General features: G+C 40.2%; 5 protein-coding genes across 8 annotated transcripts; 2 read left to right on the top strand and 3 right to left on the bottom strand.

Annotated features, from left to right (window-relative positions):
• Nucleotides 1–28,769: 28,769 nt before the first annotated feature.
• On the top strand, nt 28,770–57,155 carry KLF3 (KLF transcription factor 3). Of its 2 annotated transcripts, XM_080343814.1 has the most exons (8): nt 28,770–28,948; nt 32,992–33,030; nt 35,751–35,825; nt 39,491–39,587; nt 46,435–46,930; nt 47,313–47,463; nt 51,927–52,087; nt 53,230–57,155. In XM_080343814.1, the coding sequence occupies exons 4-8, from the start codon at nt 39,531–39,533 to the stop codon at nt 53,409–53,411; spliced, it is 1,047 nt and encodes a 348-aa protein (XP_080199940.1). In that variant the 5' UTR covers nt 28,770–28,948; nt 32,992–33,030; nt 35,751–35,825; nt 39,491–39,530; the 3' UTR covers nt 53,412–57,155. The 2 variants fall into 2 exon arrangements, with proteins under 2 accessions (XP_080199940.1, XP_080199939.1); XM_080343813.1 differs by lacking the exon at nt 35,751–35,825.
• A 3,758-nt stretch (nt 57,156–60,913) lies between these two features.
• On the bottom strand, nt 60,914–63,717 carry LOC308040271 (toll-like receptor 1; the record flags this gene model as incomplete). The annotated part of the gene is made up of 1 exon (XM_080344183.1): nt 60,914–63,717. The coding sequence occupies one exon, from the start codon at nt 63,715–63,717 to the stop codon at nt 61,261–61,263; it is 2,457 nt and encodes an 818-aa protein (XP_080200309.1). The 3' UTR covers nt 60,914–61,260.
• An 8,932-nt stretch (nt 63,718–72,649) lies between these two features.
• LOC308039970 (toll-like receptor 1) lies at nt 72,650–74,841 on the bottom strand (the record flags this gene model as incomplete). Its single annotated transcript, XM_080343753.1, has 1 exon — nt 72,650–74,841. The coding sequence occupies exon 1, from the start codon at nt 74,597–74,599 to the stop codon at nt 72,650–72,652; it is 1,950 nt and encodes a 649-aa protein (XP_080199879.1). The 5' UTR covers nt 74,600–74,841.
• Nucleotides 74,842–82,485: 7,644 nt separating this feature from the next.
• FAM114A1 (family with sequence similarity 114 member A1) lies at nt 82,486–112,761 on the top strand (the record flags this gene model as incomplete). Of its 3 annotated transcripts, none has more annotated exons than XM_080343603.1 (13): nt 82,486–82,827; nt 84,165–84,252; nt 93,826–93,939; nt 94,093–94,199; nt 95,873–96,007; nt 97,798–97,950; nt 100,232–100,355; nt 104,464–104,549; nt 105,559–105,726; nt 106,860–106,999; nt 108,285–108,357; nt 111,043–111,096; nt 112,660–112,761. In XM_080343603.1, 13 exons carry the CDS (start codon nt 82,486–82,488, stop codon nt 112,759–112,761), a joined length of 1,686 nt encoding a protein of 561 aa, XP_080199729.1. The 3 variants fall into 3 exon arrangements, with proteins under 3 accessions (XP_080199729.1, XP_080199731.1, XP_080199730.1); XM_080343605.1 differs by having other exon boundaries at nt 82,486–82,831; nt 84,172–84,252; nt 104,467–104,549; XM_080343604.1 differs by having other exon boundaries at nt 82,486–82,831; nt 84,172–84,252.
• Nucleotides 112,762–114,653: 1,892 nt separating this feature from the next.
• Nucleotides 114,654–143,954, bottom strand: TMEM156 (transmembrane protein 156; the record flags this gene model as incomplete). Its single annotated transcript, XM_080343862.1, has 7 exons — nt 114,654–114,862; nt 125,875–125,979; nt 131,244–131,345; nt 134,410–134,517; nt 137,630–137,878; nt 139,312–139,593; nt 143,855–143,954. 7 exons carry the CDS (start codon nt 143,952–143,954, stop codon nt 114,654–114,656), a joined length of 1,155 nt encoding a protein of 384 aa, XP_080199988.1.
• Nucleotides 143,955–144,179: the final 225 nt, after the last annotated feature.

The following is a 144,179-nucleotide window of genomic DNA, read 5'->3' as shown; positions in this document are numbered from 1 at the left end:
TTGAATTTATTTGAAATTTTCCCATTCAAAAATCCAGTTGTTTTCTACTTTGTGAAGAACATTTTGCACCTGATGGAGCAACATTTTCCAAAGAGAAATTTGCATTTCAAAACTTTATATCAGTTCAGCTATTCTTTCAAGAGGAGGAATATGGGCTTTCTTCACTAATACAACTTCATTTTTCCTGAGCCAGGTTTTGCCTTTTCTTGCAATAAACCAGTGAATTCTTCATGTTTGTTACACATTCCTCTAGTGTTTTATAAGAAGACATCTAAAAGTTTTACTGCTCTGTTTCTTTCCGGACCACCCCAACAAACAACTTCTGCTTTATTTTTAGAATTAGCCTTTCTTGCTGGCTTTTATTTTCCCGTGCAGCCCTAACATGAGTTACTGTAATTCAAATTTAACTATTAGTTTGATGCACCGTACACCTGATCCTATGGCACAAATATTACCTACCTATTTCTCTCCTTGTCCAGGTACTTCATGTCCTTCATCACTTAGGCTATTTGAGTACCACAGTTATTGACAAACAGAAAGAACATAAATAATACCATTTTCTCACTTCAAAATGTCAAAGAGAAGTAATAAGATTAGCTTCCCAGAGATCCTGGCAATCAGTCTTCACCATATCAAAAAGCTGTGACGCTGCATTATGTTCTTGAGTGTAAGGGTATAGCACATATGGAAAGTTACAGTCAAGAAAAGAGGTTTGTACTTCTGGTGGTATAATGCCACTAAAGGTCATGTTAGAAGAACTGAAGGACTCTGTATGACAGAGTTATAAAGAACCCTGAGGTTTCAAACCGACGGCAGTGAAGAATGAGCCGGCTCTGGGCTGCCTCACAGTCAGTGTGTGAGGCAGCTGCTGCTCCACAGTTGGTCAGGAAAAGGTTAAGATTTTCTGGAAGTGGCGTCTCCACAGATGGCAAATTCCTCTTTCTGTTCAAATGAGACTGTTCAAAAACAAAGCAACCTCTTTCCCAGAGAAAGAAAACTAATTTTCCACGAATTCAACCCTTCCTTCTTCCACCATTTCCTCAGCTGCTGGTTCACTGCCAGCTCACTGCATCCTCAGCACTCAGCTCCCTCTGGTTCTCAGAAAAGATCATATGTGCTGCTTGCTGTTGTTTCCTGGCCCCAGTTACTTCGCTCTTGCCATGGACATTATATCTCCCTTTCCCCTGCTCTCATTCCTGGTTTTCCCTCTTGACTTTTTTTCCCATCCCCAATTTGCCCTATCATGAGCTGTTCAAGCAAAAGACGCTGCCTCTCCCTGTAAAACCTGACTCATTCACACCTCTGAACTTACAAAGTTAATTGCCTCGGGAGTTTTTTATCTTGACAGCATCAAGCTAAGCCCATTTTCCTGATGATTCAGTTTCAGATCCATGTATTACCAGCTGCTTTTTCAGATCTTCTCATGTTTTTCTGTGATAATCTTCATTTGCTTCAATGGGATCTTCTCTAAGCGTCTTTAATCTCAACAGATTTCAGGAACTGCAGTTGATAGTTTTTTTTTCTTCTCTCAGCCTTCCTCCGAGGTTTCTCTTATGCTGCTCTCACTACTTACATTTTTTCTTATCACCTCTGAAAAATTAACTGTACATCACCATTAGTAGGAATTCAACCATCAGAGTTAAATGTCTTAAGTAACCTCTGTATGGTTTTCTGAATACCTGAACACCCATTCATGAGAATGCAGATGTACAAATTTGCCATTTCTGTCCACTTTAATCTTTCTCAATAGTAGGCATATTTCTTTATCAGGTATTGTAATGCTGTTCATGCTGTCTGGCTTTGTGGTATCAAAATAGTCAATAACTTGTCCATCACTTCCAGTCAAAACTTCATACTTTCACACAGGCATGGTGGGTTTTTTTGTTGGTTTTGTTTGTTTGTTTGTTTTAATATTCTAATGATTTATCTATAAATACGCCTAATAATATAGGGTTTATTAGGTGAAGAAACCATCAAGAAAACAAACTTTTGCTTATCATAACAATGTGGAGTAACACATTCATATGTGAAGGCCAAATTTTCTAGGAATTTCCATACAATTTCTGAATTTGAGACTTTTCTGTAGGTCTTGGCTGCATGTGCATGCAGATGGATGTTTAGCTCATGTCTGCATACACAAATCAGATGGCAAAACTGGAGCTGCATGCTGGCATGGTAAGAAGGAACTGCTTGTGGCATGGTTAGCTATAGTTTTTTCTTTTTCAAGCAATACAACCTCATATAACTGCTTTGTTTTTAACACATACAAAAAGAGCAGCAGAGCTGAGGAAGAAAATACCTGGCCTCTGAACAGCCAAGCTATTTGTGCAGCTGGATCCCTTCAGGTCCTGCAAAGGAGACATAGCAGAGAGCCACCTACGCAGCCTTTCCACCCACCTCATTTCAGTGCTGTGCTAACCCATTGGATACGCTACTTTCAAGCATTTATTCTGCCTGCAATTCCCATGCACAACACTCACAGGGCTCCTTTTCTAGTCTCCCTCACTCTCTCTCCAGCTTAGCATAGCCAAATAACAGGGTCAGGGCAACTATACTGTATGAACTATGCACTGGGTATGCACAGAAATGCTTATTATTTGTTTTACCTCTACATTGTACTTGTTCAGCTGATGAGTAACTTGGGGGTGGACACTTAGAGAGGCAATGTGTGCTTCAGAGGTCGATTGAACAGGAGGACCTCTCCAAAAGAGTTGTGTTTCCAGTACTGGGGGCCAGACCCAGCTTTGGTTTCAGAACACCTGAGGCACTTGGAACAGAAAGCCTCACTTCTGCGAGAAGATCCTGCACAAAACACATCCTGGAAAAGATAAATACTTTCCACAGAAAAATTGTGAAATCCTTCCGTGATGAAATATTATCACATATTTTTCTAAGTACATGGTACATTAAAGTTATTACTTCATCGTCTTTTCCTACTGCCTCTCTACACTTTTAACTCTGCTTTCACTCCCCTCCTAGTTCAAACACTCTGTAATCAGCACCTCTCCCAAAATCAGCCATCTCTGCCAGTGCCTGACCACCCAAATTGCCCTGTGTACCGTGCCTTAGCTGCCTGATTCACTGATGACACTGCCGATTACTCCCGATGGGAGAGGGTTTCATGGGCAAAAGGAACAGAAAGTGATCTCTCATTTTGCTCATCATAATTCCAACGTGTAAACAGGATCCCCTATCATTTTGCTCGCACCTGTTTTCATTATAGTAGCCGTGAATTTTCACACAGCTTTTGAGTAAGCTGTGCTGGCTGGCTAAATTATTTCCTTATAAATACTACCTAGACCTGTTGATACACAGAGTTTCCCAACTCGATCAAGGGTGAAACCTAGCATGCTCTGTCTCAGCTGAGGAGCAACCTGTTTCCCTGTCGCTCAAATGAAGTCAAGAAAGGCAGTTTTTACATCAGGAAATCCTTACAAAATATGCCTCTAGTAATTCCAAGGAGTTTTCTTGGCTGTTGAATTGAACTATGCTATGACAAACTCGCAATTTTAAACAAAATGCAGCCTCATAATTCTCACATTTTTGTAGAAAAATTACAAATGTGAACAATGTGGCAAAATTCCAGGTAGCTTTCTGGAAATGAGAAAGGTTAATTAATCCTCAGTGTAGTGTCAGCCTTGAAAAAAATAAAAATGTTTAAAGAGTTCCAGTGTTTAAGTTTCAGCAGAGGCTGCTACGCATACAGCAAGGCTACAATGTTCTTCACCAGCGCCTGGTGCTCCCCAGAGATTTTTCTATGTCAGTCCCAAAATTTAGGATTTGAATTTCACTCCCATCATGGGGCTTAGGGTGAACGACTGAGCCAAGTTCACCAGGATGTCAGGGCATCCTTCTAGCTTCAGCTCCTAATTTCTCCCCTCCTTTCTATCTCTGCAGCAGCTGATCTCTTTTCACTTCTGAGATCGCTCCTACCAGACCCACACCAGAGACAGCCCGTGACCCCCAACCTGGCATTTCTTCCCACTGCAGACCCAGGGCTGTGCTCCATGGTAAGAATTTGCCTGTTTAAATGTTGTGTCCAAAGAGACCTGTGACATGAAAAAGGCCTACTCACTCTTCTGCCATGGTTTCCCTTTCTAGGCACTATATTTTCCCTAAAGTTTGATTTGTTCCTTTATAGAAGAAGTAATGGAGCATTTTGCACCTTATTATAATTAGATAAACATTTAGTGAGAGATCATCATTTTAAGGAGACCCCCATATTCTGATTCTGATCCTACATAAATCAGAGGAGCTTTTTCCACATGGCTTTGGTGGGAATCAAATCTGACCCAAAACCACTTGAAAGATGCATCCAGGCAAGTCTGAATTTACTGCTGGCTGTTTGGGAGTGTGACATACGAAAAATCAGACCTGCTGCTCCGGTACTGAGGAGCTCAGCACCAAGGATGTGATTCAGAGACTCGTGCAGTGAGTGTGACAAGCAGGACGACTCACAGAACAAGGCGGCACACCCAGTATCAATGTTTAAAGAGCTGAAACCTGATCTGATACCTTTGCAAAAGGACAGAGAGGTAAAGGACTATTAATGTGTATTAGGAAAGGGATGTAAATTCAAGCTGTGAAACAGTCCTTACAGAATAAAACTGTGAGATAGGCCACAGCCAAAACTGTAGATCTGAGTTTCCTGTTTTCCTGCTGTGGGAAACTAAAACCTCAGATACAAGTGCATATAAATCCAGGATTACAACTTTGGACCTGGATCTAATCTTTCTATTCCTTGTAGGTTTTTCAAAACAATGTTCAGATTTGATTTCACATAAACTCAGACTCGAAATCTCGATTCAGTCTCGACTCCTCTGAAAATGAGTTATCTAATTTATGTCATTCAAATCCAAATCAGTCCAAATTCCTGGGAAGCTCAACCTCAACTAAGCTGATTCTGAAGTTCTACAGTGAAGTTCAGATTGAGATGCTTAAAAAGTCTAGAGAAATCGGGATACCTAGAGTAAGAGGAAAACACGGGAATGGAAATCAGAAACAAAATAGTGAGAGGACCAGCTGACTTCCAAGAAAGGAAAGAAACACTGAGAAAGGAGAAAGGAGGAGACACTGTTGCATAGCTCTGTTCACATTACTGTCATGTAGGACATAAGAGGCCAGTTCTGGTGTGGAAGCCATGGAGATATGTCAGCATGCATTGTGCCTATTTCAATAAATTTTGCTTTTTAGGTAGACTTGTTGGAATGGGAACACTCCCATCCTAACCAGTGATGTAGCTCTGGGACTGGAACTGACTTGTACTTCTCTTGGAAGTGATGGCACCTGACAGCTTCCACCTGTGAGCAGGTACCTAGTATTTTAGAGACATGACGCGCTGACATGATGGTGTGGACATGACCTGAGTCTGGGGTAATAGGCCCAAGTAGAAGTAACTTAAATCAGTACCAGTGGCATCTCTTCAGCTGTTAAAGACCCTCATATCAAAACCAAACTGTTGGTTTAAATGTGGCTCTTTTTCTAAACAGGAGTGGTAAAATTCTTAGTCCAGCCCTGAGAAGGTCATTTTCACACATGGAGCCACATGTGAAATATTAGCTTTTCAGCTTTTATATTCTTGATAAAGAAGGAAACCACAAATCCTTGTTTGCTCTGTACTACAAAAAGACAGAAGGAAAAAAGTGACCACTTGCTGTGCAAGCACAGCCGGAGATTAAAGTAAAACCTGGTAAGGAATAAACATGAAACAACCTCACTGCATTCTTAGTGAGACCAAAGGTATAAACCTCCTCACACTTGATCAGCAAGATCCAAAAGGGCTGTTGAACTCACCAGAAACTGCTCTGTGTGACTGCTTTCTCCCTCCTTGCCCATGTACTTACCACCAAAAGCAACTCCCCTAGGTGCCCCACAGAAATGTAAAGGTCATTATTCAAACAAGAGAGGTACACTGAACAACACATGCAAAAAGCAAAGGCAGTGACATTGCAGAAATTCTGCAAAATAATTGTGCCCAACATTATTTTGTATTTTTGTTCTTTTCCATTATCCTCATTTTTATTTACCTGCTTAATACATGCATGTGTGAAAACTGCACATGCAGCCACAGGTGCGGTTGTTGCTGTACTGGTTTGCAGGCGGCTCTGTGCAAAGCTTCAATACACATATGAGCCAAGGACAGATTCCAGTGAGACCCACACAGAGCAGCGATGGTTGTGCTGCAGAAACGCCCATGGGTAAGAGCAGAGCCATGCGAGGCAAGGGAGCTCGGGCCATGTTTCCAGGGATGCCTGATGGGTAACAAGGCTGGAAATTGCAGGTTGGGTCTGAAATTTAGCTGAGATTTGTAAGGGGCTGTAGTGAACAGAAAACTGGACTGAACAAGGAGTCTCACAAAAGAGAGGAAACCCTAGCAGTGTTTAAAAACTTCATGAAAAGGAGAATAAACCAGGAGAAGTAGATGCAGAAGCAACTGAGATCAAAGGTGGACTTTTTTTTAGGTGGGAGAGACTAAAATTTGCTTGTATTATGGGGCAAAAAATGGCAGAGCAAAAAGAAATGAAAGCAGAAAGCAGGAGAGTAAGGATGTGAGGGTCCAGCCTTAGATCAGCCTCCAGCAGGGGTATATTCCTCATCTCACAGCACGCACCTGTTACCAGCCATAGGGTGCCTGTAGCTCATACAGCACAACAATATTCCCTCGATAGCAATTTGACTGCTCGCCTGATCACAGTCCCCATTAACCACACTGGGATGTGCTTTCAGGACCTTTTGGCCAGCCAGATCTACCTACATAACACAGCTGCAGTGGGCCAAGGAGCTGCAATGACAGACCTTAGTCAGGTTCTTGCACCTGTGACTATGGACAGATAGACTTTGCACATGACAGCAGGCCCAGCCTGTGCTCAAAATACACCAAATTTGCTGAAACACTTTTTTGTCCAAAATTGATGGCACATGCCATGAAACAAAATCTGGTCTTGAGGGCATTATGCTGGCACCTACAAAGCATTTTTTCTTCCATGCCCCAGACAAGGCGATTTGTGGATCCATGCATGACTGCTCAGATAGCGAACTGCACAACAACTTGACATTACCCATGCAGCAAATGCTGGGAAGTATCTTCTGAGTTAAAACATTAACCAAATTCTTTACCAGCTTGGAAGAAGTTAAGGTGAAGCTTTATTTATTATTTTTTATTACTATGTTAAATGTACTCTGTGCTCACTTGGGTATACAAGAGTTTGAGGATGTTGAGCATCCCAGAGCACTGGGGCACAAGTCCAAGGATAGACTTTTCTTAGGAAATCATTTCAGGTTACCTTTAAAATCATAGGGCAAATGGCAACAATAAAACAGGTAATAAATTACTATCACAACCAGAGCCCCATATCTACTTGTAGGCAAACATCCGAACAAGACCAAACTACTGGCAGTGCAATAAAACACAAAGGGTGTGGAGTTTGTGTAACATGAAGACATAATTTCTGTTTCATGAATCTGCTTATAGAAAGAGGAATACATTTCTGGGAAGTAAGCAAGTTTATTTAAACAAAAAATAAACTTCAAAGAAAATCATAAAAAAGGGGAGGGTACACGCAGAGATGACTTTGTTTTGAACTCTGTACAATTGCTCAATAAAAATGTCTGCTAGTCAAATTTCATTTTTGGTTTAAACATTACAGTTTCTTTTGCAACTGTTGGCAAAATGCTTTCCTTATCCTGGAGGCACTTCTGCCGTTACTCTCCTCCTTAGGCTTTGACCTTGAGGCTCCACAGGGACACCAGAATTCATCCCCACAGATCTGCTTCCAGGATGGGGGTTCCTTATAGCTTATCAGAGGGTGTGATATTTTTCAGATAGGGACACCAAAGCCTTTCTGCAAAAATAGTACAGTTTAGCTTGAAGTTGGAGAAACTGGATGCGTTACTACTGTCTGAAAAAAAAAACAAAACACAGTCTTCATTTTTTCTTGTCAAATTTCATGATAAATCTCAACTATAAGGAACCTACTTCCGATTTTTAACTCAAAACTGCACATCTTTGAAGCAGCAGGGGTTAGCTGGCAAGTCAGCCCCTGCTTTTCTCTGCCTCTAATCCCAGTTCCTCTTTTAAAAGACTCTTCATGATCGTCTGCAGCATCGTGTACCAGATACTCATCAACCAAAGAAGGAGATTCAAAGGTGAAAAATGCAGTTTCTATTTCCTCGGATGTTGTCTTTGAGGAGAAGGTAAAATTTTCTGGAAGTAGATATGCTTTAGCAATACATACTCACATGTCCTATTTTAAACCGACAGGATTTCACGTTTTATCAAATGATGTAGCCGTATTTTACCCACAGTTTCCTTATTCTCCTGTGAGCTGACCCAGCTGACATTTACGGTTTTAACTGTCAGCGTGCTACATGTGACATATCTCAGTTCACATATGCACTCTGTACACAGCAGCAAGGATTGCCAGAAGAAAAAAACAATTTTTAAGATTTAAATTTCCCATGGCTTTTAGTGGACCTAGCTCCCCTTGGGGACCTACCTCCTTTCTCTGCCTTTGAAATTCCAAACCAATATTAATATTTAACAGCTTTTATAGCAAACGTTATACCAGGCTTTTAATGTTCCTTAAACAGATTAATAAATCTTCTAATACCCAAGAGAGACAAGTGGTATTTGCATACAACAGATCCCAAAGACCCCAAGAAGATAAAAATAAGACCCCGTGTCCGCTGGAGCCAGAGGAAAAACATGGGCTGACACCAGGGGTGTCAGGATCGCGGTTTGGCCGGCCGCTGCGCTCAGGGTTGGAGAAACAAGAAAGTTCCCTATTTACCCACAGGCCTGTCCTTCCCTTGAGAACATCAAACTCACTTGGAGCATGAAATACTATGGCATTGTTTTGATCTGGTTAATCTACCTGTTTATAAAGCTTTTTAGCATGCTTTTCAAACAGTCTTAGCAATAGAATGACTTGCCACCTTTTATTTTTTAAGAGGTATGACTGGTCAGATTCCTAGGAATAACTACGAAAGCCAGAGGGCATGTGGTAGTTAAAGATCCTCTACACTTAAAACCAACTACTTCTATAAAACATTGCTTCAAGCAGAGAAAATGTGGCAGATTAAGCACGGCTGGACAACAGTTACATTTTCCTCAAAGTAGGAAAAACAATGTTGTAGCTCCCAAAGGCCTCATCTCTGTAGGCTTGAAATAGCGGAAAAGAAAGAAAAAAATGTAAGCACTGTTTTCCATTTCTCAAGAACTGCTAGTAATAAAAAGACAATGGATAAGCCCTTCTTGTACTATATACAATATTTTCGCGTCTTCATTGGTGTTATGTATACCAAGTTCACATGCACATGAATACGCGGAGATGTCAAGAAAAAGAATGTCATTAATGCAACCACAGAGTAGAGAAATCAAACATTTCAAAGGGAGCAAAATGCAGTCTTAAAATAAAATGCTCTCCCTGAACTTTACCCTCCTGCATTTATTCTAAGATACAGGATTTGTTATAGAAATGAACAGGAGAAATATTGGTGATTCCAAAAACATACAACATAAACACACTTTTTTGTACAACTCAGCATAACATCCTCTATCAAACGTAATGTTTGGCCTTTCCAGATCTAAAGCCTGGAGAACTTTTGCTCAGCTCATTTTCTGCAACCTTGTCATACTCCAATTGCAAAGATCTAAGATCTTATTGCTCAGTTATGCTTGCACAAAAAATGTCTGGTTTTATCTGGGGAAAAGTTGTTTAGTGCATTTGGAATGAAAAATGCAGTAAATGCATTCTCCTTGCTGCAATGAGACAAACTATGAAATCCAATTAGATTGGGTAAAACTGTGCACAGTTAGGACAAGGATTTAGGCATCTCAACTAAAGATCTCCCTTTAGTACTCACTGTTATTACTAATATCTTAAAAAACCCACCCACACAGGAATGGTCTCATAAATTAGGCAACACACGCTGAGTATATCCAGTTTTTGTTTGTTTCATGTGAAATAAAAATCATAATAATTAATTAAATCTCTGCATTGATATTGAATGCTGACATTTCATTAAATGCTTTACAAATTCACCATTGAACAAAGTGTTACTGTAAGTTAAAATTAAATGAAATGTAACACTAATTCCTGCATCGAGGGATTAGAAACAAGAATTTCTGCAGTGTGGTAGGGGTTAGCAACTGGAAACACAGAAGAGAAGACTGAGGATATCAGGATCACAGGATGCCCATTAGACCCAAATGTAATCACTAATTAAGTAACATGGTCCTGTGATATTTCAGACAAAATGTTTCCATTAGAAATGGAATAATATTCATGAAAATGTGCAAAGCACTGCTGCACCTTCATCTGAAATATTTTGTATACAATTCTAATCACCCATTATTCAGGAGGGATGAATTTGGGATGCAAAGACAGTGCAGATGATTGACATGAGCCAAAGAACAGATAGGCTACCATACATAGGAATACAATTGCCTCATTTATTTAACCTAGATGACACTTGATGGAAATTGGAATTATGAAATTTTCACCATAATTTAGGTTTTTAATCAGCAAAGAAATAGGATTCTGAAACAGAAAATAGGAAAAGTGGAAATAGAAACCTAACTGGTTTTACAGAGAAACTCTATTAACTTGTGAAAGGGCTTGTATGACACAATTGCCTGCAACAGGTGAGACACAGACTCAATGATCCAAAATGTCCTTCTGAATTGTATCATCCTACACGATCAGTTTTAATCCTATAGGGATGGTACACCCCATAGGATTTCTGGGGTTCAGCCACCTATAGAAGACCAAGCATCACTGGTATTTCAAGGACTGAAACAGATGGTAAGAAGTACCACCTCAAAATCACTTCTTAATTTAAATCAAGAGCTCTCAAGCAATGCCTACTCCTCTTTACTTTTTTCCTGAAAACACCCTGGGTTGCTACAGCTACGGATGTGCGGCCAGTGGTGGTCACTGCCGAAAGCACCTTCAAGTTCACAGGTCACCTAAGCCCATGCTGTGGGGGGTCTCACCCTCCTTCCTGCCCATGCCTCTCTACCAAGCACTGCCGGGTGACACAGCCTGCTGCAAACGGCCACACATCAAGCACGAGCACCCACAGAGCTGGAAACCCAGCACGAAACCCACAGTCAACCGAGAGGACAGCATGGGGGACTGGCAGCATTCAAGCAGCCAGGATTTGGAAATTTTGGCTCTCAGCAAGAAGGCAGTTTGTTAACATGAACTGTGGATCCTAGAGCTTTCCAAACCCAGCTCTTGACTTCAGACTGTTGTCATCAAAGGCCGCCTTTCCTGATGGAGGAGGTGGTCCCACCCAGGGGCTGCTTTTGGGTCCATCTGCAACTTTATGACCACACACGATCTGGAAAGCCATGGCTACTGTGTACTGAAAAGAAGCCTTGCCCTCCTACAGCCATTGCCTGCAATCTCATTAAGCCTTGCTTTGCTTTGCTGACACCAACGCTGCCAAAGAGATCAGCTGGTAAATGACACCGTATGAGTACACGTGTGTGGCATTTTGCCTCCTGCAGGTGAGATCACTTCTGAGCATCGACTCTCTCCTGGTCCACTTGGACAGATGGCCTAAAACTATCTCCCTCTCTTCAGCTTCCCAATGATATACGGTGTGCTTGCCACTGGGCTATTGCACTGGCCTTGCTCCATAGTGATGATAATATCTATAATTATTATTTTTGTTGACTTGTATCTTCTCTTCCCTAGCCAGCCGCCTGAGTTGTTGAAATACTTGGTGAGTCTGTGCCCCTGTTCCATTCCTGAAGCTCCAAGTAGCCCTGTAGCCCATTCATCTTAAGTTACAGCAACGCCCTGCTCTGATGGAAGATTTTACCTAATTAATTTCTAATTTGAGTTAGAATGCTACTTTTCCATGCATTCTCTTGTGAAACACTCATCTCTCTTGTTCACACAAATCTTTTCATTTCCGAAATTACAGATGTGAAATGCAAATTCTGTCTCGTTGCACAGTGTATAAACAACCTTAAACGTAGCATCCAGCATGGGGTTCACTTCACCTTAGCCATCTGAAAGTCAGCCTCACTCAGTCATCTAGATTCCCTCTATAATGACTGGAAAGCACAAATTTCTTTTGGAAAGAAAACTTCTCTCATGCTGACACATGAGAATATCTTACAGTCTGGAGAGCTCTCCACCAAATGCAGAGCCTGTCTAGGACACCTAGTACTCAGAAATCTAAAGGTAGATGAGACTGATGATTGATGTTTTATGTCATGACAGTATTTTGTAAACAGAAACCTTAAAAGTTAAGTAAAACTTTCTAGCCAATTTCAGAGAAGGTAAATAGAAGCACATAGAGAATATATGAACTGTCAAAAGATGGCCTGGCAATAACTGTCAAAGTCACAGGAGGAACACAGGGCATCCTCAGTCACAGTCTTGGGCTAAGACCATTAAACCATGCCTCTTTCAACAAACATCTTTCTACTTGTTGCCAGAAAACATCTCCATAGAAGTTTTACATGGATTATTAATTGCTTGTAGTGCCTTGACTTTGAATAGCAATAAAAAGTGGTCACACACAAAGGACTCTCTGGAACTGGGTGGTCGGTTCATGTCCCCTAACCCCTTCAAGCTGTCTTAAAGAAAGGAGCCAAGTGTACCATCCAGAGCTGTTCCAAGGGATCCTTCACTGCTCTGGATTCAGTAAAATTCCAGTGGAGGCATAGTTGTACCAGAAAAGGGGTTTTTTCCCAGCAAAGAAGGGATATGAGAAAAAGCAGTCTTTACCTCTGATCATAACTGTGGAAGGCTTGCCAGCTCCAAATGTATTTTCTAGTGAAAAGCAGATCTCCAGCCTTCACAGGTAGTATAACATCTCCCATCCATAAAAGTCAGACCAATGAAACTTTAAGAACATACGTTATCCAAGACACTATAAAAAATACATCTGTGCTTGTATCTCTATTTATATATGTACATATGCATATGTGGGTGTACCCAGGAGTGCTTGCATGTGCACGCATACAATTTTATAATTTTTAGGAACTAATTCTTGATATTTAAATATTTGGTGTTACCAACAAGGTATACAGCTCACTAGAAATTTGCATGCACCTACAGGGGAACCCTAGAGGGATTTTTTTCACTTTATGAAGTCCGATCCAGCCATTAGGACACTGAAGAGACCCACAAGACCGGGAAGAAATGTATGGCTATAAAGCTAGGGTGAATAATTAGTGGTGCAATGTAGTTGTAAAATCCCTGGGCACACACTGGCTGGGTCCATTGAGCTGCTGAACTCCCCGGTGGCCGGGGGGCGCATGCCACGGAGCAGCTCGGCTGTGGCTGTGGCGTACAAGAGCCTGCTTGGGAGTCCTGAACTCTTACTGCCAGCTTGTCAGAAACAGTCATAAGACAAAGAGAAGGATTTGCTCTTTTTCGAACAGTTCAGTAACTAAGAGCAGAAAATAGCGGGTTTGTTTGTGGTAAAGGTAGCAGTATATCCTGCTCTCACTTCACTACTGTGCAGAAAATGTAAGAATGCAAAGCACTGGCATTTTAATTTCAGGTTGTAAATGCTATATACTGCTCTTCATGCCCCTTGCTTCATGCAGAGGAAAAGCTGCATCATGCCAGAAAGGAGCTCTTTTCAATAAGCAGAAACAAAACTGAGGAAACTGGAAATCTACATTATTTACTGCATCTAAACCTCTTTCTTATGGTAAACAACAGCCCCGGCCAGCAAGCCGCAAACCAAAAGACACCTTAATGGTCCAGGAAGTTCAGAGATCTTTGAGTTAAATATTGAGCAATGCAGGTGCAGGCTGCAGATGGGAGGTTTGGGTGTGAAAGCATGCCAAGTGCATAACAAAACTCGATTGAAGGAAGCCAATTTTAAGATCTCCGTCTGAATTCGTTGCACATAGATGGCAGGAATTCCACAGATACTCTGCCTGAGAAACAAGAGTTTTCAAGGTTCCTCAGTGTGCGAACCACTGGCATAAAAAGGGACCTGCTTTAATTTGTTTTGCTTTCTCCCAAGTACAATTACCACTAGGCACACCCAAGTATATCTTCTGTTAAATATGCAGGGGAAAATAACTTCTTGGTGCAGCTCAGTTGAAGTTAGCAGGGAATTTAGCCTCTATTCACTGAATCAATGTTTTTTTCAAGATTTGTGCCTAATTATTTGAGAATTAAGAACTGAAGATTTTGCTAAAAGAAAGGAAGCAGACCATCTGTATTTGAATTATTTCAATCTTTTTCCACTCGTATTTTGTGCACTTTCTGCTCCCCTATGCACTGGAATACGCAAACCATTTTTAAGATTGAAAGAAATCCTGTTTTGGTGTGTTCTATCTATATAGAAACAGAAATTGACAGAAACTCAAGCAATAAATGAAGTTATAAATAAATAAATAATGTTTGGAGGGGGGTATATGGAAAGAAATCAGCTCAGCATTAAAAGTCCAGGTGCTGATGGGCAGGCAGACTTTACCATGCTTTCAGATCTTGAATTCTCCCAATTTCTGCCAAACAATCCAACTAACAGTTTACCATTTAGGGAAGGATGATGTCACAAAGAAAATACAAAGCTGATGTAGCATCTTCTTAAAGTAAATGATCCCTGCTTGGCTACAGAGCAATGTCTAGGCAATGCCTATCGCAAGTAGTAAAACAGTCGCAACCACCCAAGAGAAATCCACCTCACATAATGCATGCCACTGAAGGCTCAATAGCCTTATGGTGAACCTGCTTGCTGAAGACTTTCCTTGAATGGGATCCTTAAAGAAATTAAGAAAATCTGGGTATTTTTTTTTTATTCTTCGTTAGGCTCCCCAGCTGCATGATGTATCCTTGTTTAACATGAATTTTAAAGTGAGAAATCTACAACACCAGCTTGCCTCACTAATGCCTGGCTACATAATAAGCATAGAATCATAGAATGGTTTGGTTTGGAAGGGACCTGTCATGGGCAGGGACACCTTCCACCAGACCAGGTTGCTCAGAGCCCTGTCCAGCTTGGCCTTGAACACTTCCAGGGATGGGACATCCACAGCTTCTCTGGGCAGCCTGTTCCAGTGCCTCACCGCCCTCACGGTGAAGAATTTATTCCTTATATCTAATCCAAATCTACCCTCTTTCAGTTTAAAGCCATTTTTCCTTGTCTTGTCACTGCCCTTGTAAAAAGTCCCTCTCCAGCTTTCTTGTAGGTCCTCTTTAGGTACTGGAAGGGTGCTATGAGGTTTCCCCAGAACTTTCTCTTCTCCAGGCTGAACAACCTCAACCTGTCTTCACAGGAGAGGTGTTCCAGCCTTCTGATCATCTTCATAACCCTCCTCTGGACTCACTCCAACAGGCTGACGTTCTTCTTATGTTGGAGGGCCCAGAGCTGGACACAGCACTCCAGGTAGGATCTCATGAGAACAGAGGGGGAGAATCACCTCCCTTGACTTCATAATAATGACTTTTTTGGTTCCTTAAGATGTTCTCTCTTAGCTTTGTTGAGATGTTTACTAATGTAAACCAGAAGCAAATATCCAGTTCTTACCCTATCATACTATTACATCTATAAACTAAAGGTGATGACAATGCAGGTGACCCTGCTGCACATAAAGCTTGGTGAAAGGGCAATATTCTGCAGCCCTACCAAAGCAGTCCCTTCCATTTCCTTGGAACTATTGACAGGAATATGGGAATTTCAGATCTGGAGCATTGTCCGTACGGTTCTTCTAATATAGAAAGCCCTGTGCATATGCTAACTACTCTCTTACTGTTGATACATACCTAAAAGATGCATATTCTTCATGTCTTACATTTTTTTGCTTATGTCCCAATTCTACCTAACCTTTACAGCAAGCATTTTAAATTTACACATTACCAGTTATTACATCAGAAGTATTTGCAGCATGTTAGGTTAGGCAGAGGCCTTTGCAGGATCTGGAATACTTATTAATTCACAAAGACTGAAATTCTCCCTTCTTGAACATGCCTTTGAAATTACTCCTAAACATTTACTCCAACTAAAGGATGTAAATGGGATTTATGCGGGAAGCTGGCTGTTGCTGGCTGTTTACACATGGCTGAATTTTGTCCAGTGGGTGTGTATGTTGATTTTCCACTCTAGAATTTCTGATCCTCCCAATTCTTCATTACTACCTGCCAAAAGTACTGTTGTTAGTTTTGGGTTTTCTGTACATCTGAAGTCAGACTTATAACCTTTGTGGTCAAAATATTCCACATTTGATCCTTTTTCCATCCACCTTTTACTCTCTTCCACACCCCTGATCATAACTGCTTAAATTTTTTTAAATGGGTCAGTGGCCTTTTTATTAAATACTCATGTAACTAAAAGCCAGTTTGTTAACAGAATAAGTCTTGGTTTCTGGCACACTGTGGAAAAAGCGTGTCACTGAGGACTTCTAAGTCGATGGTGCCTGTGTAAGGAGCTCTAACTTTCTCAAGTGCTTATTTCTGAGAACTTCCAGCCCCACAGGACTGATGTTTATCTTTGAAACAATTTTCTTTGGGAAGATTTGAGAGTTTAAAGACTACAGACTTAGTGGCAAATTTTGCAGGAAGTACATAGCCCTTTTTGAGATAAATGTTCATTTGCATTTTTAATTATATAATTATTTTCTCCAAAGCAATAAAATTCAATTGCTTTCAAATATGTTATTTACCTGTCATAAATTTAAAATAAGATTTTCTTAAAGCTTCAGTTTTAAGTTTAAGCATCTTTTCTATTTTCTTTTTACATCTTAAAAAACTTGCACATTTTATTATCATCTCTGAAACTCAGTAAGTAAAACCTCTGATTTGAGACTTCCATATTCTGAATTTATACTTTTACCTGCCATAAGCACACTCCAAAAAGAGACATAACTTTGTGCCAGATTATAATCCTACAATTATATCACATTTCCTTTTCAAAAGTCAAGCATTCAAACATGGTAGACTTTTTTAAAATGTTGTAAATTATATTAGAAGTGAGACCCATTAGGGTTATTCAAGAAAAATACATATTTTCTGTACAAAACTGGAGGCTCTACAAGCCCAGAACTCCACATTTCCAAGTACTCATGGAACACATGGCGGAGCAGTAGCAGTTTGTCCAAGCCTTTTCTTAGAAGTATGCACAAATTATTGTCCTCTCCTGATACTCTCTGCAAAGGCCTCATGAAAAGGTGAGATGGCAACAGGCACAATGGGAACAGGCCAAAGGAAGGGTTTGGATACTGTATGTCCCAAAGAGATAACAGAGCAGACTGGATGCCTGCAGAAAGAAATATAGCACAAGTGCCCCTTGCAAGTCTGTTCACAGAATAAGCATGAAGAAATGTGAATGGACATCTTTTTGTGCTCAAGAATGAATACTGAGCATTTACAAGTATTTTAAATCAAGCTTCAGAATTGCTACAGCAGATTTTTATGATGGTGTCTCTACATAACTGTTCGCCAAAGGTGGAATTTCTCCACGGACATGAACCTGCTTTGGCTAAGTCTCACCAGAAGATTTTGCTGAGGGAGTTCTTTGGAGAGATGATTACCGTATAAGTAGCTTTGCTGTTCATAAGGGATTCAAAGGAGCTTGAAAAGAGCATGCCTTCAGCGTAGACAGAGGAGAATAAACTTGACCGAAAAGCCGTCTTCACGTTCTCCTAATACTGGCCTTCTCAGTCCCATGTAATTCAGACATCCCAGACAGACTCTTCAGCTGGTACATGAGCAGCAGTGCTCTCCCAGCACCAATACACTTTGAAGTGCAGCCATTATTAATGTCCCCATGGCTCTTCCCACTCCCACCCCTAGCAAAACCCTCTTACCAAGTGTCTGAAAGCATCTTTGGAAAGCAGCCATGCGGCTGTCATCTCCTGTTCCTGTTCCAGCTCAACTGTCTCCTCTTTGAAGACCTCTGTCTCTCTTCTGTCTCTCTTGCATACTGTGGAAGGAGACAATAGGGATAAGCATCCCATCTATAGATTTATAGTTAATAGTATATAGTTTATATAGATCCAGCAACTCCCATTTTGCTGCCTGTGTGACCCAGGAGAGGTAAGATCTCATTTCTGGACAGTTTTCAGTAACTTTTTCCTGTTTTGGGAACTGTTTTATTTCTGTTGAAATGTTACTATAGATACTGGAATTCAGCCTTGCAGAGTTACATAACGAACCTCAGCAGAGGCGAGGACAAGGCCGCCAGGAGGGACATAACATCCTCCGGTGCAAACACTATGCAGAAGAGAGCATTTGGTGACAGAGCGCTGGGAGGGGCAGGTGCTCTTCACACCTCTCTCCAGGTCTGGGAGGCTCTGTGCCTGCCCTCAGACCCACCAGGGACAGAACACGGCCAAAGCGTCTGGGAACAATTGGGTGAGACTAGTCATAGGACAGTCATTAACAATACTGAAAGGGTAACAGCAGATTTTGTTCAGACGTCAAGAGATGGCAACACATGCAAGTAGACATTCCACAGCTTGGAAACAGGAATGGAGCTACATTGCATGTGTCTGGACTGCTCAGAACAAGGATGTGCACCAAAACCAACACACCTTGGAAGAAGCCACCTGCAGCGAAGAGTGCTGGTGTGACTGTGCCCACCAGCAAACCAGCCCAAAAAGTAGAGCTACTTAGTTGTTGGTCAGTGCTGTCCCTGTGCCCCAGGCCTGCAGTGTGGCTGGCTGAGCACAGTTCAAGTCACCAGCTTGCTCAGAGCAAACTCGGAGCAAAGTTACCTAACCACGGTGGTATGCTCACAGCCTCAGGCATTTTTCTATTACTCATAAATATTACTTTATCATATGGCAGAGAAAAAGAAGTTTCTAAATGAACTTGTAAACACTTAAAGGATTTGGCTTTTTCACCAACAAGTTCATGTTCACTTTGGAAATTAGAAAAAGTCCACTATCCTCAAAGCCTGTGAATTCTCTACTGCTCCACCAAATACAATTGAATTCCAAGGGGACACCTGCATGTAAGAAGGAGCAGCATGGTTCACTGGTTTCCCAGTGTTCCCCTGTTTCCCAGTGTTTTCAAGAAAGCCAGATTCAACTCTTGACCCCTTAAAACATCTAAGTCTAAGTCCATATTTCCAAACAGAGACAGGCATTTGAACATCTAACAGTAAATCTACTGATTCAGACACTGTAACTTTCAGCCTCCCTTGTTAATCGTACCTCCCTTTTCCATGGGAAATGGTGACCATGCTTCCTTGTTTCACAAAAGTGCAGCAAAGAGAAATTCTCTTAGCAAGCACCTGATGCTTATCATCAAAGTTTGTGGAAAAAAAAGACAGCTGAAATGGAGATTCCCAGCATCACAGGCATATACAATGCCCAAGTGATTTTTATTTAAACTAGTCTCAGTTCTAATCTTGCTTTTCTTGACAACTACTACAAATGCTCTGTTTACAACGAGTACAGATGCTGCTGCTGCTTCTTCAGTGAAACAAGGAGCTAAACAAGACAGAGACATTGGGCACGGTTGTTTAGGACCAGAAGTGAATAAGAATTAATGATCATCGTACAGTAATATAGGTAGGCAGATTTTGTGCACAGAAACCCTGTTTCACCTTGCCTGGTTTTTTGCATGTACCTGCCAGCCCAGTTTTATATCTCACAGCTCTTCAATTTTACTGATACTGGAGCTTTTAACCCATGTGCAGTTTTTAATTAAACAAAGACCACGTAGATATTCTTCAATGATTCAAACATTCACAAGCCACATGTGCAGTGGCTGTCCTGTACTTGAAAGAGTCTCTGACACCATTCTGAGTAAATATACGGTTAGTCCACTTAAGTTAAGAGTTTTCCCAAATCATATAAAACAGGTCAGACATGGGTCCATTGCATTTGCACATTTAAAAGACTGAGTTTATGTATCTATAAAGAGGATATTAAATGGTGTAGCACTGAGAAGGCAAGTAGGTGGTCATGACTCCAGTGTTTTGCATAGATAGAAAAAAATAAATAAATGAAAAGAATTTTTTAAATCCCAGTTTGCCTTGAGAAATGCCAACAGGGAATAATTTCTAGGATGTACTAACTTCTCCACTATTTGACAATCTATCTGATTCCTTCAAAAGTGTCTCAAGATGCACATGGAAAAGCTAAGGACTTAAAAAGGACCCTGTCATTTTTGAAAATATAATACTAACATGAAGTGTTGTAGATTAAGGAACAGAAATGATGAGTCTTCTCTTAAAGTTTAGACTGGGAAATGTTTTTCTGGTGCTAGTTTTATCTGATTCATGAAAAATTACAAAGGTATTTGGCAAAACACACTGTACAAATGCTTCTCCGATTGTATTGAAAAAACTGTGAGCACAACTGGAAGACTTGCATATATTGTGAAATAGTTTCTTTGCTTTCACATCATTTTAATGTCACTCAATATTTCTTAATGAAATCCTGAACAATAAACTGAGTTGTAGGCAAGATACCTATGTAGTGCCCCCCATACCTTTGGATATTCTATATGCCACATCTCCTTTTACCTCAGTACCTTTTCTTTTACAGTCCCATAGACTCTGCTTTAATTCTAATTGCTACCAGAGTATTTCAAAGAAATTCAAGCCACTTTAAGCAATCAGGTTTCTGTGGTTCTTTGCTCAGAAATGCCACTGTGACCTTACCATTTGCTGAATCTGTAAATAAGTAATTATTTGGCTTACTTATTAAGGTAACACACCCTAGCTAGGATGAAAAACCAGACCTACAAGATAATCCTCATCTCAAGTTTCTGCTGGCTGTACTGTCTCAAAGTATTTGCTCATATTCTCCTAGTCAAATTTCACCTATGTTTCATACTGTAGTTGGAAGTGTGAGGCAGGGGTGGCCAAACTCATCTATCAGTTGGTTTCCCTCATTAATTTATGAGCTTAGAGTTTTGTTCTGCAGACAAAAAGATATATTTTCCTTACTACAGAAACTGTATTGGTAAGTATGTAATTAAAATTTCCTGTCAAATCACTTTTCATTAAAATAGGTGGATCAATAATGGTATTACTAGGCATCTGTGTAGAAGGCAAAGAACTGCATTTCATATAAGGGCACTATATTTCACACTATAACTGATATCACCACGAACTATTTGTTTATACACTAGAACTCTAAATAACATCACTTTACAAAAGTAATTTGGAAGTATCATGAAAACAGCAGCTATGTTAAAAAAATTAGACATGTTGATATAAGAAAAAAAAATTTTTAAGGATGTGCAACTGTATTTTCCCAAACTTTTTTTTTTGTTTGCTTTTAATACTTAGAATATGCAGTAAAGGAAAAAAATAATAAAAATTGATGATATTGCTGGTAAAAAGCAGCACTTGTTTTCTGTTTTTAACCAACACATACAATACTTTCTAGAGTATATTGTACTACATACAAGTATGGAAGATGGTAGCCACTGGCTATTCCTTTACTTTGTTGTTAATTACTGCATTATGGTAATTTTAACTTGCAATTTGTTTTCATTCATGTTTTCTATTTAACAAGTACAAAATTGTATAGGTAGCAACTGCCATGAACAGCGTGATTTTAAAGCACCTAATGATCCTTATCTTCCCCTAAAAGTGGCACTTAACACAGAACCACAGAATCACAGCATGGGTCAGGCTGGAAGGGACCTCAGGAGGTCACTCAGTCCAATTACCTGTTCAGAGTAGGTTCAGCTCTGAATTCAGAATGGATTTCTCCAGGCTGTGTCCAGTCAGATCCTGAAAACCTTTTGAAAAGATGCAGGAGCCTCTCTCAGCCTGTTCCGAAACTTCACAGCAAAAGACTGCTTTTTCTTGTTTTGGCTGGAACCCCCCACATTCCCTTGTTTTTATGACCGCTGTCTCCTCAGCTTCAGCTTCATCTTCTCCGTAACCTCCCCCTAGGTGCTGGGGGGCGGCTGTCAGGTCCCATTGAAGCCATTCCCTCTCTAGGCTATTGCAGCCCTAACTGAATTTTTTAATATATATACTGATATTTTTAATACACTGATACATATTTTTAATATACAAAAGAAAACGAGCTAAAGATGGCAGCTAGTCCAAACTGCTCAGATTCTGCAAAGTGTTTTCAAATAGCAAGGGAAGGAACTGGTATCATGTCAACTTCAGTACATGTATTGAGAGACAGGAATTACATTCTGTGCTTTGTCTGATAAGAAATTTCAGGACCTCACAAATCACTGAAGAAATGTGCTAACTTTTCAGAAAGTATTTAATGAGATTACAGTAAAAAAGATACATTTTTCAGTCCTACATTAACTTTTCAAATTCTTATACTATATATTTTTCATGCAATACCAGCTTTGCATGGAGAAAAAATTCCAATATTTAAATGCTTTTGGGGGATGTTTTTTAATATTGAGCATTATGAGTCATTTGTGACTGTGGAAATTCCAGCAAGTCAATGGAGTTATGTCAGACTCGAACTGGACTCTCTAATTTCTGACAACACATCCTAAACTACACAAGCAAACCAGTTCCCCAAATGTGAAAGGAGGAAAAAAAGGCAAAAATGGGTCTTAGCATTTTCATATTATAAACCACTTTTCAATCACCCAAATTAGACCCAAAATGTTCCTACATTTTCTAGCAGGACATCTAAAAACCTGTGATCTCTGGACTGGATATATGAAACTTCCAAAGGTCTATCTGTGTCCTACTTAAGCTATGGAAAGCTGAAGCCATACATACTAAAACATGAGAAACTGGGGAAAGAAATGCTTTGATTAAACTGAACAAAACAAAACAAAACAATCTTAAAATTTATCTGTTTCGCTATCAGTCAAGCAAATACATGATAACTGGAGGTACAGCAACCTTAACTATAGGTTGCTATAGTTAAGACAGCCTTAACTACCTCCTGGAATATGCAAGGGCTATTTTTCTCCTAGGAGGAATCTGACATTGCTCCCAATTGAGTTGCCTGATTGAGCAAAGTAAAAGTGACTTTTACATTATATGGTCCCTCAAAAGACATAAATAGATGTATCTAAAATACTTTTTGCACAGCAAAGTCAACTTTCATCTGTTAACAACTCAACTTTCTGTCTAACTGGAGCATTATAAGATTTTTGAGAATAACAAAGAGCAGAATTACTTCTCTGGACTTTCCCTTGATTCAAGACTGTCGCAGCATATTTTGGAAAGCAGAGCAAATTTTTATACAGTGAAAGTCAGCTACTTAAGCAGACTGGCTTACATTTTCTATCCAGTGAACTGAGCTGAACAGTGTAACTCATCTCTTATGCACGTTCTCCATTGCTTTCCGTTGGGACAGAAACTAAAAGGAAGAGAACTTTTATAACCAAATCACCGACTGCACATATTTTTAATATGTGCAAATCACATAATCTTTCTGTTTTCTGTTCTACACTCTGAAGAGAAATTCCAGCCCCAGTACTAAGGAAAATGTCATTAGAGTAAGAAAGCTCAAGAACAGTAGTAAGACACAGAACATCGACACAGATGGCAAGACTGTATTCTCAATTACATCAACATCTATACCTCCTCTGAGTTCACGTCAGCCTAAATTTGATGAGAATTTGGTCTACAGACCAAACAATCTTTACACATACATATCTGCTATTATTTCCAAAATTGCTGCTATTCTTTCTGCTATGGAAACCTCATCCTGGACATCACTACTTAATACAATAACCTTTATACATTTCAAATAATGAAATGCCTTCAGTAGCAGTTACACCTGCAACAAAAACATGCTTGTTCTCAAAAATATTACCACGTAACAAGAAATTCAACACACACTCCCCTAGTCCCCAAATACTGTCTCTGTAATTCTGATTGCTGACGTGAACTTGAAGGCTGACCCTTGGAGGGCTGTTTTTTCATTAAAAGCAGTCATGTGCAACTTGGTGGTTTTAACTAGACAGAGCGGCCATCCATCCTTCCCTTGTGTGAGGTGGTGAACACAAAAGAGCCCTGTGTTGTGGTGTTTGAAATTTGTTTCTGCACAAAATGAGAATTCATTTCAGGGGTGAGGAACTATGGCAATTGTCTTGGTCCTTCAGGCCACAGGCAGGGGCAGGAGGGGAGGAGGAACCCAGGCCAGGTCATGCGGCAGAACTTGTCATCCAGCTTGTGGGCAGGAGGAGGGAGGCAGGGAGGGGTTCACACGTTCGCCTCTGCCCGAGGCACCATGCACCTCAACGCCAGCTCTGCCCAAGCTCCTCCAGTAGTTTCCTCTTGTCTGCACCTGTGCAACAGAGCCAGGGAGCCTGGCTGCTGGCCACCACCTTGCCCTTCCTCCAGACAAACAATAAGGTCCCAATTAAGCAAACACGCGGGTTGACTCAGGGGTTGCTCACGTGCCGACAGGCTGCAAGATGAGGGCCCACCGTTTCAATCTGGGAAGTTTCAACGCAATACAAGCACATCTTATGTCATGCTGTGAGGTTTTTAACATCTGCAAAAGCCTTTCCTGGGGACCAGCAAGTTGACACTACCCACACAGCTCCCAGAACGGCACAGGAATTATCTGCCAAAAGACGGGGCTGAGTCACAGCATTCAGAGGAGGGTACATCTACCCTACAGTCACAACCAATGTGACTACAATATGGTGCAAACACAGCCAGGCAAGCTTTAAATTAGCTAACTGGGGCACCGCTAGTAGTCTAGCCATTGAGTTCAGGCCAGTCTAACCACTCAGGTATTTACCCAGCTTTTTGGGCATGTCTTCCAGCAAACTCTGAGTTCCACACTGCCACAGCTAGATTGCTACCAGCTCCCCAGTTGACTAGTTTAGAACCAGCTCAGGTATGTCTGTGACTGCAGCGTACACATACCTAGGCTTCTAAATAATTTAAACTATTTAAAATCCTACTGTCTCAACTTCCACACGTCTAAAAACAACACCAGCTTGTATCATCACTGTACTTCTGAGATAAAACATTTGGGGTGCAATACTATTTTAAATTCAGTTTTAAGCGTGAAATGTATGGCTCTTTCAATATATGAACTGTGTTTAACAAAAAATAATGACTATTGCTGGCTAGGTAATGACCTCTCATTCATTCCAGAAGCAGTTCAGTGAGTACCAGATGCATGAGGTGACTTATCTGACCTGAAACTCCACAGAACACAGTAAGTTTATACACAGATATCCAAATCCCTCAGACACATCTAGGCCTTACTCTGTATCTGTGGTCTAAGGGTAAAGTCCACCAATTTCAGTGGACACTTTCCCTGCATAAATACCACTCACTGACTATACAGTACATTTTGTAACATAGAACAACTTGGAAGAAATGCCAGCTTAACACTTGCATTGCTTGGGACCAGCACACCACTCCAACTTCACTCCATAACCCGAAGTTGAATTAAGTACTGAACAAGTACACAAAATCCTTAACTACTTCTTTTATTTTTAACTCATTTTTGAGAAGCAGAACATGGCTTTTACCTTTAAAAGCCATAAATTTGTGTAAAATTTAAGTCACATTCATCACAGTGGTAATTTAGCTGATTGTAGCAAGGGTTCGTTTCACCTTTAACAGCCATCTGAATATATTATACCTTTTAATTTACATTTTAATACCAATTTGTTTACGTCAAAGATTCATATGTTCCCCTCTACCCACTCTATGTACCATCTCCAGTCTGCTTATACCAGAAATCTGTAAGTGCCAACAGCCTCCCTGAGCACAGATCCTCAAGGACCCACCATGTCAAGTGCTCCATCTCATGGCGCAGGCTCATGCCATGTGCTACAAACCGAAGGACATCCAAGCAATATTCTTTATTCTTTCAATACCAAGGACTTGCATACCACTGCTCTTCCGTCTTGTTTTGAGAGAAAAGTCATTCAGCACGTCAGCATTTGAAACACTGCGGGGATGATGGGCAAAGCAGGGATGAAGGAGGTGTTGTGCTGGAAGATGTTAAGGGCTGCCATCGGCCAGTCCTTTGATCTAGAAACACTTCCAGACCTGGTTAAGACTGCTGGGTCTGCTAACCAGATGGCAAGGACTCTCTACGTTCCCAGCTTCTCTCTTCTGGTTTTTCAATTGCCATTAAAATCAATGAGATTCTGCTTCCTTCAGAAGTTGAACATCCCTTCAAATTTTTCAATTGTTGAAGTATGAAAACCAAACACAGGAATGCAATGAAATGCTGACAGGTGTATAATCTTGCTTGGCACCGCAAAAGCATCATTCACAATCCTCCCTCTCCTCTCATTTGCCAATATAAATCCAAAGTGACTTCAGAAGAAGATGGTAAAATTACACCAGATTAAAACAGGTTCATCTGAGGCCAGAACTAGATAATAGTTAGCAGGAAAACCTGGTGACTTTACCAGAGGCAGCATGCTAGCTGCTACTAAATATTTTGGCATTTCTCATGATTTGACATCAAAACAGCTCTGCCTCTGACCTAAGTGTTCTAGTTAGCTGTGTAACCTCTGCTAGTTCCCAGAATAAAAGAACGCAAAATTGGGACATAACTACTTTATCTTGAGCATGTTCGTACAAGAAAACTACAGCAGCTCCTTTTCACAGCCCCAATGAAATGTTTAGTGTCCGTGTATACGTTCTAACACAGCAATTATGTTTATTTTATAGGCTTATAATAAAAAAAATGACACTTTATGAGCTACATTATAGTATCATAGAATATCAGGTTGGAAGGGACCTCAAGGATCATCGGGAACAACCTTTATTGGCAAAAGCGCAGTCTAGACAAGATGGCCCAGCACCCTGTCCAGCTGTAGTATTTCAACAATACCTTGTTATGACATGATACAGTGTAATTACCTAGCAGGAGATACTACAATTTATTGTTATGTCATTGACTCATACCCTTCAGGGCTTCAGATTGGTGTCTTAGTTTGCTTTTTAAAGCCATGAAGACTAGCAAGCTAAGTCAAGGGATGCATTAAAACACCCTAGAAATAAAGACATAGACCTGCACACAGAAGTGTGTTTGAAAACACTCCCCCAGTCCTTTCTTCTCTGTTTTGCTTTTACAGCATTATTGCCTGGGTTAATAATAATAAAAGAGAACAGAAATAACAATCCAGATGTGTTGCATTAGGGTCCTATTCAGGCATTCAAATAGATCAGTCACAGAGTGATCATAGAGAGCTGGAGACGCTCAGCACCTACCACTGACTTGACCCACGAGACCAAGCATGGAATCAGAGTCCCACCAGATGAGCTCTCCATCCACAAGAAGCATCACTGGCTTTTCATCCATCCACACAACTTGCGGTGCAGGGCAGGGCCTTGCCAAGCACAGCATTTGCCTCTTGCTTGGCATAATATTTAGGTACCATAGATCAGTCAGGAGAGGACATTATTTTTTCGGCACACTGTAAGAACTGTAAGTATAATACAGTGAATGAGTGGTGGCACATCTCCCTAACCAATGGAGTTGAGACAGTAGGCCAGGATTATTTTTTTTTTAAAAGCACTCCTCTGAGTTAAGTCCCTCGGTCTGTCCCTGGGTATGGAGATAAGCAGCTCCCGTTTCCCAGGCAGCATGTGCAGTGCAACCGGCTGAAAACCCTGTCTCAAGCAGCAAGCGCAGCCTGGAGACAAACTCAGCCCCCCGCCACCTCGCCGTGCCCCGCTGCCCCGCAGCCTCGGGAGAGCCGGGAGCCGCACGGCGCCGCGGGGCCGGCCCGGCCCGGGCCGCCTCAGCCCAGCCACGGCGTAGGCAGGGCTGCTTCCCCGCTCCTGCCCCTCCAGCGGCGAGCGGAGCCCGGACAGCGGGAGGACTGGAGGAGACGCACCTGCCCGGGCCGGTGCCAGCCGCAGGGCTGGGCAGGCAGGGGCGGTGCGGGGGGGGCCGGGCTGCCCCGGGGCCACCGCCTCCGCCGAGGGGAGTGCGAGCAGAGGGGAGCTGACAGCGGCTCTCCCCGTCTGTCGCTTTCTCTCTCGCACGGAGCCTCTCCCCGGAGGGAGCGCACCCGGCACGACGGGCTGATCGCAGCCGTAAAACCCACCCCGGCATGGGCCCCAGGCAGCCGGCAGTCCCGGCGGCCGGGGCGGGCGAGCCGCCAAGCCGAGGCGGAGGCGGGCCAATACCTCTGCCCCAGCCCGCCGCGCTCCGGCCACCGGCCCGCATCGCGGCCAGCCCTGCCTCGCCCGCCGCAGCCCGGCCTCGCCACCTCCCCAGCGCGGCGCGACGGGGCGCGGCACGGGCAGCCCCGCGGCGGCAGGGCCGGGAGAACCGCCGCCCGGCTCCGCGCCGCCCCGCTCCCTTTCCCAGCCCCCGCCGGCGAAGCCAGCTCGGTGGCAGCGCCCTAGAGCGAGCACCTCCCTTCCTTCCCCCCGGGCACTGGGTGTTGCTGTTGTTTTGCTGCCGCCGCCGCAGGTCGGCTGGGGTGGGCGCGGAGGGAGGGAGGGGAAGGGGTGCGCTGCGGCACGGGGTGCCAGGCGCACGCCTCTGCCTGACACACGGGCGGGGAGGAGGAGCTGGACGGGCAGGTTTGTCCGCGGGGCGGTGGCAGCCCCGCTCCCCTCCCCTCCTCGGGCTGCTGGGGATAATTAGTGTCTGTGCGAGTCTGTCTGCCCCCGGGAGGCAGGGCGGGCGGCGCGGAGTCAGTGCGTGCCCGCCTGTTTGTGCGCGGTGACTCGCCCCGGCCTCTCGGCGGAGCCTCCACCCCGCGGGCGGGGAACCGCCCGGCCGCGCTCCCCGCCGTGACCCTCCCACCGCCACTCACCCCGCCGGCCCGGGGAGCCTGGCAGGGCGAGCGGCGCCGGCGTCATGTGACAGCGCGGCCCGGTGCCAGGAGCCTGGGGGGAAGGCGAGCGGGCGGAGGGCGGGAGGCAGGGCGGCGGGCGGGCAGCTCCTCCTCGCACACACACCCGGAGCCACCGCGAAGGCGCCTCAGCCGCGGGGACGCGGGACACGCCGGCTTCGCGCCTCGGTGCCGCCGGAGCGCCCCCCAGCCCCCGCCACCTAGCGCGACCCCGGCACTGCGGGAGCCGACGGAAGCCCCGGCGCTCTCCGCATCGCCAGCCGAGCGTAAGTGTAAGGGCGGGGGGGGCGGGACGGGCTGGGCCGGCTGCGGGATGGAGGTGCCGGACGAGGAAAGTTTCCAGGCGCTGCGAGCGGCGCGGAGCGCGGGGCGGCAGGGGCTGGGAAGCCGCCAGCAACCCGGGGATCGGGAGCCGCGGCGGGACGGGGTCTCCATCGGGCAGCAGCTGCGGGCAGGGGGAAGCAGGACTCGGGGCACGCGGGGGCTCACAGCAGGGCTCTGTCCGCGGCGCCTGGGAAACTTCCTGCGTGGCCGCCGGCGCGGGGAGGTGGCGGGAGCAGGGGAAGCTGCCGCTGTCCGCGGCGCCCGCCCGGGCGGGCAGCGCACCTGTGTGGCCGGCGGCGCCGCTCGGGGCCGGGGCAGCCTCTCTGGCGGCGCCCTCCCCCGCCGGCGGCGCTCCCTGGCGGGGGGGCCTGGGGCCTCCCCCCCGGCTGCCTCTGGCGGGAGGGCCTGCGGGCCGTCCGCCCCCCAGGGCCGCCCTCCCGCCGAGCGGGGCCGCGGCCCCCAGCCTTCCGCCGGGCTGTGACGAGCTCGGCCTCGGTTACAGCCCGCGGTGTCATCGGAGACCGCGCGGGATATCGCGCCGGACCAAAGAGAGGTGAACAGGATCGCGAGTTCCCCCGGTTCTGAGGGCGGTGGGGAGATGCGGGGCAGACACTGGCGGAGCCCCGGCAGTAGCGCCACGCTGATCGGCAGCGCCGCGTCCCCAGCTCAACTCACGGTGAAGTCGCGGCCGAGACCGGCTCTCAAAAATGAACCCTCGTATTGTCAGATAACCTTTACGCATGATGTAGGCAAAGTTAAAACACATAGTGCCTAGGACAGCACCGCAGCAAGTCTGGAGTTAGAAATAACGACTGTAATTAGCTTCCCTTTTCTGGATACCTTTTATTTTAAAGCCGAAATGGGAATAGGAATTATTTGCTTTGGACCTTTGTCAGGTGAGTGCCTGGCACAGCTAGGGGAACCCTGGAAAAGGAGGGTTCAGAAACAGAAGCCCACACTGGGAGCTCACAGCACCTAACCGGAGGTTTATGATAATGACATATTTCAGAGTAGCTCAAATGTTACAGGAAAAAAATACATTAAAGGGGTTTTTTTGTGTGTACTCCCATGGTGACTCAAATACCGTACCTGCACTGTCTGCTGTGTTTTATTTGCTTCCTCGCCTTTGAAAATTCAGGAAGTGTCACTATTTGTGGAGCTGAACTCTGAAGGTTTTATTATTGGGAAAAGCTGAATTTGAGTGGCTGATAGGAGAGCTCTGAAGACTTGACTTTATTTAAACTAACAGCCATAAATATTTATTACCTGTATTGAAAACAAAGGATTACACAGCTGCTCACTAGTGACTTTTCTATAGAGCACTTTTTAAGATGCACTGGCTTGATAATCACATGAGGAGCTGCTTCCTTGTGTGAGAGGAATTACATCTGGATTTGATAATCCTGCCTGACCCAGGAGAGATTTATTTCAAACTAACTTTCCTCTTGTTTTTGAAGAATATTTTGTCTAATACCAACATGCAAAAACCTGAAGCTGACTTGAGTGGCCTTTCTTACAGGCAAATACTTCTTTTTTTTCCCCTGCACACCCTGTTACAGACCAGAAGAGAGACTGGCGATAAGGGCAGGGAGGGGGGAAAAAAGTGCTAAATGGTCTCTCCATTCCTTGAGAAACCAAGCAAAATTTCCTCTAAGAAGCAGAGCTGCGAGGGAGCCCTTAGGTACTGTGAGGATTTGACCTGAACAACACCTGTTTAGACAGAAGTCTCCAGATAAATAATGATGTAAATTTGAGTGAGATTAGTCGAAGGCTCAGAGCTAATAGAGATGGGAGTTATACAACCACCAAATTACTTATATTTCCAGATATTCAGTATGAAGAAAATGAGGAACTATTGGCATAAAACCCACACCCACACATTGCTGTGCAGATGCTGTACTAGCTGGTTGTCACCTCATGTGCCTTGTTAAACTCCAGCCATGAAACCCCACAGCAATTATCAGTGCTACCGTGGTACTCATCCACATAATTTGCTGCAACACGTTCTCACATCGAATAATACTAGATGTCCCACCCGTGATATATAAATAACCGAAGCAAAGTACGCAAGATAAGAACCACGTCTTTGAAGGAAAATGAATGTTGAAGTTATTTTAGTGCATGGCATCTAGACAAAATGTGCCTCTCTTCTGCCTCACATTGTCAGCTTATTTCATTTATTCAGCTGTATATTTGGGTGCCTCAAAAATAAAAGTAGTATATCCAGGGGAAATTGGGTCCTGAGATGAAGTCTGAGTGCATATGGAACAGGGATGTAGAAGGTCAAGTGTGTGGTGGCTTAGAAAAACATTCTTGGGTGCACTGGGTGCTGTTGGTCCTCAGCTGTTGAGCAGTACTGAACACTGTCCAGGAGGCATCCCTGACTTCACAAACCGCTCCCACAGTGCCCTGACCCCCTGGCTCTGTCCATGAAGAAGAAGGTACTCGCTGTCAGGCTAGGCGCTGCCTGTTTGATGGCACGAAGCTGTAGCTCTATTTAGCTACCGGCATTCTGTAAATACAGTAATAAACCAACTGGTCCTAGGGAAGGATTCAGCTAATCGTCATGACCCGTGGTGTCTAAAAATCTTGTTCCCTATGTTAAGGGAGCCTGTTTGTAAATAGGGCAGGTCCCCTGCATAAGGACAGTGTTTTTATTCACACCCAATGAACAAACACCTCCACCCACTGTTGTTGTTTTAAAAGACTCCAGCTGCTCATGAATATAGGGTCAGGGAGGGCCGCCTAAATGTTTCTCTGTGCTTTCTCCCCAGCACAGCCAGCAGAGCTGTTTCCTGTTCTTTGTTTCAAGGCTGGGGTTTGCGTCACACATTCCAAGTGGCATATGTGGTGCTCTTTCCTGTTTCAGGCTGTTTTCTGGCAGATCGGTAGCCTTGTCCAGGCCCCTTGTCACTGCCCCTCAACTCCCAATCCCCACCCAATGAGTTATCATGTCTCTACACACTCACGATTGCTTAAGATGCCTGCGTTATGTCATCATGAGGTTTCCAAGTTAAGCTTTAACGCACACCCTCGACTCCAATATAGTTATGGGGGTGAACTGGAGAGCTTCGTTCCCTTCGCTGAAAACTTGTATTGGAGTCTGCAGAAAGTTGTGAGCCAGTTTTCTGCTCTCGCTCATCAGCCGATCTGGAATAGCTCCATTAAAGTCACAGAGTTACACTGGTGTGAAGTGTGTAAGCAAGAAGAGAATCCACATGTGTAGGCTCATACTTGTGGGAGGGTTTTGGCCTCTGCCCTTACCCAACCTGAAAGGCCCACCATAAGTGCTTTGTATATCCAGATCTCAAAAGGAATAGATCTTTACTCCTTGTACAAACTAGAAGGTTCACTGTCTCCCAGATGTAATACAGAGAATGAGGCATTGCTGGCTAACCTTTCTGTGAAGTAAATAGATATGACTGTCCCACATTTTGTATTTTTGAAGGCATAAAAAGAACATTTTTTTACTGCTGATTGTATACTTGTCCCCCCACCCTGTTGCAGGCAGACACAGAGAAGCATCATGAGGAAATTCAGAAAGAGAACATAAATCTTTCTGTTGCTTTGGATCTGACAGGAGAAGAGCTAAAGGACCCAAGGCAAAGCTCATTGAAATAAAGAGACTTGCATTAACTTCAGTGGGCATTGAATCAGGCCCTGGATGAAAATGCAAGATGAAGTGTTTATTCTTCTCTATCACTTATGGGCCAGAATATGCATCGTTTCTGTACACACAGAAGTACTTTCCCCCTTTCATTTTACCCCTTTTTTATTTCACTCATTTTTTAGGTAATATTTTAGTTCCTGCTCTTGCACTTCTGGATGCTCAAAGTTAGCTGTTTGTGATCATTGCAAGTGTCTTTTATGAAGTACCTGAAATACATGCTTAAACTTCCTCTTTCAAAGCTTAATGGTATGTGAAAAATATTTGTTACTCAATTATGTGCACATCCTTATGTCAACTTGTGTTTTGTCTGTTCAGAAATCCAGATAAGAAGAAGTATTTGGCCACACAGTTTTGGTAAGTTGTTTATTGATTAATTTGTTACTCTCAGTTGTTTTTACTTAGTTGTTTTTCAGTTAATTTTAGAATACCATGGATTAGTTTATCCATTAGAACCCGATTCAATATTTTAATTCTGGTGCTGTTAATTTGCACAGGATTTCAGACATATTTTTTAATCTTTTTTTTTTTTTTTTTCCCATGGCAGAGGAAAAGTGCTGCATATAACTGCATTTAATGTTGGAAAATGGTGTATAATAAATGCAGTAAATTTTGTGGTTCACACCTTTTTGTAGCCAGAAGTTCTAAAGAATCAAGGACTGAGATTAAAATTATAATAGTTTTGTAAACCAACTTTTAAATATTAATTCACACCGCTAACAGGAGGTCTTTTAGAGTTCTTTTATGCTGTCAGCATTGAAGCTTTGTGTTTTCATTCTGAGGCTGGTTGCTTCCAATCCAGAATATGAAGTTTGGCAGAGCTGGTTTTAGGAGAGATTTAACCCTTCCCTGTTAAGCATCCACTTGATGCTGACGCTTCCTTTGAGGGTTTTGTAACCAGAGTTGATATCTCCCATGGGAAGGAAGTGTAAATGTAGATCAGCCAAATGGAGAGATAAAGCTCTTAACAGGTTTTTAATAGTAAACTAAGTCAGGATGGAAAAAAGAAAACCACGCATGGTCTGCGTGTCATGCAGTCAGTGTGTGTTACCAACAAACTAACTTGATCCATGAAGGCATGACAGACTTTCCACTGCTAAGGAGTCTGAGCTACTGTGATCACTGTCTCATCAGTACCCACTACATTGTCCAGCTCTTCTCCCTGTTGTTTTTGGGTTTTGTGGTTTTTTGCCTTTTTTTCTCGCTTCTGTAGGTACATAGAAGTTCATTGACATTTGCCCTGTATTTAAATCCTCATTCAAATGAATAATTTAGGCTATTATTCATAAATGTACACTTCTTTCCTTTAGGATTAGATTTTTTTTTTCTTCTTCCCCATACTATCAAAAATGTGCAATCTCTGTTTCATATGTTACATGAAACAGCAGAACCCTTTATTTAAGAGAACAGTATTTTCTGTCCTTCTTCCCTCATAATAAAAATATAGGATTTCTATTTCTCCTTTCAAATTTTCTTAAAAATTAACCTCCTAAGAAAAACACAACAAAAAAACGAAGTTCAGTTTGGAAGGGAAGATTATCATACCATTCCATATACTTCACTTGTTTTCAAAAGTCTGATCTTTTATCCTTACTAGACTGTTTCTCCTTCTAAGAAGTAGCTTGAGACAGGAAACCAGACAGCAGCCTGCACTGATAAGGGAGAATATTGTCTAATGGAGGTGCCTCAAGAGCTTTTCTTTCTTCCTCCCTTAGGTTCAGTGAATGTAGAACTGAAGGTTGAACAGGGTTTACGTGGGCTCCGTTTTTCCTTGGTAAAGGAGATGTTTTTTTAATGAGTACTGCAATAACTTTTTTTGCCCACATTTTTTTGCATACAAGAAAGCCATTTCCAGGCATGCGGCTTCAAAGAGCCTGCAACAGTATTATCGTAAATTTAATGGAAATACTGATTGGTGTGCTACACAGCTGATAAATGATTACGTCAGAGCAGTTCTAGGTCAAACAGAGTGACATTGGTAAAGTTAGGATGCACAAGTTGTGCAAAAAAACCTGGGTTTTTCAGCCTGCTTGCAGTTCTGAAAGGAGGAAGGTAAAAGATTTGCAAGTGAATAAAAGGCAAAAATAGTTTAAAATACTAAATAACAGAATCCTGAAGAAATATTCTTTTTTTCATGCCTATCAAGTAAAACTTGAAGCAGAAAATTTTTTTGCCCAGGTACCATTTCTTTTTGCATGATATCCTCGCTTTTTCAGCCGTTATTACCATTTCTCAGTGCAAATCCATTGAATAAACAGACACAGAAGGCTGCCAATCAGTGGAACATCTTGCTGTAGTAGTTCTTCGTGATTCCCCCCTGCTCTGTTTTTCACTGGCCGGCTGCTCTGGTCCCTTCCCCCAGCACAGTGTCTGGGCTGCTGCTCCTTCCCCTGCTCCTGCTGGCTCTGACCCAGTCTCACTGCTGGGCTGGAGTTTCTTTGCCTGCTGCTATTTTGGGGCCCAGTGCAGTGAAGCGTTTGCTGACTTCCCATTAAAGTTAATAGACATTTAGAAACTCTCTTCTTTTTTTGCTGACTCAGGTCTCGATGAGCAACTGGTGTAGTTAAGTGCAGATGCATCTTGTTACTAGCCCTGGAAAACAGCTTTTGGTACTTTTTTCCAGGGAATTCTGCTCTCAGAAACTGAGTTTTCTTTGTCAGACTCTTTCAAGAAGACTTTTCACCCAGGTGCAGATAACCTCCCCACCTTTTGGATTTCATCAGTAGAGAGTCCTTCGATATTATCACTTCTCCTTAGTATCAGGGGAAGCTTGACTGGAGGCTCACAGAAGTAAGAGTTTTAGAGCAAGTGCCCAAGTCCCAAAGGGCTTGGAGTGAAGAGCTTTGGCCACATGGCTGATGTTGGCTCCTGGATGATACCAACAGTGCTGCAAGAGCTGCAGTGTCTTTGCAGAGAGTGCTCGTGCAGTGCTCATACATTATTCTGTAATTACACCAACAATAACAGTCATACGTTGAAGCTTCTAGACAAAGCCTCGCTGTACCACAGGGCAGCATTTCTTGCTTCCCCCAGGCACAAAGACTGGGAAAGCAAACTCTGTGCATGCTTTCATGCAGGGTGAAGAGAGACAGAATTGATGCTCACCACCCCCATGTCCACACCAAGAGGCAGGTCACTGACTGCTCTTCCAGGTATTTAATGGGAGCAAAGGCTCCACGTTAGAGGGAGGCTTTGTAGCTGTTGGATGTGCACAGTCACAACTGGCCCTGCACCCCAGCCTTTCCTACCAAGTCTGTGGAGTTGGTGGCCTTTGAAGGTGGGTGCACAGAGCTGCTGGGAGTAGCTGCAATGCGGTTGCTCTTCTCCAGCTGCTCTGCAGTGCAGATGTGTAGCCTGGGTGCATTCCTTAACCGCTTTGCTTGTTTCATCCAGGATAAATAATCTGTACAAGCCCTTATTGTCAGAATACATGTTAAGTACGTTAGGCTTTCATTTACTCTTAATTATGTCTCTGAAACAGTAAGCCATACCTGTCAGGAAGTTAATATCAAGAAGTCTTCAATCCTGACAAGGCGATGAGCGCTACTGATGATGAACTTCCTTCTGGAAGGGATACCTCACTGCATATTGGATCATAAGGGCAGAGTTTGTGCTTTTTCTGGCTTGCTGTCTTCATTGGACTTGAGATAGGAAAATACTGAGGGACTTTGCCTGGACTTTACCTTGCACCTGTCCTTATTTGCATACAAATACCAATTGCTTCATTTGTCTTTCTGAAGTACAGGGTGTGAGCAAAATCTTATCAAAAGCCATGTCCTGTTTGGACAAGTTGGACTGACTTGGCAGAGATCCACAGGGTGGAGTGGATGGGAGGAGGCAAGAAAGTAAAACTGGGTGGCTTGTTAGCAGAAAAAGAGAGGGAGGGAAAAAAAAAAGAGAGAGGGTGGAATGTTTGCCTACTGGATTGTAGTTAATTATTTAGTTTCAGATTACATGCATTCTAAAGTCTTTCAACTCACATGAAAAAAAAACCTTTAATGCAAAATAGTTTATCTAGTAATGTGAAAGACAAAGGCCCTTTTTTAATATGCTTGATATGAATATTTTATCTCCTCACTGTTTTTTCCAGGGTACCTCAGGAATAAGAGACAGTATTTTGATTTTCCAGAAATCAGTTGTATTTACTAAACAATTTGTGGGCTTTCAGATGAGTACATTATGAAATCTGTGTATAAAGTAGAACCCAACTGTTTTTTCATTCCTCTGTAATAGAAACAGATAAGACTGTTTACCTTCCCTATCACCCCCTTCTCAAATGTTTAGGAGAGAGAGATTGGGGGTTTTTGAGTTAGTAGGCATGATTTTACAAACAGATTAGGAAAAACTACTGACTTTTTAGTAGAAGTAGCATGCTTTATTTGTTGAACTGTACATGCATGTATTTGCTTGTGAATGTGGTGCAAGCAATCAATTTGGAGCATTGTTTTTAAATACAAAAATAGTTGTTTTGTGAGTTTATTTGCAGCCTCAGGAAAGTCTCCTACTGAGCTAAATTTTTATACCAGACCCAAAGCTGATTATATTGACTCTCTAGCAACTCTGTTAGTTTCCACCAAATAAGTATTTGACCCTCTGATCTGGACTGACAGGACCAAGAGTTATATATTAATACTTGAAAAATGGTTTTCATTCGTTATCAAACGAAGGAACCTACCACTTAAGACTAACATGATGAAGAAGAGCTCAATTTCTCTGCTATGATGCAGCAATAAAAGTAATGTTTGCCTCTGCTGTTCTTAGATGACTGCACCTGAGAAAGATTGAGAGTTACTTTTCATTTTTATTCAGCGCTGGATACAAATTAACAAGAAACACTCAAATGTGTAGCATGACGTGAAATGTGTATTAGATGTCTTTGACACACTTTCTTGTAGTAAAAAGTGAAAAGGAGTCTTAAACCAAAGTAACTCTTAAACCAAAGAAAATCCAATTTTAAAGCAATAAAAATGACAAAAAGAATAACCTGGGAGCATGACTGCTTACTTAGGACAAACCTCTCTTCTCCTCTCTCTTCTCTGCTCTCTCCTTTCTCCTCTCTCTTTCTTCACTGGAGTGCAAATTGATGTGTCACTTTATCTATGCACTTACAAACTAAAATTGAAAGTTTCTGGAAGCCTAAAAGAAATTATTTCCAACTTCTTATATGTGAGGTCTGAGAGGCTGCATTTTACTGTAAACATTTTTTATGTCTAAAAGCATAAGTTTTTTTTCTTTTTTCACAATGCATGGATATGTGTAGGAACATGTGTGAGATGCATAGATACATATATATACATCTATATATGTATATATTTTAATGCACAGATATGTAGATATATTTCTCAGAAGACAGTCTTCTGAAACATTCGTTTTAGCTATGTGAAATGTTAAAAACCTGCAAAAGAGAAACATTCAAAGAAAAATAGTATAATTAAAACCTTCTCACAAACATACTTAAAGTATTTACAAAATTATCCCAACTTTTAGGAAATAGTATGATCTTACACAAGGGCTTCTAAAATAAAGCTACATGTCAAGTTTAAACTGGAAATTACATTGAGCTGCTCTGTTTCATTTTTTTTTGCGATTTGGTTTTGCCAGGCCTTTGACTTTTGTAAGAAGAATTGTGAAGATACTTCACCTCTCATACTTGTTTACATATCATTATTCAAAATGTACACTGTTGTAATGTATTTCCATAAATCTTTATAATATACTTGAATAATTAATGATAGACTAGTAACAAATCACACTACCTGTTTCTAGAAGCTCTTAACAAGTTTTTATCTGTAAACACGCGCGATGGTTCATTAGTGTTCATTAGTGTATGCTTATTAGAATTGTTTTTCTTTGAGCAGGTATGTCTTAAAGTTTTCATTTAAATTTCTGGGAGAACGTTCTGGCCACAACTACAAATCTGTTGTTGAGCCTTTGCCCTACTTCCACAGGGTGCAGTTGCTGGGCCACGTTTCTGGCTGGATTCGTTTATTTCCAGTGCCATCTACTGGCCAAAACTGCATTTATGTAATTTTTTTGTCCTCACATCTCTATAGGAGGTCATACCACTGCCAGGCAGGGCTGTGAACCGTACAGTGTATGGTCAGAACGTGCTCTTTAGATAAGCTAGGACTGGACAAATGAGGTTGAACTCTCTGTAGAGTAAAACAACTGAATCTATATGGCACACAGCCAGATTTTTGAAGTGTTTTTCTTTTGCACAGTTAAAACAAATTGTTGTTGAATTGTCAGTAAATCTATTAACTCAGGGAAGTAACTGAGGTATTTTTTATGTCGAGACATGGCAACATGTTGAACATACCTCTCCAAAGTAGTCTTGGATTTTAGTCTTTCTTTTGCATTGATTTAAGTGTCACTATACTTGAAAGTTTCTACTTTTCTATCAGGACTCCTAGAAAAGAGATGACCTCCCCAGAATCAGTTCACTTGTATAATATAAATAAGATTATTCTGGAGTAAAATGCCGATGAGAAATGCCGAGTCTAAAGGGTGATGTGTTTACGCACTGACAGCTAATGGAAGTGACAATTCTGTGATCGTGGTATCCTGACATGCACAATAAATATTCAAATTAACTTTCATTAAAGTGAGCAAATATCCCTTTGTTTCACTAGCAATTGGGAAATAATAAACTTACAATAACTGAAATATTTAAACAAAGCCCAGTCAAATGTTTAAGAAGCTGTGCTAGAAATGGATAAATATTCACAATAATCTGATGAAATAGCATGTCCTCTACAATTCAGAAAGTTGATAGGGGATTCCTGCAGCTTTCTCACACTGTGTCTTTCCCCTGCAGGCCAGGACAACTGAGGCATCAGAACAGGTGAATAAAGAAGATGCTAATGTTTGATCCAGTCCCTATCAAGCAAGAAGTCATGGAGCCTGTTTCAGTGGTAAGACTTTTAAAATATATTAGCCTTAGTGATGACCCTGTAGTTTTTTTACCTTTAAATTCCACCTTTAAATTGGACTAGCTTAAGAAAGGCTGTGAAGCTATATTTTCCTCTTAGAGCAATCAAATTCACATTCTAGGAAAACCCTTTCTGTAGTTTATTAATTTATTGCCTCTAATGACCTGCCCCATTACCTCTGCGGGTGCTCCCACCCCCAGAGCAGAGAGGACATCCAAGTACTCCTCAGACACTGCACTGCAAATACGATCTCTGCAGCCCACACTCCTGATGGAGTTGAGTTGAAATTAAGTTGCCAGACGTCACAGTGAAGTGGCAGGAGCCTGTGGTTGGGATGTTACACCTTTGAGCTAATTGAATAGCTTCTCACTGTCCCCATTTCTCTTCTCTCTTGGTTTTGGCAACACGTGCGCGGTGTTAACTTGATGCTCTGAGCAGCAGAAAATTAATCCCAACAAAAAAAGCAGTGGCTTTTTGCTGGGCAAGCTATGCACATTATCTTACTGTGTGAACAGATGAGAGCCAGGGCAGTGAAGGAGAAATAGGGGAGAAAAGGGGAAAGGGAGCTTTTTCTTTTCAATTTGGTAAATTTTCTGTCACCTTGGTGTACAGGGTCATCTCAGAGAAGAGTCTGATAAGCCAAAGCAGGAGGAGCATGTAGCTGGAAGGGGGCCAATGGGAATTGTGATGGTGTAGGCTGCCAGGGTAATATGGCCTTAGGAAGCAGTTTCACATATACTTCACTTGTTCAGCTGCAGCCTGCTGAAGAAAGAGAAGGTTCAGGCTTTTCTCTGTCCTTTCCAGTGCTGTGTCTTCTTTGTATGACATGAAGCAGTTGTGTGGCCACAGAATGATTGGGATCCTTTGGATCAGCTCATTGAACAGTCAGAATTGCTAACCCACAAAAAATACCCTTATTTTTTAGTTGGGTCAGGAAGCTGATATGACTCATTCTGTGCAGCTGTTCAGTGCAAGAGCAAGGGAAGGGGTGAGGACAAGGGAGTGGGACCTCCCCTTTCAGCAGTAGCCTGCAATAAAATCACATTAAGCGTAACATGAAACCACACCCCCAGAAAGGCTGATCAATTAAAATGGTGAAGTCAGTGTGCATAAATTAGAGTGCATTAAACTCATGCTCTGAATGGCATCTTTCAGTGAAAAGTGTGCTTCCTGTTTTATTTAAAATTAGGATAATTGTCATAATGTAAATGCATCTGTAAGCAGTCTGATTTCTTCAGTGCTATTAAGAGTTTTTGAGAGTTCATATGCATTTTAAAGCTACAGTTTGAGTTTCATTGGGTTTATTTACTTGAAAGCAATGGTGGAAGAATGACTGGTCTATCACTGAGAGTGTAAGTATGAAAAATTCCAATATTGAGGTTAAGAAAGAACCTTAGTATTGGCCAGTCTCTGTCACTTCAATGACAATTACTGCATAACCTTATTAGTGGTTATCAGCTACACTTATCTAAAGATATCTAATGGTGTCCATCAAAGGTGGAAAATGGGTCACCTTTACGATAGAAGCGTCTTTACACAAAAACCAGAAAATCACTACAGAAGCACTGTGAGCTCTTTTTGTACACATCTACCTTCACCTCCCAAAGAAGGTTCTGCAGCAGCTGGGAATTATGCACATGAGATGCAGATCCACCCCAGAGAGCTGTGTGCTCTGCAAAAACTGCAATGGGGAGAACAAGGGGGCATTTCTAAGCCAAGTGCTTTTCCAGACTGTAGTTCCAAGTGTTGTTTGTTCTACACCACATGCTCCTTGCAGAGATGTGGAACCATCCATGCATTGGATCTGTGGAGTCATCTTGGATGTTCTATACCTCATTGTCATCACTCTGACCACGTGCTAGAGACTATTCAGAGCATTTCACCAAATCTGTATGCTTTCCTTTTCTTTATTGCATAATGAAAAAAAAAGGCAGGAAAAGAAAAGCAGAAAGTCCAGAGAAAACAACATTTTTGGAGTGAGGTTCACCTCATGGAGATTGCTCTGGTTGGGCTGAGGACATATCTCCCCTCATGGAGATTGCTTGCGCTGAGGAGCGTGTGTGTTTCTGATTCTGTTCACACACAGGCTGTGTAGCCCCAAGCCCTCGAGGTCCTGACTTCTCCAGCACCTCTTAGTCTTGGGTCTTCCTTGGAGCCACCTCAGCTCCCCGGCAGAAACTGCCCTGGAGACACCTCTGAAAGGAGGAATCATGGTATGGAGAGAACATACGAAAGGAGGGCAGGCACTGAGTGTGTTGGTTTTCTTGACCTTCTGAGAAGACGTAAGGAAAGACAACCTGTTAGTGTGATGTTCTGGAGGTGCTGAGCGTAGCATTCAGTTCACCATGGGCTCACATAACTCAGGATTCGTAAATCAGTATTTATTTGTATTGTATCTGCCATTTCGACAGTATCATTAGAGGCCAAACTAAATGGATCCCCTTAGGAATTTTTCGTTATTTTACCCGAACATACACTGTTTGTAGATACAAAGTCTATGTTTAAAAAATTCCATTAGCTGGAGTGGGAGAAGGAAACAAATTATGGTTTTGACACTACTGTATTTCAGGGTGTGTGGCTGAAGGGATTAACTATACTTCTCAGATGACTGAAGCTCGCACCCACAGGATTTCATCACTGTACCAACAGCTCATGCTATTTATTGAATTAAATTATTGAACACATTTTGTGATACCTCTTAATGAACTAGTGACAAAGTGTATCTGAGTCCTACCTAAATATTTGCTGTGAGAACTTTTTAACCATTTGGACAAATACCAGTTACCCTTTAGTGAAATAAGTTGCCTTTTTATGTGTTATCATCGTTCTTTGAATTTAAACAAACAGTTTTTCTCCGTCCTTCCTTCAGTCCCAAAACTCCTTGCTTCACCTGTTTTTAAAGATAGCTATGTGCTACATGAGGGGTTGAGGTCATAGGTGGTGTACTAGAATACAGATTTCACGTGGTGAGAATCACGTATTAGCTACTGTTCGGATTAAATGCTGTTCGTCCTCGTACATGATACTGATTTGACAAATAGTCTAAGTAGGTAAGTGGGTTCTTCACCTTTTTCTGTTTTTCCAAGAGGCTGGCTACATTTTTAGGTTAAATTCACAGGGTCATATAGTTTATAAAAGACTTGGTGAATTGCTTTGAAATCTGTTCACCTGGACAACAAAGAAGGTGCTTTGCTGTGACAGTGTAACAGAATTTACCAAATTGTATCAGATTAGTGCTTAATAATGTTTTCTTGTGGAAGCAGCAGTCTTGATGAGTGGTGGTGATGGGTGTGCTTGTGACATATTTGGCCAGTCTTTATTCTTGGTAGATTGTCAAGAGGAAAAGCTTGGTGATTCTTTCTCCTTTTGGATTTATTGATTTAATTGTGTGAGCCACATGGATATGACTCAAAAATATTAGAAGTTCCTTTGATTTATTTTCCAGTTTCTTTGTAGCTTCAGTGCTCTGGGTTTTATTATGGACAAACAGCAAGGAAAGTTAAATTAATTGCTTTGTAAGGCCCAAAGAGGGAAAATGATATAAAACACAAAAAATGGCTAGATGGAGACTGCAAAGGAAAATATGTTGAAATACAATCCTGTGTCTTTATAGTGATCTACTGTAGTGGCATAATATTCTGCACAGGGATGTTTAGGAAAGCAGAATTTATAGGAAGCTGGGAGTTCGTTGGGTTTTTTTTTAATGCGAGTCAGACCAAACTCCCACATACAGGGTTAATTCCCACAGTAGAAATCCAAAGAAGATATATCAACTTAAATATTTTCAACAAACATAATTTTCCATTGTTCCATCAGAATACTTCCCATAAGTTCTAGAACAGGTGAGAAAAGGTTGCTCTTGCAAGGCTATGAAGGATTGTCTTGATTCCTGCAGTTGGTGACACTGGGACAACCAAAGGGGTAGTTGGGCTTTTTTGTTGTTTGCTATTGTTGCTGTTCCCTGTTTACAGAGCAAGACTGTGCAGTCTTCCATACCCTCCCATCCCGCATCCCCCAAGGGGTCCCGTCTGCTTCCCTGGCAAGGGAAGGGAAAGGGACTTTCCACATTTGAAAGTAGTGGTTCATGTCAACCTAGTGGCCATTGCTGTGTCCCAGGGAGCTAGAAACTGAAACTCTGCTTTGCCAAAAAGCAAGCTTAACTTCAGAACCAGGAGATGGATCTAAGTGTGAGTTGCTTCAGACAAACAGGGTTTGAACCACACTTCATCGGCAGTGAAACAAAACAGTTTTCCACCAAATAGTGTCCGATTGACAGCAGGTACTCTCATTTTCATTGTTGTAGCATCCTTTCTCAACTTTTTCACCCTTTTTGTTCCCAGCATAGATAATTTGTCACACCACATTTTTCTGTCACAACTTTATCTGCAGTTCAAATAGAAGCACAGGAATTAAAATCACAGAAGGAAGAAAAGTTTGGAAAAATTATTGAGCTTCCCAAAACTGCCAGAAAAAATAGATGACATTAAATTTGTGCCAGCTTAATTACAACAACGAAAACCTATGCAAAATAATGCAAGATATATGGGTTAAAATACCAAGTCCCCAAAATAATCACTTCTTAAAAATGTCGTTGTTTTTTTCCTAATTCTTGGGAAGTATTTCTTGCTTGTCTAAATGTATTTCACTTAATGTTCCTAGCTTACAGTTCTCTGCACAACATCTTAATCGTTTGGTATTTTTGAAACACACACACCTAGTGTTACGTGAAGAGTTGAAAGAGGATAACTCTTTATGTAGAAAGGTTACAGCCTGGAGATGCTTCGTTCTTAATAGACTCATTGATTGAAAGCATTCCATAAGATTCAAATTGCATTGACTTTTTCCTTTCTGGTATTCTTGCAACAGAAGAAATGTTGGTAGGTGTGACCTTGCGATCGTCCCTGGTGAACCCACAGCGCTGTCAATGTGCCAGTGCTGAGTGGGGGAACATTTACAGTTGGTCAAAGCTGAGTAAACTTGGTACTGTCAACCAGTAACAGCAATTTTAACAGAAGTACTTAATACCTCTTGTGTGTTTAGGTTTTGAATTTTTGCCTGTGCCTATAACTTAATCAGATTTAGTAGATATTAAGCACTGTTAAATATTAAACTCTATCAATATTAATGAGTTAGAATGCTAAGAATTTCATGGCTTGTTTCACCAGTGGTGGCAAATCTATACAATTTGTTTTAGCCAATACTGCTTGCAATAGTGGCATTTTAATAGAATTCTGAGAAATCAATTAGCATCAAAGATGAATGTTGTCATAGATGGAATTTGTAAGAATAGTGATAAAGAGAATAAAGTTTCAGAGGTTTTAATGTAATAGTTACTGTTTGAAGATTAATCACCATCGTGCATGCTGCTTTATTCAAGTATTTTATGGAACAGATGACTCAGCTTTGTTGTTTTATCACAGTGCTGTGAATGTAGCAGGAAAATTCAGTATTTTCTAAACTCACTGTTTCAGACGGTAACTGAAAAGAAGAAAAATACATTTGTGTCATTTTGCGAAAATATTTTTAGTTAACATTGACATTTACAGTCAAGTTACTGCCCCTCACAGGAAAGACAGAGGTAAGAAAGCCAGTAAGATGTATTGCTAGAAGCTTTCATCCCAGGGAAAAAAAAAAATAATTGAAATCTCATGGAAGTGATTGTATAAAAATACAGTAGCTTTATACTTCTGATCTGTTGCACTTTCTACCATTTTGAACATTTTTTCAATCCCACTCCTCAAAGTCTTTTTGGTGCCGAAGAATTCAGCAGTTTTTGAATATTAGGGTGAAACTGCTTAGCCCGTACATGAAGCTTTACTTACCTAGAATCCAAGGACAGCATTTTATTTCAAAAACTTTACAACATCTAAGGGCTAAAAAACAATGTGGATTACATTTTATATAGCTATCTGCTATGTTAGAACATCACATCGCTTTCAAATTCTAAGTTATCCGTTGGTAAACAACCTCAGTTATCAACACTTTTTAAATGCAAAGTTGATCTGGATAGTTGTTTAATAACACTATACTCTGTAATGAGTGTTAATATTTGGTTTACAGAAAGTTTTTCCACTAAAATGTGAGATTGTCACACAGGTCAAGATCAGCTTTGGGGTTTATATGATCTTGTAATGAGAACTGTTGGCTACCACTACCAGGAATATTCTTCCAAGACAGAAAATGTTTATCCTTGTACTAGTTTACCAAAATCAGAGTGACTAGTTAGCTGCTTTATTTCTGAAAAAAAAAAAAAAAATAGGTTTAGGACTTACCTTTTGCACTCTTGAGTTTCTCACCCATTGCTTATGTAGTTCAGCTGTGCATTTTTCATTGCTTGTATGGTTCAGATGCATAATTTCTTGCTTTAGTGATGATTGTTTTCCAGTTACTTAATCAGTTGATTTGGACCCATTACTTGTACTTCTAAGAACAGTTTACTCCACTCTTGCTTGAATTCATGTTTCTCAGTATATAGTGATGTGGTGGGCATAGCACCATGTATCTCCCAGGTCAATTAAGTAATGTGCAGCTTAGTATATGAAAAGCAGTTTCTAAAGGAGAAAAAGAGTTGAATAAGCCTTGAGGATTTGTTTTCATCATCTGTTTTACATTGCTTCTGAAACAGTTAGGGAATCAGTACTTGAATAACTTCCTTTGTGTGAAATATTAGACTTTATTTAATTAACTTTTGTTTAGAAGTATATTAAAGTGCTTTCTTGAAACTTTTTCATTTTGCATCAGTTATATTAGCTGCCTTTCTTTTTCAACAGTAATTGTGTGTGTATTGATGTATTATTTGATTTTCTTTATTTTTTTCCACTCCTGACAGTCATACCCGTCCCATTACATGGACCAAATGAAAACAAACAAATACAGCGTCATTTATTCTACACCAAGTATGTTGCACAATAAATTCTACTCAAACCCCGAAGGACTATCAAATGGAATCCAGATGGAGCCAGTAGACCTTACGGTGAACAAACGGAGCTCACCACCTTCAACTGGAAGTTCTCCTTCCCCCCTAAAATTTCAGACTGTGCACAGGAGAACTTCACCTGGATTGACTCTGTCCTCACCCAGCTCACCTCTCAGTAAGTTCACACCGTCACCCCCAGGAGTGCAGCCGCTCTCCATGCCAATAACCATCCCACCCGTCATGGCTGCTGCTCTTTCACGCCACGGACTGAGAAGCCCTGGAATACTCCCAGTCATACAGCCTGTTGTGGTCCAGCCCGTTCCGTTCATGTATGCCCCCCATCTCCAGCAGCCCATCATGGTGTCCACAGTTCTTGCAGATGAGATGGAAACTCCCAGTAGCATGCCAGGTTGGTGTTGTGAGTTTCTTTTTCATGCCACCTCATCCTGGGAACAAAACTGTATATCCAAGCACCTTTTTGTTTGTTTTTAGCACTTTAGGAAATGGAACATAATTCCTGTTCTTCTAAAATATGCAGGCATAGAATTTACTGTGTAAATATTTGTAAAAATATGGTGGACTGATGAAAATGATTGAAACTGGTTTGAATCATATTTTATCAGGAGATAGACTAGAACTGGAAGACTTTGTATTTTAGTGTAAATTGTTGCACTAAATATAGAGCTGGGTATTTTCTATTGTTTTCACTGTGGATTTTTACATATACTTTTTATTTCTGTAACTCGCCATATTTTTAATGTATTGCCTTCCCTCCTACCCTCCCCATCCAGTGCCTGTCATTGAGTCTTATGAGAAGCCTGCACTGAAGAAAACAATCAAAGTAGAGCCAGGAAGTGAACCATCGAAGACTGACTTCTATCCTGAACAAATGTCACCGCCAATGATGACCTCATTGTCTCCCCAGCAAGTCATGTTGCAAGAGTAAGTAGCTAACAGTAGTCCCAAGATCAGCAGAAGAATGAAACACAGTTCATTGCAGCAGTTACCAATTTTGAGGGGCAGGAGGGAGTGTTGCAGTGCTGTAGAACGTGGTAAAATACAGAAAAACATCATTTTCCCCCCACTGTCGCTGTGGAATGTGATTTCAACTTTTTTGTCCCTCTTTATCAGCACAGGAGTTGTACATATTTGTACATCGCAACCACATAGATCTGCCATTTGTATAATGCATTTCTAAAGTAGTGCTACCCTAGTCCTACAATTTACTGAAAGTAAAGTTGGTGATACCAGTTTATGTAAAACCAGCAACAGACTGGAAAGATACTGTAAAGACATTTCATACTGATCTCTATATTTATGTTACCTAAAATGTCTTTCTTTAATAAGATTCTTGTGACTTTCTTCTCTTGGAGGACCTCTTTGTCTTTTAAAAAATTGTGGCTACTTGGTGGAAAGAACCCCCTCATGCCTACAAGTTCTGTATATATCTGGTGAAATCCATGTTTACCTGAGGCCATTGTTCCGTGGGTGGCTTTTTGGCAGCTCGAGTAGTTCCTGAAGCTCACTCTCCTCCCAGCCATTTGTTTCCACTCCAGTCTGAACTCATTGTGCTGGTACAACTGTTACTGGGGCCGCTGCGTGAACTGGATCACAGATCTAGTTTGGTTTAAAACAGTCTTGTTTGCAGAAAGCAGAGCAAGGGCTAGAAAGAAGTCAGGCAGAAACTTTTAAATTGGAAATATTAGAAATTTCTCAGGAAGTATCCCTTAGATTTCCCATTTTCCAAGGGAAGATTCTGTCAGCTTGCCAAAATCATGGAATGGCCCAGAGCTCGGCTCATCCTTCAGCAGGCAGTGCTCTGGGCAGGCACGCAGGCTGCTGGCATGGCTCTGCCAGGAGCTGAAACTGAGTTTAACTGAGCTGAACTCACAGAATATGACCTCCAGATCCATTTCAGCCCTTTCTTCCTGCTCACCATCGCTCTCAGGCTGGTTGTACAAGACCTCACCTCCTCGAGTGGGGAAGAGGCTCCAAGCCAGACTCCCAACAGCAGCCTGTGGAGCACAGGGTGATTCAGAAAGCACGGGCCGGGCACTCTTGTGCCATTCCCCCAGAAGGCAGCCGCTGCCTCCTGCCCACGACCCTGTCCCACTCAGAAGGCGCTAGGGCTGCCGGCATTCTGCACAACCTCCTTCTGGGCACCCCTGCCCCTTCTCAAATCTCTGACCAGCTCAGATGTGGCTTCTAGACTGCAGGCTCCTTGCAGTTAACTAGCTAGATTTTGTAATCTCTGTGCTGTTTATTTAAAAAGAACCTTATATGCTTTATTGTAATAAAGATACAGTAAAATAGTAAACATCCACGTTTACTAGGTGCTTACTTATCTTCCATAATGGACCTGCCACACAAGGGAGTCAGGTCTGGATGTACTTGGAATTAAGTCCTGCTAGGTCAGGATTATCAAATGGCTTGGTTTACTTTTGTTCTTTGTTAGGCCTCTTCAACAAGGGCAAACCAGTAAGTGCTGTTCCTGCCTAATACCACACCCTTCCTCCAGGGCTGAGACTTCTGCAGACTTGTCACCTGCATTAGTGATTTGCATTAGTTATCTCCCAATGAGTCCAGTTTCCACAGGAAACGCATCCGCTGAGCAAAGGATATAAAATTTGGTATAACGTATAGGTAGCGTTGTTACAAAAAAGGTTCGAATAGTCCATGTTTCCAAAGCATCTCTTCCACTTGCTCATGCAGAGCATGATGGTTACGGAGACCCTATTCTCACATTGTAATGGCTTAAATGGCTTCCTAGCTGTCCTGTAGAGCTGCAGGTCTTGCTCGTTCCTAAAGCCAGCCCTTTCAAATTCACATTCTGCTGTATGCACAGCAAGAAGTGTGTAAAAGGTAGTTTTAAAAAAATACATGGACAAATCACAGAAGTTAAAGATGGGAGACCTAAACCTTTATAAAATTTCCTGTCGTCTCACAGCTTCATCAGCCTCTCTCTGCATTATGAGCTATAGTTACGCAATGATTTTTTAATAATTTTTCATAGATTCCAACTGCCTAAAGTGCACTATTCAGACACAGAAGCTACATTAAAGGGCCATAGGAGTTGGACTCAATGATCCTTGTGAGTCCCTTCCAACTCAGGACATTCTATGATTCTGTGAAAACTTCAGTCTTACTTTTAAGTGACTGATTTTGCTTTAGTGTTAGCTTTTGGCATACACGTTTTATATATAATGTTAGTGGCATTTTTGTAGGAATTGCTGGACTGTCTAGTATGTCTGATAATTGATGCAGGTATGCAGTTATTTCTGAAGTCAAACTTGAGGCGATGGTCTCTGACCAAATATAAGGAGCCTCGTTAACATTGAATTTTCTTGTGAGTGTGTTCAAGTCTAACTTATGCTATCAACATAGTGTGCGCTGTTGGTAAAGAAGGAGAAAAAGCTGTTGAAATTGTAACATGATTTTTGGAAAATACTCTTATCTATTGAAGAATGACTCTTAAATGGTTAGACTTATATTAACTTGTATCTGGTTGTGTAAGAGGGAATGAAAGATTTAGGGCTGTGCTTTCGTTATTGGCACTTACTTAATATTTACCTCTGATTTTTGACACCGCCTTAACCATTTTCTAAAACTGCCACACCCTGTCTGATTATTGATAACATTCTGTAGTCTTGCCTGCCTTCTTTCGTCTAAAGGGAAAAGGAGGCAGAGACAAATTCTCAGTGCTGTTTTCACACACTCTAAGATTGAAAACCATTGCAAACAGTGTACAGCCAGTATCCTTTTTCTCCCTTTTTCCAGATGACACCATGTCCAGGACTGGCCCCCACACATAGGGATTTAACCAGGTTTTCTTGCTGCCCTAAGCCAGAGCTGGTCCAAAAAGACCAGTGTTCCACAGCTTCAAAACTGAGCATTGCTTTAGAGAAGCATTTCTTTGGAAGCTAAAAGCCTGCCTCATTTAAGAGTATGTACATCTGTGTCTAACATCACCATCTGGGGTTTCCTGCCATTGCAATATTTTTAGCTAGATTTAATGTGTACTTGAAGAGTACATCACTCAACAATCACAGAAACGCCCGAGAGAGAATTTGGCTCCCAATGTCAAGCTTGTAACTAATAAAGGAATTAATAATAGAATTAAACTTTTTCCCACATCAGTAATTCCCGTCCTGCTGCTGTGGAGAGTAAGAGAAAATCTTTTTTTCTTGTTAAACCATGGACAAGATTTTCTGTCTTTGGCACATGCCCTTTATTTTGCTGAGGAAGTAGGTATTTGGTGTTTCTGAAAATCAGACGCTGAAAGAACTTGGTTTAAGTAACTAATATAACCTAGTGTTACAAAATGTTATTCGATTGGAAACGTGAAATACAGTAACTGAGAAAAGATGGGAGTTCTAGAAAGCTGATTTCTGTCACATGAAGGAGCTGGTTTTGCAAGAAGGAATGCTAATTACTGCACATTATATTCTAACTTTCAGTAAAAATCTAAAAAATCTGTTAAAAGCACGGATACTGATTTGCTAATGGGTTGAAAAACGCAACTTTATGAGGTTGCCACTTAATTTTTGATGAACATACCTATTTCTTTATCTGACATTGACATGGAAGAAGGAATCAAGGTTGTCCTCAGTACTGAGTAGGGGTGTTGTTCAAACCTGAATATCCAGTCAATGACACCTTTTAAGATGCTCAATGTGTTTCCACACATATCAATGTTTACGGGTTTGTTTGTTACAGGAGTCCATATGTAGATAGTATATGTCTTACCTGCACTGTACCTGTGGGCTTCAAAAGCAAAAAATGATGTTTATGAAGGTGGAGGGACAACTTCAGACATCCTGTGGGTGTGCCACGCAGGCTGGGCGCTGCTTTTAGGAACTGACGTCAGCGGTATAGGGAGGCCGCACCCTCCTGCCAGCACCAAACAGGAAACTCTTAATTACTCTCTAAAGGAGTGGCTGGAACAATAAAGATTGAGTTCTGCTTCGAAACCCTAAAGATACAATTTCTGTAATAATATGGAATAGCTGTTTCCAATTACAAGCGAATTAGTTGCGTTTGAAGGAAGAAGAAAAATGGTGAACAATTACAAGAAATTTTCACTATGAACTCAGAGTTTGAGAAATATAGATTTGACTGAAAAACAGGAATTTGAAGGAGGTTTTTCCTTTGTAAGTTTAAAAAAAAGCTAGGGACTAGTAAAAATGGCTACATCATGCCACAAAGTGAGTCAACATTTAAAAATATTACTGCTAGAATACATGAAATCTGCTAACCCCTCTTGAATTTTTCGACATGCATGTAATGTTGTTCTTTCTGCCAAGAGACAGAGTGGTAGTGAATAAAGGGCTCTGTCATGAATCATATTAGCTGAGGTTTGCTGTGCTAGATGTTTTTCGTTTTTAACATTCAGTTTGACTTTGCAGGAATCACCCTTCAGTTATAGTTCAGCCAGGAAAGAGACCTTTACCTGTGGAATCTCCGGACACACAAAGAAAACGCAGAATACATCGATGTGATTATGAAGGCTGCAACAAAGTCTACACTAAAAGCTCCCATCTGAAAGCTCACAGGAGAACCCACACAGGTTTGAGCATTGCTGTGCTTTTCTTTCATCAAGTCTATGGTAAAATACTAGACTAAGCTTTTAGTTTGTGCTAATGGCCGTGTGACCACAGGTGTAAATAACAAAACGACAGAAGTTAGATCTGGCATTGTTCTGAATGTGATTACAGGCTGAGCAAAAGAGAGGATGTAGCAGGAAAAATGCTCAACAAGACACTCTAAGCCAAAGCAGGATCATGGCGTGTGCTGCTGTGCTTTACATTCACTGGCTCTTTGCTCATTTTCTGTCCAGTTGCTTGCAGATTACTCATTCCACACACCCTGTAAACGCCAAATCAGTTCAAATTGCACTACCTCATCTCTTACATCACTGTTAAATTTGACTGAGACTTCCATGGGAGTAGCCCATTTGCAGAAGTCCAGACTGTGTGCCAAATACAAGCACATCTGCTTCAGGTGTACGTGCTCTCCACTGTTCCGATGGTGCTCTTTTCTGAGTGTTCCAATAAACATATCCCCATCTCCGTTCACCACAGAAATGTTCATCTTGGCATGCTAAATGAATATATGTACATCCAAGGTTTTTGTAAATAGATATGGGACACTTTTAGGTAAAATGGAGCCCAGTTCATGGCTGTGTTACATCAAGCCAGCCCTTTACCTGTTGGGCAGCACAGTGGTGTTAAGGAGGATCACATATTAGAAAGTAATGATTGAGCGAGATTTCAAGTTGAGCTTTTTGTGGCAGTGGTGCAGATTATTTATGCTACACCAATTTAAAGAGGTCACAAGATTCCTGCCTGCTGTGCTGAATGGTAGCACCAGGCCTTTCCTTCAACTAATCTAGAATATGAGGTTTTGGTTTTGAAAATATTTAAACAATTGTGTAAACCTTCACACTTTGGGACTTGATGAGAAAAAACAAGTGCTAATATGGCAGAGGGAGGAACAGAGAGACAAAAAAAATAAGTGGTGGCAGGAAACAATTTTTTTATCTATTAACTTTGACTACACAGAGAACTCTGCAGCCCAGTGCTGTTTGGAGGCTTTTTGAATAAGCATTAAGTACTTGCTGAAATTTGACAAGGCAAGAAGATAAATCTGTCAAATATTTAACTGATGTGTCTGTGTCTTAAATCCACGCTTCTGTGTTTCTTTTTCCAGGTGAAAAACCATACAAATGCACTTGGGAGGGATGCACATGGAAGTTTGCGCGTTCTGATGAACTAACGCGGCATTTCCGCAAGCACACGGGAATCAAACCTTTTCAGTGCCCAGACTGTGACCGTAGCTTTTCACGTTCGGACCATCTTGCTCTTCACAGAAAACGCCACATGCTAGTCTGAATGTCTTCTGTCCCTGACTCCTGTCACACTTTTTTTTACACATGCATTTTAATTTGGATTCAGCTGGTCTGAATCTCTGAGTTTATACCATTAAAAGCTTATGTATGGTCAGTAACAGATGTTATCTAACCCTTCTATATCCTTGCCACGGGTCAGACCTAAAGAATGTGAACACTTTTTTTTTTCCTAGGGATGCTAAGCAAACCCTTTCTGCAGACAGTATGTTTAATGTATTCCATTGTGAATAATGGAATTTGTAAACTAACAGCTTTTGTTGGTTTCTACATATAATCAACCCAGCATATACTGATAAAGTAGTAAATGTTATTGAATATCCAAAAATGTTAGTCCTTGCCAGAGACTTTTATTTATGTGCCCTGTTAAGGATACACTCTCTTTTTATACTCAACAATGCAATGAATGGACTCTCTCAACCGTGTTGATTTCTGCAAGATGGTTAATATGACAGTTTTAGAAAGACACTTGATTTAGAAATCCCTTCTGCCCAAACAGTGAATAACACTGTAGAAATAAATCTAAGCAATATAATTACTTCACAGAAAGATTGAGTCAGAGTATCATTTACTCCAATCAAGAAGAAAAATTGTCAGGAATTGATCCATACATAATATTGTGCATCTAAACCAATGTCATCTGTCCTCTGTATTATAGTGTAGTATACATCCTTGGTTTTATTGCATAATGTCCTGGTGGATTTGTTCCATGAAGCCCTTGTGTGACACTGTATGTCTGGTTTCTGTGCAAGCGTATGAATGGAGCACACACTGTACTCTCCTGTGACATGGCATTGAATGATATCCATAGAAACCTACCACACCTCATTTCAGGAATACAGATTATCCCTCTACACTCAGTTCCTTACATTGCTTCTAAGTAATTTTTTCTCTTTGCTGTACCTCAAAGAATAGCAATCGTTACGTCAAAAATGCTCTGAACTGTATTGTTATGAGTGCCACTTTAATACACTACAGTATTTAAAATTATTAATCCACAATATTTTTATGAGAAGATAGCATCAGATATGAAGCACTTCTGATGACAAATTGAGTCATGCATCTGTTTTGGATAAAAACGTATACTACATCATCCATTTGATAATTCTGATTTGTGACTCCGGTGGTCTCTCAACAGTAGGTAGCTAAAGCTTTCCTGTGGATGTGCCTATTGCATTAAAAGGTCACATCAGCAAGTCTTCACTGCTCTGTCAGTTAGCAAACAGCTTGATAGATAAACTGAATTCAAACCACCTGCAGTCAACCCTAGGGATGCTCTTGTTTCTTGAAGCCTGAGAGGTTTCTTTCTTTATTAGCTGGCAGACTATGTGGTACTGCAAGGAAACGGGATGTAATTCTCCAGGCTTTCACGCACTACTGCATTTTTCTTCTTTCCCCTCCGTAAGGCAAACACCATTCCCTGCAAGTTAAACATACCGAAGTCCGATTTTCATTTCTCTTGGAAAAACCCACTGGAAAAGGGAGAGGTGAGGGAAGGAGGAGTTTCATTAAATTCTCCGTGAGGAGGCAGGTGGAGTGTCTGTCCACAGGTGGGTATATTGGAGCTCATGGAGCAGGTGGGCTGTGCCGCTAACTCCTGTGGAGTCCCACAGCAAACTGAAATAATGCTGCAGGTGCAACGGCTTGAGTGCAAAGAGCCTTCCCTTGGTGAGAGGAGTTTACCAGCTGCCGTGCTGACGTCCATGTACCTGTACAATTAGAGGACCTGTACTTAACTGGAAAAAGATGATCCTACAGTGATTGCTGTGAAATAGCATTGTCCCAGTTGTTTAACAAACGTTACGTGTGGGAATATGGAACAGGCAATTCTATTTGAGGAATAGAGCCCTGAACGTGTGCTCTACAAACAGGAGAATGGGGATTTACAAAGCAGGGCTGAGAACGTTGCTGCAAAGCTTTTGTGAGGAAGGTCCATGTGCTCTGTTACAGTCCCATACATCTCACCACTTTGCTAGGACCGAGGGACATTGTGCCAGATGTGTCCCCTGAAAAACCTGGGACATGAATTGGGCTTTTTTTGGTGGGCTGGGTTGGTGCTAATGTTGAAAAACTTGCAGGGAAGAGTATGATAATCATGAGCAGCTGTTCTAGAATGAGGATTTTCATTGGATGTTCTTACTGTCCATGGTAGCTGAACTGGCCTCCTTCATAAAGATCTAGGTTCTAATGGCAGTTCCAGAAATGCAGACACATCCCTGAGGCTGCGCGGAGCCCCTGTCGCACCAGTCACAACTCTACAGACATGGAGTATCCTGGGATGAAAACAATTCTCCATTATATTCCATAGAAAAAAGCAGATGAGATCCTATAAAAATAAGCAGCTTAATGGCAACTGGTCCCATTTTTATCTTAACAAATGCAAATGCATAAAATCTGGGATGTTTAAGGAACATTTCTTTCCATTGTTCTATTTCTCTTCTAAGGCTTTCACAATATGTTTGATATCTTAAGTTGTTAGAGGGGAGGGAGGTGGTTTGTTTTAAAATTATGAACATAAAATCAAGTACCCTACAAGCAAAACTTCATATTAACTAAGAGTTACTTTGGAGAATTTAATCTAGGCTATTTGCCATGTTCATTCATTAGCCTATGTACCTTGTCCTTGAAAATATTTCTGGTAATGCTGGGGAGAAATACGGTAGAGATTCAATAGAACTTTAAAATATGTTTATCTGTGTGCCTTGTGATTTAGGACAACAGAAATTTAAATATTTGAGATTATTTCATGTAAATGCCTCACAGGATTTTTCATGTGTGTCTGTGGTGTCTTTTTGTGCGATGTCAAAAAAGTCACAAACGTGCTTTCAGCTGAAAATGTGCATTTACAGCTCAGCTGACTCATTGATTCATTTTAGCAAAATTGTATTTGAGTGGTATCTCATAATTTTTAAATATACACAACTAAATACTTTTTAAAACCAGTCCATCCATCTTTGCCCTCAAGAGAAGCCAGTTTAGGTATACATACAGAAAACCCTAATCCTACTGGATGTGTGTAAAGCTCACCCTTTTCCTTAGCAGTATTGCACTGTGCAGTGTGTTACAGGTAATACTGTTTTACTAAAATGTGCCTGTTTAAGCCATTTGACTATAATAAATTACTACTTTCTAGGACAATTGCAAAAAGCTAAGCAGGTATTACTGTGTGGTTTTATTTAAATATACATGTCATTCTGCAGTCGTATTTCCAATGCCACATCTTGCCCAAAAACGCTGTTGTCTCTGTCAAGGTTAGCAGCATGTAGATGAATACAAATCCTTTCTATAAAAAATTATGAAGCATTTTACGTATCTTAAAAGGGCTACACCATTTTTCATTGTATTTTACAGATGTTAGCACTTTTTAAAATTGTATTTTAAATATTAGAGTGTCAAAGTATCTTTCTGCTTAGCATCTCTTACCTGCAAATATAGCAGGGATGTTATCTTTAATACTTGTATAAACTATGCAGAAATTTTTTAATAAAATGTAATATATTTTATAAGCTAATAAGACTGAATGGGTAATTAAAGGTTTCTAGCATGCATTACTATAACTTGCAAACATGGAGACATTTTGGTAATCTTTTCTTACTGAGGATGTGAACGTTTAATGTACTTTCACTGTTTCTACTTTGGTAGTCCAATGGGAATTCAGTAATGACATTTTGTCATGTCCAACTGTGAACACAGATTTGTACTGTACAGTTCTCATACTATATTTAGTATACAAGGCCTATGTATTATACTTGTTAATAAAACCCTCAGACAATTGTTTGTGGTCACGTCATCGTACGTTGTACGACAACGAGCAATGGCAGAAGCAGAGAGGCTGGGGGGTGCCCAGGGATCCCGGCTGGCTCTGGCTGTGCCCAGCACTGCACTTGGTGGCGAACCCGCAACAATAGTTTGCTCACTTCTAATTAAGGCATTCTAATTAGTCTGGAGGGTCTGGAGAACCAATCGTGAGTTTCCACTTACTGTCACTTCAGCCTTTCCCCAGCTGGGTGCCAGGCAGAGCGTGCAGACACCGACTGCCAGCACATCCATGGGCACACCCGCAGGCTTTGCTGAGAGACAATGATGTGCAGAGCTGGCGAAGGATATTTTTTTACTTCTGCACACATTTTCAGATGCCTAAAATGGTAAGCCCAGCTGAATTCACTATGCGTCTCTCAACACTTTCCATTCCTGCTGAGCTAATCACATCGGAATGTTGGTCCATTGCTGCTTGGGACCCAACAGATCAGCCTGGTGAGCACCTCCACAATGCCATGGTGATGTACGGAAGGGAAAGCAGGTATAACTTAAAGAGGCATAAAAAGAAAACCCCACAAACAGAATGTGAGAAAATGACCAGCTTGTATTTCTTGCCTTCCCACTTGAAGGATTGCTCATTGTAAAGCACAAGTCTGCGCTCACATCGCACTGTTGATCTATAGGTTCATTTGCCAGTGAACTAGTCAGTGTCTGCACTGCACAGCCAGCTCAGCAGGAGGGACTGATGGCACTGGGGACAGAGTCGCAGCCACTGGTTCAGTGCCGGAGCTGCCGTGAGGATGAGGCTCCTCCTGCCCTGTCTGCTCACACACACACTTGCTGGGCACCCGTGATGCTCTGTTCCAGTTGTCCGAAGAGGCAAAAATGCGTTGTATGTGTCATAGCATAAGCTATCATTTCCAGGAAATAGTAATAATTTAGCGGGCCACTGGGTGTCACCCTTAGGCTGAAAAAAAAGGCAAAATTTTAACTTGGAAATTGTGATTTAAGAATTTTTTTTTTCTCTTGCAGTTAAGAAATGAAGCTGTTCCCTCTGTCTTACCCTCTGTCACTGAGGGAAATCCTGTCATGTACAGAAATCTGTGCCAGAATTCAAAACTTATCTTTGTGTCTTTGCTGCAATTTTTAGCCATAAAACCACTTCAAACATATCCTCAATGTTGCTTTCATGTGTGCTTCCAGGCCTGTGAGCACAGTGAGCAGCACCTGACATCAGTTTTATAAATATGGACTTATGACAATATTTCAGGAGTTAATCTAGATATCCATGTCCTGAAAGTCTTGCAAACTTCTTCCCAAGAAGCAACTCTATGAACACATTTTTTTTTTAAATCTTCAGCAGCGTATTGCCGCCTAAAAAACAGTGAAGACAAGCATTTGCTACATTGCGGCAAACCCAGACGTAATCAACACTTTATGTAACCCTGAAGAGAAACAGAGTTTCAGGGAAGAAGAAAATGGAAGTTCCAACCAAGAAGCGATAGAAAAAGAGAATCTGCAAAGGAACTCAGAAATATATTTTAAGCAGCTGTAGTGTCCAGTATGTAAATAACTGAAGTACTTGGCATGTGCATGAAAGATTTGTGAGCTACAAAGGACAAAGTGTAAAGGAGTGTACAGGGTTAATATCCTAGAACAATATACGTGGCAAGCTTGAGAAACTATTCCTTTCACACATATCTACAACTTAGGTTTCAAAACAGTCTTACAGATGAGAGACTGTTCCACAGCCCAGACCCTGTGCGTTATTTAGGACATAAAACCCAGTTTGCTGATGCATTATATTCACAGAGACCAGAAAGCTTTACTTGAGAAATTTTACTTCCTCTTTTCTTGTCTAGTAAACAGGACAGAACATCTGCCCATTAAAACATTGCCATGAAGTGTGAATGCTCATCATGTCCTTTCACTGTAACGCTTGAGAGGAACAATGTCTTTCAGGAAGGAGGGGCACAGGTTTTCTGGTAGCATCCTCTGCTGTAGAGCACAGAGGTAAAGGCAGCAAAACTCCTTGATGTGCACTGGCCTCTGGGACTGAACAGTTCCTTAAGTACCTGAGAGCTGTATAGCGCACAAACCTTAAATTATAGACAGATGTAACTCTGGCTGTAGCTGAAATTAAGAAGCCACTAAAGTTTAGCCAGGTGGCTGCCTAAGAGCAGAGAGCAATGCTACGGAGGAAGCAAAGAACTTGCACGCAGAGGGTTGCTGTATGGTTGGAAAAAAAACCTGTTAAGAAGGAAAGGTCCCAGCTCCAGTGGTGCATTCAGGCTGTAGCCCCAGGTTTAACATCACAGTATCTGTGGGAAGCGCCTCGCAGCCTGCAGTGGATGGCCGGATGGCACACGAGGTTTGAGATGTGCTTTCGGCAGTGCCCTGCTGTGCCCAGTGCCTCTGGCCACCATGCCGGGTTGCCATGAAGCATGAGTGACTCTGGGTAGGGTGAAGGCTCCTTGACGTGGAACTCCTGCAGAGCAGGAGCTGCTCTGTGTGTTTGGACGTCTCCCCCCATAGTCAGTAACCTGCTTTTAAGCACAACATATCCACCAGCTCCCACTGAAGTACTGAGGGCTCAGCAGCCTTTGTAAGGTACACAAAGAAAGCTTGGTTCTGGCTTTGGGAAGGGGGACATCTCAGTTATGTGTTATCATAGAATTCAGTAGCCAACTTCCCAATACCTGAAATTAAGACTGAATGGAGATTTTCAGCCCTCCTTTCCAAAGCTCTACATTGAGAGCCAGGCACGTAGCATCCTACTGCAAAACCTAGTTAATGTGAGATCCCAGGTGGATTCACAGTGGTGTCTCAGCACCTCTGGACACCAGGAAGCTCTCCCATAGCTTACCGTCCACAGCTTCATCTGCTGCTACCACACACATCTGGCAGCTGCTCCGTCAGCCACCTCCTTAGGTGTCAAGCATCGCATCTTCTTACTGGCTCACTCACCTCGTGTGCTGCTCATGGTGCTAGCCAGAGGGCTTTGCATTTCCATTAAGCTGTAAGTATAATTATACAGCTCCTCATCACCAGTGAAATGACACCAGAAAATTTAGTTACAGATTAAAAAATGAGAGGTTTATTAGATTGTCAAATTAAATCCAAGCACAGCAAATGATTAGATGTCTCCTACCAACAAATGCCATTAGTTTAATCAGTTTCATTTTAGCAGAGGAGTAATTTCCATTGGGAAATTACTCCTTTTTCACCTGCATGATGACCCTCAGCACCTGCTGATTAAAAGGGCAAGGTAACAGAGTTCAGTGAAAGTCTGGAGATAAAAAGTGATTCACCTCCAAACATCGAGCTTCTCTGTTTTACAAAACAGGGAAAACAAGCTTGCCATGATCATAGCAGAAAGCAGTAATACTATAATTCTATAGAAGTTTCATAAGTTCAGATATTAACTATTATTTTGAAGTAAAGGAACAGCAAATTCTATGCAATCATGACGTGGTAGGTAAATCTAGGCAAGTGGGCATGTTCAGTACAGCAAAGGAAGAAGAATATTAACCGGGGTTTAATGGCTCCAACTTTCAGCTCTTACCCAGTAAAGTCTCTGTGATGAAGGGAAAAGTTTCCAGGAAGGGGAAACAGGCTGAAGGTGTAGGGATACTGTACCCTTGACATCTACTGTGCTAAGGTACAGGAAGGGACTTAAACAAGAGTTTTCTTCTTTATATTATCAGTTAAACCCAAGGAAGCAGATCCCTACCACATTAACCCAACAACACCCATGTCAGAACACAGATCAAATGCATGCCTTGACAGTCCTGATGACACTGAACCAACCACTATTTTTGGATTTCAATAGGAAAAGTCCAAAACAAAACAAATGTAACCGAAGTCTACAAAAATAAGTGCAATTGCTATGAAAATTTCTCTTTCCTTCTCTTTGTTGATGATAGGCAACTACAGAAGACTTCTGAGTACTTTCACAACTAGAATAAGCAATAGCAATTTCCATATGTTTCACAACTACATTTTGCTACAAGCTGGGAATACTGTAAAAAAAAAAATTGAAAATTATTAACACAATTTAATGTAAGAGAGTCAAGTCAGATATTCATATACTGACTAATACTACTAGTAGAAGTAACATCACTCTCCTCCTCATTTGCTTCAAAGTATGTTGGCAGGTTAATGCTAATAGCTGCCCTCAGGTTTGCCCAGAAAAGGGCACGCTTGCTCCTCTCCTTTGGCCACTCCAGATACGTTCGCTTTGCCATGAGAGCCTTCAGCTTGTGATACCTGGCAGGGATAATGTACGGAGGGATCGGCTTCAGCAAAATGAGGATTAAGCTGTTGGAATTCTCACTGAATAATTTGTGGTGGGCAAAGTACAGCTCATAGTGACACCACTCGCTCTGCACAAAGTTGGGAGACAACACAAAGATCGACTTGTAGCTCTTCTCAATGCAGGCGATGATGTTCTCCACAATGCTCTTGCCAGGGATAAAGTTTCTCTCGTGCTGGCACAGTTGTACACAGTCCTCCCCCTTCTCCAGGTTCGGGATCAGCTCGTTCTTCACCCACAACGCATCGCGCTCGCTGTAGGAAATGAACGCATGGAACTGCAGAACGGTCTCCTGCCCTTCGGGGCGGCTGTGCCAAGCTCTGCGCTTCGTCTGCGTCCACTGCCACGTCATGCGCACGTACCACGGCACGTCCAGGTAGATGCACAGAAAGGCCACGACAGCCACCAGCACCAGCGTCAGCAGCAGAGCCGTCACCAGCAGGAGCGCCGTGTTACAAGCCAGTTCGCTCAGGTGGAAATCCTTCAGCTGCGTTCCCCGCAAGGCTGACGGGTACTCGCACAGGTACGCCGCCGGCCAGCCAGCCAGCTTCCCCCCAGACCGCCTCTCCACACGCAAAAAGTCCTGCAGTTCACAGGAACACTTGAACGGGTTGTGCCCGGCTTGTAGCTCCCGCACCCTGGGGCAGCTCTGGAAGAAGTCGGCAGATGGGGTGAGGATCAAATTCATCTCTATGTTCAGGAACTCCAGAGAACTAAAGTCGCTGCACCCTGGCAGGTCAGCCAGCCTGTTCGATGCCAGGTTCAGCTCTGCCAAGGATTTCAGCTCGGCCACCCCCTTGGGGACGCTGGCGATCTGATTGTTTTGGAGGCTGAGGGTTTTGATGTTGACGGGCAAGCACTCAAACACGGCATCTGTCAACTGATTTGAGGACAGGTCCAGCTCTGACAGAGACTCAGCCCATTGGCATCGCACATCAGCTCCATCGTGACGCAGCAAGTTGCTGCTCATGTCCAGATATTTCAGTGATTTCATACGGCTGGTCATGAAGCTTACCTTGGCAAGGCTCTCAAATTTATTCCTCTGCAAAATAAGGAATTTCAGATCTGTCAGAGTGCCACAATTCTGGAACAATTCATCCGTCAGGGCATTATGAGAAAAATTTACATACTGAAATGAGCTTGTTCTATTAGGGCAGAGCATGTGTGGCATATATGCATCATATATTGTCAAATTAGCAATTTTCATCTCTGAAAACTGTCTGTATAGAATTTCCTGGTTGAAATAATAAACCTTATTATGAACATGCTCCAAAGTTAGTGCTTTCATGGAGCCATCCAAAGAGATTAATTGTTCCAGAGAGTTTAATAAAGGCAGAAAATCGTATTCAGCCAGCCCCTCCAGCGGTCCCCGAAAAGTCAAATTTGTCACAGTCAAATGCTCCACAGGTGAATACCAAATAAGCAGGAAAATTTGCAAAATGATGGGCCATTGTAAGTCCACAGTGTCTAGCATAAGAACTGTTGTCTTGATTTTCTTCAGAAGTGTTAAATGAGGAGAAGGGAAATCTTTGTAGCTCGAGGTGTATCTTAAGTTAACTATTTTTAAGTTTTCTGAAGTGCTCATTCCATCATACAAGAGGGGAAAACTGAAGTTCTGGTTTGCTGCAAAAACAATATGAAGGGTCCTTGTATTCAAGGCTGTCAGACTCTGAGGCTCATATAGAGAAAAGTCTTCTAAGGTTAGGAAGACAGTGTGCAGCTGTAGATGTGTGAGATACCTGAAGTCTGACCTTCGTATCACCATGGCACTTAATCCTAGGTACTCCAAACGAAACATGTTCCTGAATTCTTGACAGATGGGCAGGGCAGTATACTTATTGAAAGACATATCTAAATGTCTAAGATTTGCAAGAGTTTGACAATAAACTTTCAAAATGTTATTATGAGATAAATCTAAGTATTCTAAATCTTCATTATAAACGAAGACACTAAGGTCAAGCTCTGTAATTAGATTACGAGAAAGATTTAATACTTGAAGGTCAGAAAGAGAAATAAACTCTGAGATACTAAGTCCAGAGATCCTATTATGTGATAAATCTAATATATGAGTATGGACTGGAATGTTTTTCGGAACATTAGTTAGCAAACTGCTTGAATAATTTGCAGTAAATTCATTTTCCACAGTTGGCTGGATATTATTCCAGAGCATGAATATAAAGGCACTAGCAAAGACATAGATATTTGTAAGGGGTCTCATTATGATTTCCAGGTTTATCTTTTTATGCATATCTTTGTTTTCTGTTCAGTATGCCTCAGTGATGAGTCCAGCCCTATGAAAAGAAAACACATGGAATTTGCTGAAATTGTTGAACTGTTGAGTTCACTTTTTATTGCTAAAATGAAATTCAACACAAAATTTATGTAATAAAAATTTCATTTTTACATGCTCTTGTTCTAAATTCTTATCAATCCTCCTCTCTCCACACCCCGCCACCCCATTCTTTAATTCCACCTATTTATTTTCTCAGTTAAATGAAAATTAATTCCTTCATAATGAGAGGAATACAGTCAGTGGTATGTAAAAAAACAAAACAAAACAAAACAAAAAGATATGTTAAGCAATACAAATTTCTCAACAACCTCAAAAAGTACAAAACTGGTACGAACCGACATCAATGCATCTAGGAGTAAAGGAGAACACAGCAAGCCTCTGATCTGCTCTTTCCAGCAGGGACATCAGGAAAAAAGCAACAAATGTTCTGAAGGGAGAAAAATGCAGAAATATATTCTCTGTCCATGCTTCATTGCCAGAGGAGTTTTAATTTGCCAAGTGCATGGTCCTGCACATGGGCCAGGACAACCCCAAGCACAAATACAGGCTAGGTGGAGAATGGATTGAGAGCAGCCCTGAGGAGAAGGTCTTCATGGTACTGATTGAGGAGAAGCTCCACTTGACCCAGCATTCTGTGCTTGCAGCCCACAAAGGCAACTGTCTCCTGGGCTGAATCGAAAGAAGTATGACCAGCAGATGGATGGAGGTGATTCTCCCCCTCTACTCTACTCTTGTGAGACCCCATCTGGAGTGCTGTGTTCAGCTCTGGGGCAACCTTTGAGCAACCCGGTCTGGTGGAAGGTGTCCCTGCCCATGGCACGGGGTTGGAACTAGATGATCTCTAAGGTCCCTTTCAACCTAAACCATTCAATCACTCTATGAATTTAACGTGCATGCTATGCTATATACACTGTGACAAGGGATGATCCACACTGTACAGCACTGAACAGTACCACAGTCAAAGAATAAAGCAGATATGTCTGGCAAAGCAGTATTAAGGATTAGCAGTTATGACTCCAACACTCTTTTATGAACTCTTTTATGAAGGTATTAAATTAGAGTTGGCTGAGAACGAAAATTGAACAAAATGTTTTTTTCTTCTTTGTTGAAATTCCACATACAGATGAGCATTTTCACTGAAATTTCAAAATGCAAAAATATCTTCCAAAAATGAAGAAACATCAGTACCTGAGATTTAATGGATTCCAAAATACATATAACAAAAAGAAAAAATGTAAATAATGGAGCAAATATAACCTACCTTTTGTCCGTGGAATTCATCTCTGAGTGAAGAACCAGCAAAAGTCCTCTGCATACTTGGTTAACATCCTCAAAACAGAATTTCAAACATATGCAATCTTCAAGCTGGGAAATCTCAAATGAGCTGCTAACCCCTTAATACTTACTACTTCAGAAAGGAGAAAGAACAAGGTTTTCTAATATAAGCTACAGAATTCTAAGCATTACTGAAACTTCCCTACAATGCAGGTATTAAGAGCACAATGAAAGGAAACTTTTAACAGTCCAGGCCTGAAATGGATTTACTTCTCTGATATCTACATAACTGTGTGTTTTAGGATGAAATCAACCTATCTGCGGTACAGAATATTCACCAAGGCAAGACTGTTTAAATAATTCTGCATATCTAATTTCATCTCTGCTTCTAACGCTTACACAGATGTTCTAGAAAGTCATCAACTGCATCTCCTCTTTTGCATACACAGAAAAGAGGAAGCAGAACCCTCACTGTCGACTTCATATCAAAACCTCTTGCAGAGCTCTACCCCGCTGAGTTATTTTCCTCAGCAAGCAGAATAAGTTGTGCAGCACATTGACAGATGGTGAAAGCTTAGATCTCAGGAGCTGGTAACAGGGGCAAACTGGCACACTTCAAAACCTCTACAGGTCAGTCAACTTTAAACCAGAGTTGCCTCAGATGGTTATCAGGGATACCCCACACCGTAGCTTCCTTCAAAATATTATAAAAAAATGAACTACAGAGAACATTTTTGATGATATGAAAGCTATAAAGAAGCCATGAAGAATACAGCAATACAGGGCAACCTGGGGATGGAGGAATTCAATAACATAGACATTCAATTAGCATTTTGAACAGGGGCATGAGCCTAGTGAGCAAATCAGCGGAGCGTGAGTGCATGGAAAAGGCAGATGTAAATAACCAAAACCAAATACCTCACCACCATAAGCCTCCAAACTAATACAGTACGCTCCAGTAAGATTAATTAGTAAGCAAGAAAGAAGCTCAGATGAATAAATGAATGAAGATTTATTTAATCTTAATGAATTTTAAGATTAAAATCATGAAGTATTGTCCTGGTTTTGTTAAAAAACAAGTTTCTCTTTTAGTGAATTTGCCTGTCAGCTAAAGCCTTCATATAAGCTGCATTTTCCTGGAGAACCAGGTACATGTTTTGGTAAACATAGCAATGGAATCCGAAGTTATTGATAAGCACAGATTCACATCTCGCAAGGGGCAACAAGAAACAGGTGACCAAGAAATGGACCAACTGTGTATAGCACTCCATTCACATGAATACTTCATATAAAAGTGGGAGATCACAAGGATCTTGTCTGTTTTTCCCCTTTTGCTTATGGCCAACATTAGGAGAGGACCTCGCTAGTCGTCCCTACAAACTGGAGCCTAGTGACAGACTGAATCCAGCTCCAGTTGACTGCAGAGTCCAATTCAGGACTTTGGGTGCCAGCTCTGCAGTTGCTGAGACTTTCAAGATTGGTTTTGTTTATTCTGTATTATTTTCTCTGTTCTTATTAGTAGCGTTAGTAAAACATTTTTAACTTTTCCAACTCTGTTCTCTCTGTCCTTCTTTCCCTCCCAATCGCTTGTCCTTACTGGGAAGGGGGGAGAGGGAGGGGCCGAAAGGGGAAGGAGGAGGGAAGGGAGGGGTTAGCAATACATCTGCCAGGTTTATTGTCCCCCCGCAATCAAAACCCTCGACAAGTATGTAATTAATTCTCCACGTATGAGCAAACCAGGGCGATGGGGGGCACCTGGGCCCCTTCTGGACTCAGTCTAGAGCTCACTCTACCCCCCAAAACAAAACAGTGCCTTGGAGGAGAGTTGAAGGCAGGAAGGGATTCAGTTAAAGAAACTGAGAAGTTTGAAATCTTATTCTAGATAGCAGTGCTAGTTGTATTTCAAGTTTGCACTGGAATCCTTTGAAACTTTTATTTTGCAACCTTTTCGATTTTGTAAAGAATTTCACCCTTTGCTGAAAGAAAATGTCTGTTTTTCATTTTGAGGTTGATGAGTAAGATAGTTTGAACTGAAACTGAACTCAAACCATTCTACTTTCCCTTGTGTAGCAAATCTGAGTAATACATTACAGAAAACTTTGAGACATCTGTGACCCAAGATAAGACCACAGATCACAAATGTTTCTCAATAAGCAGCGAGAGTCTGCTTGTCAGCTGATACTGTCTTGTCAAGTTAAAGGAGAAGTTTCCGTTGCTGGGCGTTAATCTGTGAAAAATGAATAGACTAAGGCACTTGTTGACAGAACAATAATATCAAAATTATGCAAACCAGTGGCAGTTTTACTTCCAATATGATCGATGAAAAAGCTTTGCTGCATGGACAAAATCAAACACACCATTAGCTTTCATTAGAATTTACTCCAGTGCACATACAGCTGTAAAAAGCAAAGATATTATATCTACACCTTTAGTTGTAGTATGCTGAATTTCCTTACCACGCTTCTATATGAGACTTTAAAATATATTCAAATAAACAGTCTGTCATAAAGAAAAATTTTAACTAGTTAAAATAAAACTAATACTCTTGAATACCTCTGATAAATCATTAGGAACATTGCATAATGTTATTTTTACTAACCAATTCAGCAAAGGTTCATTTGAGGCAGGTTTCAGTTTACTGATTAAATCATTTTGGATGACAGGCAAAAACTATGTATGGGTGTATGGAACAATGTATTTCTGTTCATGCATCCTGAAATGTACCAGCAAAACACCATGTTTTCCATAGCATGTGTGCACTCAGGCACACACCTTGTTCCATTTCTGAAGTTTATAGTGCTGAGGTTTTTTGCAGCTGATTCTATCAGTGAGCACCTATCTGCAAAAACAGCCTTTCCTCAAGGTACATTTCACACTTCTGCCTGTATGTTGTGATTACTTACCCAGAGAGGAACTGCAGCTACCCTTGGTTGGGTATCAGAAGTTACTCAGTACTAGCACCAGGCCCAATGGTGTGAAGAATCTCTCCAACTGGAACTGCAGAAAGGAACCTACATGTGTGAAACACCGAGATAAAGCATAGCCAGAGCAGATGGACTCACCCAAGCACCCATGAAAAGTTAATACAACTATTAAAGGTTGCAAAGCCAGCGTTTGGTCATATTGAGGACCTTATCTTCAGCTGCAACACTCATTGTCACAACTTAATCCTGAGCATCAAGTGGGTGAAACAGTGGCTAAATGCCACCGCAAGTCAAAGTGAACAGAAATTGTGTTGCATTTATGCCCAAGATTGTTTTGCTTGGGCATAAATAGACACAAGGACCAAAGCTGTGGAAACCAAACTGGTAATACAGAGCCACCTTGCAGAATACAGAACTTTCTCATTTATTGGTTTATCAATGCTGCTTCCTCTTGACCAAACAGTGAATACAAATGAGCATTATAGTCAATCTCGGTAAATGTTTCTGAAAGAAAAAACAGCCATACTGAAGCCCTGAGTAAAAGCATGGGTTTCAGAGAGGTGTTGAACCTTGCCCTCAACAGAATGCCTCACCTCCCACGGAGTCTCATTCTTTCCCTTGAGCGCCTTTCCCTGCTCTAACCCTCTGCAGTTGAACTTCAGTGGTGATGCTTTGTAACATTTCTAAAGCTAAAGAATAGCTGAGGTCTCAACAGGGCAACTCACATTGTGTCAGGACTTCCAGTCTCTTGCAGTTCAGTTTCCTTTATACCACACACTACTCAAAAACATTTATGATTTCACTTCATTTTACACATTTTCTAGGTTTTGGAAGGTGTTTAACCTCCATGTTACCAATCTTGTTTGTTGATATTATTATGTATGTAAAAATAGCATTCCTGCTAGTCACCGAGATGACTAGTCAAATGTCGGGAACCTGCTCTGATACAGTATCTGATATCAGAGTGTATTTACACACTCCCTTTTTCTGATAACTGAGTGCATTAGTAGCTAGAGATTTCAGAGCAGAACCAGACTCACATCACCAGGGTGCGCAGAAAAGGGCAGCTACTTTTCAAAATGTCCAGATAGAGCAGATGACATGAGCTGTGAGACTACACATAGCCCCACATACAGGAAAAATTTCTTTGTGGACTAAAACTATTACTACAGAAAGTGTTCAGAATATGGTAGAGGCTAAAATAATTGTTTGAAATACTCTGATATGTATCACTTGAGAAACTCATTCCTGTGGAATCAGAGAACCTAGTTGTAGTAATTAATTGTACATATATCTGTTTTGTCAATTATCTGGCATATATCATGGACAAACATCTAATAGTATCACAGAATCAGAGAATGTAAAGGATTGGAAGGAACCTCAAAAGATCACCTAGTCCAATCATTCCTGCCGGAGCAGGAACACCTAGATGAGGCTACACAGGAACATGTCCAGGCGGGTTTTTAATGTCTCCAGAGGAGACTCCACAACCTCCCTGGGCAGCCTGTTCCAGTGCTCTGTTACCCTCACTGAGAAGAAGTTTCTTCTCAAATTTAAGTGGAACCTCTTGTGTTCCAGTTTGAACCCATTACCCCTTGTCTTATCACTGGTTGTCACCAAGAAGAGCCTGGCTCCATCCTCATAACATATATTTATAAACATTAATGGGGTCATCCCTCGGTCTCCTCCAAGCTAAAGAGACCCAGCTCCCTCAGCCTTTCCTCATAAGGGAGATGCTCCACTCCCTTCATCACCTTCATTGCCCTGTGCTGGACTCTCTCCAGCAGTTCCTTGTTCTTCTTGAGCTGAAAGCCCAGAACTGGACACAATACTCCAGATGTGGTCTCACCAGGGCAGAGTAGAGGGGAAGGAGAACCTCTCTCAGCCTACTAACCACCCCCCTTCTAATACACCCCAGGATGCCATTGGCCTTCCTGGCCACAAGGGCACAGTGCTGGCTCATGGTCATCCTGCTGTCCACCAGGACCCCCAGGTCCCTTTCCCCTACACTGCTCTCTAATGGGTCATTCCCCAACTTATACTGGAACCTGGGGTTGTTCCTGCCCAGATGCAGGACTCTACACTTGCCCCTGTTATATTTCACTAAATTTTTCCCCGCCCAACTCTCCAGCCTGTCCAGGTCTCGCTGGATGGAAGCACAGCCTTCTGGCGTGTCAGCCACTCCTCCCAGCTTGGTGTCAAGTTGCTGACAGCACACTCTAGTCCCTCATCCAACTCATTGATGAATATATTGAATAGTACTGGCCCCAGTACTGACCCTTGAGGCACTCCACTAGATACAGGCCTCCAACTAGACTCGGCCCCATTGACCACAACTCTCCAGCTTCTTTCCTACAGTCAGTTCACAGTCCACCTCACTACCCAGTTATCCAGTATGTGGGCTTCTGGTTCCAAAGTACAAGTTTTAATGGCTCCTCATGCTCATTACAAACCTCCCTTTCTAATATTATTCACTCAAGTATTTTGGACATATATCAGAAACCTTTAATTATATATTTCTGCTTATGATCGCATCAGCTACACTGCCAGAGGACACACATGTTCCAAGTGCTTTGTGAAGCTGCAAGCAAACCACTGCTAAAACCTTCTGCTCCTAAAAGAATTGATCTCTGGCAATAGGTATGTGCTCCCACCTGAGCAACAGGAAGGATTCCTGCTGCACTCTCTGACTATCAGAGGGTTTCTCTGTCCTCCAGCCAACAGAGAAGCCATATGAGTTCTTAAAGCTTCCCAGACAACAGGGGATGTTACTGTATTACAGAAATTTCAAGGGCTACTGACCTAAAACCCTAAGGCTTTCAAAGATTTTCAACCAAGGCACCATGCAACAATCCAGTTGTCCCTGGCTGCATGAAAGAGACAGGCAAACCAAGTTGAGTTTGTTCATCTTCAGTTTCTAAGGCTTAAGTGAGGCATACACTGAAGCATGAGATGGAGGGGAAGGAGGAATCACAGAAAACATTTGTTCCCACAGTCCTGAATTAAATGCCTGCCATTTGGTAACAGGTGTGTTACACTAACTTTGAGGCTATGTGAAATGAGAGAGCTAAAGGTGTTAAATTTGACCTTTCCCCTACAAATCATGCATGGTCACTCACAGTTCAAGACTTCAAGCCAAGAAACCTCAGTCTGTTTAGGTCTTAGGACAAAAAAATCAAAATTAAAATCTTCTGTTAATAATAATGGCAGACAAGAATGAAATAAAGTGCAAACATTACATACTAAATGAGCATTTCATCTTAACATCCCTTCTTCTCCTATCTTCACATTGAAACATATTTCTAAAAGGAAAATTTGCCGCTTACTTGTCATCTAAGTCAGGTATTCCAGATGGCAAACACCTCCCCTTCTAGGGGTAAAGAGGAAGTTTGCTGTCATCATCTTTGGCTGTTGCGAATATGTGCCAGAGCCCAGCCATGTTTCTTGAAGCCAAACCAGCATAAGCACAGGTAGAGGAGGCTGCTGTATTTCTATAAAGGAGAGCAAATACTGTAAACATAGCTTGTCTTTCTGACTCTGTGAATAGAGGGTCTTACCTGACGTCCCAAGAGCCACTAAAATTTTTCAGCTGCTGACTGGGTTATTGCTTTCCTGGTCAGAACTCATAGCTGTGCTGCAAAAGATACTCTTTTTTTTTGGCTAAAAAGGACAGATTCTTTTAAAAATAAGCGTAAAGTAAGATATATGGATGAGAAGGGGGGGAAAAAAAAGTAGAAAGCTAAAAAAAATAAAAAAAGCATGAGGTAGAGAAGTCCAGAGTTTCTCAAGGTATAGCAAATGATGGTGAGGGTAGTTCTGTCACTGTAGATACCCTCTCAGTCCCTTTGGTCAGAGTATCTCTCAGGATCAAAATGTTACCAGGATTCTATCAGAGGATGGAAATTAGAGTTCTGATTGTCAATTCACCGCTGCTCCCTCACAGCAGTGCCAAACTATTAGCCCCAAACTATGAGACCCAAAAGGAGAAGTAGCTCATATTTCCTTTTTATTTCCTTTTTTTTTTTTTTTTTTTTTTTTTAAGAAAGAAACAAAACAAAACCACACACACACAAAACTTTCTTTCTCACTCAGTCCTCTTTTGTGGCATGGCCATTTTTTTCTACCTGTGCTGGATGTTCACAGAGTCCTGTATCTGGGTCCTACCCTTTTAAGCTTCACTGAAGCTGAGAAAACATCACCCAGGAACCATCTCAAGCTCTGGATTTATAGACATCTTCTCAGGATGAAAAATTTTCTTTCTTGCAAACTAGCTTTAGTAAAAGGGGTCCTGTGAACAAGCTGCTTAAGCCTTGTGATTAATGCAGTTCTGCAAACTCTGCAGCAACTCAAGCACTTTTCCACATAACTATGCCAACTGCTGCAGACTTTATTTGGCTGAGAAAAATTCACCACAGTATTTCAAGCTGTATTTCAAAATCCACATACAAACTCATTTGTGATTTGCTATCTCTGCATCAATCTCAAGAGACTTCCAGTAAGGTAAGTTCAATTTTGCCTACAGTTAGACAGCAGCATAGATAACCATGTAGAAACAAGGTTCTATAGCAAAATGTTAAATACATTAACAAACAATGGAAATCAAAATGTATTTATTGCTTCACCAAGAAAAAACAGAAGAAATCTCATCAGAAAGATTCTCAGTCTGTTTCCCCACATCTCTTTCCATCATCCACTGGCAGGTTAATGTTAATAGCTGCCCTCAGGTTTGCCCAGAAAAGGGCACGCTTGCTCCTCTCCTTTGGCCACTCCAGATATGTTCGCTTTGCCATGAGAGCCTTCAGCTTGTGATACCTGGCAGGGATAATGTACGGAGGGATCGGCTCCAGCAAAATGAGGATTAAGCTGTTGGAATTCTCACTGAATAATTTGTGGTGGGCAAAGTACAGCTCATAGTGACACCACTCGCTCTGCACAAAGTTGGGAGACAACACAAAGATCGACTTGTAGCTCTTCTCAATGCAGGCGATGATGTTCTCCACAATGCTCTTGCCAGGGATAAAGTTTCTCTCGTGCTGGCACAGTTGTACACAGTCCTCCCCCTTCTCCAGGTTCGGGATCAGCTCGTTCTTCACCCACAACGCATCGCGCTCGCTGTAGGAAATGAACGCATGGAACTGCAGAACGGTCTCCTGCCCTTCGGGGCGGCTGTGCCAAGCTCTGCGCTTCGTCTGCGTCCACTGCCACGTCATGCGCACGTACCACGGCACGTCCAGGTAGATGCACAGAAAGGCCACGACAGCCACCAGCACCAGCGTCAGCAGCAGAGCCGTCACCAGCAGGAGCGCCGTGTTACAAGCCAGTTCGCTCAGGTGGAAATCCTTCAGCTGCGTTCCCCGCAAGGCTGACGGGTACTCGCACAGGTACGCCGCCGGCCAGCCAGCCAGCTTCCCCCCAGACCGCCTCTCCACACGCAAAAAGTCCTGCAGTTCACAGGAACACTTGAACGGGTTGTGCCCGGCTTGTAGCTCCCGCACCCTGGGGCAGCTCTGGAAGAAGTCGGCAGATGGGGTGAGGATCAAATTCATCTCTATGTTCAGGAACTCCAGAGAACTAAAGTCGCTGCACCCTGGCAGGTCAGCCAGCCTGTTCGATGCCAGGTTCAGCTCTGCCAAGGATTTCAGCTCGGCCACCCCCTTGGGGACGCTGGCGATCTGATTGTTTTGGAGGCTGAGGGTTTTGATGTTGACGGGCAAGCACTCAAACACGGCATCTGTCAACTGATTTGAGGACAGGTCCAGCTCTGACAGAGACTCAGCCCATTGGCATCGCACATCAGCTCCATCGTGACGCAGCAAGTTGCTGCTCATGTCCAGATATTTCAGTGATTTCATACGGCTGGTCATGAAGCTCACCTTGGCAAGGCTCTCAAATTTATTCCTCTGTAAAATTAGTGTCTCCAGTTGAATTAATTTGTCACATCTTTGAAAAACATAATCTGTTAAATCATTCTTGAAAAAATTCAAGTATCTAAAGGGACTGTCAGATGAAGGACACAGCATATGTATCATCTCTGATTCAGCTATTGTCAAGGCTGCAATATTCATGTCTGCAAATATTTTGTATAGGTCATCCTGTGAGAAGTACAGATCTGTGATAAAAACTTTCTTCACAGTCAGTGCTTTCATTGAGGTACCTGAATAGTCAAAGTAATATGTTTCGATGTTTGACAATTGTGTTACACTGTTAATATTGAAGTATTCAATGGATGAGTGCCATACAGTCTGAAGAATTTCAGTAAGAGCATCCCAGTCCACGGACACATTTGTCAGTGTCAGATTTTGTAACCTGGAGCCTCGTTTGAAGTTAGATAATAAAGCTATTAATTTTTTTACATTGTTATTTGTGATTTCTGACAATGACAGGCTTTCTGTAGTATTTTGTATCACAATCCAGTCAAAATTAGCTTTGGACTGATGACTACTTGTATACAGGAGTGGCAGGCTCTTGATTTTTTTGTCAGAACCATCTTCTGGAAAATCATTAGAAGCAGATATAAAGAGTTCGTTTTCCACAGACAGGCTGCAATGCTTCCAAAAAGTTAATGCAAACAGGCACTCATAAAGAAAAATGTTTCTGAAAGATCTCATATTTTCTGTCACACTGGTTTCTAGTTCCTTGGAGATGCTTAACACTTTTCTTATCTGTCCATCTTTGTTCTAATCCTGTAGCAAAACAAACAAATGAAAACAAAAAACACATTGTATCAAGTGGCCATTCAAGATCCATCACAGAGACTGATTTTTAAGGTTCTGATTTCTCATCTCTCCCTTTGACTCAAAAAAAAAAATGAAGACACCTGTTATTATCCAGGAGAAGCATTTTTTTGTTAAGAGAACACGACTGAAATTTCTATTTGGTAAATATGCTGTATTTTATTTATAATGAGTCTGTTTCTTAGAAAAAATGTGACTAAAATTTGCTGCTTGCTTATAGAATTACTGCTGTGATTCAAAATATTATGAAGGCTTCCCATGCTGTATAACAGACTTTGACCAGAGGTCAGCATGGTCATTCTCTCCTTAGACTCTCTCCTGAAGGATATGAACTAGACTCATAGAATTTTTTTAAATGGATTTGTAACTGTAAAATGTGGGCTGAAACATAGGGTGGAGGTTCAAGAGAGTGAATCAAAATCTGAACATCTTTAGGCAGCTGGGATTGGTCACTAGTTCTTATTTTAACTGGGGAAACCGGGGCAAGGGGTAGGATGTTCTATATTTATGCAATGGGGAAGCCCACACAAGAGTTCACTTCTTGTCTGGGCTTGAGCATCTCCTGAATTTAGACTCTGAAAGTGGGATGTCCCCATGTCTGATTTGTCAGATGTACACAGAGGACACCAAACACACACTGAAAAGATCTGCGTGTTACACAAAAAAACACCAGTTGTAAAACCTCTGTACAGAAAATCTATCCCAGATGTAAGGACACTGACCTCCAACATCTCTGATGTGAGAGGTTTATTTAAACACAATTCAGAGAAATGTCACAACCATGGCTTTGCTTTGATTTCCCATAATGAAGGACAGTTTTCCTTTCTTAATATAAGAGTTCAGGGTAGACAGCCTCCCTTTGTTTAAGTCAGCCATTGTGAATGCTGACTTAAATCTCCTTTTAGACATTACCATAAAGCCATTAGACTGTGTTTCTGAAAGAGGAACTGGTAAGAACTTAGCTAACATTTTTACATCTGTAAAAATGATTGATTTAAAGTTGTTTACCAGATTTCTGAAATACTTTTGTTCATTCTTCCCCGTTTCCTCCCATTACTTTTAAATTGTAGTTGTTGTCTGAAGCTTTCCATAGTGCTTATTCATGACTGCACTGGCTTTTAGTTTTTCTTGATATTGAAATGGCTGAATTGTGAGTTTATATTTCTAGTGACTCTACAATGTGATAGTAATAGCTGTCACTTGTTGGACTAAAGCTACAATCTTGAGGATTACATCCTCTGTACCATTAACCATTCCACAATTACATTAGAATTACATTACTGGGTCTAAAATGTACATTGTCTTTGATCTAACACAATCTATATTAAGAAATCTCAACATTATAACAAAAAATTAGTCCACTGAGGTCTTCTTTTGTAAAGAATGCATGAAACTAGGCTTGGAAATAATCTAGAAATAGTAAGGCAATATGGCAAAACTTTTCCAGACTTCTTCCAGATTTCCATTTGGAAAAATTATATGCAGTTTTACTATCAAAACCCTCAAAAGGCATTTGGGCATATGCAGAGAACAAAAGATAATCAGCATCCTCTATCCTGTTCTTCCAATTGTTTGGGCAACACTACTAATGTGTGTAAAGTCAAACAAAATACGTAGCTTCAAGAGAAATCTGGAGGAAAAAAAAAGCTACCTTCAAATTATTATTTCTTCTTAGGACAAAGTTTCAGCAACCTCCAGGGACTAGGTGAAAGAAGGATATGATACTTTCACATGTGCTTAATTTTCTTTCTCATTCCTATATCCTGGCATTCAGTCAAATTATTTACAAGTACTTTCAAACTCTCTTTAGAATATGCTACAAAGCAATAAAATTAAGAACTGCTATAACACATGACCCATGATTCGGGGGCTAACACTCGAAAAATTATCCTTTATAGTCACATCCCTCTTAATTCCAAAGTATCCTCAAGTCTTCAAATCTGACAAAAAGAGCATCATCAAGATACAAGCAGAGAAGAAAATCAGTAAGGTAAGCAAACCAAGATCATAGCAAGAAATTGCCCTGGTGTTTAAAGAGCGAGAGAAGAGATCAAAATTCAGGTTTTAAGAGTTTTTCCACTGTAAACTGACCAAACTTTCATATAAGAAATGTACAGAATGCATTGAGCTATGATGGTTCAGTATTAAGGCATGCACTTCACAAGTTATCAGTATAATACAAAACTCAAATGTTAAAAATGTCTTTCACATGGACGAAATATCATCAAGTTAGACCTGTTCCTGAACTGTAGAAAAATTATTTCCATTAAATCACTGTGACCCCCTTAACTATGGGTACAGTGCTAATACCAAGAGACTGCTATTTGGCCGGCTTCTTTGGATAAATTTAGTGAACATAAGCAACTTTAATCTCAATTCTTACCCATACAATTGAAAGTACATCATACACTTGCTAATAACCCTCTATGGAAAATATGGCTCATTTTCAAATAAGATGCAGAATATTAAAGTTTCTGCTAACTAGCAGCCACATAAAATCAATAAAATGAAGAGTTTCTCACCAGAAATCCCTGCTCTCCGAAAAAGCAGAAAATGTACTGAGGAAAAGAGAAAAAGAAACTTCCTGTAACTCTATCCTACTGTGTAATAATACTTAGGAACGCCCAAACATTTTATATAAATGTTTGTGCCATCTACCGACAGCGTATGAAATGGCATTTGCTGTCCTCCAGATGTATTTTCCCCATACATTACTGTAATTTCCCCATTATTTAGTTATTATTGAACTATGTGTTTTCATGTGTTGCAATACATTAAGCAGGTGGAAAAAATGAATCTTTTTGACAACTTTCTGTCTTCATCAAATCAATATGAAAAGAAATACTTCTTCTGAGCAAGTTTTACACTGGAATTCAAACATCTTCCTCTCTGAACTGAATAATGATCTAAGTCTATATCCATTATTGTGAATTCTTTTTCCATTTAGCTACACCAATCTAGTCGTCAAGTTCTTATCAAGGCTGGTTTACAAAAGCACTGTTTATCTTATTTTAATTTCCATTTAATGGCAATGGAAAATTAATTTCTCCTGTTCCAGCAGTGTTGTGATTGGGCTAAACAGTGAACACAAAAGCAGTGGGTGGGGTCTTTTTTTAAATTTATTTGTTTAAAACAGAGCAGCAACTTCAGAATTGAATGCCCGAACATTTGGGTTATTTTCCTGGCAAAGACATACACCAGTCTCTCTTTATGTCTGTTTAATGTTGGTCAGAAATTTCATTTGAGCTGAGATCTAAATACAGAACTGCTGCACTGGAACCTACCTTTATGGGTTAGCATAGCATAACGCATTCAAGAGTTAACATTTCAATGATTCAGGAAACAGAGAAAATAACCTTCTGAACATTATCTTTCATTACTCAGCTTCAAGTGAAAATAAATCATCCAGAAAAAGGAGAAACACAGGACAGTAAGTGACAGAATATGGACAATTCTTCTCTGCCGTTATGCCGATGAGCCTTATGGTGGTACTCTACAATTCTACGATTATTTCTCCATTTCTGTGAATACAGACAAGAATATTCACATCTGGTTTCCAAATGACACCTTATAATGTTTTACATACACACCTCACAGTTATCTGCCCTAAGCAAGAATGATTCTGCTATCCATCCTTAGGATGAGATAAAATCCTAAGGTAAGACCTTGCTTCTACCAAACCATTCATTCCTGTTTTGGAATGTTAACAGTTTAACTACTTGAATATAACTTACCTGCTACTCTAACAAATACAGAAACAGACATATGTTTGGTTAACATGTAGTAGCTGCTATAGAGGCTCTTATTCAAGAGCTATTTCAATCCCATCCTGAAATAATAACTTTATGTTACAATAGCGATTAATACTGTCTTGTAGTTCTAAAACATGCATGGCCTTGTACAGAAACAGCAAAACTGACAGTATAAGATCCATTTTACAGTAAAAATAACCATTCATCATGGGGAAAAACAATCTCCAGCTATCGAGCTTCATTTACTGTGGTTCCTGCTAAGACGCTACCCTTGCTCTTACACAAGCTCCACTGAAAAGCAGAGGGAAATCCTTAGGGCCACGATTTCATTTTCAATAAATACATCTAAACATTAATAAATTAACCTAAAATATGCTAGAACTACCAGCATGCCCTGATACTTAAATCTCATTGGAACACCTTCAAAATAAACTTTCTACTTAGCGATACAAACATTTGTTCTGCCACCACGTACCTTACTAGGAAACTTCAGAGAGTTTTGCCTGATAAGCGTTTCAGTCACGTAGGATGATGCTCCTGAGAACCGGGGCTTGCTTTTGTGACCCCCTCTAGCAGCTCTCCTCTGATTCACAACATGTATTATTTTGCTTCCTGTGCCAACAGTGTTTATTTCTTCCGCAGAGGAAGAGTAGTGGTGGATACGATGTGATGTTGAACAATGGGATGGCCTTTTATCACAGTAAAAGGGCATGCTTTGCCTTAAAATGAAGCGGCAAAAAGGGGAAAGGGTATGAGGAATTAGACAGAGACAAGAACCGCAGGTTGTTGGGCAAGAGCCTGCAATCCCCTTGTTTTGTTCAACCACGTACCTCTGGCGTGGCTGCGGGCGCCCAGCGCCAACACCAACTTACTGGAAATGTGTGTACACACCTCCCGGTTTATTTTAGCGGCCTTTCCTGTAAACACAGACGTAACAACGGTGTGCAGTCACATCTGAAAAACTAAATCTCAGTTCTTTAATTCTGCAACCCTGCACTTCAGTAGGTGGCTCGCGGCAGCCCGCTTTGAGGAAGGATTAAACTTTCTGCAAAAAAAAACAACTGACGCCAGTTCAGTGATTTGTCTCATTGATACTTTAAACGCCTCAGTATGATCGTTATCGCATTAGCGTTGCAAACGCACCCCTTCTCCCTCCCCAGCGAGGACGCTGGGGCCGCTCCGGCCGCCGCTGCTCCCACCGCGCCTTCCGCCTAGCTGCGGCCGTGAGGGGCGGCACTGGCGGCGGGGGGGCTCCCTGCGGCGGGTCAGCGCTGCCGCTCCGGCCCGCAGCCTGGAGCCCGGGGGCAGCGGCGCGGAGCTGCCCCTCCGCAACAGGCAGCCGCCTCAGAGACACGGAAGGAGAGCGGCGGAACTAGAGCCGGCCTCTCTCCCTCCCCCCTGCGGCCCGGCCGGCCCGCGGCTGCCCGGCCCGCTCTGCCTCCTCCTCCCGCTGCTGCCGACGTGGCGGGGCGGGGAAGGAGCAGGAGCCGGGGGCGCGGCGGCCCGGGGACAGCTGAGCGGTAAGGGGCACAGCGATTTCTCCTATTTTGCCGCTTTCGAAACTGGCTGCGGGCTCCTCATTAAAACTCTACCCCAGAGGCGATTTCGAAAAGAAAAAAAAAGGGGGGGGGGAAGGGGAAGGTGTGGCCGCTGCGGTTTCGAGGGAGCGACGCCCGGGCTGTGCCCTGGGCGCGGGGCAGGTGCCGGCGGGGCGGCGGGAGCTGCCGGCGGCAGCGCGGGTCGCCCGACGGGGGCGTCGCCTCAGCTGGCCTTGCCCGGGGCGTCCCGCGGAGCGGCGGGGGAGCGCGGTGCGGCCGGGCGAAAAAAGTTATCCTGGCGGAGGCGATGGTCCGCCTCTGAAGGCGCCCGTCGGCGGCCTTAAACTCCGGCGGCGGGTCGGCAGGTGCCACCGAGCCGCGGCGGGAACTGCTGCCGCCGCCGCCGGCCCTCGGCGGGCGGCCGGTCCCGCCTGAGCACTGGCTGGTGGCGGCGGGCGGGGAGCTCGCTGCAGCCCGCTCTGAGGCTGGCCTTGGCATCTCCCTCATGAGCTGTCTGTAGGGAGTCATGACAGTTCATTTAGATCAATACAGTCTCACGGGTGACAGCCTGAGTGACGCCTCACCCGTGGGTCAAGCACGGCTCGTAGGTTCTGACACGTGTGGTAATTTGCTGTTACATGCTTTGCTCCTGTAAGGAAGGTTTAGCAGACAACTGAAAGGACCGTGGCCAGAGTGATCCCCAAAGATGACCCAGTCACACAAAAATTCATATGCACATGTACGTGTGATCCTTTAGAAATTGTACTGGTGTTGGGCATTTTCTTATTCAGATCTTATCCCTGTGCAAAATTATGATGCACGTGTGTACAGATTTTACAGGTTTTGGTAGACACCCCTTGTATCTGATGGTGGAATTTGGTTTATAAATACAAAAATTTTCTTTAGGTAATGCTGTCCATCACACAGTGAGTAGTGTTAAAACAATGGCAATATTTACCTACACTAACTCATTTTATAGTGTTTGCTATATTCATAATGGAAAACTGCAAATACTTGTGGCAAATGCAAAGATTCTGACTTGTACATGCATGTTTTCTAAAGATAATTAAGTTACAATGTAAACTAAAGTAATATAAGTGGTACCCAGTGCTTATTTGTTTATTTATGTTTATTGTTCACTGATCCCAAATGCTGTTTTTGGAACTGTTCAGATGATCTACATTCAAGTTAGATAAATAGGCTGCTAAAGCCACAGATGTACATGATTCTAAGGACTTTAAAAAATATATTGATTGAAATACATGCTTCTCAGGCAGATTTCTCCTAAATGCCATTTATATTTTGCTTTTTGCCCTTTTTTTTTTCTTGTTCTTCAGTCTCTCTTAGAACCTCAGTCCTTCCTAACAGGTACAAAGCTTTGAAGCATATTTAATTAACATGGGAGTCAATGAAAAGACAACATCTACAGAGAGGACTCTGTGAGTTTATTTTATGCTGTGCAACTCAGCATATAGTCAAGAGCTTGCAATGACAACTCTCTGTCAGTGGTTGTCTTCTGAGTGCCAGGCATACTGTTATTGCTAACAAGTCAGTGGTAGTAATCACTGCACCACAGTCCTTTTGGACTCTGCCATTGCTGCTCGTTAGTCAGCTGCAGAGCTTGCTCAATGGCCATTTCTTTCCCTTCCTGGATCCTCAGCCTGCTGACTGCACAGTAGCAGAAAATACTTAGACAAAGAAAGTTACATTGGAAGATAAGGAGTAAATAAGAGAAAACTAATTCATAACTTAAAAAAAAAAAAACTGTACCTCGTACAAGCTTACCTTGGCTTCAAAATTAAAGTTTAATCATGCAGCTGGAATTTTAGGAGCAGGTGAGAAGTGTTGCACTTCCCAGACAGTAAGCCTTTGAGACGAGTGGTGCAGAAATGTTGTGAGCAATGAATGCTTCCTGTCTATGAAATGGCTGCAGGGACCATGGCCTGTCACGTTCTCAAATTATGCCCTTCTCCAACACATACATATGACCACAGTTTTAGTCACACTGTGTTTGTCATCCTCCTCTCCATCAGTCAGCAGGCTATAGGAACCTGTGTATCCGGAAAGGATGAGGAGAGCAAGAGCTGCTTGGCTGTTGCAGCTCAGATTATCCTGTTCTCCAGTGGTCTCATACACATCTAATAGGAAACATTGGAATTAACCATGCAGAAGCTCTTATATTTGATTTCTACAGAAAAGGAACATCCTTTCTCACTCACCAAATGATATTTTGGAAAACAGTAATGCTGCTCTTTGTACTTGAGTGCTGTCATGCAAGGTGAAGAGAGTATCATGGAGTTATCAGTGCCAACATGATGCATATGCAGAGGACTCTGTGCTTCAGGAGGCCTTACATCACGGCTGTGTTGTTTTTCAGCAACAGCTTATGGTAAATGCTATGTCTTTTATAGTTATTCAAATGTTTATGGAGCTAAAAGCCTTGATTTATTTTCTATATTCAGAATTGAAAATGTCTGAAGACATATGTGATGGCATCCCATCTGAAGAAAAACCTGAAGGAATGCAGATGCCCAGCGGTGAGGTATTGCCTCGCGAGTCAGCACCATACCTCGTGGAAGCTGAGATCTTGCATGAGTCTTCACATGAAGAGCATGGCCGGAGCACTCAGAGTGCCAGTGATGGACAGGAAGGAGACATACTTATTAACAAAAACCCTGTGACTGAAAAAATAATTGAAAGTCTGCCTTCTAATGGAGACTCGGCTGAAGACATGCCCACTGAGTGCAATGAGACCGTAAGCCTTGATGCAGAACCTGAATCTGAAGAAACACTGCATGAACAAAGCAGTTCAGTAAGTAATACTTTCTTTTCCATAAAAGCCCTCCCCTCCCTGCTTTGTAAGGACAGAATTTTGTACAATGTACATACTGTTTTTCACAAAAACCTAGAGAGTTATATACAGAGAACCTAGATGGGAATAAAAAAGTTGAATTGCAACACCAAGCCTGTGGGAGCTAGGAACAGTTCGATTTCTCTTTGCCAGTATGACATTAGTTTGGTCTTTCTAGCCTGCTTTCTGTACAAATCTGCTTCATTCGGTCCACAGAATGAACTTAGACGAGGACAGGACCAAAGCTTCATATGCAGCACTGAGTCTTGTACTTGGATAATTTTCAAGTAAACAGTGTGTGTTTCACAAAGCTCAGTGAAAAGATTTGTTCTAGGCCATTAGTGTTTGATTCGTGACCCACAGACATCTGGGACCCCTGTGAGTAGTTGAAAGAAGTCAATGAAAGAAAACTAAGAAAACCAAGACTTTTTTACAATGTACATTGCATCCAAATCCAGTAAACATTACATAGCTGAAGATGTTCTCATCTCCACTCCAAATTTCTCCAAATTCTCAGGCATCCATAAACTGAGAAGGGTTAGAACACATTGTTTTGGTCCCCCACCAGTGAGAGGAACCTACCTCAAAGAGGTGACAGGGGATCTGTACGCTGCGCAATGCAGAGCCGTCTTGGGATACTTCAGAGTTTGGTGTTGAGCTGATTGTCTAGGGATGACTTTCTCAAGGCAGCAGTTTCTTACTATGATTTAAGTATGGAATATTGATAATTGCTTAAGGAGTTTAACAGATGCAGAGATGAGGTTCTTATGGACATGGGTTAGTGCCAGAGTTAGGTTATGGTTGGACTCAATGATCTTAAGGGCCTCTTCCAAACAAAATAATTCTATGATTAATGTAAAGAGTGGGAAGCACCTCCTCTGGCTGTGCTTTTATTGACCTTGGTTGTTTGGAGATCCCTGTTGCACAAATACTGGGTTATACCTCTGAGGAGACTCAAGCAGAGAAGCCTCTAGCTCTTGCTCTAGGTCCTGGTAGAACTCGGGGTGAGATGGGTTCCTGCCTCTCCCTAATAATAGCCCTGATAAACTTGTATGGCTTTATAGGATCATGTGCCTGAGGAAATATTGGGGCATCTATAAAGATGTCTCAGAGTTTTAGGTGCTTTTAGGAACAGGTGATCTGAACTATCTTCCCATTTTATTTCCTTTTGCACAGAAGCCCAATCTGTCATCATTTATTATGCACCAGACTTTGTTGCCCGACAGGTTCTTTGTGTTTCCTCCTGCCTTTGGATAACATGAATATTAGACAGTGTAGTAATATTTTTATTCTTACAGGCCACAGATTCCTCATCTAAAGGAAGTAGATGGGGAGCTTGGGGTACCTGGGGAAAGTCTCTCCTGTCATCAGCTTCTGCCACAGTGGGTAAGTGTTCAATCAGTAAAGTACTTGGAAATAAATAATAATTTCAATGTGTCGTTAGACAAACCAGTGTTGTATCTTAAAGATTCCTAGACAATTTTGTCCTGCTATGCTTGGCAAGCACTTTTGTTTTTCATAGGAAGAAAGACCATCCTACACTGTCAAAGCACATAAATATTTTTTCAGGTGGACAAGGTACTAGGCTTGTTTGTAAAGTCAGTGAATTACCTCACTGTGGCTTCTTCACAGAAAGAATACGTACTCTGACACAATTAATATCAGCCAAAGCCTTATAGGTTTTGTAGCCAAACCACTCCAGACCAGGTTTGTACACATGCATGTTTGTGGTTTATACACCATGACTTATATCTATACAATATGAATTTACTTCTTGTAAATTAGTCCATCTTTCATCAACACCCAGTGATGCTGTTGAGCTATCACACCAGACTTTAGAGAGTAGAACAACATATTGAAACATGGACCCTTTAATCCCCTCTCCCTATACTCTCATTTCCAATACTATGCCAGTACAAAATGTCCTTGTGAAGACTTGAGGTAAAACTTAATCATTACACATTGAAAACTCACAGACAAAAAGCAAAGTATGTAAATGCCTGGTTGCCAGTGGGAAGTCTTTTTTTCACAAAACAGATACTAAGCTGTTAACTAATGAGTCCTCATAAAGAATCCACAAAACACCTTCAAAATATGAACCTAGGAATTAAAATTAATTGCTAGTTACTAAAAACAACAGATTCAACAGACATATTGGGTTTATGATTTCATTTAAGGCTAAATAACTTTCCTCCTTATCTTCCTCTGTTCCATGGGCAATAAATTTTTTCTGTCCATTTCTCAGAGGAGAGAACTTCCACTATTCTCTTTTTTTTTTCAGTAACACTCACACTGCAGATTTCATAACTGCCTTTTCTTTCAGACAGTCCAACCAATTAATGTATCTACTTAAACTCAGAAAGGATTTCTAAGATGTCTTTAAACTGATGTAAGTGAAGGTTATGCAGAAAGGAGCAGGTCTGCCCTGCCCCAGCAATCTATTTCTTCCTTCTCTTAAGCTAACAGTAGCCTTCATGTAGTGAAGTGTGGAGCTGGTTTATGGGACTGATTTTGAAAAGTACAAATTAAGTAAGAGCTGGATCTTCAACTAGATCACTTTGTAAATTCCCTAATCTGGCTGACCATTTGAATCACCCAAATGTTACTGAATGGGAAATGATGGGAACACACAGAGCATGCCAGTGGAGACAAGAGCAGCTTAACTAGCTGTGGGACTGCATAAGTGTTCTCAACTTCTATTTAAGTTTAGCGCTTCTCTTTCAGACTTGAAGAAAGGGCCTCTGTGTCAAAAATTATGCCCATTTTTTCCCCAGAACTATTAGTAGGTCTGATAAAGGGTGCTGCTTACACAGACTCATGAGCCTTGCCTCTCTTATATTCTCAGACCATTGTAACAACAGCACTCTGAAAAGAATTTGACTTAGCATTAAAAAAAAGAAGAAAATTTATGTGCATAAAAGTAATTTCACTCTTGATCAGTTGGAATTGTAATGCTGATGAATTCTTTCATTCATTTTTATAGTCACAGCAGGAGGTTTTTCAGAGCAGGACTCTTTCAGGTCATTTAGTTTTTGCCTGTGAGAGAGCCATATTTATATTCTGATTAACTTTTGCAATAAATAGTGTTCTATCAAATGGCCACTCTAATGTTTTTTGTGAGTAATAAGATTATTTGTTACCAGTTACTGTTCTTGAAGGCTTGCAGTGGCAATCTCACAGTCTTCTGTTGCTTAGAAGCCTTGGCCTCACTGAGCAATCAGTTTGATGTCACAAAGTATGGGGCTGTATGGTCATAGGTATTTTCTTGACATAAGCTTGCCTGAAAATGATGAATGCTGTTGGAAAAGTTTGGGAGACAAACAAGAGTGTATGTTGTAGCCCTTCTTATTGACTAATAAGTAAACAAGCCACACAGCTGTTTGTTGGTTTTGTCTGTAAAACCTGCTGCCTGTGTTGTATCTTTGTGGATTTCCATGGGCTTTTTAATGATGTGATCTCATTTTCATATGGGCCATATGACATCTTGATTCGTATACATTAAAAATTAGTACTTAATTTTTAATGGCTTCTTAACATACCATCTGTCTCTATCAGCAACTGAACTACCTTCACAGAGTGTAAATATGCGAACAAGTTTGTTGTCTAGGCAGCCTGACTTCATAAGGTTGTGTGATGTAGTCTATTTTGAATAGTCATGTCATCACCATGTATATATATATTTAGAATTATTATTATTTTAAAATGAGCACAGTTAGAACAGGTCAACTTGCCTAGGCAAAGGAGCATCACCTTGCAGAAAAGGAAAAAGAAAATGTAAAAATGATTTTAATTTTACATGAGAATGGCTGCACTATATCACACGCATGAAGACCCATCTACTATCTAGTTTCTGTCAATGACCAAGAGCAGTTGGGAAAGAGCCTGAAACCAGACGTATGTAAAGCTGCACTTCCCCTATTTTCTCTTCCCGTTTCCTGGAATCTTCAACTTAGATTTCCTGACCCCGGGATCAGGATAGGGTCGAGTTCCCATATTGCTGTCTAATAATTTTGGATCTGACTTTTTGCTGTGAATTGATCAAATAAAATAGACTTCGAATTAAGCAGAAATCAAATGGACATTCTTCAATGTTCATTGAACCCAAGGCACCTTGGAAGACCATGCAGATAATATTAGATTTGTCACAGGAAATCAGTGCAGCAGGTAATTGTTTATATTCCTGATATAGAGGGCTTATGTCCTAGTTGTTCGTTACAGAAATTCATGCTTGATCTTGTGCATTTACTGTCTTATCACTGTCATAGCCTGAATGTGGGACTGCATATACCATGTTATCTGCTTCAGTATGATAATTCCTAGTGAGAGACAGGAAGAGAAATAAATTAAAACTATCAGGAATTTCTATAAGCTTTCTTCTTTTTATTAAATATTTATTATTTCCCTTCAAATTACTCCATTTAATATCTGAGCAGTTCCGCCAATGTTTCATCTCCTATTCTGCGTCAGAAAATAGGTTTGCCATGACCCAGTCCATTTTAATTTTGCTTATTCCTTCAGTGTAGCAAATGGTATAAGTAAAGCTGCTTTCTTGGATTAGACTTATCAGCAACACTTCCAATATGTGACTTTTCTGTTGCTCTGTCGTTACCTTTGTACAACACAGCTGCATGTCTGGTTACGTGTGACAAATATTCACTATTCCTTATATTTTTCTTCAAAATTTTACTCTGTAGAAGTAGCAGAAATGGTCTGAAGTGAACTAGATAACATCTTAAAGGCCTAACATTCAGCTTTTAAATAGTAGTATCATAGAACAGTCCAGGCTGGAAGTGACATAGAAAGATCATCTATTCCAGGCTTTTGTGGGAAAGGTCACCTAGATGAGATTATCTAGCGCTTCATCCCGTCACATCTTGAAAACCTCCTGTGATGGGGACTCTGCCATGTCCCTGGGGATCATTCTTACTATAAAAAATTCACTTCTTACATTACTTTAAGACTGAGCTGAAATGATTGTTCCAGGGATCTTGGGTTCATTATCCTTAAAACCCTGCTTTAGAGCTCCCAGATTAGCATAGTTTCCATATCATTTATATCTTATCTGTCTTTAATTAACTCTGCACGTATAGCCTGTGGTTGTTTCGGTGATGGTTTTGTATTCTAAATGTCTGTTGTCTTTGAACTGATTTTGACATTATTTAGATTGGGGTCCCCACCACAGGACAGATGTGAAACTCCTCTGCACAACAGATTCTTTAATGCCTTCGGATTTGCAGCAGTCACTGCCTGAAGCATGCTTAGTGTCTGACACTAGATGTCACACTAAGAAAGTTATTGAACCAGCCTCGTTAATGAGGTAAAGAGTTTTGTTTTCAAAAGGTATGGGAAGTTTAGTTTCCCCCATCGTGGAACCACACTGGAGTAGATCCACTGAAGCAACTACTGGGATGATGAGATGGGAGAAGTAGGCTCACTGTGATTTGCAGACACCACTTTTTATACTTATTGCCACAATTTCCTTTTCTTTTAAATTGTATTTTTTTTAGTAAATCAGCAATCACACCATCCAGTATTTTAGTGCCAATGTTGATAAAACTCTGCTCTAAAACAGTGGATTGCTACTGCAGCTAAGCCAGTCTAATGGCCAGCAGCCACTAAAATGTGCGGTCCTGCTGCTCTCTTTTCCTTGTATGTTTCTTCCCCCTTCCTGTTCCAGCACTCATGCTCCTCTGAGCTCCCAGTAATCTGGTTCAGGAAGCTAAACTGACATTAGAATAACTCTAGAGGAAAGAAAAATCCATTTTCTGCCTCTTCAGTTCCTGGAACCATCCATTGAAGTAAGTGCCAGGGCAAGCAGAAGGGACAAATATGGAATATGGAAGGAGAAGAACCTCCCACACCAGCACCAAGAAGCCGTTAGGTCCGCTTAGCAGTCACCACAAGCCTTTTATCCCCAGGGCATAAGTGAGGCAAAATACATTCAATCTGTACTTGAAGCTTGTGACTTCCATTTTTAAAAACAGCTTGTATGCTTGAAAGCTTGCCTGTTTGGGTTTTTGTTCAACTAATCTATCTTCTGGCCTAAAGAAAGATATTACCTTCTCTTACAAGCCTTGCATTTCATATGTTGGATTGTTTTGTGTGGTTGAATTATGGCATTCATAAGGTGCTTAAGTTATGGTGCTCAACAAGCTGCATTTCCAAGCAAAGTCTGCTCTCTATCATGCTGTATGCATGTGTGCTTACACAATAAAAATCATTAAAAATAGAACCAGCTGTTTAATGTACATGGTCTCAGAAATTCATATTATAAGGGTGCTTCATGCATCTTTCTCATGCATTGCTTGTGATTAATATTCTGCTATCTTGATTATTTTTTGCTTGTGTATATTCTTCATCTGGTAGAGTGGTACATGGAAATATCAGACACCTACAGTTCTCCCTGGTCTGCTGAAAACCTGTTCTTGTAGCTCAGTATGGCAGAATTAAATGTCACTTGTGATGTCACTGTGCTCATGAGTTTGGATATTATTACGCATGGGTATATGTAATAATCAGCATTGCATAGCTTAAATTGAAGTCTGCATGGAACTTTTGTTCCATGCTTCAGATAATGTGAAACTAAAGTATTGAAATTATGTGAATATCTTTTCCATTCTGTATAGATACTATTCCCCTGATGTGAAATAAAGAATGATATAAAACAAAATAAAAAACAAAACAACAAAGGCTGGGGGTTATGGCTGTTCTGTATGTGGTCTTAAAAAGGACAGTTAATCTCTTCAGAATACTTTCTTTTTCAGTGCGTAAATTCAGCTGATTAAGGGAAAACTGTTTTGGGGCCTTAAATCACATGGTGGTCACTCAACTGTTTTGTAAGTAACACTTGCAGCTGCTGTAGCAACAAACCCCTTTTTCACAGTTCTTCCTGTTTAAGAATACTAAATGCAAGTAACAGATGGGAAGGAACTGAGGACATGCTTTTGGGGATGGCAGTCCTCTTCACTTTCTTTATATCTTTTAACATGGGTTTATGATTTAGAAGAGGTTGAGAACCACTGATCGCTTGTAACAGCCTTTATGCCTATTGCTATTATTAAAACCTTTTACCATTGCAATAAGGAGATTTAAAACTTGTCTCTTCTACTAGCTTAATTGGAGTGATTCCTGGTTTACTGACTGGATAGCATAGGTATTATCAGAATCTAGCCTGTGCTTTTGTTTTAACTGCAGGGAAGAAAATTTTTGTAAGGCACTGAAGTGGAGCCCCAATAGGGTGGCCTCAAAAGGAGTGCAATGGGTTCCCACGTTTTTAGTGTAGAAAACAAGAGTACAGCTGTTTTTTCCACATATCTGTACGTCATATATTGGAGTGATTCCCCCTGCCAGCTGTCTGCAGGTTCCTCAGTTTCTCAGTCAGTGTCAGATGCTAATTTAAGGCCTCAGTCTTCATCCTTACCTTGAACCAGATGAAACTTCATTCATCTTACTAGACTAAATTTGATCGATTTTTCTTCAGAAATGCCCCTGTGTTGCAGCACAGGTTACAAAGACTATGCAGTGGCCAGGGACAGAATCCCAGCCTCTTCCTCCCCATCCAAAACCACTGAAGCAGAGAGTCCTGGATTGAGAAGGGAGCACGATTCCTACAGAGAATGGTTTAGATTTCAGACATGCTGAGCTGCCCTCCAAAGGTGTCTGTTGGCCTCTTTTGGCTCTGAGGGAACCCAAGGCTGACAAGCTGGGAGGTGGAAGATAAAAGAGCGTAAAGTCAAATGGGATGTATCAGACTAAGGTGGTTGTGAGCGCTGTAATCCGGCCAGGGGCAGATCAGGCAAACTCAGACGCAGGCCACATTTTTAGGCACTCCTTGCAAAACCTTCCTTTACAAGAGAAAGATTCCACCTACCAAGATGAACAATGTTCTGCTGAAATTGCCAGCCAAGAGGAAGAAAAGAAATAAGATAGGCAAGAAAAACAAAAGCAACAACACAGGAAAAAATGCTTTTCTTCAAAAAGCACACAGTTAGCAACACCCATTGCATTAGCTCTTCCGTCCCTGCTGTTACAGAGGAGTAAATGGAGCTGTTGGAGGTGTTCTAGATTTACAGTATCAGCTCAGTTGTGTTACCACACCCAATGTAACAAAACCATTGCATCTTTATCTCTAAAATGTAGGCTCATCTCCCACAACCTCTTTTATTTCTGTGCCTTTTGAAATAGCAGGTAATTTTCATCTCCAAAGCAACGTGCCCTTCTGCCATGTTAGTGCCTGTATGTGTATCTAACAGTGCTGACTGACTTCAGCTGTGGTCATCTGGTCTCATCTGGGTTTGTTATTATAGTCAAATATACATGCCATACAATTTAGTTCAGCAAAACCACTCTTAACAGACATGAAATGTTTTCTTATCATTCTAGTGTGTTTAACCACAAGTATAAATTTGTCTGCAAAACCATGAGAACTGGATTACAAAATATATTTAAAAAAAACCCCAACCAACGAACCAAACAAAACCTGTTTAAGTACAGAAAAAAACTGGGAAATTAATCTGAAGATTCATAACTTTCGCACATATTTAGAAAAATTTTTTTCCTTAATGTTCATAGTTCATTTTCTATATCATTACAGAACAATGGTATTTTGTTAGCAAGTCGAGTCCAAAGTAAGTTAGTAGAAAGAACAGAACTCTCTTGCTTATTTAAAAATTTGTGATCAGGAGAAATGGAAAAAAATGTTACCTGGAATATATATTACATTAGTTTAAAAGCAAAATTCATAGTTATTTAAAGGAGTCCCAGGAATTTGGAGCATAAATAAATGACTGCAGAATCTGTTCATGCTAACGTTTTCCTTGAACGAGAAGACTGGGATTAGACACAGTAGTAGCCCACTCTATAGTATCTGCATTGGAACAGGTTTTGCAAAAGGCAAGAAGTTATCCAGCAATGACTTAAATCACTGTGGTGTATGACCTAGTGTGTCCTGTACAGTTGGATGTACCGCTGCATTTTGTAAGACATGAGATTAAATGGACAAAGGTCATATTTTCTTTAGACGGGTAAAAGCATTTACCTACTTAGTCTCTCTGTTTCAGTGTAAAACATCAGGATCCCGTGCAGCTATAACACAGAAAATTACTTGTTTCTGCTCGTCTTTTCCTTAGGGGACATCTGTTCTTCATGTTTACTTCCAGATACTGTAGTTTTCTTGTGTGTGATCTTTTAGTAGTGCTGCTTCATGTATGTTTTCTAGAGTATATTTGTTATTGAATTCATAGGGCAGCTGATGTGCAACCCATCTGGAAATCATAGAATCATAAACCTCAGCTTTCCTTCTTCCTACTCCATTTCAAATAGTTTTGCTGCATCTTTCTTTAATCAGATGTTCAAAAGCATGTTTGTATGACTACACACACACACAGGTATATGTATGTGTATATATATGTATCTGTTTATTCAGAACACTGCAGAGCACTGTCAAATGATAGGCTATTTTTCTGTAGTTACTATAACTCTGAGAAGATGCTTTGAAATTTTCCAATAGAAAGTGCACACGTTGTGGGAAAATACGGACAACATTTAATGAATTGTTATGCTTGACTTCATGCCTCAGATGTCTAGGTATCTGCCTGACCATCTGTATTGACACCCTCTCTGAAATCATTTGTCTATTTACAGTTGGGTTTAAGGTAACAAAGCAAAGAAGTATGAAGTTGTCGTTAATATTGCTCATAAGTAGTTAGGCAGATAGTTAAAACACTGGATTATCCTGCTACTAGAAGCGATTAGCTTTACGTGAAGTGCAGTAGCAGTGTATTGTGCAAGAAAAAATCAAATAGGGTCACTGAAGCCATTTCATTTTGTGTTGGGAAGAAATATTGCTCACCTGGTTGCTTGTTTACTTATTGTGTCTGAGCTGATGTGTGGAAACTTCCAGCTGAGGAAGATGTGCTAGCTGGATCATTTGTAATTAGAGAAGCACATCATGAACACACTTGTGGTTATATGCAGAAGCAGAATAGGCAGATAATTTGAGGGCAACCTTTTTTGAAGGCAGTGTTTTTCAACAACGGCTGGTGCACATTAGGAAGCTACTGCCTCCTTTTGCTGACTACCAGGCAGTCCCACTCTGTCCTAAAGCCCGATATTGCCAGTCCATGTGATCTACTAGTGTAAATAAACTCTGTGTAGAAAAGCAGCAAAGCAATCCTGCTCTGTCAAAATTATTCAGATAAAAACACTAATAACATATATTCTTTACATTAAGCTAGACCATTTTAATAGAACAGAGAGTTAGGGTTTCACAATGTATGCATCAGGTAAAGGTGGTAAAATCTCCGTAGCTGCCACTGTTCAGCTGCCACTGGAGCAATGATTTGATCTGTGTCATCTGACACCAACAGACTTTACAAAATGTATTTAAATAGCAGCTTTGAGGAGAGACACTTCAGAATTTGACTTCAATTGAGCAGCTGAGGGGCTTAAATCCTGAAATAACTTTGAGGACCTGGGTCAGTATTCCTCAGATGCTTACCTAACATAGCACCTATGCAGCAGATTGAAGGGCAGATTCCTTGCCTCAGCCCTGCAGTCACCTACGTCCATTAATTGTGGGTTAATTGTTCTAGACTTCTGAAAACTAGATAAGACCAGACCTCATGACATTAGGAGGACCATCAATTTCTGTTTAAACTGGTTGTGGTACAATATTTAGTGTTTTGCAAAGCAAGGAACTAAACTTAGGTGTGCCACTGAAATGAGTTTTACATTTCAGATCTAGTGTCATTTGTATTGTGTCTCGGCTTTATAATTTCTAGTCAGTTAATATGCTGGATATAGTAAAACGAGTGAAATATTAACCTAGAAAAAAAAATAAGCAACTGAGGTAAGTTTAATAGTTATTCTGATTGTCATAATTTGTGGAGTATAAGAATACTATGCACTGTTAGTAATAAATTTTCAAATCATGTAATCTAAAATACGCTTCTGCTGCAGGTCATGGGATAACAGCAGTAAAGGAAAAAGCAGGAACTACTCTGGGAATTCATCACACAAGTTCAGCATCTTTGGAAACAGCAGAGTCTCCTACAGCTGAAACACCAGTTATACGTAAGTTCAGGGTCATGGAAATTGGACAAAACTGACACTGCCAAATTAGTTCTATTTACGAAATTTAAGATTTTGATCACAAAATCCAGTTCACTGTAATTTGTGACTTGTAGCATTGGAAGTATGCTGTAGCTTGCTTTTTTCTTTTGTTAGAAGCAGAAGATTCTCTGGACCAAAGGTGTTCTGAGAATATTCCTTCTTCTCCATCATCTGGATCTCGTGGCATGTTGTCAGCTATCACTAATGCTGTACAGAACACAGTGAGTCATTTTAGCTGGCCTCTCTACTTTAGTTATTCTTCATAATTTTTAGGTGCAACTTCATTGTAGGTCACATCTGTTAAATTGTAGGTCTTTGTAAAAGTAGTTCTGTTGCTGGTCTGTTCAGAGTCTCTTTCATGGCAAAATAACTGTATCAAATTAAAAAGAAGAAAAAAAAAAGTCAAATACAACTAAGTCAGTTACTACTTTGGCACCAGTTTCAGTGAAAAATATGATCTTCTGAATGATATAGAATTCTGGAAATTCTTGGGAAATCTATTTTTTATAGTTGTGGTACCATCATCTGATTTTTTATGCAGTTAAGTCATCCCAAAGAAAGTATGATGAGATTTGTTACCATTTTTGAAGGCAAATAAAATAAGAAAATATTCAATTTGCTTATTTTAAGGCTTTTACTAAACTCTGTATTGTTAGTCCCTGGCCCTTACCTTCACCTCTCTATCTATCTCTCATTTCATTTTAGCTTTCCCAAAAGGTGATCTGATTGCAGACTCAGTGAGTCAGGATTCTTTCCTATTACACTCTCCATATATTTTCTGTCTTGGACTTCATCCTTTTCTGCTTTTGCAAAATCTGGTACCATACTGTTTCCAAATCAGTTTTTGTGTCACCTTCTTCCCCAACATTTCTTACACACTATTACCATAGCAAATGTTTTCCTCTGAGCTTTTCAGTATTGTATTTCCCTGGAAATTATGAGACCTTAAGTAGAAAGAAATAGAAGACTAACTCCCCATTGAGCATGTTTTACAAAGTGGCAATTCTGTTTTAGCACATACCCAGTTCAGTCTGAGTGCCTCATCACTCTAATATCAAAGATTTGGAGAGCAGAGGGTGATTCTTATAGATTATTCCCAAGACTGTTGCTACAGAATCTGGAGCATCATGGAGCTTGTGAGAGCTGGACAGAAGTAAGATTACCTGGGCATTGTATAAGAGTTGCAAATAAGAGAAAGGTAGCTTTATGCAAACCTAGAGAGGCTGCTATACTGCAGTGATGAATGTCACCAAACAAAAATAATAACTTGAGGTTTCAGTAAGTTGCCTGTAATACTATTTGAGACTTTGGTAGGGTTTTCCATTATATATCAGGTTACATCAGCATTTGAGTGTCTGAGAGATGCATAATCCAGATTGAAATGGAACTCTTTAGCTGGTGAAAATTCTTCAGGGCACATGAAAAATTGAGAGAGGGCTGATGCTAATTTGAAGACACAGGGAAGACAACTGTGTTCAGATAGACAGTTCCACAGTCATCACTAGTGTCAACATTTTAGAAATTAGTTAGGTAATGTTCATGATGGACTTCGGCTCCATATTATTCATGTCTAAAATATGTTCTCACAGACTTTGGATGAAATTTAAGTGGTATTATTCATATTTTTTTTATTGGCAACAGGTGTTGTATTTGCTCCAGTGTGAGTCTTTTCATTAACTAGCAATATTGGTATAGCTCATTTTTTTTCTTTTTGAAAATGTGTTCAGAACAAAGTAATACAATTTTATAAATGCATCAATCCTATTGTTATTTAAAGCATAGAAAATATAGGGACCTGAATGTTCAAAGACAGTATCAACAAAAGCAGTGTTCTTTACAGTTCATGTTAGCATAAAGTGGAAAGAAAATAACCACATTGTGTTACTTTATACAGGGGAAAAGTGTATTATCTGGAGGCTTAGATGCTTTGGAATTTATTGGGAAGACAACCATGAATGTCCTTGCAGAAAGTGATCCTGGATTTAAGAGAACCAAAACACTGATGGCAAGAACAGTTTCTCTGTCTCAGGTTGGATTTATTTAAATACAGCTCTGTCAATGCAGTTTCAGATTATTTTTCCAGAATTTCAGATGCCTCAGGGAGAGGCTTTTTTTATTGCAGTAGACACTGGCTAGGCTTTTGGAGATAAATATTATGCTTTATATTTGTTCCACTTTAGTCTTCTTCACAGAACCACAAAACATAATGTAAAGTCATCTTTTCTGCATAATCACATGTGCAATGGCTGATTTTAGTAAGATAGTATATGTGGTGATAAATCATTACACTCTGGAGATAGAATCAAATTGTTGGTGTGTTTGTAATAACTGTAGATAGGTATCTTCCAGCATAAACATCACTGTAGTCCTTTCCTTGGGAATGAGTAATACTGGAATATGATATATGTTTCATTAGGAATTAAAGCTGTGAAAAGTTGTATCTTAATATCCATCTAAACTAACAGTACCCTTATGCAGTCATGACTTGCATGTTTAAAAGTTCAGAGACACAATAAAAACCAAAGAGAAGTATAAGTGCTGTCAGTACAAAATTATTTTAGCTCTGCAGACACTTGTGGCAATCAATTGATGTTGCAAAAAGTTTTTCATTTTCTATGTTTACTTCCTTGTAAAGAGGAGTAAGGTGTTTTTCTTTTAATATGGTGTTTCATCTCTAGTGTTTGTCATTGTAAGTGTGAACAGACTGATACTGTTGTGGTAGGCCAAAAGCGAGTAACTCATGGTAAGAACCACAGGGTTAAAATGAGCTTTTGAGCACACCTTATAAATAATGTGTGTGAATTCACACAAAAAATCTGAGGCTGAAAGTTACATAAATCAGTTCTCATATGTTGTATAACACAGTGCTTCCTTTTGGGTGATTTGTACATAAAACTTTGTGAGTGATCTTTTGAAGTTGAAGACTGAAAGATCTACCATTGTAAGTCTCTTGTAACAAATGAATAACTGAAGACAATATTGTAGCAATTTTGAATGATGGAATAGTGTAAGAGGCAAGAGTTCACCTGTATTCAGAGGCTTATATGTGACTTATGATGCAGTTCAGCTGCATTTACCAGCTTTACTCTTGCAAATTCATATGAGAGGCCATTGCTTCCTGGGAACAGAAGGAGAATAGAAGATCCTATTCCATACACTATTCTGTCCTTCTTATCCACAAATAGAAGTGTATAAGAAGATCACTCCAAAATGTCCCCAAGTATATGGAGTGTAGCTCTGCCCCACTTTTGGTAGAAGTCATACCTTATCAGGCCACTCTCTTTCATCAGTCCTGCTGTCACATACACTGACTTTTGCATCTGCTAAAAATATTTTAAAGGAAATACTATATAGGTGCATTATTTATGCAAGTAGGTCCTGGAAATAATGTTCTTTCCATTTTGTGGTCTGTAGGATGGACCACATGACTCTTTAAGGCTGTGTATGAAATAGTCCTTTTTATTTTTCTTTCGTTGTAACTGGTGGCTAAATTTATTAGACGGTATCCATAGCTGATGTTGCTTTTGAGAGCACAAACAAGATTATTTGTTTGTTCATGGTTTGTTTGTTTGTTTGTTTAATGATGGTTAGAAATTACTTTTGGGAAAATGACACTTAGAATACTACTTAAATATTTTATTAGAGGGGTTTATCAAAAAATAAGTTAGATATTTCAGTGCTAAAATTTCAGCTCTGCAGGTGTGATATAGCCCCAAATTTTATTACTACTTCCTAGACAAGCAGAAGCAGAAAGTAATAAAATCTGTCATACCTACAGCACTACCAATAAAACAACAGAAATTATGTATATTTTTGCAGCTGTTGCGAGAAGCTAAAGAAAAAGAGAAACAGAGGCGGGCCCAGCAAGTTACCGTTGAAAGAACAGCACATTATGGGCTACTTTTTGATGAATTCCAAGGTTTGTCTCACCTTGAAGCTCTGGAAATCCTGTCAAATGAAAGTGAAGCTCAGGTACAGTATGTAGACAGCATAAATCAAAAAGGTTGGTAAAAATCAGTCTTTACATTAATTTCACTCTGCAGATGCATGTGGAATGAACAGTAAGTTTTCTGTCAGCTTCAGAGAGAGCTGGATTGGTCCCATGAGCCAGTCCTTGGCTTCAGGAGATCAATCTCAATACACCTAAAATTTATCTCCAAGATTAACTCAATCCAAACAACTTCATAGCTGAAAGTTATTTTTGTTAGGACCATACGTAGTTTGTATTTTTCAGCTTGTGACACTATACAGACGTCTTTTCAGGTTGAAGGCTTTTGTTTTTGTATCAGTCACTGATACCTGCATTCAGGAATTCCAGACCTACAGCACCTGGAGGCCAGTGAATTAAAATGCATTCCAGATTACTTATTCAATTCCTAAGCTGCCTTTATTGGCTTAGTTTTTGCAGTTACTTAAAACTACCCCAAGATATTATTACTGGAAGTATACAAATGTCTCTCTGAAGACGATGCTAATGTTACTAGGGCCTATATGATAAATACATTTTTTAATTTGTGCTGTCAATTTATTGACTCTGCTAGTAGATCAGTAAATCTCTAACAGTGGATTAATAGAGTTTTATGAATTCACAGCAGTGGTATTTTATACTGAAACAGTTTTCTAAAAAAAATTTAAAATACAAGTTTTCTTTGTTTTTGTAATTAGCATGCCTTGCCCTCTGGGTTATTTTATAATAAAAATAACCAACTTATTTTTTAAAATGTGTTATTTGCTCTCACAAATGAAGGAAGCATATATTAGTAACAGCTAGGTACATACTGGCCATGTTGTTTTTATTTTTTGCAATTGTGTCTAAACGAAGAATTATAAATTCAAACCCCACAGGTAAGGTTCAAGGTCCTGCTTTTGGAAAACAAACCAACCAACCTCCACAAAGCAGGAAAGAGATAAACAAAAACCAAGTTGGGGTTAATTGCATGTGTCAACACTATTTTTCTTTTAGAGTGAAATACCACAGGGTAAGTAAGATGTGTGCAGGTCGTTACCGTGAGGTTTTTGATGTGCTTCATGTTATGTCCATGAAAACCCCTTGTTCATAGTCCTACTCACTCCAACAGGATTGAATGCAGCTGTGTGGGTCAACAAGTCCAATTCCCTGATAAATATTCCAGTTACCATGCAAAATACTTAAAGTTCTGTAAACCTGAGACCTTTCCTAACAGCCCAAAAGCCAAAAGAGGAGCATGAGAGACACTGAAAGCATTGCTAATGTCCTATGTGCTTCTAATAGCAGTGATTTTATAATATTTTTAAGATTTTATTTTAAAAGTTTCCAAAAATTTCTAGCTTAATCCTATGAAGTGGACAATGCTATTGAGTGGGACTGTAAAGCCCTAGGTAGCCCTTCACAACCTGAGTTGGGTCTCACAACTTTATCTTTCATTTAACCTTGAGCTTATGAGCTGGACACATCAAGGAGGAACCCAAGAAAATAACAGTCTTTCTCCAGTCTCTCACTCGGCCAGTCTGCACAGCTGTCAAGCAAGCTTGAAAAAAACCAAACCAAACCAAAACTTGAAACAAACCTAAAAGTAAAATGGCTTTTCTCTTGGCTTCCATAGGCAGAGTGTGGTCACAGGATTAACACCATAAACTGCAGTGCAAACAGTGATTTAAAGAATCTGTTTCCATCCCTCTCAGGCTTGCCACCCTATTAGATACGCAGGGACTTTTAGGGATATGATTTAGTGCCAGAGTTAGGTTATGGTTGGACTTTATGATCCTCAGGGTCTCTTCCAACCGAAATCATTCTATGACTTGCAGATCCCTGAGACATGCATAGACCTGTCAGTACGTTCTTTGGAACAGGTGGACTGTCAATAATTTTGATTGCATTTTGAAGGAAGGGAAAACGGCTTCTTTTTCCAGATCTTCCCATGAGTGCTCAGACTAACCATGAATTCTGCCTGTGCTCTTTTTGCCTGCTGTCTTCATCCAAGCAATCCCAAAATGCTTTTTACAGTTTGGCATTAAACCAGAGATGTATAATTCGAAGCTAATGTTCTGGGAGAAGGTAGCAACCTGATGATCTTGCAAGGCTGGAGTAATTTTTGTGATACTCAACCAATTTTGTTGATGAAAACTAGAAATGTGCCAACATTGGAAGGTTAGAAACAAGATTGAGCATAATGGAAGTTTCCATTTCTTAGCTTATTTTGGTGTCATGCTCTAAATTAGCATTTAAGAAATGCTCTGTTTTGTTGAGGAATGCTTACTGTCCATTCTTTTACAGATTCAGTCATATTTAGCAACACTTGATGGAGAGCAGTTGGAGACTGTGAAAAATGATTTGATTGCTATAAAAGAGATTTTTGTTCCAAAGGAATCAGATGATGAAGCAGTGCAGCCACAGAAAGGTAATTAGAAAAACAGAGCCTGGGCCATATGAATAATTGTTACTTCTGTATATAGTACTTTTTAAAATTGCAATCCAAATAATAATTTCTGACATCCTAATAATTTTAATAAGGTAGTCACTAAAGTTAATATTCTAAAAGTTCTGGAAGCTGATCAATGCTTATTTTTTATTTTTTTTTTTTTGTAATTGAGGTGTGAGATACAGGAAACATAACATAAGGAAGTATTATATTACATTGTTGCATCATCAATGAAAGCAAAACAAAAATAAGGGAAAATAATAACCTTTTGGATAACAGAGGTTTTCTTACAGAATCTGTTTATGAAATGGTGTAATCTGAAAGTTTTGCAGTGTTTAGAAATGCTTTTCTGTTTAGCAGCTTCGTCCTCACTTTGCACCCTCCCTTGCTAGACAGGGAAAAGATGAGAGTGTAATAAGGAGACTTAAGAACTTTGAATTTCTTGAAGGAGAGTCACTTTGAAACATAGCGGCAAAGCTGCTTCCCACGTGTTGCTTGGCAAGAGGTGGCATGTGGAGCGTGAGGAAGAAGCTGAAGCAGCAGAAGCGTGCTGCAACCGTGACATGGTGCACAGCATTGAACAGAACGGGATCAGCGTGACAGCCCATAGATCAGCTCACAGAAGTTACAATAAAGCGAGCGGATGCTTTGGTTAGGGGCAAAACATGTCAGGAATTTTGGCATTTCCTGTAATAGACTGAGAGCAGAAGAATGAGAAGTTAGCATAAAGCCACTGTAGTTCGTGTCTCCAGGCCTGTGAGATCCATACCAAATATCTTCTAGCTAATAGAAACAGTCTCCTTGACCTGACCAAAGACTGGCTTGTGCCATCAAACACCATATTGTTGTGTTTCAGAAACATAGAAAGATATTTCTTCCACATCCTTTTGCTCTTCTCAGGGGTGCTTTGCCCATAAAACCTACATTTTACAAGATGGTGAGGTATGATTTCGTTATCCTTCAGAAAAGTTAGAAGCCTGTTAACATCCACATGTTCTAACTGGAAAGTATTTTCTGCTCAGACTGCTCTTTCTAGCAATGATGTCTCTCACAGAGAGCTTATTGTTTCTTCTCGGTGGGGGTAGGGGGGACAGCGATTGTTTAGTGTTAAGTCTTACTATGGTAGAGTTTTGTGCTGTTTTTTTTTCCCCTTGTTACTCTTTAAACCCCACATTCTTCTGTAGGGTCATGAGAAGTCAAGAAGATGTGTTATCTGCTTAAGAGCAAAGATTCATGAGGTGTCTGTTGCTCCTTAATGGCTGTGGGAAATAGTTCCTTGCTTTGAAACCAGCCCCCAGGAAAAGCTCTGTGTCTTGCACAAAGTGACATGTTCTCTGGTGGTCAGAAGTTCTGTTTTTTCAGTGAAGCACATCTTTTAGGGTCTAGGTTTGAGGTGTTTTTTTGTTTGTTTTTTAAACTGGACTTGTTTACTGGAAATTACTTGTTGGGACCTTAAGCATATTTCTATGGTGCAACTGATGTTTATGCTAAGAAAATGGTCTGTGTTTAATATTACCAAAAATAAACAACATTTGGCATCAAGCATAGATAAAAGACAGTAAAGTTTAAGAATGGGTTGGCTGATCAGGATTAAATGAAAGTCTTGCTGTGAAGACAACGCTTCATTCTAGTTAGTTTGCTTAGCTCAAGCTAGTTAATACAATTAAGATCCTCTTAAGCACATTAATAGGTTTTACACTTACAAAATCAAGTCAATAAGCCATATGGTTTTTTATTAGCATATTTTGCATACATAATTACTTATTTTTACTTAAGCTACCTAATCTAGCAAGAAATAGCAGTCTATGTTAAATTCTGTGGAGGAATTTTGAGTTTTAATCCCTCTTGCTAAACAGTTCGAAACAACAACTTGCCTTCAGTAGGGTTCTCATTTGTGCTTCCTAGCTCAATAAAACTTGTGGGGTTTTTTTCCTTTATGTAAGGAAGCCACCCTCTACAAAGTCAGAGATTAACTAATGGTGTTTGAAAGTGTTAAATCTTATCTAGCCACTAAGCAGTATTTGAAAATAATTACCACTTATTGCTAATTTGTTACCACTTTCTCATCATCAAAGTCATGTTATTTATATGGTGTCATTTGTCAGTGCTATATATATTTAGCAAAAGACTCGCTGGAAGGAAAACCAGTACTTTGCATTCAAGTGTTTGAAAAGAGTGGCCATTTGTTTTCTGTAAACTCTCAGGATCCCTTCTTATCCTGGACTCTCAGGATCTCATTTAGACATGTTAGTGCTTCTTTTAGTTTCTACCATAAACACTTTCAGTCCTACACAAGGAGAAATTACTGCAATGATCTTTGGAGGAAGGGCATTTTGAGAAAGGATTGGGGGTAGGCATTCTGCTTGGCAACTTTTAAACTGAATTGTAGTAGGGTTTGTGTCTTTGTTCAACAGTCAGGTGCAAAATCAGTCTGAAAAGAAAGAAAATATGTTTTCTGACACAAGCAGGAGAAAGCCAAATGCATACCCTTCTCTCTAATGTTTCCTCTCACTTTGATTGTGCAACCCTTTCATGTACTTTTCCCTGCAGCTTCTTTTCCTTTCAGTTGTTTATGAAAGTTTTTGAAAGTCATTAATACCTAAACTTTCATATATGAGCTTCAGTGAGACAGTAACCAAAGTGAGCATTGAATTGATTATGCCAGTTATCAACAATTTTGGTAACTTTGCACTGATGAAGTGAACTACTTATCAGTTTTCAGCATGCTGCAGTTTATAAAACAAGTTGGCATTGTTTTAAGGACAAGTGAATTCAGTGTAAGAGGTACTGGACTGCAAAACCTGAAAATGCTATTGCAAAAATGTACTGATAAGGTCAGCAATGAGATTAAATCTGTGCATCTCTTTGGCTTACTGAATACATTCTTCTTGACCTGCTCGCCTGCTGTTAAGAGGAAAGCTCAGTCTCTTGGTCACTGCACGTGAAGAGTTCTTCATGCTAAATACGAATTTATTTTATAGCACCAAAGACAGGCACTCTCTTTACAAGCAAAGGTGAGATGTCCTTTGCGCCAAGAGAGTGTAATCTGAGTGTCAGATTCCACCACCTTTCCACATGTTGCAAGGTATGGTGAACTGTAAACAGTTCCACCAAAATCTGCGGACTCACTGGAAAGTAATGGTCCTCTGCTTTTAAGCCCAGTACTGAAGATTTGCGTAAAAGTGGAAAAAATGGCCATACCTAAAAAATTAACCAAAAAATAGGAACGCATAAAGACATGAAATTCATTTTTGAAGTAGCTGGACTTCTATCAGGCTTAGAATGGGGACTTGGACCTTTTAGTGTCATCAGGCTAAAAAAACATGGATTTTGTGTATTCCACTAGAAAATGCTAATGAAGATTCCAAACTCAGTGCAGATGAACAGAATCAAGCGAAATACCAACTTTTAGGAACTTAGAGCATGTTCGAATATGGGAACTGCAAGTATTCAAAAGAATATATATAATAAAGGTGAAGTTCAAATACAAGTGATATTTATCTTTGTTCATAAATCTTGTGAAATAAGAGTGCAAAGTGCAGATTCTTTAAGGTTCATTACTCCAGAGCAGAACAGAATACATTCTTCATTTAAGCAAAGCTCAATCTTAAAGTAGGAAGAAAACACACCTCTCAGCTGTGGTTTGCAGACAGAGCGATAGAGAACATGTTTTGCAGTGTTTCCTCTGAAGCTTATTTGTATCTGGCCCTGCTGCAATTTTTATTCCTTGGTTTGACAGGATAGGTTAGTATCTCTTCTTTGTTTATTTTGTGGGTCATGTATTTTTGTCAGATAACTAGGGATCATGCAGCTTCTTCTCCTCTTCCTTATTTCTGCGAAACTTAGTGGAATTTAAAATGGGGTGGAAAGAGTAGTCAAAGTGTCAAGCTAGCATATGAGGCTGTATGGGTCTCTCTGGTGCTTGTTCTCTTTATTTGAGCATATACATGCACACACCCCTTTCTTGTGTCACTGTTGCTGCTTTTCAGGTGTGAGGGTGCCAGGGAAAACTGTTTGGATGTATTTGATCGTGTAAAATATTGTAGTGATAGCACCCTAACAAAAATTGTCTTGTTTTTTCTTGCAGCAGATATGGGTGAGGAGTTTGTCAGCATGCTCACTGAACTGCTCTTTGAACTGCACGTTGCTGCTACTCCTGACAAACTCAACAAGGTCAGCACCTGTGAGTGAGCTGCCCCCGTTTCCTGGGCAAAGAGGGAGAGTTTTGTTCTGCAATCTGACACAGCGCAGTACCCAGCTCGGTTCAGAAAGCGCAGTACAGGAGGGTGGGACTGCACGGGTGAATACAGAAAAGCTTTCATAGAAGAAGTGAGATTAGTGAGGTGATGCAGTGGCGGTGATAAGCTAGCACAATGGGCCATGTTAGAAAGCCTTGAACCAGAGATGTTGTAGAACAGAGCTCATGAGCACAGCAGGATTGGTCTTACACTCTGGGAGCAAAGGTCAGGTTCGGAATTATTTTACTTACTCATCTTTATTCCTCTGAGACACTTCTTCAGACCTTCTTAGCTAGAAGCAAGGTCTTGGGTTTATCTCATCTCACTTCCATTATCTAAGATGGCTAGAAGTTGGTCACATCGCTGGTCACATTTGTACTATCAGTGACTGACCTACTGTTCTTAGGCTCAGATGAATATTTCTCTCTCTAGATACATAGACAGACTATGGATAACTAGCAGAGGCTTAGGGCTTAACATATTCTTATTTGACTTCATGTTAAAAAAGAGACATCGTAAATTTCCTACTAACCACAACAGTAGTCTGAAGTTGTATAAAACTCCAAGGCTTTTCCAGTTTGATCTGCTTTCATGCCTAGGAAGCCAGCTGATGGTATAGTGATTTTCTAGTTATTTTTCCTTTGAGAATTTAGTACCACTTTCTTAGATACCTCATAAAGCTGAAATATTAGTAACTTTGGTATTAACGCCCACTCTATATGTTGGCTAGGAATATCAGTCCTGTAGAGGAATTATCCTTGGTTGATCCATCTTTAAGTAGCCAGAAATGCTTCTCCCTACAGTTTCGTAAATGTACACTTAATGCCACACAGAGGCCTGAGATGTTTAAAATTTTGAATGTAAAAATTGTTATTTAATGTTCAGGAACATCATTTGATATTCCCTATTTGAACTGAACTTTGGGGTTGTTCTTTGTTTGGCAGGCCAGGAAAAAAGCTCATGACTGGCTTGAAGAAGCAAGTTCTTCCACCTCTGTAGACATAGAAGGGAAGCTAAAAGAAAAATCTGGAGAACCTGGTGGAGAAAACACTGAACAACAAGATAAAATTGACAGTGATAAACCAGAAGTAAATAGAAACAAAACTGTGGAGGTAAAATAGCTTTTGGAGGATAAATTTCATTAAGCAAATTGTTACACTTTGTTAGATAAGATTACTTATTTATCTTTGTGTGTTGGTTTTATATGTTGTCCTTATTTTATAAACTCACGGAAGTATTAAGAAATATCAGAGTAGCAGGTCCTCTGCCTATCACGTTGTTTTAATTGTTTTATCTGTGGTTCTCTGTGTGTGCATGTGTGTACACAACATACAGTGAGCTGAGGGATTCTGTGGTGTCCTGTCGATAGCACATGGAAAGTCGTATGTCAGCATTCCTGGGCATCTTTCTCCCGTGGAAAAAATTCTCTAACTTCATTTAAGCTCTTAAACAGTTTAAATCACAAACAGACAAATCAGAAATATTATTTAGGCAACTCACAAGTGTTCATTCTCTTTATGAAAGATAGCACTTAAGGCCTGTTGTCCATTTAGACAACCCCTCATGTTTATTATGATTGAATATTTTGTGCCAAGTTATAGCAATATTAAATGTGCTTGGTATCTTTGTCAAGATTTTTTTGAATGAATTCTAGTAAAGAAATTATCTGTCCTGTTTTCTTAACAAAAAAACGTACAAAGAAGGAAACAGACTCATGCTGCATAATACAGATTTTTATGCGATTGCAGATTTCAAGCTGGTGTCAGCTGGTGAAAGCTGTAGTACCACAGTGCTAGGTAGAATTTTTAATCATTGCTGACAAAAGCCACTTTTTAATTGGGAGTATTATTGATTTCTACTCTGGAGGTCCATCTGAGGGATGACTTGTTACTTTTGGCTCTATATGAAAGTAATTATGACTTATTCTAGAGCTAAGGGATCTTTGTATTTGTTAGAACTAGATTTAAAAGTGCTGTGTTAAAAATCTGAAAGACTGACCTAGTTCCCATCTAAATAAATGCTAGACTTGTTCTTACTAATTTTTCAGAATGAGTATAAGGTGTGTATTTTATCATCTGTGGATATTTCATTTTTCTGGTGTTGTTTGTGACTACGTATGGGCTGGTATTTCCAGTTGGAGTGGGGAGGGCTCCTGTGTTTCAAATTTTTATATATATATATATATATATGCATATTGATCAGTGTTGTTGTTATTGATAATAGCATTCTCTGCTTTTAATTTAAGGAAATCTACAAGCTGTCCATTGAAAGTCTGGCTGAGGTGACTGCTCGATGTATCGAGCAGCTCCATAAAGTAGCAGAATTAATTCTGCATGGGCAAGAAGTAGAGAAAACAGCTCAAGATCAAGCAAAAGTACTGACAAAGTGAGTATTATGTATGGCATATATGGACATTTGACATTTTCTTAAAACTTGTGAAGTTCTGTTAAGTTTTTGGCACTTGGAGGCACAGTAAGTTCATGGATCAACAAACAGCATTGGCTTTAGGGGTCCTGGTGCTACATTTTCTCATGTAGGCAAGTTATGTAGGCTACCTGTCATTTTCTGACATGGCTGACATGTATGTTTACAAAAACATGACCTATTCAGGGGCTAAAAGTTGTTTCTGCTCCAGCAAGTGAATGTACACTCTATAATAATTTGGGTTGCATTTCGTGTTCCCTCTGCAAAAGATACTGTGCCAACACATACAGAATTTGCATTTAGAGTGCATAATGCAGTCTTATTGTCTGCCAATAGATTCATTATCTAGTGTTTGTCTGCCAAAAATATGCAAAAATCAATCTGTAATTCTAAACAATAGAACCATATTTATCAGCAGCTTTGTAGTAAACCACAACAAAACAAGTATAAATCCAATAAGCCAGTTTATCTGGTGGTACTCAAAATTCATATCTCAGGCTCTCCATAGTAATCAATTCTACTGTTTTCAGTGGGTTTTGATGTTAAGACATTATAAGCACTTGAGTCCTAAGTAAGAAAAGTATTTAAGCAAGTGTTTATCTTTAAGAATGCTAGTAGCACTAACAAAGTCTGTAGCAACACTTCAGTCTAAAATGAAGTACTTGATCAAGTATTTTTCAGAATTAGAGCTAAGGTGTGGTGCACCTTGCAGGATGAGGTTCTGTATGATGCACTTGTGAAAGTTTAGCAAAACAGTGAAACATCCAGGAATAGAATCAGATCTCCTTGTTCTCTCGTATTTTAACCGCAAGGGTACTTCCTCTTTTAGTACAGAGTAGATGTTTTATTGCTTAGATAGGAAACTTCTCACTGTTCTCATTAAGGTTTGATTTATTTCCAACAGTATTTCTAGGAGTTGTGTTGTTGTAATCATCAGAAAAGCAATAGTTAAACTAGAAATTTAGAATTTAAAAAATTGAAATATTGTCCTATCAAGTAAGACTAGTGTTTAAAGCAACATGACATAATTTTGCCGCTGTAGTCATCATTTTTCAGTGGATGAATATAAAAATTATATTATGAGCAAAATCTACCTTAAAATATTTTAATAATTGCTAGAAGTAAAATTGCCTTAAGAATAATTTTGGCTTCTAAGATGGAGTTTGTGCCTGAAACAGGCATAGGATTTTTATCCATTGACAGGACAAGGATGAATTTTTATCTTTGCCTCTTTTTTTCAAACCAGTTTAACAAGCGCCATGTGCAACGAAGTTTCATCTTTATCAAAGAAGTTTTCGGATTCTTTAACAGCAGCTGGGGTAAGATAACAGCATTTTCTGTAGCATTTGGGCTTTTTTTAACATAGTTCACTTCTTAAAACAGAAATTGTTACCTGAGTCCTGTGGCTTTGCATGAGATACCAGCAAAGAGGATACTTTTTTCATCAGATCAAGAACAGAGGGCATTTTTACAGCAGATTCCCTGTTGTAGAGAAAGTTTATGAGCCTTGATAGACTGCAGCATGTCCCCTGCCTTCTAAAATCTCTCTTTCTAGACACCATTTCCCATTTTCATGATCAACACTCAGTACTTCTTATTTGCCCCTACTGAAAGGGCCCCACATTTGAAGTCTCACCACTTGGTGACATTTTCCTCTCCTACTCAGCCTTTTGAATGCATTTGTGTAAAAGTCATTAACAGGTAACACTTCCAGTACCTTACTAATGGTTTCAAGAGCTGCCTTTGTAGCCTTTGATCCTAGGTCCCCTGGCCTAGGATCACTGTGTTTGCAAAAGGTTTAAGAATTAGAAAATCTGTTTGGTCATCCATCTTAAAAAAAAAAAATCACTCATATCTCAAGATACTCCATTTAGAAACATCTATTTATCTGTGAACATCTTTGCTAGAAATAGTATCCTGCCTTTCAAGATGTTTCAAAAATGACTGACATCTGAGCATTCTAGCAGGATCCAGAGGCAAAATCTGTGCTGTTGCTGAAATTGTTCTGTAAATGTCAGAGAAGATCCAACTCTGGCTCCCTTGATTACTCCAGGAGAGGATGAATGTACATCAAAGGAAATTTCCTCAGTTCTCCCATGAGCTCTTCCAGCCTGTCTCTGAACAAGATTTTTTCAGAGTTATTTGTAGAGAACATAATTTATTGGGTTGCTTTTATTCTGAATAATTTACATTCCTTCCCATTACTCTGGGAGAAACTGCTTGTTTTGCATTTTGGAGTTGTATTTTATCTTATCTTTGTGTGACACTTGAAAAAAATACATGCACAGACACATAAAAATAAATTGCACATTAAATATTAATTTGGGCCAGCTCAGAAAATTGGAAACTAAAACTTTCATAAGCCTTGCACTAGGTTTTGTTCTTAGTAACTCTATACTGTTTTTGGGACCAGATTGTTTTTGTGGACTTTTGTGTGGCTATATAAGAAATTAAGCACAAAGACACTAGAGGAGAGTTTTAGTAGGGCAGTCTGGTGATCTTTAAGTGCTGCCCCATCCCTGTAAGCTTTTGGAGGAGGATGTGGGCCTTCTGCTCACCATGACCAGTAGGAAGGCCAGGAGCACCCAGCACACAGGGCTGTAGAAAATCTATGTCTTCCTGCATGTCCCAGTGGTTCAACTTCTTCCTTAACCTGCCAGCAGCACCTGCTTTCACTAACACATTCCAGTGACCTGCAAAGTCCGTAATCTTGGGGGAAACTGAGAAATGGCTTAAATGGCTTCAAACATTGTGCCGTCCCTATACTTATATCTGTGTAATTCAGACATTAGTTGTAGTGCTGGCTGTGCACCTAGTCTGTAATACTGGTGGTGTTTCTAAGAGTGAGCAGTAATACAGAAGTAAGAAATAACAGCTTTGCTTGCCACACAAGATTTCTTTCAAACTTTAATTTATTGATTCATACAATCAATAGTATTTCATTGATACGGCTCTCTATCTGTTTCAGTTTATTGACAATCAGCTAAACAGTACACTCTCTAATGGATTTTCTAGTAACTGACATTAAAATTGCCCTTCTTTTCTCTAATCATCTTCCCTTTTTTTTTCTGCCATTTTTCTCCCGACTAAAATTAAGGAGTTTCATGTTTCTTTAAGTGGGCAATATGAAATCTACAGGATTGTAAGTGGACATCCCTCAGTTAAAGTAATCGAGATTGTGTTTCCTTCATTCTAATAAAGTCCACTGTCCGGTATTGGAAGAGCGCAACTCTTGATGGAGGTTACTATCCTTCTGAAAAACCACAATGCAAAGAGCAGTTAGAAATAAAAAAGGAAAGAACTGTTGCCATTTTAAAAAGCAGAGGAGCTGATGATTCTTGGTTTTCTAGGGATTTCATTTCTGTAGCCTCTAGTAATGTCACTATTCATTGTACCCATTTTTATTCCTATCTGGTGGCTGAGAAAAATGATGCGTGTATGGAGCTATATTTAATGGGCAGCCCGCGTTGCCCAGCTCAATGTATACTGCCTCCAGTTTGGTGATCTGTGCTTCACATGCTTTTCCTTCTGTAGGGGAACTAATCTAGGCCTTTCATTTCCACCTAACTGCAGATTTTCATGGAACTTTTAAGAACTTCATTATTTTCTGCCCTGTATTTCTCCTTCTTGTTTCCTTGAATCAGCAAGGGGTTAACAAATTTTAGGGGAGATGAAAAGGGCACTGATAGACAAATGTACAGACAGTATCATCACATGAATCTCATATCCATGGGAAAAAAGGCATTTTGAAACATGAATTAATGAAAAAGTAAAACTCTGGGCCTGTCTTAGTTCGTTGTACTCTGATAGAAATTTGCGGGATCTACTGAAGTGTGTGTGAAATATAGACACAGTTATTAGGAATACTGTGATAAACAGTCTGAATAAGAATCAAGGTGAAGCAAGACCTTTATAGAATTCATAAAACCACTTCTCAGATATCAGTATATTTCTGTTAAATGTATTTCTTGTCCTGCCATTTCATTCTATTTTCCGGTTTACAGAGCAGTATGAAGGCAGAGGCTCTTAACCCCCTCGTCGACAGTGTGCTATTAGAGGTAAGCCTTCACTTTTTTCACATTAGGAAATATTCTAGTAAAATTATTTTGAAGTTAAACAGTCACCTTTATGTCTGAAGAAATAACTATATAAAAAGTAATTATAATATTATTCTAGCTGTTCAGCGCCAGATCATAAACATCTCTTCTGTTGTGTTCAGCTTCTCCCACAAATACTGTAGTAGTAATATCGCATTTACTGAGGATTCTTAAGAATTGTATGACTGATGTGAGACTGGCCAGCTCATAAATTCTGCTGCTCTATTGGTCAGAGCACAGCAGACAATTTGCAGTGTGCAGTTTAGCTCTTTTTAACCTGTCTACAGCTTGCTTGGGATAAGCCTATTCTTACTGTTCTGTTACCTACTTCAAATCTTGCAAAGTATTTTTTATTCATAGATAGTTTCAGACTATGCTTTTCTTTAAAATTTGAATTGCAGGTATGCAATAGTGCTTTTGCATCCGCAGGCATTTAGATTTCTGCAAAGATTCACAGTGTAGCAGCAAGCTTGGTCAGTGCGTAGATAATTGTGTCAGACATCACCAAAATGGTCATGACTGATTTATTAGACACCTTGATCTGCGAGTGGCTTCTTCTATTAGACACCATGATCTACTTTTCATCAGGAAAGTACAGTGAGTAAAACGTGCCTCGGTTTTACTGAGGAGAGAGAGGTCAAGAGGGAGTAATATACTTGTACATTACTAAAATGTGTACTGTCTGCAGCATGAATTCTTTGAACTCTGCTAATTAGATCACACTTCTCTCTAAATGCAAATAGACATACAGTAGTGACTACAAATTGTCATTCTGTATCCAATAGTTGTGGTCCCTTAAAAATGGGAAAAAGATTGTTTTACAATAAGCAGCTTTGCACTGAGTTAACAATACCATTAAGGAAAATCATGGGGAGTTGAATAGAGCTGTAGTAAAGATTACTATCCAGCACCTTTAGTTACTGCATACATTTGCTGTTGCAACTGACTTATCTTTCTGTGCTCCAGGAATTGCAAAATCTGGGAATGTCCAGAATTGTGAAATACGATGTTTTGTACCTCTTAAATCCCATATTTGTGTACAAGTATATAATAGTACAGCCTGGGTTCATGGAGCATTTCAAGCTGCTGTACCGTTCAGTATTAGAAATTTTAAAAATAGTACTATGCATTAAAACCATTATAATAATTCAAACTGTTAATTTCAGTGACACTTCTTCCACCTACAGCAAATTCAAAATTAGTTCTGCTGATGGAAACACTACCTACTTTGTATTTAAAAATCTACTTCTGAACGCTGTGGCATTTTATTTAGCTGATGTTACAAACAAAGCTCTCCAGGAGGTTAAACTGAGGAGAAAAGAGATTTTTACATAGTGATTCAGGCTATGCGTATTAGCTGGAAACTGTTGTAATTTATCATTTTTGTTACGTACAGATTCTAAAATCTTGTGTGAATACATATGCTAATATAGCATGATGCAGATGTTTATTTAAAAGAACAATGTAATTCCTTAAATACATGACAGCTGTACTGATGAACCACATGTTTTCTCTCCCCATTAGGGTTGCAACAGCACGACTTATATTCAGGATGCTTTCCAGCTATTGCTTCCAGTTCTGCAAATTTCACATATCCAGACCTGTTGTTTGAAAGCACAAGAGTGACAATTTGCCAGCAGTTGTCACCACTGGGCTTAAGAGAAACCACAGACCTAATGTCTGTAGTGAATGCAGACAGAAGAGACGGTACGAGAGATGTCTGGCCATGTACAAACCTTTGAAGACACTAAACGCGGTTTTGCACATACCATATTGAACAACATTTTAAAACTCTTCCAGACTTTTAGACCTAGAAGTAGTTAGTAAACTGAGTCATTTCTTTGCCATTAGCATATATCCTTTGCATTAATTTAAACTGAAGTTTGTTGATATTAGCATTGACTTCAATATGGATTCTAAGTGCTGACCCTTTCAGTTGTAGACAATAAACAAAACAAATTAGAGTGTAAAGATTTTTAAAACATTTCCATCCTGTCAGTTAAAAACATGTATTTCAAAAGTTGGTTTCAGAATTTCATTTTAGCCAATATGAAAAAATGACAGTGTTCTGCTTGTTAGCTATTATTTACAGTATCAAGAATAACAGCATTGTAATCTGTACCACTTACATAACACTTTGTGTTGAAAGAGTTGTACAGTAAAAGGCATTAACTTTACTAAATTACAATTATAGAGGATATGCATACAGAATTATACTGAAACGAAATTTTCTGAGCCAGTTAAGAGTACAGGTACAGCTTTATATTTGCTGACCCATAATTTTATATTCATTTATGTCTATTTCTTAATTCCAATAGCTGAACAACACTGCAAACCGAAGTAATCTTTTTAATATGCAAGGAATAGAAAATTGCCCTTTTGGCAATTGAAACACACCCAAAATAATCTCCTCTCAGATGTGTTACCAGGTTGGAACTTTAGTGTTTAATTTGGATTTTAAACGTTATAAACCTTTTTATAAACTGGGGTTACTGATACAGACAATTCAGAAGTACAGTTTTTGAGCCAAGAAAGGAAGTTATGAAAAGCTGATGAGAGAATTGCAGTGGGAGCGGAGGTCCCATGTCAGAGCAATCCCCTCTTCGCTGAGGCAGTAGCTAGACAGGGTATAACTGAGCAGCAGGAATGACATTTCTTAATAACACAAGCAACCATGATACTTTATCCATATCCTTAGCTTAAAATCCTGAGCTGTGAACCTCAGAATTTGTTTAGGCTCGTTTACCTTGTAGACAGGAAGAACCTTCCAATCTTTTACGTAGCCTGTTCCCCTGGATTTTCATTGTTTATTATGTTTCTTTCAGCTATTTTGTATTTTTTTCCTCTTGATACACTCAATAATTATATTTAAATGCTTTTCAATTATAGTTAACATCTGAATATGTTTAAGCATAGAAGTATAGTTAATACATGGTAAAACTAATGAAAAAGTGCATGAGGAAATACCATCCAGTTCATTGGAAGTGAGAAACCATGTACTTGCTTTGCACATGGTAACTTCTGTGAGTCCAAATCAGGACAGAAAGGTCAGTTTGTGCGTTACATTATTGTGGTCCCTGTACTGCTGTCACGTGCATTGTGGCATTTCCATCCTTTGTTATTTAGAGATGAAATTTTCACTATCCTTGAAATAAGATTTCTTATGCAAGATCTGTTTTCTGCCACCCTGTAATTTAACAGATTTGAGATATCTTTCTGGGTAGGTAGCCTTCAAATCCACTTGCACAGAATGAAAAAAAATTTACAGCAGTATGAACAAAAATAATAAAGCCCCTTGGCAGCTGAAAAGGCAAACAAGGCTCAGCGGTCATTGGTGTTTATGCCATATTGACCAGCTGACATTTCTACAGCATGGGAGAAAGAGGGACACAGGAAAATGCAACTGATTGGCAGACTCACTAGGCCAGGTAGGATACAGCTCCCACCAACTGACAGCTCCTCCTGGCATTGCTTTAATTCCGAAGGCATCTTTTCAAAAGTGAATTGCGAAATAGCATTTAGTTGATGCAAAACACTGCATTGCACCCAGTGCTTCTCTGTCTTCTGCGCCTCGGGGGCACAGACGTACAAACGAACTCATCTCCAGTGGTCGTCTCAGGCTGCGGGAAAGACACACGTTTGTAGTTGCCCAGGGGCCGCTCCTGTGTGCGCTCTGTGACCCAGAAGAACGAGTCCTCAGTGCAGGACTGTGTCCTCGCTCCATACACTGCAGCACAAGCAGTCCAGTTTTAAAGATCTGGGCGTCGGTGAAAGCGTTTAGTAGCTTCTAAAAAGGCCTGTTTGTTTAAAGCATTTGTTTCAGTTGTTCTGTGCTGGCAAGCAGAATTATAATACCTAGTTAAAAGCTTGTTTATTTTTCAAACAGAGACTGTCAAGAAAAGTCTAGTGTTTACATCTATCAATCATTACATTCTGGATTTATTTTTACATTAATGTCATCATTATTTTTCATCAAGAAGCCTTTCTGTCCATGCTGGAGTAGAGCTCTGCATCAGGTATCTGTAACCATGGTATTACTGCCAAATGAGTCACAGAACACAGCAATAACTGTTTCATATTGTTCCTATGCTGAGTTAATGTTTTCAGACATAAATTAATTTAGTTACTTTTTTCATACAGAATTTTTTTTCTCTGAAATGCACTGCAGAATATGTAGTGTTACACCTGTCAGAAAAATGTGTTGACTCATAGTGGTGCCTTTTATCAGAAGCTGAACAATATAGTAGTTGAAGCCTCAGGGGATAATGTTTGAAATCATTGAGGGGCATTCTTAAGACAAAAGTTGCTTGTCTGAGATACTCCTTACTAGAGGTTTTACTGTCTTGTTTAAATTATGTATGAATTGAATAAAGTACCCTAAAGTAAAAGGAGCTATAAAAATAACATGTGGACTTAAGGTATTTACATCCATACAATGTAGGAAAGGAAATGGGGCAGAACATGAGCGTAGGGATACGCCATCTGATCTCAGATGCAATCATCTTGTACTAGGAAAACTGAATATTATATCTTTAAATCAATTCTAGGTAAAATTTCAGTAGAAGAGTATTCTGTGGATGTAACCAGGATATTTTGTTTACAGTGGTTTGTATTTTTCCTTCAGTCAAATAAATCATTTGAGATACTGAACTGAGACAGTGTACCAAAAAAGAAAGTTTTGAAGACTTACATGATGGGAAGATGTACACAGTGAAGTCTTTCACTTTCTGATTTTGTGATTTGCCTTTGGAACGATGAGTGTGATTTTACTGAGAGTCTGACGAAACCAGACTGCCTTACACTTTTAAGGGAGACTGTTCCTTCCCTCATCAGCACCTTTTTCCAGGTCAGTACACTGAGTGTGCCTTGGCACTTATCAGACTACTTGGTTTTAAGTCCTTATTTAGAAAAGAACCTAGACTGTGAAAATTACCTTTTCTCTTGAGCAGATCTGTTTTTTATGGCATTCCATGAACTTCTGAAGATGCCTTTTTATGCAGAGACAAAAGAGGCAGGCATTTGCACTCACTAAATTGAGAAATTTAGCAGGATGAAACTTAAAGCAATGTCTGCAGACCTACAACCCTGCAGATGAGCCACTGTTACAGGTCATCACTGAAGGATGAGCTGGAAGGGAAGTATTGTATGTTAAAGGCAAACCAAGCTGTAAGTTGTTTGCTGCTTTTTAGGGTATAGTCTAGTCATGTGTAAACATCTCTTCCTCATGATTTGTTCCTACGCTCCAGCATCCATTGCTTGAGACAGCTGAACAAAAGAACTGTCTCTTCCACTTTTTTCATGCTGCTTAGATCATCCAGTGAAGCTGTTAAAATCTTCCTCTAAAAGGTGCCTGAATCATATAATTCAAAATTGCAATTACTACAATTTGAGAGCCTTTTAAATGATGTTTCCAGTGTCACCCACCAGTCAGGATTCATAACAACTTAAATGAGTCTGAAATGCCACAGTATTTTGGGTGACAAATATGTATTTTTTCTGATTTACATAAGTGGTTTTCATTATACAAGCAGTCACCCAGCTCATAGGATTATCTTTGAGACATTCCACTTCTATTTCAAATGACAGGCCTGTCCTTTCTGTTAGTCTCAAAAGAATGTAAAGAGTAGAAAAGGACGTTCCTGGGTTCTTTTTAAAGCCATCTCGGAGCAAGGTTTAATGTGACACCATCAGCCAGTCTGACCTACTTGGAAATTCTTACAGTCTGACTGGAAACCCCTCTGGACTTTAAACACTTTTTTTTCCATCTCAGGTCAACTTTTGTTGCTGAGAATATGAGGACATAACCAGCTGCTTTTAGTGTGTTACCTGTGTATTTTCCATGCTCAGATTCATCATTCATAATATTGAAAATGGTGTGCAGCTTTAGAATTAAAACACTGAAAATAAAATGTCAAAAATTGAGCTACATGAAAAAAGATGAGAGAGGGAAAATGATTTTCAAAGGGAAAAAAAAGATGTGCTTTCTGGAAGTGGGAACAATTTTCAAGGTTGGATTAGAGAAAAAACTCTCTAAAAGAAGTTTTCAGCATTGCTCAGAGTAAACAAGAGATGACATCTGATTAGTTGCAGCAGAACTGCAATAACGGCACTTCTGAGGTAGAATGAAAATCTACATTAACTTGGAGGAAGTCAAAGATAAGAACATTCAAAGAGGAAGAGCTCAAAGGAAAGAAGACAGCAAATTTGATCACACCAGATCTGCGGTGCTTATTCTCCCTTTCTCGCCTGCACCCCACAAGTGCCTGAGCAGGGAGCTGCCAAGAACTTCTTAGTCTCCCCACTTTGGTCTCCTGGTCACAGACCTTCAGGGAGCTGCTCTAACAGACCCAGAGCACTCACCATTCATCCTGCCTTGCAAACATTTTACCCAAGGAGTAAAGTAATATTTCTTATGCAATGCCACAATAATGTGCAAAAGGAGTGTAAAAACACTGCAGCAAGGACTAATCATAATTCTTAGTAAATTGAATTTGAAGAGGAAGGCGTGAAGACGTCACTCAAACAAACGTGTGGTTTTTCTCTCCTGTGCTGCAGGGTTGAGGCTGAAAGGTGTTCAACAAAAGCTGCCAGTTCAGGAGTCTGACTGACAGTGTCACCCAAATGAAAGCCAGAACACTGGGTAATTTAAACATCTTTTGAACACCTTCAGAAGCCTCTCAACCCATTTACTATACTTGTAAAAATGCAATCCTGCTCTTCCAGCCCCTGATTACCTCAGGCACTGTACCAGCATCTTATGTGATGCTGGTATTTGGGGTGCTCTGTGCCCTTCCTCCAGTTCCCTCACCAGTTCTGCCTTCCCTACCAGTTTTGTTCATCCCACTCTCCTCCGCCTTCGTGTCTCAGGTTCCTCGCCCCTGCCCATCATGGTGTTCTTGAGGGTCTGCACCAGGACAGCCTTTCTCCTCTCACATGTTCAGTTTTGAAAAAAGACAAGGGGTTAAGAGGACGTGGAAGGAGAGAAACCCAGAGGATTTTGGGTCAAAAAAACCCAGGAAAACACTAAACTGCTTGCTTTTAAGCCCATTCCTTCCTCCTCCAGCATAAGGAGTTTGGACCAGAGCCTGCCTGAGGTCCCTTTGACCTTCAGTTACCTTAGGATCACTTTTTTTTCCTTACCATTCCTAGCAATGTCTCCCCATTCTCCGTTTCCTATGGTTTGGAGCACACTTGCAAGACAAGGTAAACTCTACTCAACAGAGATTAAAAGCTTATAAGAGCCTTTTGGGCTTACTTGTTCTTCATGTTTCTAAAGGTGACTTGGAAGATGGAACCTTCTAGGGTAGTAAAACAAAACACTTGCAGAGCTGTGGCATAACTGTGGGCAGTAAAATAATAAGCCATAGTTTAGCCATCCAAGGAAAAGAAAAGAGGGAGGTTATAGACAGCAAGAATAATGGAATTAAATTATAGGTGAAAGGAAGTTAAATTGGGGTCACAAGGAGCAGGGCTGTCCCTATCAACAAGATTCCTGGATTACTAAAGGGGAAGAATGATAGATGGTGCCATTGGTTGAAGCATTTTAACACTGACTAAAATGGCCTTAGCAATTCTGCAGTAAATTGAGATAGGTATGCCTCTTCATCTCTAAGTCGCTGTTCTATAGTAAAAAGGAAAAAAAAATAAAACCACCAACGAACCAGAAACAAATTGTGACAGGTTTATTTTATAGACTGCATTAAAAAAAAATTCTGAAAAGCTTTAAGTTATTACCACAGATAAGCAATAAAGCTCCAAAAGCCCTCAAATCAAGGAAGACAGTATTTTTCTCTGATTTTTTTTAGAAGATGGTAACAAACAATAGAAACAAATGCTTCAGATTTACCCAACTAGATATAAAAAATTCCATATGGCCTCAAATCATTCAGGAGCTAATGTTCACCACTATTGCTATTAAATCTGAACTGCCTGGTGCAGTATAATGACTGGAGAAGCAATTTCAGAAAACTTCAGGAGGGAAAAGCTATATAAATGTAAGGGATGGAGGTTACAAAGTATTAACATGATGCTAAATTGCTGCATATCATATTTGCAATGGGCAGTTTACAATCTGCTCATCCTGATGGATTTAGCACAAGGGAGTCTGAAGTCCTGGCTCTGCAGTTTCTGTCTCTGCCCAGTAATTGCTGCTGAAATTGTACCCACAAATTACGTGTTACCACCAAATGCATTTGGGACCCTGCTCAGCCCAAACAGCTCCATTCCCCTCAGAGGAGCAGTAATAAATGGAGAGTAAGGAAAAGATCCAAGAGATAATGAGTCTGAATACTAATTACCTCAGCAAGTACAAAATATAGAAATGCAATTTATCAAAAAGTACAAAGCCCTTTTGGTGTCTTAATGAGTTATTAAAAACCGATAATAATGATTTTGTGGTTTGAAGCCAAATTACTATTTTCCACATTTTTTTCTTTATCCAGTAAGATGTTGCAGAATTTATGAAGGTCTTCCTGGTTTACTGCAGAAATTAAAATGCACTGCAGAGTTCTCTCCTTCTATGAGTCTTTGACCACCTTCCTCAACAGCCAGAAATTGTATCTTTTCAGCATTTTAGTCACCTATGCCATAAAATGACTGGAAAATGTGCTTGTTTCATGAAAGTAGAGGAGCATTTCTATTTTTAAACAGATTTTCTTATCCTATGGAGAATATAGAATAAATTTTGTCTCCAACAGAGAAAATGAAAATTATTGCAAGGATTATCTCAGATCCATATGATTAAGTGTGAATCCTGAATGAACAGAAAACAGATGTGAAATCTATACTCTCCTACTGAAGTAGATTCTACAGCAAAACATTTGTCCATCATTCATATTTTCTTAATACCAGATAGTTCTGATGACAGATATAATGGAGCTTCTCCACTGAAATGTATGCTTGGCATTCTCATGAAAAGAAGGATAATATAGCTCCCCAAACTGGAAACGGAGATGAAATAGAGATGCTTTTTTCTGTGGTGTATGGTGTGTCTTCTTTCATCCAACAGTAACCATATTTCATATGGTGACATCTCAAACTGAAGAAAACAATATCAGGAAAAAGAAGAAAAAAAAAAAAAAACAAAAACAGGAGATTAAAAAAAGCAGACTTTCCCAGTTTATCTTCAAGGTCATTCTTTTGACTTTCACAGTAATGAATTCTTTACTGCAAAAGAAAACAACAAGGTGACTAGGAGGCAGACAAAATGGAAGATACTCATCAGACTAGAGCAAAAGACCTGAGAAGGGTACCTGCCACCAGAGTGGTGGCTTAGGTACCTGCCCCAGGAGAGCACAACACAGGAACCTGAGTGAGAAGCCCTGCACCTCATTCACTGCCAGGGCAGTTTGGCAATGCGAGAGCGGGCAGGGCTGGAAGGTGCCTGGAGAGCATCCCCATCCGCCTGCTCAAGTGTCTGAACGGTGTTTCTGCAGAGAGCCTCCATCTACACAGGGCTTGACTGGAACTGCCTTTTAAAGGTAGGTGGTGACGCATCTGTTTCCTTCAACTAACTGAGCAGGATTCACTCTCTTCTCTTCCGTCCCAGCAGCTAGATAAGGGCAGAAACAGTTTTGTGTGGTATCTGCCTCCACTCCAGAATCTCTTGCTCTGTGTCAGCTCCTGAGCGTCTCTTCATGAACTACTACACCTGCAGCAGAGTTCAGAAGTAACTCTGGGGTAGTAACAACGTCTCACTGCAGCTGAGCCAAAATAAGCTGAATTATCCTAATGGGAAAAAATAAAAATAGACCAATCAGAACCACCAGCTGCACGGAAGAAATTGCAGACCTGTGGCCAACTGCATTTCCCATGCCGTGCTTGTATATATTAGGATAAATTTGGAAATAATGAAATAAGACCAGTTTATTCCACATTTCCAAGTGAAAAATATTCTTCAGTAATTGTCAATGAGACTTTTGAAATTTGAACTGCAGCTCCCAGAGTAGCAAGTGATGAAGAACATTGAAATATGAAAATGCCCAGATCCCAGCCAAACTCATGTCAGTTTTCAGAGAACCACACAATGCCAGTTGCGGGCACAGGATTTCTGTACTTTTTACACTGAGTGAAAAAGCAAATGCCGCTTTTCATCCATTCTGGCAGTGCATGTAGCTGCCGGCCCAATAACAACATCTGTCTTCCTTTTCCTTTACATCACAAGAACTGGGATAAGGAGTGTTCCTTGGCTGTGAAACCATACTGGGGGCAGCAGCTGCTGAAGTGAGCTGGAAAATGACAAGTGTAGGCAGGATGCAATGCATCAAAAATTGATGTTGGCTAATGGAATGGAGTTTGAACAGCCTGCCCAGTGTCCATTATGGTCCAGTTCTGCAAGCAACCAGGAGTGCTTCCCTTCAAAAACCTCTTAGTACCTGTTTTGGAGAGAAACACATGCTGGCATGCATTTTATGCAGAGACCAATAATTGTGCCAAGTACCCTGGAATGTGCTCAGCAATCTGATTCTGTGAGTGCTTTTGTACTGAGAGGAGTTTTCATTTTAATCTCTGATTAAGATTTGAATATATTACGGAAGCAGAAACAAAGGAGGGATTATCTTTCATGGCATTTAAAAAATAAATATGTAACTGAGTGACTGCATACAGTCATGAACATAATTTAAAGCTGCATGTGGGCATATATCTTTGTTCATAGTTATCTGTAGGCAAACTGGCAAAGCCGTTATTCCATTACTAGAAGGAACCTCTGCCTTCAGCAACATCACACCCAATTTTATGATGACTTTAACCACAGTACTATCACTTCTGAGCACTGAAATGATGCTTTGCAGAAAAAGTGTCAAAAGGGTAATTGGAAGGATCCCAGCAATTTCAAATCACATCTACTGTTCTTTACAAATACATACACGATTTATAAAAATAGCTTAACTGTAATCTCCAGCTGCTGAGTACACTTAGAATGTGCCTTTGCTAGAATGTTTTCAACTATGAGTTTCACTGTTTTCCCTGAATAATTTGTATTGTCTGTTGTTTGTGTGGGTGTCTTGCTCAAAGACAAATGAGAGAGGCATTTTTCTAAATATGAAAACATTTTTGTAAAGCTAAAACGACATAAGGACAAGCAGGCAAAGAGTACTTTCAGTTTCCCTTTCCGTTTGTGCTACCAGGTTCTGCAATGATGGCAGTTGAAGACCTCTTCAGGATGGCACCGGGGGCCTGAGCCAAAGCGCAGGTAATACCCTAGGTGGACCTGCATTGAATTTTCCTGGTATTGGACTGGAATCTGCACAACTGAATTTCTAAATTGCTAGAGGAGGGTATCCTTAGAAAACAACAGCAATGATACTGTGAATATAGCTGGATAGCAATCAATTTCTTGTAGACTTTGTTACTTACTGATCTCTTGTGCCAGCCACCCCATATGGGAGGTTTCATGTCCACTTGCTTTTAGATTGTAAGGGAGGAAAGGGACCCATCAACTTTTACAATTTCTGTGAAAGAGGTTTTCACCTTTTTAGCCAAACACACACTTCCTCTGTTTGTCATCCCTGTCAGTTACCTGTCATCTACCTTATGTCCCTTAGATTCTATATTCACTGACAGACCAACATGTCTTATCTAACTGTACAGCTACGCCATCACTCAGAAGTAAATACAGTGACATAAAGCACCTTAGGTCTTCAAGGATCTCAAAGTTCTTTACAAAGAAAGATGGTAGTACTGATGGCGAAAGGCAGAACACTAAAACTGCTGGCAATTGCTGTTGTGGAACTCTGATTAGCTTTTATGCAGCCTTTGACACATGCACTGATTTTATTAAGAGAACTAATGGGAGGCAGGACACTAAGATTGTGTCATCTTGTCCTTGGGGCATTGACTGCCAAAGGGACTGATGCAATAAATAAAGTGTTTGGGGTAGTAGTAAGCAATTTGTATGAATTTGATCTAACAACAGCTCAGAGCATGACACTGGACACGTTTTACCAAAAAAAAAACCAAACAAAAAAAAAGTCCGCAACAGTTGGCTTTAAGACACTGTGTCAGATCTGTGTCTGTCTCTAATTCCCCCACATAAGAGAGAACACTGTTCTGTCCCTCGTCATTCAATAAATCCATTAACGCTCCTTTTGCTTCAGAGAATACAGGACTGAGGACAAAAGCACCGCAGGAGAGGGCTCATGTGTACTGAGCCTGAAAAACATCAAGATGTATGTCTGGGTCTCATTTATCATTTGTTTGTTTGTTTGTTTGTTTGTTTTTAAGTGAATGCTCTCCTGTCTTCATGTGCAGCACTTGTAATGCAGCCACCTCCTCCCTGTTGAGCAAAGGAGTTTTTAGTAGCATTCTAGAGACTTCACATGGACAGCCCTGGCACTCATCAGAAAAGCAGACCACAATCTCGTTCCACAGCCTCAGTAACCAAAAGGACTTTAGCCAGCAACATTTCCTGTAACTGCCGCACCATTAGCCACCAAGCCACCCACAAACACAAGTAGTTACAGGTTGAATCAGACCTTATCAGATGAAGAGGGAAGTGCTTCTTTGCAATAAGTGAAGCAAAACTAAACCAGAAAGTGCATTTATTATTTTCACAGAGTATTTAGCTTTGAGACAGTATTCCTTTGAGAAATGTTATTCAAAACCTAATGTGATGAAACTCAAGATCTAGATCTAAGTTCTTTCCTCTCTAGCCACACCCTTTAGTAACCTTTCCACTCGCTGTCACGTAACATTGCAATTTCCTGTATTCTGCATCGATACCATGTATCACCTCCAGCTTTCAGCTCACTGCCAGCAGTCCTTCTGATGGGAAGACTGTGTTATGACCAAGAAAACAAGCTGCTTCTGTACAGTGCAGCACTGGAGCAAGGTACCTGCGGTTTCTCAAAATACCTAACCTTTCTCTTTCAGTCACTGACCCAGAGACTAAGGAAAGGGATAACTTAATCCCAAAGTGTTCTAGATCTCATATGTTGCCTCACAGAGCAATCAAAGATCTGCAAAGTTGTTCCATCTCTTCTTTCTGTCCTTTGATACACAACACTTACGATAATGAAAGCAAAAGGAGTGCTAGCAGGTCAATCCCAAGAGTTTCTCCCACCTCTAGGAACACAAAAGTTAAATTTGCACGGGAATGGGCCGTGACATTGTCTTTCCTGCTTCTAAAAGATGAGTTTTGGTGAACCCAACATCCTGGAAGGACAAAGCATTCCACTTATCAGCCATAATTCTGAATAGTGGTGAGCAGCTCCTTCATATCCCATCTTATTACAATCTTATAAATGTCTTGTTTTTAACCCAAGAGTAAATACTCTTGGGAGTATACTCTCTCAGGAAACAATAAAGGTGGGCAGGTACATGACAGACAGGGATATGGGAAGATGAAGATTTGCCTGAGAGAATGTTGGCAGATACCAGACAAAGAAATAGCCTGATACTGAGGTGGTTGGGAGAAGTCCCTGGAGAAAGGAAGAAGCTGCCATGCAGAGGCTGATGTGGCTCTGGGAAGGGGCCTGCTCACTCAGCCAAGGCTTGTGACGTCCAAAGGGCAAACAGCTGAACTCACATGGTCTCAGAACTGCTCTCACCTATGTCATGGACTTCCCAAGTCATGTTATCTTTCTCTGCCAACTGATATCCTCGTTATAGAATAGTAATAATGACAACTTTCCATCTTTGTAAGTCCTCCTAAGATCTATAGATGAAAATCACTTAAAAAGTGGTGAGTATTTTGAATTACTGTAATACACTGTCCTGTAGCCCAGCTAGTCTCTCTCAAAAGCCAAACAATGATCCAGCTTAACTATTAATTTATTAAGGCAGTACCTCATCTTCTGTCAGCAATGCTGTTCAAAATTTCTTTAGCCCTGCTCTCAACATGCAACTTCATTGTTTATGGTTCCACATGAAGCACAAAAATCAACCTTCTCTTCAGTACATCAAATTTTTTAACACATTAAAAAGATAGCAGGACATCATATTGAGTTTTCAATAAAACTCCATCCAATTAAAATAGATGTAAAGAAGGACTTTCTTAAGCTTTTTAACCTAAAGGAATTGCCATAAACAGTAATGCAATCTGTGCAAGTGGCCATAACCTTGTCTATGCAAGTGATATATTAGCCTGCATTGCTTATTCAAGTAGCATCTGTTCCATTTCTAGGCATTACGAGAATTGCCAGGAAGAGGTATAGCTTGCTGCACGTTTCTCTTCAGACTTGTTTCCTTACATCTGGACTTCTTGAAACAATTTACTGGAACACAATGGCTAGAGAAATTTAGAAGTGGGACATTAGTTTGAGTTCCAAGCTGAAACCAACTTCTTGTCACTTCTTCTGACATACATAATTATGACAAAGTGATCAATTTCTTTTGTTTGAGGAATTTGATCAGCAAACTATTTATTTCATAGACATGATTCTTTTCAGAGATCATTTGCAAATTTCTTCTTTCCTCTGTGTTTGTCACAAACATCAGCATAATGCTGTTGTCCAGGGCACAATATTCTACACCAGAAAACTAGTGTCAGAATTTGTGCTGGGGACTTCAGGGACATGCAGGTTTTAAAATGCTAACAGTTTATAGATGACTCTTGGTAGCAGAAGGAAATTTGATTTTGTTTCCCTGCCACCTAACTCTCACCAAACACATTTTCCAGTTTGTAATCTCACATATTTGGCTAGAAGAAGTCATAATTTATTTTGAGCAGATATTGCATACTATTAATTCTAAAAATACGAGGCAAAACAGCATAATTTGAGTTGTAAGGTATATACTTACCTTCTACAGCTGATGCACCCACATGACAATGGTCTTGTTCAGGAATTATGGGCAATATCTTTGTGGTCTGTGCAGTAAGTGGAATCTGTTGTTTGCTGGTTTTTACTATTGAAAGATAAAATCATTTTAATCCATATTATTAAACAGCAAATACATTTTCAGAGTTTTAAACACTGAATCTGCAAGCTAGAAAACATTTGAGCCCTATCTGAACAGAAGGCAGAGGTGGATAGCCAGTTTGTTAGTGGGATTTCGCTGCCTAAAAATGCAAATACATGTCAGGAACTCCTGAAAGTACTAACCAAGTTTTATGTTTAACTTCCATGTGATACTAGTGGGACTACAACATGCTGATCCCAAGTCTCCTCAGGAAGCAGCTCGAAGGTAGGCAACTAAATGCTCTTGGAAAAATTACTAGTAGTGAAAATACTAAAGCATGCAAAGTTGGCATTAACTAAGATCCTCTCAAAATACAAAAAGCTACAGTTGGCCAGTTAAGCAGAAACAACTGAAATTTAGGGTGTGAACTTTCTGGTTTATTTTCACACATGGACAATCCAGATTGCCACCCAGGAAGACGTGACATGACCTCAGGTAAGTTGTCATACACACAGGGAGAGCTGCTGGGCATCATCCAGCTGTTAACAAAGATGACAGCATGCACCTGAGAGGCAGGGAAGGGTGTGGTGATCCCTTTAGCACACTGGCAACACAGATACTGATATGATATCTTACTGGGATACAGATAAAGGAACACAGAAATAGCATAGTCAGGCTAATGAAGTCAGAGTTGTTGATGTAATGCATTTTACAAAGTACTATCATTGAATACAAATAATATCTTAACTCCAGGTCCATCTTGTCCCCAAACATCTGTAACTTCTGTAAACCTACAAATGGGTTTTCTACTGAGTTCATAACAAGAGGATGAACCGTGTCACTTACATGTAGCTCCACTCACTATATCACGTGGGATTCTCTCTTTACAAAATCAGTTTAAAAGTGGAGTTTCAGTCTTGGCAATTAGGCAACTGACTATGAAAAGCAAAGTTAAAATAAAACTGGAGTAGTTTTAAAAATAGCAATGGATCTTGTCTCACCCTCAGGATGGACCTGCAGAGCATGGGAATGTGGGCTGAGCATCCCTTCCAAGCCTATGTGTAATGCTGTTTTATGTGCACACAACCCAAGCAGAGAAATGCCCCCTTGTGCATCAGTGCTCCACTGAAAGCATACAGCAGCTATAAAAAGCTCCCTAAAATTACCTGCATTGTATAGATTTTATCCTCCTATCTGAAAGATTAAAAAAAAAAAAAGATCCCAAGTGGTAATTAGGCTTCACATTTTTCTCCAGAAATGTTGTGTCTTAGAAACATTAAGTCTGTGTTAAATATCGAATACTGTGACAAGCATTGTTTTTCCTGACATTACTCATTTAAGTCATAGAGGAAGACACAACCATTCAGCTATGTCAAGAACTGAGAAGGATTAAAATCAAGCAGGTGATGCTTCACTTAGCCGAGATTAAATTAATTCCCCCTTTTATAGGCTTTGCATCTATTTGATGCTGTAGAAGATGTATCCTGTCTGTCCTCTTCGCTAAAAAGTAAATGTATGGCAGAATACAAGGAGGAGTGAATCTGAATTCACTGGGACCTGAGCCCTGACACTACTGAGCCAGCGGCTGCTTCTATTTCCAACCTGTCAAATAACGTGCAGGTGTAGCAACACATCAGATAGATGGCAGAATTTTGCCTATTTCCTCTAATCTTGTAGGAAAGGAACTATTATTTTAACAGAATAGCACAGAAAACAATACAGGAATTCAAATTACTGAGGGAAATTTGTATTGTTGGTTTTTATGCACAAATTACAGCTGTCGAGTTCACTTTTATCAAATGCTACGGATGCCACGAAGTCGAAACAGTCCAGAAAACAAGTGCAGGCCAGAAACCCTGAGGTTTTATTCTCTGGGTCCTGGTTGTCACTGTGGTCCTGCAATGTTCTTCTTTCAGGATGAGTTACAAAATTACCATCCATCAGAAATAACTTTGCATTATTGTGAGCCACAGAAGTGAGTGGAGGAATCCTGTATTTTTATCTTAAATGTAACAAACCAAAGGGTGACTCTGTGAGCCAATGGAGTATCTCTGAAAAGGAGAGGAGGATAGCATTTGAGCAATGAAAAACGAAGCATTATGTTTGAACTGAGGTTGCCCACACAGAACAGGCCTTTTTTGCAAAAGAACGTATGCTGCTTTCAAAATAGGATAAAAATTAACAAGGAATGTCATTCTTGCACTAGGAAAAGAAGGTCTAATTGGGAATTTATTGTGGTAAACTTCTAGTAATATAGATTCAAACGTAAGTCTAATCCATATAATTATATTAATGAAACTTCCGGTATGAAAAGACCCTGCTAGGCAGGTCCAGTCTAGGTCCTAAACACCCTGTTTCATGCAATCTGTTTCCTGTGCCTGTTCTGTTTTGTTTTGTTTTGTTTTTTAAATAATGTAGTGTACAATTCACACACAATGGCCTGCTCCCAACAAGTAATTCTGTGCTGTGTTCCCAGGCTTTTTATTTTTAGGATACAGCCATATGAGAATAGCTGTACTGCATCAGCTGCTAGTAGGGGAAAGGTGCTAAAGTGGTTTTGGGCAAGTGGGCTAAGGGCAAGGTGTGAGAGCGGGGTAAGTGTAGCTGCCTCCCCTTTCTCTGGAACTGAGGCTGATTTAAGCAGTAAACTGTGCGTGACAGTTTAGCAGTTTCTATCCAAGTTATTTTAAAACACTGTGGGGAATACTGTCTAGTCCTTCTAATTGCTATTATTAATTTATTAAGTTATTCTAAACCCTGTTCTACTGCCTCTTCAATCTGAGAAAGCTCCTCAAAGAAATTCTTGCAATAAAAGTCTCTTCTCTGGGAAGATCCCTAATATTCTCTGCCATGAACACAAAGCAAGGAATTGACTTTTCTTCTGTGGATTATTTTCCATGTGCTACTACTATCAAGTCCTATTTGACACAAAAATGCTCTCTGTCTGGAAATACAGATCAGCCACCTAAAGAATACGCACTTCCTGCCCTGAAGAAAAAGCACTCTGTGCTCTTTCCCTTCTCTTGTGGCTGCATTTAAGGGCAACTGTGTTTTGTCCATTCATACCATTCAAGGGACTGTTTTACAGAAATGCAATGGCAGGAACAGATCCAAAGTCTAGAAAACACACTCTGTACAGCCCATGCTCTAGTGAATACTTTTTTGCCTTAACAGCACAGGCAATGTTTAATCAACATTTATGACCAGAGTGCTTAACGCTGCCTTATCTTCACTATATGCGCTTAATCCTTTGTAGTGCCACGAATTTGGAAGGCTGCAATTTTCATCCTATCCTAGAGAACATACTGTACATTTTTCCTCCTTTCCTCTAGCCACTGGACTTAATGGTAATGATTCATGGACAAAGAACCACTAATGGTTTCACAAAGCTGGTCTCCATGCTGTGAATTATCTTTTTGTAGGACCACAGTGATATTAAGACAGTAATTTCCTGAGCCTACTTAGGAAATAATTCTCATTCCCAAAGCAGAGGTTTCCTTCATTTTCTGTCCTTATCCTTTCTGAACTTGGAACAACCTTTTAGAAGTACCTATACATCTTTTCATCTCTATGAGATACTGTCACATCTTCTCAGATATATAGTTACTTATTCTCGTTACAATGTTTCCAGGGTGGTTGTATTGTCTTCTGTGGACCTCTATGTATTGTTTCAAGATTTCGAGCTATGCATCAATGATAGTGAAAATACTATCAAGGACTGTCGAGTAAGTCATCTCTGGCTAGTTATAATCCATTATCACAGTAGCAAATCTTACACTTAGCAACTGCGGAAAAAATAAACTCTTTTCATATGGTCTTGATTCCACTTTAAATTATATTGGTATAAATCGGGAAATTGACTGGACTGACTGGAATGATGGTGGGTGAAATCAGGACATTTCATATTAAAATAAAATCTATTATAGCAGTTCATACAACTGAACATCTTTCTGGTTTAAATGGTTAGATTGGAGTGGGAGGAACACAGAAATCAGAATGCCAAACCAATATGGGATTCCTATTCTCTTCAGTAAAATCTGGTGAAAATCTAGGTTTGAATTTCCATAAAACTCCATCATTAAAAATGCCTTTGGATATACAACACTAAGAATGCCATTGTGAACATGCTGATAATACAGGTATTGTATTAGTGAAGTTACTCAAGACAAAAGATGCCAGAAAGGTAATTCCTTTCCTGCGGGATGAAAATAATGATCTCATAAATACATCTTAGACATAGCCAGTGCTTTAGAAGTGAGTGGCATAAATCGTACTCCTGGGAGAGTTCAGACAGACAGGGAGCTATTCATTCTTTCCTGTGTAAAATTGAAATGCTATGAGTTACTGAGTTGTAGAGAGAAAATACCAAGTCTTCTCTTATTCCTGAAGAACTGACAAAACAAACTGGGAGGTACCCAAGCCTAGCCAAATTTTAAATATTTTTTTTTATTTGCTGACTTCGTAGTTGTTTTGGAGGGAGGTTGGTTTGCCATTCAGAGCTGTAATTCTATATGTCTGTGTTAATCTTTTTAAAGATAGAGCTTCATGAAACTGGAATCCATAGAATTTATTAAAGCCTGTGACTCTTCCAGCAATGTCAGTAACTCTCAGAGCTACAGATGCTAATTTCCCCTCACACAGAGATTCGTTACCAAATAATAATTTCTGGAATGAAAACTTTGAGTTTAGCTCTGCCATTTAATTTATCTGTGCTAAACATATTACACTCTCAGAAGACTACATTTTAATTCCTCTCTGAGGCTTGAGGATTGTACTTTGTGAGATTTTTTTCCCTAGAAATAGTCTGCAAAGTGCCAGCAGACTCATTCTCCAAGTCATTCATTCTGTCCTTTGGTAGCAGATTTCGTCAAGACTCATAAACACATAGAGCATCCATACATTTGTGTGCATGTCTGTATACTTTTCATACACACACAAAGCACTCAGCTGCCAAACCTCAAGTGTGACACACAACATGATCAAAAATTAAAAGGAGGTAAAAAGCCCAAAGTCATTAATGTAACACATTTGGAAGACTGGGGGAAGCATTCCCACATGATACACATAAGTCTACTTGTAGTTTCATCATCAGATTTATTTATGATATAAAAATGTTTCCATAACATAAGCCAGATCAAATTTGTGTAGGACCAAGGTAACTCTGAAACAAACCTGAAGCATCCTCTGACAGGAAAGACTTAAAAGGTCCTTCTTGACCTTCTCATGCCTCAAGATTTGTTAAGTTTTCATTTTACTTTTATATTACCTACCAGGAAAAGGATTAATTTCAGGAGCAGACATAGCTCTTCTTGCACGTCTAAGGCTCTTTCTTCTTACAATAGCAGAAACTGCTGCTACTCTTCGTTTGTAATCTGTTTTAAACAAAATGCATACATGCAGCACTAATTAGATGAAAAGTTGGTGAACATCTTATTCTTAAACTATTACACACCTTCCATGAAAAAAAAACATGAATATTTTGAAAAAAAGTGATGAGAAAAACCTAGGGCCAGATGTTTTATATTTTCCTGAACAAAATGCTTTGGAAATTCCATTCAGGTTTGCCTCTTTCACTACGTACTTTGAACAAATTTTGGAAGGTTATCAGAGAAGTATGTGTTCGGGTACAGGTTCAGACTCACACTGCTGACAGTGGGATAACAAGGATGGAGTGTTGTGGCTCTTAGGAAGCTGACAGATTCTTTGCAAGTGTGGGGTGCTCATCTTTGTCAGCATAGTTTGAGGGCAAGCTCTACACCACCCAGAGAGAGAAAGATATATCTGGGCTGAACACCTCTGCCTGTTCCTCAGCATCTAGTTCATAAACTCCTCAGTTTTTCCGTCCTTCAGCTGCTCCCTTAATTCTGTGCTCTTGGTGGGGCTGATGCAGTGGTTTGTGCACCTCCTGTGGGTAGCCCTGTGCTACAGTGACAGCAGTTCAGGGCTCAGCCAGCTTCTAATGATGGGCTTGCTCCAATTCAACATAACAGGATTGATGTTTATATTTTTATTCTGAGAACACTAGAAAACTTCCTCTTTAATAAATGCATTAAATTATGACTAGTGAGTGGAGATGTAATGTGCTGAAGCCCTAAGCATGCACTGCAACAGTTAATGTCAGAGGAAGCTCTGGAAGTGGTTGGAAGACAAGAGTGGAAGGGAAAAGGCTAAAGGACTGATTTCTAATTTAGCTCCTTTGTCACGGATCAGTAGTAACCTCCACCAAGTTTATTTGGATATTTTATTTTATGTACTCATGGAAATAACTTCATTAATGTTTCAGAGACTCTCAAAGTCTGCCTAGCAGAATGTCTTGGAAGGTCTCAAGAGAAAATGAATAATTCCGTATTTCTTAACAGCTTCCAATAGTGCTCAGAAAATAAAGATAAAAACTGCTAACTGAATCATGACTGTAAAGACTCTTAGCAGCTGTTTTAGGAATATAGTAACCTTCTGCTGTGTTCCTTGGGCAGCACTGAAAAAGCCATACGTAGACTTGCAATTAAGGGTGGCATTGTAATATATATAGATAAGGAACACAACCCTTCAATCTGATTTTTGTGTGCTTCTGTTTTTGTCAGTAACATATTGATGTTATTTATAATGTTATATATTGTAAATTTAAGTAATAAAACCACTACTCCTCTATCAACAGAAAATGTATTCTAGGAGCCAATGAGTACTTAAAAGCCTCAAAAGGGCATCTTTTCCTCCCTGCTTGTGTCCATGACAATTCTGGAAAACCTGCATTTAATAGTAAACTGATGTTTAAAGATAAAGGCAGTAAACCATTAATCATCACTACTAACAGTTCTGCATTGAAAACGGGATCTTATGACTCAAAGCATAGAAAATCATATTCATGACATTATAGGTAGCTTTGAAATTACAAATAAAAGTCCTTTAAATTAGAGCATTTACTAGCCCACTTATAAAGACCTAATTTGCACTTTGTGGGGTTTTTGAATACATGAAATAGGTTTCAGAGTTCAGGTCTAGCAATAAGTAAAAGATCATGTATTTTAACCAAGATAACATCATCAGGATTTTCTCTAATCATTGAGGGGGAGGAGAGGAGGCACAGATTTGCCATTTTGAGCAGCTATTTTGCTTATTCATTAAAAATATATGCAGAAAATATTTACATTATGAAACAAAAAATCTCAGAAACATTTTGTGTGTGGGCACTCTTCTTCCTTCTGTTCAGTTATCATTAAAGCTACACTCCTATTGCTCTTTCGTTACAAAAGTGCCTGTGGACACAATAAGGATGATCAGGGGAATGGATGTGGCTTATCATTTCTTCATTTCCCCTGTAGCCAAGGTCTCCATTTGGCAGCTCTGGACTGCAAGGGGAATGGAAATCTGCCTGGCAAGAGCAACTAAGTGCTGCTTGTCTGAAGGTATTCTGCCCACCGGGGCTGAGACAGGAAGAAAGTCTCAGGAAATGGCTGTGAAAAGCATCTAAGAGCTGTTATCTCAGGTAGCAGGTTAAGTAACATGCTTTTCACACCAGTGAAAGGGAGTGTGCTCCCTTTACCACCTGCCTCTGGTTTGGGATGAAAAACAATGACCAGCAGCTGACAAGCGGTCAATTTTCTGTATTGTTTTTGTTCAGAGGACTTTATCTTGTTTGCTCAAAAGTCTCAAGCTCAGGGTACTCCCACACTGTTGTTCTTGCTGTCTTCACTGTATATGGCTAGAAGAAACACTGTAAATCCCAATTTCAGCTTGTATCCCAAATGAATTGCATAGGGAGAGCCTGTCTTGGCTGGTGAAGGCTTTTCATAGAAACAATTGTTTCAGCCTCTGCACTAAGGACAAGATCTTTCATAGCAAAGTTTTAACCATTTGGAGTAGTCAGTAGTGCTGATTCAGAAATCACAGCACAATTTTCTTTTCCGAAATAACAGCAAAGAAAAGAAATGTTATCTGGGCTTAATTCAGCTTAGGACTACAGCACTGCTGAATTTAGATAACCAGTTTTTAGGGCAGACAGCTGAGTGTATATCTCCTCTTATCTATCCTGTAATTTTTCTTGACCATGAGCTAGGTGAATCAACTTCAGGAAGGAAAGTGTATTGCAATCTGGTTATATTGGTCATTGGCATTTCTGCTTAAGACTTTCAAAAAGGTTCATCTGTAATTGTTTTATCTGCTGGAATCGGTCTGAAATCAGAAGTTCATCTCGCTCAGGATCAGAGGCATCTGTCAAAAACCCCCATACTTCATTCACCATCAACAAGCTTGGAGAGTTGAGAGGTGATATCAATCATCCGAGTACTTCAGTCCCTCAGTAAGAAGATCTTACAATATTATAATTAAAATATTGGCGTCTGAACCACATTAATAATCAACAGCTTTGTTATTGTGAATTCATACACTTTTCATTGCATAGAGCTTTAAATTCATGCAGATCGACTTTTTGTTACTTACGGTTTTGTTCATTTTCTTGGACTATTTTGTAGATGACGATTGAAATAGTTGACACAAAAACTACTGCAATCATAGTGAGCCAAATGATCTTCACCATACACATTGGATCTGTCCATAAAATGTAAAAGAGATAAAATGAAGCAGGAAATCACTGGCAGAGGAAAGCAGAACATTCTGTATTGGTAGGGTTTTGGACAATGACTATCCCTTCAGATTAAAATTTTAAACAAAATAGAAGATTATGCCTTTTACTTTCAGCCTTCTTTGTTCTTTGAAATTAAGTTTCCTACCTAAAATCTAGCTTCATTTTCACCTGCATCTATCCCCCCATGTCTCATATAACTGTACATAGCTAAGTGAATGAAAACTTTCCCTATTTGTATAAAGTGTTACGTGCAACTCAGCCAGGAAGAAAATGTTTCACTGATCAACATTTATATTTAAGGTAGAAGAAGGGCAATATATATCCTCTCTTTGTTTGGTTGGAGCACAGAAGGAATTGGTCCACTGTCCAACACTGGCCTGTACTGGCATTCTCAACCTCCTCGTCCATCTTCATGTACAGAAGAAGGTAAGATTCTATGCACAGACATTTTCTTACCAAAAAGTGAGGAAATGTCACCAACACGACCCCTCTGGGGAGGTCTTTAACCAAAACTGCCGTGGGGGAGACTCAGCATGGGACTGAGTGTAGGATGTAGGCTGCTCTTTCGGACAACAGCTGCTGCAGAAATGCACCCACATTCTGCAGGGAATTAGTTCAGTAACAAGTACAAGCCAGGACTACACACCACAGAGAAAGGATGTGGGGAACTTTCCTCCCTAGTTGTTTGAAAGACCTTTCAAACTTCTTTGGCAGCTGCATGTTAATGCATACCTTAGTATTGTCAAATAACTATTTTAAACCCCAACTATGTTACTATGAGTCATATAAAATCAAATTACAGACTATAGCCAAACCACTGTTTTCCTTTCTTTGACTTAAAATAATATAATTAGACCTACATCAACTTCCCTTGTTTATCTTCTCCACTGAGAAGTCATGAGGTAACTGCCAAGAACCCCATGGCTCTTTGAGGTAAGCACAGTTCATCCCTCCTAATTCAGCACTAAAAATATCTTCTATACAGTCATTTAGGCTCCTTTCAAACAGAGTACTCCACCGCACCTTGTAGTGACTTGTAATGACTTGTCCAACACCATTACCTAGGCAAAGACCTGAGCACCTCTATAGCTTTGTTTTGAAGTAAAGAGAACAAAGATGTGTTGTTAAATTGGGATAACTACTTCCCAGGTAAATCACCATTAGCAAATGGTGGTTAGCTCATATTTCTGACACAAGTTAGCAGGTCAAGTTACAAACTATATTCCTCTCATAGCTAGACCTACTTATTTAAACAAACAAACACACACACACACACACACACATACACACATCTAGTGGAGTACCTCAGGGGTCAGTACTGGGGCCAGTATTATTCAATATATTCATTAACGACTTAGATGAGGGAATAGAGTGTACTATCAGCAAGTTTACTGATGACACTAAGCTGGGAGGAGTGGCTGACACGCCAGAAGGCTGTGCTGCCATCCAGCGAGACCTGGACAGGCTGGAGAGTTGAGCGGGGAATAACCTAATGAAATTTAACAAGGAAAAGTGTAGAGTCCTGCATCTGGGCAGGAACAACCCCAGGTTCCAGTATAGGTTGGGAAATTACATATTGGAGAGCAGTGTAGGGGAAAGGGACCTGGGGGTCCTGGTGGACAACAGGATGACCATGAGCCAGCACTGTGCCCTTGTGGCCAGGAAGGCCAATGGCATCCTGGGATGTATTAGAAGGGGGGTGGTTAGTAGATCAAGAGAGGTCCTCCTTCCCCTCTACTCTGCCCTGGTGAGACCCCATCTGGAATATTGTGTCCAGTTCTGGGCCCCTCAGTTCAAGAAGGACAGGGAACTGCTGGAGAGGGTCCAGCGTAGGGCAACCAAGATGATTAAGGGAGTGGAGCACCTCCCTTATGAAGAAAGGCTGAGGGAGCTGGGTCTCTTTAGTTTGGAGAAGAGGAGACTGAGGGGTGACCTTATTAATGTTTATAAATATATAAAGGGTGAGTGCCATGAGGATGGAGCCAGGCTCTTCTCGTTGGCAAACAATGATAGGACAAGGGGCAATGGGATCAAGCTGGAACACAAGAGGTTCCACTTAAATTTGAGAAAAAACTTCTCAGTAAGGGTAACAGAGCATTGGAACAGGCTGCCCAGGGGGGTTGTAGAGTCTCCTTCTCTGGAGACATTCAAGACCCACCTGGACATGTTCCTGTGCAACCTCACCTAGGCGTTCCTGCTCCAGCAGGGGGATTGGACTAGATGATCTTTTGAGGTCCCTTCCAATCCCAAACATACTGTGATACTGTGATACTGTGATACAAAAAAACCCACAAAAACCAAACAACTAAGCTGCCCTCTCTACAATTTCACCTGGATTTATTTAACATAGGTTTAGCCAACTGCAAAACAGGTATTGTTTCCCAGGAAAGGTATGGCAGAAAATGCATTTGCCGTACAAAACTAAATGAATGTAACAATTCAGCAATTCCCAGATGGCAAATGTTGCACACAGACAGGCTGGAATCCCTGACCATGGTCAGGCAATCAGCCAAAAAACTCTTAGAGCACGAAGATAAATGTAAAAAGCTGCCAGGCTGTCCTCTGGGAAAACTAAGCCTACTGCAGCTGAAGATTTCTCTTTTGAGAGTACTGTAGTAAGGATATTGCAGTATGACATTAAGAGAAGTCAAACCTGTCTCCTGGTTCTTCTGCCACTAAAATTAACAGGAATTATTTAATTTACCACCAAGACAACAGGGTTATACCATTATGAGGAACAGGAGAGGAAAAAAGTAATTCTGGCTTTTCTCATACATGCAATTTGTGTGTCTGTCACTGCTAAGCAAAAACAAAACAACAAACACTTACTTTGCTCTGTTGTTTCTAGGAAAGAAAAAGTCACAGATAAACCTGCTTTAAATCACTATAAAAACTGTCAGTTGCCTCCTAAAGACAGTCTTTTACTAAGGGATGATCAAAATTGCATTGGTTTATTGTGAAATATTTAAATACTTTCAAATGGTTGCTGAAAGCATAGAACTACCTACTGGAGATTTTTTGCAAGATTAATATTGTTTCTGGCTTGATTTCCCTTCTGACTCCTTTGTAACTTACATTCCACATAAGACTTCAGTTGCAGCGAAATATTTATACAGTCATTTTGGTCTTCCATCATTGCCACTAGACAGGAGTGATTTAGGTATTCTTCAGCTGCATTTCTTCTTCCAACTATAGAATTGTTAATGTGGATTTCCAGCAGGTAGTAAGTATTATGATCTACTTCTTCTTTCTCAGAAAATGTAGTTAAATTAAAATATTTATAAAAATAAATAACATCTTCTGTTGTCACTTCAAGTGTGCCATCTGCTTTTGGAACTAAAAATTAAAACAAAATTATATAATATATGTTAGACAAAAAAACAGCTCTCAGAAAGAACAATAAGTTCTGTCTCATTTGCAAAAATCTACAGTAGGCTTTTACATTATTGACTATGATAAAATGGACAAAAGGATACCATGTAAAAATATTCTGAACAGATGTGAAGAGTATTGATTATCTGTACAAAATATATTGCCCCTACAAATTATTGCCCCTTTTTGCTATTCAGGTTTGGTTTTGTGCTTTTTGTTTTTGTTTGTTTGTTTGTTTGTGGGTTTTTCTGTCATCTGTTGTCAAAGGTAACAGAGACAAAAATCAGACCATGAAAAAAATAAAAATCAAGTAAAAGTCATATAATTATAGAGATTTGAAGTATACATCTAGTTTATCTGCTATTAGCTGCAGAAGGTCCTTGTTTCACTTTAAACCACACAAGCTGTGAGACTTGCACAATGTCAACAAGGAACACAAGTAAGTAACACACTGTCAAAAGTGTTAGAGCTGTATAGCTGAGAACAGAGTTTGTCCATGTATTATCTGTTTTGTCCTTTTCTTATCTGTTAAGACAGCTATTTTGTAATTAGAAAATGATGCGGTTGGAAAGGAATTGCATTTCTTATATTCAGGACTTGGCCTCTTGCCCCTGTTGCTGATGATGTTAGGAACGCAAAAATGCGAAGTGTCCTCTTCCCCAAAATTTTCCAGACATTTTGCAAGTGTATATGGCACATTCAAAAAGCTGTGGATGTTGCCGAATTCTTTTCCATATTGCTGGGACAGAGCTGCCATCTATGAAACATTCTGGCCATATCTGATACTATACAGTTGTGGATATCATAGACTATAAGCACAAAAATGGTTATTCCTTGTATTTCTTCAAATTAGTTATTCAAATTCTTGCTCACCACTTATCATATAATATCAGCACTCAACATCTAGAGCTTCATCAGAAACTACAACTCTTTTAGAAATTTTAGCAAGATTAAAAGAACAAAGATGGGGTATAAGAGTGTTCATAAAAGCCAGATAGCAGAGATCAAATTTGCAACAGAAAAGTTCCAAATGGCTGCTGGATATGGGACACTTCTGACACAGCACCCTTCTTCCAGACCCCCTGAAGATAATGACCACCCCCCCATCCACAATTTTATACAAGATCCTCAAATAAAATACATCAGTATTTTGCTACTGACGTGTTTCGCTGACGGCCAGGATTGAGTGCCACTGAGAACCTGGCATCAAACCTTCATTTTCTAGCCATGCAAAGACAAGCTGAAATAAACATTGTTCATAGATTTGCCAAGACCATAGAGAACCAGCAGCATATTATAGTTTTCTTTTAACTACCAAATAAAAATGTGTCTTTTATGTTGTAACTAACTACTTCAAAATTAAGTATTTCACTTTCCCTACTTACTTTTTTTAGCTGTTAACCCTGATCCTTGATGATCAGCTTTCACATCTCTCTTGTATTCAGGCTCTGTGTGTTTAGTATGGGACTGTTGCTCCCTCCTGGAGGTCTGGCAAATGCATGGAATGTTGTGGAAATTGGAATGGTTTACAATGGCCTTCAGCAAAATAGCCTGGATTTCTCTTCTTTGTTGCACTGATCTTTTGCAAGAATTGTTAAAAGTACAAAGTGGAAAAGTGATGTTATTTGATGAACAGGTATCCACACATGACACAATTACAGTATTAGCTGTTAAAAAAAAAAAACCACAACAAAGAGTATTACATTAGCGAGACAGTCACACAGGACACATGGACAAATATGTGCATGAAAACATCACGTAATAGATCTTTTACCCATCTTAGGATGAAACACACTTTCTTTCTTGAGGGTTATGGCAGCAAACTGAATGCATCAGCAAGGATGAGAAAGCAAGCACCAACCTAGATCCTGGATTTTACTGCTGAATTGTCTGAAAACTCTTGTAATACTAACCTGAATTTGTGATGGTATCTAGTCATATTCCTATTTCAAAGCTGCTCTGATTTGATTGTACATGAGAAGAAGATGGTAACCCTCCTGTTGGAGGGGGAACTTAGCCCTGGAACTGTGCAGTTGCAATATACCAGTGCAATTATGCTGTAAAATAGCTCTACTCAGACTGAAAACTTTATTTCCAATGACATTGAAACCATACTGAAAAAATACACAGAAACGCTGCTGAATCCCAAGACCACACCCTTCACATTCTCTTATATTCAGTCAACAAACATGAATCTTAATTATGACCATTGGGTTTGGTATTCATACTCCAATTTCAGGATCAAATTACTGTAGCTAGAGTACATTAATGCAGTTCTGGCAAGTACCAAAACCCATATAGAAGTAATTATTGATGAGTGTTATTTTAGTTGTCTTCCACATGAAAGTAGGGCTTTATTGTACAAATTGTGCATCTTCACATGAGTTAACTTTAAACTATTTTTTTCAAGATGAAAAAATTTAAGAAGAAAAAACTTCTGGAACCCCAACATGAAGTATTTATGAATACAAATAATCACTTCCCAGAGTTGATGCAGCGCTAACCTATAGTTTTGCAGCTAATCTTGCCATTCTAGTAGTACCTTTGCATCTCTGTGAAGAGGAAATTTTGCATCTAACTCCCACTATGAGTAACTGAAGTAGTATATTCATAAATCCTTGTGTATAGAGAGAAAAACGTAGCCTTTAATTGCTCCTGTACCCAGCCACAATCTGATAGCTTCAAGAGGCCACCTGTGCTCACATGACAGCAGGCTGGCCTCAGAAACGCTTCACTGAAGGATTCAGACAGGATACAGGAATAAAATCCCAAATCCAATGCCAAAGTCAATTATCTTCACTTTACTAACTCTGCATCAGTGACTCATAAACTCCTCATAAAACATAATAAATTGGAATGTAAAATACACATCCTATGCAAATAAGAAAATTATTCATTTTAATACAAAGGGAAAAATGTCAGACAGAATTTAGGGCTTGATCTTTCCATGAGGCAAGGGAAACAGAACATTTTCCTCAAAACGCTTATGATCTGACCTACACAACCTGGAGCGGAGCAGGCTCCTGATGTCAAATTCTTCCAGCTGAAGGTGGCATTTTGTGGAGCTGAGCCAGGAGCAGAAATCAAATGCTTACTCTGCTCTGCAGGCAAGGCATGTGTGCAACCAGCCTAAAACCAGCACTACAGCTCTGCAGGTCAACTGACGGTAACTCCCTACCATGCCCCTTGCACCAAGAGATTTGTGGGAACCCGCCGACAGTGCTGGGGCAGCAGCCCATGCACAGCATGCTGAGCTGCGTCCTGGACATCACACAGGTTGTAGATGTGTAAAAGTCGTATTATCTGTGCGGAAAAGGTCTGACTGCTGTCCTGTGAGGGCGGGCGCCTACCATCCTCTTGAAAGATCTCTCCTGAGAAAGCCATTCAGATTACAATCTAACACCAGTAAATGCTATTTTCTTCCAACTCCCAGGACAGGGGACTTTCTAGGGAGGGATCTATGTTGTGAACACTGTGAGCAGGGCTGCAAAGAGACGGGACTTTGCCAGTGGACTGCAGGGCAGACGGAACGCCGTGCCCACAAAAAGGCTTGTGCCTCAGCGTGGGCCTGGGAGGCACCCTCCCAAATAGAAACACGACTGGAAATGTGGAAAGGGTCTTGTGAAATCTGAACGCAAGTGGCCTGAAGAGTTAAGAGAATCACTGAGATTAAACCAAGCAAAGTATGTCTAGAAAACTGCATTATATTCAAAGATCTGTAACTCGCATGCTTAATGTTAAGAAGTTCTGTGATTATGCAATTCCTCTACTCACAGGGTTGTTTTCCACAGAAAATTCAACACCATTAAAACAAAATTATTCACAGGGAAGATCTGAATTTGTAAAAAACTTGCTTCCTATTAAGAAAGTCATAAATATTTCATTTTGGATTGGCTTGACCTTTCTTCCGTTGGATCTGTGGTATTCTGTTTTGCATCAATTCAGCAGTATAGCAAATTTCAATTTTTATCACTTCCTTGCGGAAATTATAGTCATCATGTAATACTGCAGAGATAGAGGGCCTACAGTACAAGTTGGGGAACACACAACCGATAGGTTAAAGGAGACACACTCCATCAAGTAGCTGGACCCAGAGGACACAACTGGGATTGAGAGCATCAGACTCCAAAACAAGAACATCCTGTTCTAAAGCAATGTGGTTTAAAGGTTCAAAGACTCGTAACCAAACAAGTGGGTTGCTTTGCAAATATAAAGGACACATTTCACTTTGGTAATGCTGAACTGTATTCTTTTGATAAATTTTTAAAGGCTTGGTTTTTTTGCAAATTGATTTCCCCCTGAATTCGTTTCATAAGAAATTTCCATTTTTATTCCCATTCCGGAAAGAAAAAAATGCTGGAACTTCCCCTGGGATAAAATATCCAAGTTTCACTTACTTCCATCTGCATACGTTGCTTGCCTGCCATTTCATAAGTTCTGTTAAAAACCTGAAGTACCCACAACATTAATGTGATCTTAAAAAGCCTGTTAAATTAGGTCTCTGCCCCTCACTTAGGAAGCCCACAGAGAGGAAGATACAGTGCAAACATTTCACACCTCAAAGATTTCCAAGAAGATATCTGTGTGGTGAGGCTTCATGGGGTAACCAGCAATTTGAAACATCTACAGCAAAGTAATTCTGCATATTTTAGGTTTGCGACAAGATGTTTACTTTCTCATTTAATTTGAACTTGGTTATACAGGCTGTTATATAGTCATATTGTTTATAGAACATGCAAAATGTGATAATGACTCTAATTTTCGAAATATAATTATGTGCTGTATCCTGCTATATACTGCAGCAATTGTGCTATTGCAGCGTAAAGCATCACCAATAAGAACAATCTAGGAAAGTTATAATGGAAAAATGCAATTACTCTTTGATGTTTGACAGCAAGGTCAATGTTTTCTTCTGGCAATAGTCATGATGTTGTTTATTTGCATCAGCTGTGCTAGCTAATACCTTGATTACTTCTGCATGGAGGTAAAACATTCATTAGTCCAACATCTTAAACAGACTCATCAATTTTGTTATATTAAAAACTTATGACAGCTTAGCAGGTTCATTTATAAACCATTGTTCATTTATAAACTATAAAAATATATAAATTATATTCTAATTACTGTCTTTGTGGTTAATGAAAATAGAATGTAAATATAAGTAACCTAATCTGGATATATTTTGGCATTATTTTTTTTCAGAAAATTATGCTTCAGAAATAATTTATTTCATGATGCCTGGGAACACGCACCTCTTGTCAAAGGGATCCTTTTTATTATAATATTTATCTATTCAAAAGCTTACTTAGGAAGAGATGTGACAAAACTATTTTAATGTTAATTTTTTAATAGACTTTTAAGAAAGTACTGAATGCATAACTTACACATGTATTTTGCATTTATCCTAAATCCATTATTGACCTTTAGGATCACTAAGATGTATTTGGGATTTATGTTAAAAGATTTGCTTCACTCAGTTATACCTATCCTGCTCTACTTTTTGTCAGGCTACCACTGCATCTCTCTTTCACAGTCAGCATCTCATATAAGATAGTAATTGTACAAAGTAGAGAGTAAAAAGTAGAGAGTTAAGTATAGAAACTTTTAAAAAGTTATTTTTTAAGACATGAGTATCTGCTATAAAAGAACATATGTATTTTAACTACTTAATGACGAAGATAGTTAAAGCACAGTTGCATGGAAATAGTTAAAAAAAAATTTTGCAATATACATAACTGAATTACAAACTCCTTTCAAGTTACCACATATAATAAACTCTGTTGGTTAAAAATCTAATGAAAAAAATCTGTATGCTTTGCAAAGTCCATACAGCATCCTAACTCGCTTTTAGGAAAGCACATGTCAACTTTTCAATTGCAATTAGACTTTAGAACAAATAAAAGGCTATTTTAAAAGCTGATCACTCACCTTCGTGGATTTTGAAAAATTCAGGTAAACATAAAATAAACATAATAATTATTGCTAGTACTAATCTGGAGAGTTCTGATTTTCTCAAAAGCAAGCACATGTCACTGAAGCGCTCCCATCTAACACAGTGGTGGTAACTTCCTTCCTGGTTTAGCTTTCTACTTAATGCAGACATTATGCAAAATAACCACTATTCATTTCCTTTTTCTAATATGACTTTTCTTTTTACTTGTATGTATGTTGAGTTGTAGAGAGCTAAGTTGTGTTCTTGCATTGGTATAGATAAGGATGATTCAAATGAATACACTGAAGATAAAATTCATGT

The sequence above is a fragment of the Nesoenas mayeri genome, assembly GCF_963082525.1.
Source record: "Nesoenas mayeri genome assembly, chromosome: 4".
Classification (NCBI taxonomy): Eukaryota; Metazoa; Chordata; class Aves; order Columbiformes; family Columbidae; genus Nesoenas; species Nesoenas mayeri.
Note: the sequence above shows the minus strand (reverse complement) of the source record. Positions and strands in the feature narration are given on the sequence as shown.

Bases quoted from the DNA above. Each gene is read 5' to 3' on its own strand.
- KLF3 (XM_080343813.1), top strand. From the start codon at position 39,531: ATGCTAATGTTTGATCCAGTCCCTATCAAGCAAGAAGTCATGGAGCCT. The intron at 39,588-46,434 runs GTAAGACTTTTA...CACTCCTGACAG, and splicing joins TCATGGAGCCTGTTTCAGTG to TCATACCCGTCCCATTACAT. The intron at 52,088-53,229 runs GTTTGAGCATTG...TTCTTTTTCCAG, and splicing joins TCACAGGAGAACCCACACAG to GTGAAAAACCATACAAATGC.